At 55.1% G+C, this 141,341-nt stretch overlaps 1 protein-coding gene across 2 annotated transcripts; it reads left to right on the forward strand.

Moving 5' to 3' along the window:
- The first annotated feature begins 56,248 nt into the window (after positions 1-56,248).
- Positions 56,249-117,202, forward strand: DISP3 (dispatched RND transporter family member 3). Of its 2 annotated transcripts, none has more exons than XM_070403129.1 (21): positions 56,249-56,310; positions 91,162-92,248; positions 92,886-93,105; positions 95,758-95,894; positions 96,778-96,912; positions 97,430-97,590; positions 99,575-99,714; positions 101,520-101,668; positions 101,909-102,070; positions 102,883-103,044; positions 104,772-104,885; positions 105,805-105,941; positions 107,070-107,254; positions 109,162-109,292; positions 109,366-109,538; positions 110,290-110,416; positions 110,908-111,053; positions 113,625-113,784; positions 114,574-114,687; positions 115,038-115,204; positions 116,021-117,202. In XM_070403129.1, the coding sequence occupies exons 1-21, from the start codon at positions 56,299-56,301 to the stop codon at positions 116,381-116,383; spliced, it is 4,182 nt and encodes a 1,393-aa protein (XP_070259230.1). In that variant the 5' UTR covers positions 56,249-56,298; the 3' UTR covers positions 116,384-117,202. The 2 variants fall into 2 exon arrangements, with proteins under 2 accessions (XP_070259230.1, XP_070259231.1); XM_070403130.1 differs by lacking the exon at positions 56,249-56,310 and adding an exon at positions 73,535-73,734.
- The last annotated feature ends 24,139 nt before the right edge of the window (positions 117,203-141,341 follow it).

Raw genomic sequence — 141,341 nt, forward strand, 5'->3', positions numbered from 1 at the left:
TTGGGGAAAGATTGTAAGTAGGTAGGGTGTGATAAGTCCCTTCTATTAATGTTTCAGAATAATGATTATTTATTGAGCAGCAACTGAGTATTAGCTCAATTAATCTTCACACCAACCTAAAAGTTGTCAGTTACCTTTTTGACATAACCATTTCACAGATTACCCATTTTACAGATGGGAAAAACGAGGCTGGGAAGAAGCAATAGCGTCACACTAGAAGAAGAGCAGAGGAGGGTTTGAACTCAGCCCGGGCAGTTCTGCAGGACATGCTCAGAGCCTCTGCACCTTGGAATCTGGGTCTTTCTGGCTCCTTCCCTCACTTGAAGATTTCAAATAATGTGGGAGGCAAGGCTGCTGCCTGAAAGCTGGGGGTGGACACCATGGCCCCTGGGCTCTGTCCCACGACCTGATTTCTCCTCTGCAGGAACCACCTCCGCAGGCGTGTGCAGGGGGCAGGGATAGAAGGAGCGCTGGACGGGGAGTCTACAGAGCTGGGTGACCTGGAGCAAGCTACTTGCCCTTTCTGAGCCTCGCAGTCTGGCTGTAACCTGGAGATGACAATACCTTCCTTGCAGCGCTTCTGTGAGGATCAGCCTGTCGGGGAGGTGACAGGCCTTCTGAACAGCCAAGCTCCCGGCAGATGCGGGAATGTTGGCATTGGCCATGCTGCCTGGCAGGGCTCGGTCTCACCGCCATCCTGTTCCCTCTCTGTAGTAGTTTCAAAGGCAGCAGAACCCCAGCGCTGGTGGGAGGTGGGTACTGATAGGGCCTGATGTGCTGTCGCAGCGCAGTCACTGAAACTATCACTGGTGGGGAATTGGGATGGAGAGCCCGTCGCAGAGGGTGGGCACCATGGCTCAGGCACTCGAGAACTTTGGAGGCAGTAATAATGACAGGGGCTGTGGAGTCAGATAGCTCTGGCTGGGGTTGCTCCCCATGCGTTGGACAAAGACTGTGAAAGACTGAGGGCGATTAATCACAAATTTTCATGAAGTGTGAAATCCAGAGAGCCTCCTTGGCAACACCTATCAAGAGACTCTTGTCTCCTGCAGCTCGAGGACAGCAGAAGCGGAGGATCGGGCCCAGGACGCAATTATAAGTGGAGCTGCAGAGGAGGTTGGCGTCTCAGTTCTGGCAAGCCTCCTCCAGGGTCAGGGCTCTGATTGGAAAGAGTGGGATGCTGATACATGACGTATGGATGGGGACAGCTGGGTGCATGCATTTGAAAATCTCGAATCCCTATATTCTTCTAACGCCTCTGGGCCTGCAGCAGTGGCCCCCTCCTCCTTGTCAAAGGCAGGCTCTTCCCCTTGCTTGACGCCTCTGGCTTGCAGGGCAGTGTGTTCCTCCACCTCCCACTCTGGCCACTAAACCTTAGTGATTAGAGTCAAGTTACAACATCATGCAGTCATGCCGGGGGCAGAAAGGAGCCGCGTGCCAAAGAGGCTGCGGGGCCTCGCCAACACGTCCTGGCAGAAACCAGAAGAGTGTCTGTGGGGTTAGGCCACGAGGATGTTGGGATCAAAGGCAATGGAACGTGGGGCTGCACAGCGAGACGTCATCAGCATGGGAGCACCCTGCCCCGATACAGGGTTGCACAGCTGGCAAGAGCCCCAGATGATGATGCGAGCCCGATGCTAGGATGACTGGTGGAAGGTTGGCAAAAGCAAGGGCTGGTAGGGGAAGCCGGGGTATTGTCAAGGGCGGGGGAAAAAAAGGACACATATGTAATACCCTTTGTAATGCTTTAAGCAATAAAAAAAAAATTAAATAATTAAAAAAAAAAAAGCAAGGGCTCACACTACGTGAACTAGAAATGCCAGCACGGCTGTGTCAGATGCCGAAGGAAGATCATCAAAGGCTCAGAGAAGTGGACACGCCGGAGTGGATACACGACGGAAAGCCAGAAAGCGTGCCTGCTAATTGGGTTCCGTGAGAAGGCCCGGAGGACCCGTGATGGAGATACAGCGTCGCTGCAAAGCTCAATCGTGGCTGCTCTCCGTCAAGCCAGGCTGACAGTGGAGCTGCTGGGTCAGGACCGAGTCTTCCGAGAGCAAGAGGGATGATGAGATGCTGAAATAATGGAGGCCCAGCGGTGGGACTTCAACGTCATAAGCAAGGTGGGCCAAATGAGTGCAGGGAGCAATAGGTCAGAGTGGCAGGTAGGACACCTGGCCTGCAGAGAGCAATCAGCACGGCTGATCATAGAACATGGTGTACTACAAGATAGGTGGGCAGCCGCAAGGTGTTATGCAATTTACACAGCCAAAGGAACTCCAGGGCCAGTGACCAGCAGGCGGAAGCAGCTGCCCCAATCAAAGGCCATGGTCCCTGACTCAGTTCCCAGGCCTGCACTGGTGCTCAGATCCAGAACCCGGTCAGTGAAGGAGAGGCTGGATCCCCAAGAAGGAGGAGCCATGCATACATGGTAACGCCAGCCCCAGGCCTTCTGCAAAGGGAGCTGTGGCCATTGGCTTGGGTAACTGTGCTGGGGGAAGGGGATAGCCCAGCCGTGGGCAAACTACGGCCCGTGGGCCAGATCCGGCCCGTTTGAAATGAATAAAACTAAAAAAAAAAAAAAAAAGACCGTACCCTTTTATGTAATGATGTTTACTTTGAATTTATATTAGTTCACACAAACACTCCATCCATGCTTTTGTTCCCGCCCTCCGGTCCAGTTTAAGAACCCATTGTGGCCCTCAAGTCAAAAAGTTTGCCCACCCCTGGGATAGCCAGACATGTCCAAGACTGTTGAATACAGAGCCCAAGGTGACATTGATGATAGGGATCCAAAGTGTCCTCATGATCTGCCGTTAGAGCAGGGGCAGATGGGACCAGAACATAGATAGAATCCTGGCCCAAGCTTTGGCCACAGTGGAGCCACTGAGCCATGAAGCCACCCGGTTCCCTGGCCTCTGAATGTGTAATTCGAACAGACACACACAGTTGACAGAACTCCCATGTGTTCCTTGGCCTGAGGTCTGGAAGCTGTTGTAGTGGGAAAGGCCAAATGGAAGCTTCTGGAACTGCCCCCATCCTGGCCAAGTGGAAAACAAACAAACAAACAAAAAACCCAGCATCACATCCCAGGGGGAATGGAGGAGATCAGTGCCATTTCGAAAGACCTAAGACGCCTGGGAGGTAATCCTCTCCTTATTCTTAGTAACTTCTGTAGTTTGGCCCCTACGGAAACCCAGATGAATTCTAGAAGATGAGAACAGGCGGCCATAAGTGCCACGTGTCCTATCCGGGCCAGGGTAGATCAGCCCCAGGCACGCATGCGGCCGTTGACCTGGCTCAGAGAGGTTAGTGACTGACCCCAATCACACACTGAACAGCAGAATCAGGTGTCAAGTCTGCTGTGACCAACAGAAGGTAGTTGGTGATGAGAGAGGGAGGCCTGCTGGCTTGGGACCCCACACAGGAGGGTGTGGTCTTTCTGAGCTCCCCTTACTGATGCATCCATCCTACGTCCTCTTTTGGGTGTGTGCTGGTTCTGCCCAAAGTCCTGTGTGTGGGGCTGGTGAAGGGGCCACGAAGTAGATGAGGTGCTGGTCCCTGCCTACCTCTCTGCCTCCATCCATTCCTGCTGCCCTGGCTCTGGGTCTACCTGCCTCCCGTCCCCTGTGCTCACACTGGCTGTTGACTCAGGATGTGGCCTCAGGAAGTCCCCTGTCTCCCACTTCACTGACTTGATTGATGCCAAGAGCTTGAAGGGATCCCATTCTAATAACAAGTTCAAAGTGAATGCCCATGTCATCCTAGCCCCGGGGTTGGCGTCAATGGCTTTTTCACTGTGTGCCTTTTGCAGAAAACCAGCTTGAGCTCCGTTTGTTACCTGCAAAATGAGCGCAACAACATCTTCCTCTGGACACCACTGTAACACATAAAAGACTGTTAAAAAAACGTGGGTTCTGCCCCGTCTGACTGTCTTCCTCCCTGTCGTCTTGGTCCCCACATTCTCCTGGTGGATTCTTCAGATGTCCCCAGGCGGAAGTGATCTTCATTTGCATTTCAGAAAAAATGCCAGGCTTCAGGTCTAAATCTAATATCTTCGCAGTTTCCCCGGAGGGCGGCCTCGGGTCCTCTGCATGCAGCCTGCCCCCCTCTCAGCGGCTGTGGGGCTAAGTTGGCCTCTCACAGCCTCTCTTCTCCCTCCCCTCTCCCTCCCCTCCACTCTGCCCTTTCCTGCTCTTCCTCCACCTCTCAGTCCTCAGCCCTCAGCCCTCAGCCCTCCACAATCCCCTGCAACTCAACTGCCTCCTGGTTTCCAGCGCACAGTTCACTGTTGCTTCTTTTGATTAAATTTCCAGTCTCTTTGAGTTGATTTCCCCTGGCTTTCCTGGCCAGGAGGGAGCAGAGGTGGCTGACTCTCTGGAGATGGCTGGAGAGTCCGGAGATGATGGGGGAGTGGGCAAAAGTGGCCATTCCTACTTGGGGGAGGCACCCCAGTACCTTCCTGATACCCAGTATCCACATTCTAGATGGGGCACTGAGCCGACTCATGGCCATGGACCTTCTTTCTCCAATTTCCACCCACCCCCCACTCTTCCAGTCCCTTTAGTTCCTTTCCCAACGGCACCCACTTGTTCTACCCAAGTCCTGGTACCTAAGAACGTGTCTTGCTGCATAAGGCTAGTCCAGCCCAGGCCAGCCTGCTGTCTCCCTCACCCCATCCTGATACCATTGGAGCTGAATGGGTGGCCATCTGTCAGTCTCTACGCCTGGCTCCCCGAAGTTGGGCCTGCCCCGGCCTCTGCTCCATGTGGGCTTCTCTCCGGCGATCACGTGCAAGAATAGCCTTCCCCTTCTGCAGGAGGGATGGTGCCTGCTTTGGGCCCAGAGATAAGAACCCAGGCTTGGGTCTCGGTCCCCAACTTGTTTATCTGAGCAGTTGTGCGACCTTTGGCAAACCGTGCAGCCTCTGCTATGTCCCCCCAGTCTCCTTTAACCTAGTCTTTGGGCCTTTCTGTAATCGCCATTAAAAAAAATATTTTTATTGATTTCAGAGAGGAAGGGAGAGGGAGAGAGAGATAGAAACATCAATGACGAGAGGGTATCATTGATCGGCTGCCTCCTGCATGCCCCCTACTGGGGATTGAGCCCGCAACCCAGGCATGGGCCCTTGACCGGAATCGAACCCGGGACCCTTCAGCCCACAGGCTGACGGTCTATCCACTGAGCCAAACCAGCTAGGGCTGTAATCGTCATTTTTTAAGAGGGCCTATCAGATGCCTAGTAGAGTGTCTCACCATCTGAATACGTCTGGTTGTTTCCTTCTGATCTGATTCAGTCCAAACATTTTCAGTGAGAACCCTACATAGGAGGTGGCACGGTCTCATGATGACATCGTCCAGAAGGGCATGTTATGTCAGTTTGTCCCATTGCTCGTGACCCTGCTTTTGATCACTCAGGAAAGTGTCTTTTCCTTTTCGTGTTGTGTACGTAACCTGGGAGCCGTCACGAGACCGTGTGAATGTACTGCTGTGCCCATTGCTGGTCTTGCCTGGAGCGATGTTGATACTGAGCGCTAAGCTCACCTGCTTTTAGAACAGTGGTTCTCAACCTTCCTAATCCCGCGACCCTTTAATACAGTTCCTCATGTTGTGACCCAGCCATACAATTATTTTCATTGCTACTTCATAACTGTCATGTTGCTACTGTTATGAATCGTCATGTAAATATCTGATATGCAGGATGGTCTTAGGCGACCCCTGTGAAAGGGTCGTTCGACCGCCAAAGGGGTCGCGACCCACAGGTTGAGAACCGCTGCTCTAGAAGGACCAGAGCTTCCGTTGACAGGTGGCTCCTATGCAGGGTCTTGTGAGCTCCCTCCATGCACCGGCCCAGGTGGGGGGCTTCATGAATTGTCCTCAGTGGCCTGTCTCAGCCCCTTTCCATCAGCCTTGCCTTTTGCTGTCCTTGACCACAGGGACTGGCTTCTCTGGACAGAGAGCTGGTCCTCCACCACCCGGAGGAAAAACTTTGTCCCCTGGCACAACCCAGTTGAATGGTTTCTAGTTAACTGGGTCAGCCAGGTGGTTGCTAGGAGTGTGTGTGTGTGTGTGTGTGTGCCCGCACATGTGCGTGCTGGGTGGGAAGAGTGTCTGGGGACTTGGAACCCAGAAGTAGCATATGCGCCATGTGCCTGGGAGCTGCAGGGTGCTGGGCTCCGGCCTTGGTTTCCATGGCAATGGGCAACCTCCTTCTGCAGTCTGCTTCTCTTTGGACCAGCTGACAGTCGTGGGGCTAGGAGCTTTGGGCCAGAGATGGAGGATGGGAGGGGGCTCCATCAGACGCTCTATTACTATCTTGGAGAAGAGAGCACCTGGGTATCTTGGAGATGAGAACTTTGGGCACTGCTCCCCTCCCTGTGCTATGGGATGGACTTTTCCACGGGTCCCTGCTACCTTCTCCTCACTCGCTGCAGGATGGATCTTCCATCAGTCAGTCTGTGACAACACCTCGGTGGGAGCAGGATCCGGGTGGCAGCACCTTGCTTGTGAAATCAATTCAAGCATTAAACAGAGTCAGATTCCTTTTCTTTTTTTTTTTTTTTAAAGTATCCAGAGGTATTCTGGATTACTTTTTTTTTTTATTGACTTTTTACAGAGAGGAAGGGAGAGAGATAGAGAGTTAGAAACATCGATGAGAGAGAAACATCGATCAGCTGCCTCCTGCACATCTCCTACTGGGGATGTGCCCGCAACCCAGGTACATGCCCTTGACCGGAATCGAACCTGGGACCTTTCAGTCCGCAGGCCGACGCTCTATCCACTGAGCCAAACCGGTTTCGGCTCCTTTTCTTTTTAAAATATAATTTTATTGATTTCAGAGAGGAAGGAAGAGGGACAGAGAGAGGTAGAAACATCAACGATGAGAGAGAATCATTGACTGGCTGCCTCCTGCACACCCCCTACTGGGGATCGAGCCCACCACCCGGGCATGGGCCCTTGACCAGAATTGAAGCCGAGACCCCTCCATCAACAGGCGGATGCTGTATATCCACTGAGCCAAACCAGCTAGGGCCAGATTTAGATTCTTGATTTCTGAATTTGCTACATACATGATCTTGATCTTCTATTACATAAATGATCTGCCTCACTCTATGGCAGCCATGTGAGGTGCTGTTATTATGATTCCTATTTTATAGATATAAGGATCGAGGCTCAGAGGACTTGCTTCGGGTCACATGGCTAGTGAGGGGGTGAGGCTAGAACAGGAACTCAGGGAAACATGGTAGAGTAACTACGAGCACGATCTGCAAAGACAGGTGCTGCTGGTTTCAAATCGTGACAATTCCACTTATCAGCTGGGGGATTCTGGCAAAGATGGAGGCCGACTGCTGGCCGAGGACTGGACTCCCCGGGGCCCAGGATCTGCGGGCAGACTCACAAGTTCAGATGCTCCATGTTCTCAGTTCACCCAGGGCTCTCGAGGGAACCGACACCAACCAAAGTCCCCGAGATGGATGTGTCCACGGGACTAAGCTCTGGCTGATGAAAAATAAGCGAAAGTGATATATCGCACTTCTAAGAAGTCTCTTTGAAAGAAAGGGGCTGTCCCTTCAGTCTCTTTTCTTCCTCCTTCCTGCTGCCAAGTGCAGTTGTGATGGATGGAGCACCGGCAGCTGTCCTGGTCTAAGAGGTGACCTAGTCCTAGAAGAAACAGAAAGATCCTGGGTCCCTGTTGACTTCACAGAAAGACCCTACCAGCCCTGTACTGTCTACACCCGGACTTCCGGGCACGAGAGTATAAACCCTTTTGAGCCATTTACAGGGGTCCTCAAACTTTTTAAACAGGGGGCCAGTTCACTGTCCCTCAGACCATTGGAGGGCCGGACTATAGTTTTTAAAAAAAACTATGAACAAATTCCTATGCACACTGCACATATCTTATTTTGAAGTAAAAAAAACAAAACGAAAACAAATACAATATTTGTATTTGCATGTGGCCCGTGGGCCGTAGTTTGAGGACTAGCTCATAGTGATCTGATACTTGCAGCTGAATGTTATTCCCACCTATACACCAGGTGGTCTGTGCACAGGCCCATCCTACTCACCCCCCATCTAGGACACCTGGACTGAGTATTCCCCCAGAGGTTGTGGCCGAGTGTGGAAATGGCAGAGGCCCACCCGGGGAGGTGTGACTGATTCTGGGCAGGGATGAGCCCCCAGCAGGGCCCACCTCTCTCCTAAGCAACAAAGATGCTCACACTGTCCGCTCAGGGTTCCCCCTTCCCGCCAGGAGGCACAGGAGGAGCAATACTCATTGCATATAATAGGCAGATGACAGCATGGCTGGTTACACTTGACTCTCCAACCCCATGGAGAAACGTTCAGATGGACCAGAGAGCTGCTCTGCCCTCGGCTTCGACACAGGAGACACCTGCCTCCTTTCTTTCCTGCAACATAGACCCATCATCTTTGAAGATGGTGCACTTTGAAGGGTGTCATGTCCTGGCCTTGGTCCCAGGGTGTGTGGATGGTGGTGGACAGGGTTGGCAGCTCCCATCTGGAACCTCCTACCCTTGAGGCCCTGTCACGGTGGCCGGGCTGGTTCAGGCTGCATTGCACGGCTCCCTTCTCTCCTCTGGCCGCTCCTCCCCGTACCTCAAGGCATTGAGTTCTGACTTGTTAATTCCATACTCCTAAGTGCGGTCCCCCTGCCTTTTTGGCTCTAGCTTTTTGGCGCAAGTGGGGAAGAGGAGTCAGTGCCATGTTTTGGTTACGTCGTGTCGGGGGATTTTATAACGACTGCGAGGGATGCCGTCAGCATAAGTTGAAGGGGCATTTCCCACAATTGCAGAAATTCAGGACTCTTCCATCCACCCATCCATCTGCCCATCCATCCACCCAAAAACCCATCCATGCACCGAGCCAACATTTATTGAGGCCTCCGTGTCCCAGGCACTCTGCCAGGCATTGGGGATAAAGAAATAAATAGGAGATGGTTCCTTGTCTCAGGGAGCCCACAGGTGTACAGGCAATTACAACAGGAGGCTGAGCGGGCGAGGGAAGGGGAGCAGGCAGGAGTCCGTGGAGCACAGGAGGGGCAGCTACGGAGCTGGGGGTGAGGAGGGTCTTGGAAAGCTTCCAACTCCAAATGGTTTTCAGCTGAGACCTGAGTGGGCGTGGGAGCTGCTGGTGGGTGTGAGGAGGGGCGGCTTCCTGGCAGAGGGAGGAACAGGTGCAAGGCCTGAGGCCGAGCCTGGAGTTCTCTGTGCTGCAGGCAGTTGAGTCTGGCTGCCTGTGGAAGGCGTGGGCAGTCCGTGGGCAGTCAGGAGGGAGAGGTGGGCAGAGCCTGGGGGCTGGTCTATCTGAGATGGTAATGGCATCTCTCCTCTATAGAGCTTCCCGTTTTTCTGGTTTATCCAGGGAGATAAGGAGGAGGAAACCATTCCCATGGGGTGATCCTGGCGGCCTGGAGACGGGGAGGGACCTGTCCCAAAGCCATTCTCCGACTTCCAGCCCAACCTTGGCTCCAGGCCCAGTTCACCTGCAAACTACCCGACCATCAAGGGCTCCCTCTTCCTTGCCTGTCCCACCGGAGAGCAGCAGGGGCACTGGCCCAGCCTTCACGAGGCCAGCGAGAGGGGCTGCACGGTGGCTCGGCTCACTGCGCCATCACAGCCAGCCCCTCCAGGGTCCTTTCCCTCCAGCAGAATCAAGATATTTCCCTTTGGGTCTGGGGAGAGCTCCAGTCTTGGAGGCCTGAGCGTGGCCTGGTCCGCAGGATGACTGGGGGAGCTAGAAGTGAGGGGGCAGCCGGGGTGGCTCTGCCAGGCAGGCTGTGGGCAGCGAGAATTCCTCAGCTCCCTCCCCTCCTTTCCTCGCCCCTTCCCTGGAGTGGGGCACCTCCTCTAGGAAACCTGGGTCCCCTGGATTGGCCGCACGGAGCTGGGCATTATGGCCATTTTGGCCGACAAGGGGCTCCTGCAGAAAAGGGTAGGTAGCTCAGAAGTTATCCCAACGCTGGCCCCGACCCTGACCAGAGGGGCCCTACAGGCTGGTTTGCCTGCAACTGGAACTAATAAAAGGCAAAGCACACACGTGCACTTCACGACCCACAACCCTCCACCTCACACGATCCACAAACCACGCCACGGGCAGCACATCCTATGCACATGCCCCACACCACACACCCGCCAAACCCACGCATACGACACCTATGCCGTGTGCACTACGCAGCATACACACTCGCACGCACGCACACCATATGCAGCGAACACACCACACAGTGCATCCATTGTGATGCACACAGAACTTTATAATAGGAATCATGATAATGGTTAATGTTAACTGGGCACGCACAGTGTCAGGCACTGTTCTAAGAACGTCACATGACTAAACTACCTCAATCCTTACAGCAGCCCTAGAAAGCAGGGACTGTTGTCTCCATTTCACTGCTGTCAGGTTCCAGGGGGCCACCTCCTTTCTTGCTGTGTGTGTCCCGTTGCCTAGACGGCACATTCTCCTCTGCTGCAGGTGACCTGCCCCCACCCCCCAGGCCCTTGCTCAGGAGGGGGCAGTGTGACCCGGTCCCTCTTCCAGGCCTCTCCTGTCCAGCAGGAAGAATGCCGTTGCCACGGCAATGATTCTCTCTATTCCAGTCCCCAAGGACGCCGCCCACCTACTAGGGCCCCCCTGGCGCCTGGGCCTCTCCCTGCTCATCGCCCACACACCATCCTCAGCTGCAGCTCCGTGGGTGCGGGTGGTGGAAGCCTCTCTTCTGGTCCCCTGGCTTCTCCCAGGCCAGGCAGCTGCCCACAGGTGTGCCCCAGGCACGAAGGGGTCTGACGCATCAAACTGCCCTCAGCCCCTCGCCCTCAGCTACCTGCGTTCTGTCTGGGGAAGTGCTGGGGTGTGTGGGGCGCGTGAGGGTGTGGGGGTCCTGCCGGGGGCAGTGGGGCCTCTGGAGACCCCAGGCAGCAGCCACAGCAAACCAGACCTTTGCACGTGGTAGAGGTGACGCCTCCGGGAGGCTGGGGGCTCCTGGCTCCTTTAAGGGGCCCTGCCCGGATGAGGTAAGGAAGGTTATGGGGCGAGGCCTGGCTGGGCGGGCTGGCCAGTGGCTGCATGGTTTCCTGATGAGTGGGAATCCCGTCAGCCCTCCCTCCAGAGAGGCGGGACGACACTGGACACTGCGACACTCTCCTCCTGGCCCAGCCACTCCCCGTGAGAGCAGGCATGGCCCCCGGCAGGTCAGCCTGGATGGCCAGGCATCAGCAGTGGCCTCCCTCTGGGGGAGGGGGAATCCTCACTAAACCAGTGACCGGGCCTCCACGCTGCTTTCAGGGAGCAAACGTGAGGGATGGCACCTCATCCCCGTCGTGTGTGCACAATGTAGAACGTAGGGTTTCTTCTTTTTTCTTTTTTAATATGTTTTTACTGATTTTTAGAGAGGAAGGGCGAGGGCAAGGGAGAGGGAGAAAGAGAAACATCCATGATGAGAGAAAATCATTGACCGGCTGCCTCCTGCACGCCCCACACTGGGGATCGAGCCCGAAACCCAGGCAGGTGCGCTGACCAGGAATTGAACCATGACCTCCTGGTTCATAGGTTGAAGCTCAACCACTGAGCCACACCGGCCGGGCGGGCAGAACTGCAGGTTTCTGAGGCTCTGCCTGGGGGGCTCAGGCGGGTGCCTGTTGGGAATAGCGAAACCGAGAGCACCCCGGGAGGGAGCAGCGCGCAGGTCGCCCCCTCAATGCACTAATTCGGTGGTTACCACGTCCTGATTTGGGGCGTGGACTTGGGGAAATTGCTAGAACTTGGCAGCAGGTGAGGCCCATGAGGAGCCTCTTTCTGAGTCGGGAGGATAAACCCTGCTGAGCTTCAGACGCCAGCTCTCATCTAACAGGTGACAACACAAGTCCCCGATCTGGCCACCGGGGCTGATGTCGTTTTTGTTTTTCTAACTGGCCATCCTGTAGGGGACGGCAGGGGACGCCCTGTGTCTACCCTGCCCACCATGTTCCTCACCTCTGTGGTAGCGGGGTTCCCCCAGGGACCCCTCCGAGGCTCCAGCCCCTCCCCTCCTCTGGGAGGCAAGGAGAGCCAGTCCCAGGGAGGGGGTATTTCAGAGGCGCGCTCCTCGCCACCCTTCCCCTCTCTCCCCTCTCCCTCTCCATCATTGTTTACACCTGGCCTCTCAGAAGCGAGAAGACAAAGGGGCAAAGGAAACAGGACGGAGCCACCGGGAGGGAGGAGAGGGAAGAGGGTGCAGGGCAAGGTAGAGGGGAGAGAAACGGGCTCCGGAGGAAGGGCAGGAAAGAGGAGATGATGAGGCTCAGGATTGTGCTGGGCCCGGGCTCACCTCCCTCATCTCCTTCAATTCTTTGCTCAAATGACACTTCTCCAAAGGCCGCCTCTGTTCTCACCTTTAAAATGTCATCTGCTCGTCATCCCACTTCCAACCCCAGCTCTACTCTCATTTCCTTTCTTTTTTCTTTCCCTTTTTTTTTTTTTAAAAAAATCTTTATTGTTGAAAGTATTACCTTTGTTCCCTTTTCCTCCCATCCACCCCCTCCAGCCCAACTCCCACCCCTCCTTCCTTTTTTTTCTGACACACCCTCTACTTTCCTTCCTGACTATGTTTATTTCCTTATCGCCTATCTCTGCTTGCCCCACTGGAATGCATTTTACCGTTATAAAAACGTGGGGGGGCGGGGAGGGCGGGGGGCGGAGTCTTAGGGCTTGAGTTCTAGCCCGGATTCTGCCTCTAACTTCGTGTGTGAGCCTGTGCAAGACAGCGACCTCTCTGGGGACATTGTCGGGTCTGCCCCAATGACACCGTGACTGAGGGGAAGGGACCGCCGTGGCCACCCTCCTGTCAGACCGTCCAGCACACCCTGGGGGCCAGCCTTCAGCCCAGGGGCTGTCCCCGCAGTGGCCCTGGGACTCTGGCTGCCACCGCCCCAGTCACTCTGGCCTCCCAGGCCAGCTCCTGCGGAACGGAGGGGAAGCCACGGTCAGGAGCGTTGATTGGGTTCCCCAAAGACCCGTGTTCAAATCCCAGCTTGCTCTTTACCAGCAGCAGGCCTAACCTCCATGGCCTCGGGCCCGCATCTGTGAAATGGGGTAATGCACACGGCTACAGCACAGGGCTGCTGGAACTAAACGCAATAAGGCATGTGGCCGGCACACGGTGCTCCATGAGCCAGCCTCTCTCTCTCTCTCTCTCTCTCTCTCTCTTTCTCGGGCCAAGAAGATGGGAAGCTGGAGAGGCAATTCAGGGCTCGGGCCTACCTTCTTACCAGCTGGCTCTTTGGGGACTGGAGCCACAGCCCCTCCCCATTCTGAGTGTAACTGTGAGACAGCCCGGTGGTGGTGGGGACAGGACGCCGCGCGGAGAGGCAGAGCAGGCACAAACCCTTGTTTATTCTCCCCGCCGGGAGCACAGTGGTCTTCTGGCTGGACCATCATTCTCGGTGAAAACCTTCGCTGAGATTTATCGTCCTGTTCCTGCTGGCTGCGGACGGCGGGGAGGGAAAAAGTGTCCTTTTGAGGCAATAAAATATAAAATGGAACCCAATTTCTCTCCAGGGTAAGAATCATTATGTTTGACAATGGCTGTAAAGTGTGCAGCAGTGAGGCGTGGGGTGGGCTGCGGGCGCCTGGCTGGGGGGTAGGGGTGAGGTTGGGGGTGGGGGTGGTCGCCTCTGTGCGATGCAGTCCCCGAGTGGGCCTGGAAGGAGCCCAGGGGCCAGGAATGCCACCCCGCAGCCCATCTAATGCCCGGGGCCCCTGGAGGTCCCCGCGTGAATTCCACGCCCAGCTAACAAGCACCCACGCTGGGCGGAGGTCAGAAGGCCGCCCCGCTTGCTGCACCGAGTACTTCGGAGAGAGAAGAATGAACATGCACTCAGTTATGTTAAAGTGAATTGAGTGCTACGCAGTTTGGGTCTTATCCAGGGGCACCAAGGAACCAATTTGAAGAGTTTGCGTGTGTTTAGATTTTTTTTTTTTTTTGATATAACTTATAAAGTGCTCAAGTCTTAGCTGTACACTTTTATTTATGTTTTTCAGGTGTAACCACTACTTAGATCAAGAGGATGTTTGTAGCACTCAAGGAATTTACCCCCTTCCCAGGAGTGCTCCCCCGGGTGCCACCGGAGGTGCGTTTGCTGTCTTCTTAAGTCATGTAACGAGACAGGCAGTGTGCACGCTTTCGAGTGTCTGCTGCTCCCTCTCACACAGTGGCATCCTTCATGCTGTTGGGTGTAGCTGTTCATTCTTTTCATCGCTATTATCCCATTTTAGGAATAGATCACAATTTATTTATCCATGTTGCTGTTGATGGACATCATAGTTGTTTCGAGTTTGGGGGTTTAGTAAAGCTACAGTGAACATTCTTTTTTTTAAAAAAAAAATATATTTTATTGATTTTTCACAGACAGAAAGGGAGAGCGATAGAGAGCTAGAAACATCAATGAGAGAGAAACATCGATTCAGCAGCCTCTTGCACACTCCCCACTTGGGATGTGCCCGAAACCAAGGTACATGCCCTTGACCGGAATAGAACCCGAGATCCTTGAGTCCGCAGGCCGACGCTCTATCCACTGAGCCAAACCGGTCAGGGCGTAAACATTCTTTTTTTAAGGTTTTTATTTCTCGCCCTGGCTGGTGTGGCTCAGTTGGCTGAGCATTGTCCCATGCACTAAGGGGTCACTAGTTCGATTCCCGGTCAGGGCACATGCCAGGGTTGTAGGCTCAGTCCCTGGGAGGGGGCATGCAGGGGGCAGTAATTGATAGTTCTCTCTTTCATCGATGTTTTTCTCTCTCACTCTCCTTTCCTCTCTCTCTCTCTAAAAAAAAAAAAAAAAAATCAATAAAAACATACTTTAAAATTTTGTTTCTCAATCAGAGTTTACATTTAATATTATTTTGGATTCATTTCAGGTGTATGCATAGTGGTTAGACAATCATTTACTTTACAAAGTGATCCCCCATATTTCAAGTACCCATCTGGCACTATCCATAGTTATTACAATACTGGGGGCCCAGTGCATGAACTCATGCACCTTGACAGGAACTGTGAGCCGTGAGGCTGTGGTGGGCACAGGGGTGGGTCTCGGCCCATGCTCTGCACCCCTGCCCAGCGCCTCCCACCACAGCCAGGTCCCCTGTCTGCTGGCAGTCCCGCTCCTGCCGCTGCTCCCACACGCTGAAGGCGCCGGCCCCGCTCGCATGCCCTGACGGCGCAGAGCGATTGGGGCTAGTGCCAGCAGTAGGTGTGAGCACCAGGCAGGACCATGGTGCGTTGGAGCAAAGAATTTTCAGTAACCACCAGAGGCTTGCCCAGATGACAGTGACTGGTGCCCCGCCTTGCTCTGGTGCCCCTGCTCACCTGCTCCACCATCCCATTGCGGCTGATGCCCACCATGTCCCACGTGCGCCCCCTGGTGGTCAGCGCACATCATAGCAACCGGTTGTTCAGTTGTTCTGTTGTTCCACCGTTCCGTCTATTTGCATGTTAGAGTTTTATATATATAGATTATTGACTATATTTCCTATGCTGTGCGTGACATCCCCATGATCATTCTGTGGCTACCAACTTGTAGTTCTAAATCCCTTTACCTTTTTCACCCAGCCCCTGAGGCCCCTCCCCTCTGGCAACCATCGATCTTACAGTGAACATTCTTGAACGTGTCTTTCAATGGATGTAGGAAAGAGTTGTGAGTAGAGGAGTGACATGATTAAACATTGGCCTTTTATTTTCTTTTGTCCCTTGTGATAGTTATGTGTCAACCTGACTGGGCCATGGGGTACCCAAATATTTGGTCAAACCTTATTCTAGGTGTGTCTGTGAGGGTGCTTCTGGGATTAATGTTTGAATCAGTAAACTGAGTAAAGCAGACTGCCCTCCCCAATGCGGTGGGCCTTGTCCAATCAGGTGAGGGCCTGGATGGAACCAAAAGCACTGAGCCTCCTGGGAGGAAGGGGTGACCCCTCCTGCCCGATTGCCTTGAGTTGGGACATCGGTTCTTTCCTGCCTTTGGGTTTGAACGGAAACACTGGCTCTTCCTGGGTCTGGAGCCTGCTGGCCTTGGGACTGAAACTACACCATTGGCTGTCCTGGGTCTCCAGCTGCCAACTTGCAGTTCTCGGGACTTCTCAGCCTCTATAACCATGTGATCCAATTCCTTATATTAAGTCTCTTCCTGTACATGTGTACTCCATTGGGTAGGTTTCTATGGAGAACCCTAACATGTTCCTCCAATGTTTTATTTTGAAATCTTTCAAACTTATTGAAAGGTTGAGGTAGTATTGAAATTGTGGTAAACGGACTGCATTAACGATGCCTCCCGTGTCACCCTCATTAGAAGCGTCTAGGCTTGGCCACGTGACTTGCTTGGACCAATGGGACAGCAGTACAACTGATGTTTGAAAGAGTGTGTCCTTTTTCTCTTTCTCTCTTGGACCCCTGCCCCTGCCATGAGGACCCTGCCTGTGGGATGTGAGAGACTCATGGCTGAGAGCTGAGTTGTGCAGGCCATGGCCACCCTAGACCAACTGGGTCGCAGCCCACTCACCTACCAGTTGATGACAGACTCATGATTATGCCCAGTCAATGAGCTATTAGCTTGCAAGAAATCATAAGTAGCTATTTTTTTAAGTTTCGGGATGGTTTGTTAACACAAACAACAAACACTTCTTTAACCTTTACCTAGATTGACCTATTATGAACATTGTGCCATGTTGGCTTTACTGCTCTTTGCTGTTGTTGTTGTTCATTTTTGATTGATTTTTAGAGAAAAATGGGAGAGGGAGAGAGAGAAACATCGATGTGAGAGGAAACATCAAGGGGCTGCCTCCTGCACGCTGCCCTGACCGGGAATCGAACTGGCAACCCCTCAGGGCACGGCATGACACCCAACCCTCTGCGCCACACTAGCCAGAGCGGCCTCATCGCTCTTTTGGTGCTTGTTTCCCTGAAACATTTGAAAGTGGCCGGCATCCTGACACTCCTCGACACCTACGTTAGCATCTAAGAACTAGGCCATCCTCTTGCACAAGCACACTACCGTGATCACACCCAGGCACTGAATGTTGCTACGACACCATCATCGGATATCGAATCCGTTTTCAAATTCCCCCAGTCACCTCCAACAGCCCCTGACAGCTGTTTATGGTTTTGATCTAGGATCTAATTAGGACCAGTTTCTCACACGGCCCACTTCCAGCATCCTGTCCCTGCACACGGATGTTTGTAGGCCCAGCCCAGTGTCCACCCAGGGCAGGGCAGCCACACTTCCTGCATTGTCACTTCCCAGCTGGGTGGCCTTGGCACTTCATCACATTCCTGGGCCTTGGTGCTGCCTCCGCAGAATGAGCATGTCCCTCTCATCCACCTCATAGGGTTATCGTGAGCATTAAATGAATCACACACAGGGAGCCACATGGTAAGTCACTGTGCTTGCATTAGTGCGTTGTGTCCGAGAGTCATTATTATTCTTTGTGTCTGTTGATCAAAGCATTTCGTCATAAGCCTTTGCAGGAGCAGCGGGGTTCCATACAGTGGGGAAAGGGGCTCAGATTCCTGCTCTGGTCCTCTGCATGGAGACTGAGGAGGCTGCGGAGTTTGGGGCAAAGAGCACCTTAGACCTTGCTTGACCTCTAACTTGCTGTGTGACCTTGACCAAGTCCCTTGCTCCCTGGTCCCAATTTTCTGGCTCCCTCCCTCCTTCCTTCCTTCTTTCAGTTTTATTGATTGAAGGTTCCCCCGCCCCCCGTCATTCCATTTCCCCCCATTAATTTGGAAGCTAGAACACATGCTATTTCTATTCTCTTGTAATGAGTCTAGCAAATTTAGCAAGCATATTGAGGTTGTAATTGGCATTTATGATTTCTGTCTTCACCCTCCTCCCACACAATCCCAGGGCCTTAGGATGCTTCTTACTCGGTTTGCCCTGTATTTTGGTTCTCTCCTGTCATTTGTTTTAATCCCACAAATCACACATTCTAAATTTTCAATGTTTGTTTAAATTTACCCACTCCCCCCCCCCCCCCCCACTATTGTTTTCTGGCATCTTAGAATTCCCGCTGGGTTCTTTTCCTTTGTTCTGGAAGTTTATTCTTTAGAACTCCGTCAGGGAGGGCCTTGGTTGTAAACTCGGACGGTTTCTGTTTATCTGAAAATGCCTTTATTTTGTTCTCATGCTGGAAGAATGGTTTCAGAGGTGATAGAATTCTCAGCTGACAGTCTCTCTCGCATCTTCCCCAGCCCTTTGAAGGTGTTCTTCTCCTGTTTCTGGCTCCCAGAGTTTCTTTGAGAGCCGCCATCGGTCTGTTTGACATCCCTGTTTAGGTAATCTCTCTTTCACACCTGGTCGCTCTTAGGATTCTCTCTTTGTCTGGAACACTCTGCAGTTTTCCTGTGGCGTGTTCCGGTGGCGGTCTCTCTTCATTTATTCTGCATGGGATTCGCTGAGCTTTGTGAATCTGAGGATTGGAGCCTCACAGCTCTGGGCAACTCTTAGCTGTTTTCTCTTTGAATTTGACTCTCCATGATTCTTCCTCATCTCTCCTTCTGCAGCTCTGATTAGACACGTGTTAGATCTTTTCATTTTATCGCCTGTTTCTTAATCTCTTATCTTTTCCTTTTTTTTTTTAATCCTCACCTGAGGATATTTTCCCATTGATTTTTAGAGAGAGTGGAAGAGAGAGGGAAAGTCAGAGAGAAACACATCGATTGGTTGCCTCCTGCACGTGCCCCAACCAGGGCCCGGGTAGGGGAGGAGCCTGCAACCAAGGTACATGGCCATGTCTGGAATCAAACCCGGGACACTTCGGTCCCCAGGCCAATGCTCTATCCACTGAGCCAAACCAGCGAGGGCTCTTTTCCATTTCTTTGTCTCTCTCTGCTGTGCTCTGGGAAAGGCCTTTTTTGTTGTGTTTTTTTCCAGTTTACCAATTCTCTTCCCAGCTTTATCTCCTCTTCTGTTTTACCTATTACTTATGTTTCAGAGTTTCGACTATTATGCTTCTCACTTCTAGATATTTTATTTGATTCTTTTTCAAATCAGCCTTGAACTTTTTGTAATCTCATTTTCCTTTGTCATACGTCGGTCCCCCCTGTTTCATTTTAAACACACACACACACACACACACACACACACGCATTTATTTTACATTCGATGCCTGATCATTCCAACATTCACCGTCTTTGCAGGTTGGACTGGTGGGCGCCTTGGCTCACTCCTGCTCATGGGAGCTTGCTTCCTTCTGTGTTGGGCTTTCTTTACTGGGCACCCACATTTCTTAGAACCTGTTTCCTATAGGAAGTCTTCGAGGCCTGAGAGAAGATGGGTGTGTGCTTCTCTCAGGTGCCACTGCCGATGGCGGCCCAATCCTCTGCTTGTGGCTTTTGAGGCCACAGGGGCAGAATAAATGCAGGCCCCACGCCCTAAAGAGGGAGGCTGTGGTTAGGAATTCTCACCGAGGGGGGTTTCCCCGCTGTTTTGCCAGAGCCCAGGCAGAATTTCCTTAGTCCACGTTGGGAGGGCCCCCCTGTATGCAGCCCACCTCGCTCAGGCTCAGACTCTGTCTCCTGTGCCCCTCACACGGCTATTAACGCCCAGGCTGTGGGTTGACCAGATGCCCCCAGGGAAGGGCTGGCTTCAGGGCCACTCACTCGCTTCTCTGGAATTGCTTTGCTTGTCCCTTCCAACCTCTGAAGGTTTTCGTTACGCTCCCGCAAACTCTCCAAGCATTAAAAAATACTTTAAATAATTCACCCAGCCATTTGAAGCGTCCTGCTTTGGGAAGATAAGGTGAGATTAGAAGTCAGCCACATGGCCCGGTTTTACGGATTCTTCACTCGCCCACCTGTGCAGCAGACATTTCCTTGAGCACCTGCGAGGGGCCAAGTCCTGGGTTAGACAAAGGGGACGCAGGGATCAATCAGACACAACTCCCGCTCTTGGGAGCTCACCACGGAGTAAAGGCCCTTACCACGTGCCGGGATGGTGTTTGGAGAAAGAATTCAAACGATACAAATAACAACTGCTGTTGTTTATGGAGCCTCTCTTCGCAGTACCAGGCAGCGTGCCAAGCTGCCAAGCGCACCACATGGATCACTTCATCGCCTTCTCTTGACAACCCAACACGGGAGGCAGTATTATTAACTCACTGATGGGGAAACCGAGGCCTGAGGTCACAGGGCTGCAAGAAAGCAGAGCCATACTTGGAAGCCAGGCTTTTTAGCTTAGAAACGGAGAACACCCCTTACCATCTGTGCTGACGGAGGTCCTCCACCTTCCTACCCTCCTGCCCTGAGGAAACCCCTTCCCCCCATCCTTCCTTCAATCCTTCCTTCCTCCCTCAACCACCTGGCCCGCAGTGGCTTCCCAGGCCGGCCTTGGGATCTGGGCCAGACGCATGCAGGCCCGTGACTCCCTCCCAGCCTGTCCTTAGAAAGACCTTCTTCCTGCCAAGAAGCAGCTCTAGCAAAAGAATATGGTGAGGGCAGCCTCATTCATGTCTTTCCTTCTGCCACTTTGGCAGGGATGGTGAGATCCCAGGGAGGGAGGGGGAGAGGAGCGAATGCACCTGGCAAGAGGAGGGGGCTTGTGATCATTCATGAGGGGTCAGGCTGGGCGGAGAGATGCAAGGGGTCCTCAGGAAGGGGTCCCCCAAGGATGGGAAGGGGTGGCCTGGACTAGATGGAGGGTTAAGGGACTGGGTTGCCACCTCCACGAGGTCAGTACCAGCGCCACCCCCCAGCTGGGGTTGACTCGTTTGGGCCTGTGGGGGTGGGGGATGGTTACAACCAGCCTCACCATCCCATCCTATGTGTGTGCCTGTGTGCCCACAGCTGTGTGCTCCCTGAGGGAGGACAGGAAGGTCTGAGTCATCTCTGTCCCCCGCCCACTCAGCCGAGAGCCTGGCTCCCCACTATAAATATCTAGTGAACAGATCCTGGCTATACGTATTAAATTAAAATAAAGTACTCACACGTGTTATATATGAATGTGTGCCCACTGTGCAATTCAAGCATTGGAGAAGCATATCATGGAGAAAAAGAGAAATTCCCTCCTTTATCTCACCTTCTTCTTATCCCTCACACAGGTACCACTGAAAACACACCACACACACACACACGCACACACACACACGCACACACACACGCACACACACACATACACACACACACACCTCCAAGGGCCTCTCCACGCCCACCTTTGCTTTGCCCCCACAGATCTGGAGGAACCCCCCACTCTCCCCCTCCTCTCCCCATTCCCAGCATTTCTTCTCTGACAAGAGGAAAGGGTGAGGGAGGGGAGGCTAGGGATCCCCAGGAGGGGGTCCCCAAAGGGTGGGGAGAGGAATTGAAAGACCCAGAGTGCCTACCTTTTCAAAGGGAACCGCTTCCCTGAGATCCCACGCCCACCCGCCCCTTCTCCCTCCTCCTCCTCATCCGCTCTCCGATTCCCCCACCCCACAGGGTTGCCCGCCTGCCTGCTCTGATCTGGAACCCTGCATGGAGGTCTCGGCTTGCTCTGAAGGCTTGTCATGTCTGCGTTTAATGAAGTTTAATTATCTTCCGAGATTCGAAGAATAATTATAAATCTTTTCAAGATGCAATCACACGGGTTCATGCTTCATTAACGGTGGAAAATCAATTGTAATTCGAGTAATTCCTCTCTTCTGGAGATCAGTCTGTTTGTACACGCGCTCCCCCCTCTCCCCAGCTTTGTCTCTCCCAAGAAGTACATTGGATGCCTGGCTTTTTCCTTCCGAATTAATTGACGAGCCTATGGGGGGCGGGTGGGGGAAGGCGCAGGTGGAGGAGGGGAGGAGAGAGAGGGAGAGAGGGAGAGATGGTCCCAGTGGGTGCAGGCCTGGATAGATGTGTATAAGAGGCAGGGAGAACTGGGAGAGGGGAGGGGAGGGAGGGAAGGGACAGGGAGAGGAGAGAAGAGGAGGTACAGACCCCTTTGCGTATCTGAAGAAAGCTATTGACACCCCTGGAAAATGCACCCAGACTGCCTCGCTGACAGTTGGGGTTTAGGTCCCACGACCCTCCCCCAGCCATTCAGGCCGCCAAGGAGCCCCAGATGGTGCAGAAAAGACCAGACAAGGCTGCTTCTTAGGGACTTGGGACCTTCGTCCACCTGAGAGCTGGGCTCCTGACGCTCTCTCGGAGAGAAGCAATAACCTGGATTTTTCCAGACCACAGAGAGCCCTGGTCCCGGCAGCTTTCCCGGAGTCTCAGATGTCTTGGGGCACCTGTGGCCAAACTCCCGAGACCAGCACAGCCTGCCCGGCTAAGGCTCGATCTTGCTTTGAAGGTGGCGAGGTGCCTGCATTGCCACGGCAGAGGGGAGCAGGGCTCCCCCAGGGCTTATGGGGGGCGGGGGGCGGGGGGCAGGGGGGAACAGGGACTGGGGGAGAGGGAGCGAAGGGAAGCCTTGTGCGGAGCGGTGGGCGGGTCAGGGTGAAAGAGGACGAGGACCCACGACCCCGCTGCGGGTACACTTTGCCTCCCTGAGTTTTTGTTCGAAGCCTTGAGCAGCGCCGTCCAAGAGAACCTTCTGTGGGGATGGAAATGCCTCACACTGTCCCGCACAGCAGCACCAGCCACAGGTGGTTGGTTAAATTTAATCGAATTGAAGTCAAAGACAATGAAGAGTCCGGCCTCAGCTGCCGTGGCCGCATTTCGGTGGCTCGGCCACCACACGGGCTGGCGTCTGAACAAAGCAGATGCAGACAGTTCCGCCAGGGCAGACACTTCTGTGGTCGGCACGGGATTGGGTCCTCGGACATGCTCGCCCCGATCAAATAACAAATGCTGCCCCTAGACTTGGCGATAAGCATCTCCACGTTGGCCCTGTGTTAGTTTCCTGCAGCTGCTGTAACAAGTTACCACGAACGCAGAGGCTTCAAACCACGTGAATTTTTAAAAATATATTTGTATTGGTTTCAGAGAGGAAGGGAGAGGGAGAGAGAAATAGAAACATCAATGATGAGAGAGAATCCTTGATCGGCTGCCTCCTGCACCACCCCCCCCACCCCCCCCCGCAGCCCACTGGGGATCGAGCCTGTAACCCAGGCATGTGCCCTTGACCAGAATGGAACCGGGGACCCTTCAGTCTGAGGGCCGACGCTCTCCCCACTGAGCCAAACCAGCTAGGGCAGTGATGGTGAACCTATGACACGCGAACTCATTTTTTTGGTTGATTTTTCTTGGTTAAATGGCATTTAAATATATAAAATAAATATCAAAAATATAAGTCTTTGTTTTACTATGGTTGCAAATATCAAAAGATTTCTATATGTGACACGGCACCAGAGTTAAGTTAGGGTTTTTTAAAATGCTGACACGCTGAGCTCAAAAGGTTCGCCATCACTGAGCTAGGGCAACCATGTGCATATTTTATCCTGCAGTCCTGGGGGTCAGAAGTTGGACACTGATCTCATTGGGCTAAAACCAAGGCGTCCGCACAGCTGTGCGCCTTTCTGGAGGCTGCAGAGGGGGGCCTGTTTTCTTGCCTTTCCCAGCTCCCAGAAGCCACCCGTGTTCCTTGGCTCGTGGCCCCTTCCGTTGCCTTCCAAACCAGCAACACCGCGTCTCTCTGAGCACAGCTGGGAGAGGGTCTTCCCTTTTAAGGATTCATGCGATTCGATTGGGCCACCCAGAGGAGCCAGGATAATCTCTCAGTGTCAGGGTCCTTACCTAATCATATCTGCAAAGACATTTGTTTCCATACAAAATGACATGATTGTGTCCATGTGCCACATCTTTTTTATCCACTCATCTACTGATGGGCACTTGGGCTGTCTCCATGATGGCCGCACCAGTCCGCATTCCCACCAGCAGTGCACAAGGGTTCCCTTTCTCCACATTGCCACCAGCTCTTGCTGTTAGTTGATTTGTTGAGGATAGCCATTCTGGCAGGTGTGAGTGATACCACATTATCCTTTTAATGTGCATCTATCAGATGTGGTACATTTACATAATGGACTGCTACGCAGCTGTAAAAAGGAAGGATCTCTTACCCTTTGAGAGAGCATGGAGGAACCTGGAGATGATTATGCTGAGTGAAATAAGCCAGTCAGAGAAAGACAAGGATCACATGACCTCACTCATTTGTGGAATCTAATGAACAAAATAAACTGAGGAACAAAATAGATCCAGAGACATGGAAGCATGGAACAGACTGACCATCTCAGAGGGAAGGGGGTAGGAGGGGTGGGAAGAGATTAACCAAAGAACTTATATGCATACTAGAGGCCCAATGCACGAAATTCATGCAAGAGTAGGCCTTCCTTCCCTTGGCTACCGGCACCAGCTTCCTTCTGGCACCCGGGACCCGGGTTTCCCTCGCAGCCCCAGCTTCGTCTGGAAGGTCATCCAGAAGGACATCTGGATAATAATTAGCATATTATGCTTTTATTATTATATATATGTCTAACCCATGGACAAAGATAATAGTGTGGTGAAGGTCTGAGGAGTGGAGCAGGAGTGGGTTTGATGGGGTCAGTGGGGCAGAGGGGACAGGGGTATCTGTAATACTTTCAACAATAAAGATAAATTTAAAATAAAATTTAAAACAGAAATGAGTAATTTGATCAACCAGATTGGCAGACAATAAATGTGTAAAAAAAAGCAAAAGCAAAACATTATTCACAGTGTCCAGGACTTAGGACATGGACCCCTCTGGGGGCCCCTCATCCTTCTATCTCAGGCCCCAAACTTTCATTTTTCACATGGGGAACCTGAAGTCCAGAGAGGAGAGGGGGCTGCCCCCAGGTGACGCAGGGCATCATGGGAACTGCAGTATCAACCCAGATCCCCTCGTCCAGAGCATGTGCCCAGCCCCACGTGACAGGATCATGGCTGCTGACAGTTCACAGCTATGCCCCTCGCAGGGCCGTGCCCTTGGCCGGAGGGAACTGCCTCACTCAAGGTTACCCCCTGCCCCCGCCCCTGTCCCTGCCAGTGACGTTACAAGGTGGAGACACAAACGTCTGTCATTTGGCCTCCATTGGGGACCACGCTGATGGACCAGGCCAGGTCCTGAGCTCCTCACAGGATCAACTGAGGGCTCAGCTGCAACTTCATCATCACCGGTCAGCTCCTCCCTCTGTCCTGTGTCACCGTCCTCACGGCCTTGCATCTCCAGGGAGACTCCCCAGTCCATGGCACTAAGCTCCAGCTCCTCACCTTGGGTCATAGCGCCCTTTCTGATCTGACCCCTGCCGGCCCCGCAGCTTTAGCACCTCACATGCCCCGCCCCCCATGCTCAAGCCCAGATGAGTCCCTTTCAATTTCCCAAATGTCCCAGGCCTTTCCCCCTCCACCTCAGAGCCTTTGTCCATGCTGTTCCGCATGCCTTCTATCTCTTGGCCATCTTCTCCTCACTCTTTAGAACTCGGTTCGAGTGTCACCTCTTTCTGGAAGCCTTCCCAGATCTCTTCCCCCTATCCAGCTTCCAGGAGCCCGACCTCTGAGTTCCCATGGCTCCTGTGGCTCCCGTGGCTCCCGTGGCTCCCGTGGCCCCCTAGCTCTCACCACGGTCTGGAGGACGCCCTGAGATTGGGGGCTGCGTCTTGTTCCTTTCTGTTATCTCCAGACACAGTCTTGCCCAGAGCGGGTGCTCATTGAGTGTTTGTTGACTGACTGTTGGTGACCTCAGCTGGCCCTGGGAGCTGTGTTCTATTATCCCCATTTACAGAGGAGGAAAGTGAGGTGGAGAAGGAAGTGAGACCCGGGACACAGCCCCTTCCTGGAGGCTCGTTTTCCCAAGAGAAGACATCCTGGCAGCGCCCCGAACGCCCCGTGGGCCAGGAGCTGCCAGCAGCTGCTTAGGTATCTGAGTTAGAGGCTCAGGAGCCCGTAGCTCCTGCTAATGAATGACTCCTCTTCCACACACATGTTTCTCGTACTCAATTGGTGTGTCATTAGCCCATGGCAGTAGTTGTCTCACCTCCAAATGAAATGCAAATGTAATTGGTTTCCTTAGGCCTGGTGGGCAGGGCCCTGCCAAGCTCAGGCTCCCTCCCAGGAGGGGCCAGCCCCCTCTCCCAGACCACAGGAGGCTCCAGACTTTTAGGGCCTGTGAGTGTCCTGGAGGGAGGCTGGGCGGGGCTGGGAAAATGGAAAAAAAAAAAACAAAAAACACCAACGCTCACCCAGTGGTGGGGACAGGACCCCAAGTTGGCAGTTGGTGGGGTTGGGAGGCCATGAGATTAGGGACCCCTATTTCCTGCTGGCTTGGGCGGAGGTGGGGCCACGGGACCTCTGATGTTCAAGGAGCCCTCCCCTCTGCACAGGCTCACTGAGACCCCGTGTGCCTCATGAGAGGCAATGTGGGACCATTGAGTCTGGGCTCATCTCCGACCCCCACACCATATACCACGTGCCAGCTGCACCCTGGGAGTCTCAGTTGGTCCAATGGAAGAGACACCATTGCCTTGCAGGGAGGTTGTAGGATGCTATGTGATGTGCCCAGGATGTCCCGTTCAGTTGGAGCTGAGCAAATAGGTGTTATGTGATGATGTAACATCTCACATGTAAGTGCTTATGTGTACCAGGCCTTATTCTGTTTTGCACCCATTATTTCATCCCATCCTTATGTTGATGCTATAAAGTAGGTGCTAGTATCCCATTTTACAGATGAGAAGGCAGAGGCACAGAGAGATTAAGTAATTTACCCAAGGTCACACAGCTAGGGGGAACCTGGATTAAGGCTTAGGTCAGTGGTTCTCAACCTTGGCTGCACATTAGAATCACCTGGGAATCTTTTTTTTTTTTAGATAATATATTTTATTGATTTTTTTACAGAGAGGAAGGGAGAGAAATAGAGAGTTAGAAACATCGATGAGAGAGAAGCATCGATCAGCTGCCTCCTGCACACCCCCTACTGGGGATGTGCCCGCAACCAAGGTACATGCCCTTGACCGGAATCGAACCTGGGACCTTTCAGTCTGCAGGCCGACGCTCTATCCACTGAGCCAAACCGGTTCGGCTGGGAATCTTTTTAAAATCCTCATTTCTGGGCCTCATTCCCCGGAAATTCTGTTTCTTTGTTATGGGGTGGGGCCACAGCATTAGTAACAAAGAAACAGAATTTCTGGAGGATGAGGCCCAGAAATGAGGATTTTAAAAAGATTCCCAGGTGATTCTAATGTGCAGTCAAGGTTGAGAACCACTGGTCTATACAGTCTGTGCTTGTGATTATCATTAGTCTATACTGTCTCTGACCATGCATTCGCCCTCTGGCCCTCCCTAAATGTCCCTGCTTTCCACCTTCCTTGTTAAGGCCTGCCAGGCTGAACTCTGCTTAGTAGGTATGTTTTCTGGGCCCTTTGAAAAGGGGGAACCCCCAGCTTCTGGAGTCTGGTGGGCTGATCCCATGAAGGGAGCTTATGTGTGATTGGTGGGTGACATGGTCTGAATATCCAGTTATCTGATTGATGGAATCTAATTTACACCCAGAAGCCTAGCTGCAAGGGAGTCTGAGAAACGTAGTTTTGGTTTTGTGGCTTCTACAGTTCAGGAACTCACACCAGAAGGAGGTGGAACCTTGTTTTTGGTTCACCTTATGCAAAGGAACGAAGGACCTCTGCTCCGTCCAGGTTCCTTGGTTCTCCCTGCCCCTGCCCTCCTTCCCAGTCCTTGGACTTTACTATTCAGTGTGGCACAGCCAGAGTTCAACCCTGGCTGGCTCTGTGACACTGGACAAGTCACCTAATCTCTCTGACCTCATTATTCTCATCTGTGAAATGGCGATAATAGTGCCTTCCTGGACACTCTTGTTGTGAGGGTTAAATGAGATGATGTCATGCCAAGTGCCCCCGTAGGAGCCAGCCCACATGCAGGACTCCCTAAGTGTAGCTGCTGTTGCCACAACTACCTCTACTCCCTCTTCTATGCCCTTTCCTCCTCCTAGTGCAGTGGTTCTCAACCTTGGCTGCACATTAGAATCACCTGGGAATCTTTTTAAAATCCTGATTTCTGGGCCTCATCCTCCGGAAATTCTGTTTCTTTGTTATGGGGTGGGGCCACAACATTAGTAACAAAGAAACAGATTTTCCGGAGGATGAGGCCCAGAAATCAGGATTTTAACCTTTTGTGCTCCAACATCGAGGCTGACTCGACAGACCAAGCGCTAGTAGTAGGTCCAACGTCGAGCTGAGTTGGTGATTGAGCTAATTGGCAATTTTCGCCAGGGAACTACTGCAACCAAGAGAGGAAGGACTTCCAATTTGGCCCAGACTGTTTGAATCCCAAAAATAAAATTGGAGCGCAAAGGGTTAAAAAGATTCCCAGGTGATTCTAATGTGCAGCCAAGGTTGAGAACCACTGTCCTAGTGGGTACCCCGTGGGTTATCTGGAGAGAGCTTTGAGCTGTTGTTGGAGCTGAATTATTAAATGTTTCCAAAATGGTAGCTGTATATTGGTTGAATTCTCTCTCTGCCCTAGGCCCCTTCCTCTGGGCAAGGGTGAGTGACAGAGCTGGTGATGTTTTTTTGGGGGGTGAAGGTCAGAACTCCCTGAAACCCCTGAAATCCAGTCAAATCCATTTGCTTAGTTGTTTGCTAAGAAACAAACAGAGCCACAAGATTCGTCCTCTCTACTGGCCAAAGCCTTTCTGTCTTCAAGGCTCACCGGAGGGGTTGCCTCCTCCAGGGGGCCCTCTTCGACTGTCCAACTCATCTCAGCTTTTGGGTTTGTTTGTTCTGTTTTCCCTGTCTAGCACCACAGTCAGCTTGTCACCCTGGAATGCAGTTCTGTTGCGAATACACTCAAGCGACATGTCACTAATAATCATTAAAGTACCGATCTCTGTGAGTAATTTGCTTTTTTTAAAAAAAGGATCAAATGTTATCTCTCTAATAAGGTCACTGTCACTCATCCATGTGCTTCCTTGTGGGGACGAGGGAGGGGGCAGGACTATATCTGGGAACAGCACAACCCCTCCCTTCGCCGTGGCAACCCGAGGGTCATAAACAGGGCGATTGTGAGCGATCGTGGGGCGCGTGCAAGTGGTTTTATAGCTGCAGCCATTTCCCCCCACATGCTGACTTTTATTAAACTCTGGATGAGCTCAGATGGGGGAATTATCGAACAGCTCATAATGAGGATAGTTAGCCCCTCTGGAGCACATTCCCACGTCCCGGGGACGATGCTCAGCACTCTGCGTGCGGTATTATCCTATTAATCCTCCACACGCCTCTGAAGTCGGTTCTATTCGTCTCCTCATGTTAGAGAGGAAAACTGAAGCTCAGAGAAGTCGAGAAACTTGCTCAAGGTCACACAGCTGCTGGGTGGCAGAGCGAAGAGCTGGGCCTGGGTGTCGCTGAGTCCAGAGCTTGCTTTAAAATATATATATATATAATTGATTTCAGAGAGGAAGGGAGAGGGAGAGAGAAACATCAATGATGAGAGAGAATCATTTATCAGCTACCTCTTGCACGCCCCCTACTGGGGATTGAGCCCACAACCCGGGCATGTGCCCTTGAATGGAATCGAACCCAGGACCCTTCAGTCCGCAGGCCAACGCTCTATCCCCTGAGCCAACTGGATAGGGCCAGAGCTTGCTTTTGAAAATTCTTGCTAGGTATTTGTTGAGCCCCCTGGAGGCACGCATTCACCCACCAACTGGGAGCCAGACCTCGTGCTGGGAACTCAGGGCCATAAGAAGACAGACCCAGAGGACCCTGCACCCCCCAGGGAAAGGCCACTGCCCACCTACGTCCTGGTGTCCCATCCCCTCTCCCTGCTCAAGGACAGCGCTCCAGCCGTCTCTCCTCTCGCCCTCTCCTGCGTCATCTCTTCCTGCTCTGCTGGGTCATTTCCAGCAACATAAAAGCGTGCTGTTATTTTTCCCATCTGAAGAAAAAAATCTGCCATGCTTTTCTCTTCCCTGCCTCCCTATTTCTCTTTTTTCTTTACAGCAAAACTCCTTGAGTGGGTTACCATGCAGTCTCCAAGCCCTTTCCTCAAGTGCCTGTTGAATCCACCCCATTGGCTCTCGCCCCCATCAAAACTGTTCTCATCAAGGTCACCATGACATCCTCATTGCTAAATTCAATGGCCGATTCTTGGTTCTCTTTGTCCTTGTCCTACCTGCTGCCTTTGACCCGGCCATCCCTCCTCCTGGAACCTGCTCTCTGGGCTCCCAGGAGCCTGTCTCCTGGCTCTGCTCTGTGCATCCGTGGCTTCTCCCTCTCCACCTCTTTTGCTGGTTCCTCCCCATCAACCTGCCCAGCATTCAGTCCTCAGACTTCCTTCTCTGCACTTACTCCTCAGAGGTTCTCATCCAAGTCCATAGCTTCAAACACCCTGTAAGGGCTGACGATGCTCAGATGTCTATTTTCAACCCTGATATGTCCCCTGAACTCGAGCCTCATATATCCGGCGGCCCGCACGGCATCTTCTCGTGGGGGATTAAAAGATCTTCAATGCAACACACACAACCCTGAGCTTCTGACCTTCCCCCCAAGCCTACTCCACCCCTCTTCTCCATCCCAGATGTTACCTGCATCACCCAGATGCCCAGGCCAAAGGTTTGGGAGTCATTCTTGACCCCTCTCTTTCGTTCACCCTCTAGATCCAATCCATCAGCAACTCCTGTCTGCTCTACTTTGAAAATACATCCAGGATCCATCACTTCTTATTGTCTCCACGGTTACAACCCCCTGAGTACCCATCCTTTTTCTCTTCGTTTATTAAAATAGCTTCATGACTGGTCTCATGGCTTCTGCCCTTGGCCCCTTCACTGTATTCTTGGCCCAAGAGCCAGAGGGATCCTATTAAAACATAAATCAAATCATGTGACTTCTCCTAAAATCCCCTCACATGGCTTCTCACCTCACTCAGAATAAAAGCCAAAGGGATATTATGACCTGGGAGGCTTCTCATGATCTGGCCTCCCCGTCCCCCCCTGGTCACGTCTCCTCTCACGTGACCCTTGTTTGTTCCACACCTGCTTCCTTACTGCTCCTCAAACACCCTAGGCATGCTCCTACCCCAGGGCCTTTGCACTTGCTGCTCCTGCTGCCTGCCACTCTCCGTCCTAGAAATCCACAGCCTTGTTCCCTCCCTTCCTTCGGTGAAGCCTTGCCCACCGTCACTCCCATCTTTCTCTCATGTCCTATTTTATCTCCTTAGCTCTCATCACTAACAAAATACACATTTTGTTTATTTGTAAGTTGATTATCTTTATCTCCCACTGGAATGTCAGCGCCATGAGAGCGAGACCCTTTTTGCTTTTTAAAAACCGCAGCACCCCAAGTCTCTGGCACGCGCTCTCAGTAATATCTGTTTAATGAATGAGTGAGTGAGTCCCCTCTCCTGTCCAGCATGGACAGACCCCATTATCCGAAGCACCCACGTCACCCCCGGGTGGGTTGAGGCAGGGGTTGCTGAAAAGGATCTCAAGGCAACAAACGGGCCCTGAATGAAAGGGAATTCTCCATTTTCTCAATGAGAACATTGAAGAAGTTTCTTGGGCCAAATTGAATTTCTATTTTCTTACGCCACTGGAAAAGGTGGTTAAATATCTACTTATCATATTTATTAGTTTAATTACATGTATCTACTTGAAAGCACACATCGAAACCGAGGCGTGCTGATTTAGAAATGTGGATTTTTCCACTCAGTGCATTTCATGAAGTGATTTCACTCAAGCTCCTCTCCGGGGACCCCCCCACCCCCGGGGCCGGGGACTTGCCAGAACCCATGCCCAGGTGTCTGCTGAACAGACTCTGCTTCCCTCTGGGTGTCTGAGCTTTGGCACCTTTTGAGTCCTTGCCTGTGCTGCTGTCACTGAAAATGTCAAACCTGGCGCCAGGTGCCTTTCACTTCGGAATAAGAAGGGTTTTGTGGTGTTTTCTTCATGTGTCCACTGGGCGTGTGTTACACCTGCCATTACACGCCAGTGGTGTGTAAAGAGGGTGGCGGACTGTCCTGTCTCGCCTGGCTCACAGTGGTCCCCCCACCCATAAAGGTCTTGCTCCCAGCCACGCCCTGCAGTTCCAAGATCACACACCCAGGACGAGTGAATGACTCTGGGCTGGTTTCCCTGGCTGCGTGTTGTAGGCTGAGCCGCCAGGAGACTCCATAAGGGCGCAAGCTTGCTCTGATGAAGGCTAATGTGTTTTTCCTAAAAAGTGCTGTGGAACCCTAACCGGTTTGGCTCAGTGGATAGAGCGTCGGCCTGTGGACTCAACGGTCCCAGGTTTGATTCCAGTCAAGGGCATGTACCTTGGTTGTGGGCACATACCCAGTAGGGAGGTGTGCAGGAGGCAGCTGATCAATGTTCCTCTCTCATCAATGTTTCTAACTCTCTATCTCTCTCCCTTCCTCTCTGTAAAAAATCAATAAAATATATTTTTTTAAAAAAAAGTGCTGTGGAGTCCCAGGTCATTGAGAGAGGACTCCCCAAAGAGGCTTTGTTGGGACCCTAATATAACCCGGTCGCCCGGCCTTCTGTTGTGAGCATTCGGTAATGAAAATTCTCCCGCTCCCCCGACCCTCACCCACATCCACCCATCCTGTGGGTGCAAGCATGTCAAACTCAAAGGCTAACATGGGCCAAATAAATGAGTCATGTGGCCCACGGGCCATGAGTTTGACATGCTTGGTCTAGTACAGTGGTTGGCAAACTGCGGCTCGCGAGCCACATGAGGCTCTTTGGCCCCTTGAGTGTGGCTCTTCCACAAAATACCACGTGCGGGCGCGCATGTACAGTGCGATTAAAACTTCGTGGCCCATGAGCAGAAGTCGGTATTTTGTGGAAGAGCCACAGTGAAGGGGCCAAAGAGCCGCATGTGGCTCTCGAGCCGCAGTTTGCCGACCACTGGTCTAGTAAATCTCTAACCCAGACTCCCCACCTGAGGGGCAATGTGCCCTGCAGGCTATGGCATGACCTCTAGTCCCCATAACACCTTATCTCCGTTTCAGAGACGGGAGAACTGAGCTGAGAGGGAAGCAGAGACTTGCCCAAGGCCAGGCACCCAGCACCCACCATTTATGGGGCGTCTTTTCACGGGTCCAGAACTGTTCTAAGTGCTTAAGACAGATGCGCTCCTCTAGCCTGTCAACAGCTCTTCAAGAAAGGGGTGAATGTTATTGTCCACTCCCCACTTACAAATGCGGCACCTGAAGCCCAGAGGGGCTACAGAATGGGCCCGAAGAGCCTTCAGAGTCGGTAAATGTGGAGTCCACATTGCAACCGGGTGAGTCACCCCCAAATCCATGCTCTTCGCCTCTGCATCACATCACTGACTCCGAGTTATCAGGGGACCTGCACAGACTTCAGGGGCTCTGACCCCCCTACTCCCCCCAGAACTGTAGTGTCTGCATCTTTCGGAAGAGAGGATCGATGGTGTTTATCAGGTTCTCAAAGGGGTGTAACCCCACCCCCAAATGAGGCTCACTGTTCTATGCGACATTAATTGGATGGGGTTGGAGGTGAGCTTAGTGGAGTAAGAAAGGTGTGTAGGTTTGTGTGTGTATGAGAGAGAGAGAGAGAGAGAGAGAGAGAGAGAGTTGGAGGTGGGTGGGGCAGGCACTTGCTCTCTCCATTTTCCTGTCCTGTCTCCTGACAGTCCTTCCATGTCAGCAGCCCGTGGACATCACGGGCCCGGCCAGCGCACACGTGTGCTCCCATGCACAGCAGGCTGGACTCACCGCCCACCTCCACGCCATGTTCCATTTCTCTCCTGCCTGTCAACCAGGCCTCCCCGGGGCCTGATCCCCCCGGCTGTTTCATGGCAGGTGTTGGCTCCCCCCCACCCCGCCGGCCTGATGTAGTTATCTGGAAGAGCTACAAGAAGAGACAAAACAGCGGGTGAGGAGGTGGGGCTGGGGTCCCCAAGGCAGCTGCTGCCAGCCTGTAATCCCTCATCCCTCGTGTCACCGAGACAAACTCTGGCTCCTGCCATCACTTCCTATTTAGAACCGCATAGTAATTAGGATGCGTATTTGGAAACAGTTAAAAATAAGCTGCCAGCATGTGACTAATTTCACTCCAGCCGCCATCAAAATATTAATCGAGAAGAAGGGGGAGGAGATGGCCGGTGGAGCCGCTACAGGTCATCAAGACCCGGGCGCTCCTGGCTGGGCTGTCGGCCTTTAGCTGAGGGCCCCCAGATTCTCAATGGCCTGGGCCTGGGCCTGGTGGAGGCAGAGATGGCTTGGGCCAGCAGCCAAGGACCCTGGTGGTCAGTCGTCAGGGGGGCTGGGCTGGAGGACTCGCCTCTTCCATCTGGGTCCACACGCCCAATGCTCTCTTGCTACCCAACAGCTGAGTCCCATGTGCTCACAGAAGATACATTCCGCCCCATTGGCCAGCCCCCTGCTCTGAACCCCGTGGCTCCTGCTGCTCCGGCAGGTATCCGCTGTTAGAAGACCTGGTTGGCATGCAGATTGTGCTTTGGGAACCCTGGAGTTCCCAGTTCGAGTCCTGCCTCCGCCTCCTATGCCAGAATGACGTTGGCCCAGCTCCTTTCCTTCTCTCCCTCTCCCTCTGCTGCTGCTCCAGACACAAGAGGCCTCAGCTTCGGCCTCAGCCTGAGCTCATTCAGACTCTACCTCTGCCCGCACCATCTGTGATTCTGAGGGAGCCTCCGTTGCTTCATCTGCACAATGGGGATAGCAGCAGCTGCCTTCCCTGCGATAGAAGGTTCTTACGAGGAGGTAGGAAGGAAGTACGTGCACCGTGCTCAGCAAGGCGTCTGGCTCAGGGCGAGCTGTAGTGAGTGACAGGAGCTCTCATCCCACTGCAGCAGCCTGATCACCTGGGAGAGCCACACGCACAGCCTCAGCGCTGCGCTTCCCTCTCCACGCTATGTCCTGGGCAGTGAGCTCTGAGAGGCAGGGACCAGGTCTGGGGCGTTGGGTGTCCCCCGTGAGCACCTTCCCCGCCACACTCAGTGCGTGTGGATCAGGGGCCTGTCGGGATTACTGCGTGCCCCCCTCCCCCCACTCGTCCCTCCCCTCCAGGCCCTTCCCGGCTTCTGCTCACATCTCCCCTCAGCTCAAACCCTCCGCTGGCTCCCATTTCGCAGTGAATGCTCGAGGCCGTGCTATGGCTCCCACTTAGCTGCCTGTGGCGACAGTAAATAATACAAATGTCTTCTCTCACAATTTTGGAGGCTAGACATTCAACATCAAGGCAGGGCCACCCTGTCTCCGCAGGGGCAAGGCCGTCCCTGCCTCTCCGGCTCCTGGGGTCAGCGAAGCCCAAAGGTCTGGGCTAGTCAGCAGCCAGCTTCATGCCCAATGGGAACATCAGCTGCCTCTGGGGGGCGAGGGGGGTTGGCTGCATGTCCTGCACCTACGGCAGAGGGCTTGCCGTGGGCCCCAGGTCCCTCCGCCTGGGCACACTGTTACAGACCAAAGACTTCCATTCCTGGCCAGCGCTCAACCTCCTCTTGATTGGCCATATTGTATTGTCTCAGTTTCAAGGCCAATGGCCGCATCTCTCTGTCTTCCCATGGCTTCTCCTCTGTGTCTGGGTCTCCTCTAAGGACATTTGTCATTGGACTTAGGGCCCTCCCGGCTCATCCAGGTTGATCTCTTGATTGCAAGATCCTTAATTTAATCACATGCAAAGGGCCCTTTCCCCAAATAAGGTCACAGCCAAATAAGGGGGCTGGGACATGGCCATATCTCTTAGGGGTCATCCTTGAACCAGCAAAGCCAAACAGGTGTGGCGAGCCAGCACGGCCATGGCATACTCAGCCCCACATTGGGCGCCTTATGTGCCCCGCCAGCTCAGCCAGGTTCGGTGAGCCTGAGAGGGGGCGGTGAAGGACTGAGAAAAGACAGACAAGAGAATGAAAGCTGAGTCTCAGCAGGACGCTGTCCTGATGGAGAGAGACAGCGCCACGGACTACAAGCTGTGTCTTTATTTTATAGCCAGATTCCACGAGACAAAGTAAGGGTGTGGTCAAGATGTTTACAATGTTCTAACCTACTCAATTACATGCACCTGAACTCTATCAAGCCCACATCACTCAGGCACGTGGGGCCACGTGTTCAGACCATAGGTTCAAGCTTACAACTACAGTGGGTCCTTGACTTACGAGTGTCCCGACTAACGAGTTTTTAGAGATACCAGCTGTCTCTGGCCGATTTTTTGCATTGAGTTGACAGAATAATTTGAGTTAACGAGCTCCTTAACGAGCTCGGTCTCAGAACAAATTAAACTTGTAAGTCAAGGCCCCACTGTATAGCTGTTGGCTATAATTGTGCTGGGAGGGCTCTGCCCTCCACACTGGGACTTGCACGTGGCCATGAGAGGACTGTGCCCTCATTAGTCCGAGGCTTGAACCTGTCCAAACACTGTAGCCGCTCTCCACAGGGGATGAAGCTGGCTGCTGACTAGCCCAGACCTTCGGGCTTCGCTGACCCCGGGGCCAGTCCCCCAGGCCACTGTGGGGATCGGCCTCCACATGGCACTGGCTGGCTGGCCAGGTCCCTGCCCTTGCCAGGAGGCCCGCCCGGCCTTGGAGCTTGCCCGGGCAGGGGAAGATGCTCTGCTAATGATGCCAAGCTATCGAGTCAGGAGCAGCGGACTGAAGGGCATGTCATCCATTAAGGGCCCAGCCTCTCACCCAGAAACACACAAATCATCGCGTCACCTGTCATCCCCTTCACACCTGCAGTTCCAACCGGGCCCTGCTGTTGCTGCCAGCCGCAGCCGCTCCGCAGGGACCTTCTCGGGCAGGTGTTGGGAGCCGGCTCCTTCTCCCCAGGGAGCAGAGAGCAGCTGGCAGGGGCATAGCAGGCGCTGTCCCTCCCAGGCCCACATCCCACACTGCTGCTCGGGGAGACTGAGGCAGCCCATCCACCCAGAGCCCACCAGCTGACACCCCTGGGAGCAACTGGGTGAGGGTCCCGGCCACACGTTCCTCCCAGACACCCTCAGGCTCAGCCTGTCTCCCAGATGCAGGCCCGGTCCCCATCTGGCTTCGTAGCAGCGGTGGCCCTCAGGGCAGCGGGTAGGGGCCTGGGCAGTGCAGGCAGCTTCCCTGCCACCATCGCCCGTCATCTGTCCTGCCCTGGGAGGGGGCCTGGCCCTGCCTCCCGCCGGCAGCATGTGAAGGACAAGCTGCCCGCACGCCCGCTGCAGCCTGGCAGGCTCGTCAAAGGCTGTAATTGTCGGAGGAATTCGCCAGCTGAGCGAAATAAAGGGCCTTGAAGGTATAAAGAGCCGCGGCGTCCGCCGATGAGAGACTGATTGATAGAGACTTTCATTCCCCAGGACCGGAATGAGAGCACGGGGTTGGGTTTCTTTTATTCATTGGAGCCAAAGCCTTTTTGCCCCGAAAAGGCCAATGTGGGTGCAAGAGAGATTGATGACGGGGGGTGGGGGGTGATGGGGGCTGCCCAAGACCCCCCATGGTGGCTGGAGCATTTCCTGTCTCCTTGGGCTGCCTTTTTAAAAAAAAAAAATTTTATTGATGTTTTACAAAGAGGAAGGGAGAGGGGTAGAGAGTTAGAAACATCAATGCGAGAGAAACATCGATCAGCTGCCTCCTTGCACACTTCCCACGGGGGATGTGCTCGCAACCAAGGCACATGCCCTTGACCGGAATTGAACCTGGGACTCCTGAGTCCGCAGGCCGACGCTCTATCCACTGAGCCAAACTGGCCAGGGCTCCTTGGGCTGCCTTTGAGGGCCCCTCTGAATGACCCTGTGGCCCAGAGCCTCCTGTCCCTCCACTGCCCAAGCTGTGTGCATGCCCACCCAGCTCCAGAACCAGGGGGCTGAGCCAGGCAGGTCCCAGAACCCCGTGTCTGTTCCCCCCTCCACCCCCTCAGCAGGACAGGTGGGGGCTGAGGGGAACTCTCTTACTCTTTTCCGCCTCGAGGGTCCGTCTCCTTGCATATCATTTGGTTTAAGTGACACAGGTTCCTGGTAGAATATTGAGAAGACAGAGGAGCACAGAGGGAAGACGTAAGCTAGCCTGCACGTCTGCCTCTATGCATTGTGTGGCTGCAGCTTGGCCGTCCTTTTTCCCCGTGTATGTATTTACAAACACGGGCTCCCGCTGTGTCTCTGTGAGCCGTTTCCGCCCCGCCCCGCCCCCCACACACACCTAATAGGGTATTAAGAACACGTTCTGTGAAGCCTGTTCATTCAAGGCCCACCTGGTCCATGAGTCCCACTGATGTCGGCTGTCCGCTGTGACAAGTGACCTTGAAGGTATAAAGAGTCAGAATCCAGCCGACGAGCGTACATGCGTTTACGAATCACAACAGCACCTTCATACCCTTGGAAATGGACTTGCAAGACACAAAATTTAACCTGCAGGCAATGCGTGAATGTGCGCGGGGCCCTTTAAGCCATAGGTGGCCCCTTAAGACCTGTGGCTGGCTCGGGCTGGGAGGGGGCAGTGAGAGTGCCCAGTGGTGTGTGTTGGGGATCAGGGAGGGTTGGCTTTGGACCGACAGAATGTCCTACGTGTAGGCTGAGTCACTTGAGATGAACTTTGGGATTTACTGTGTTTGCTTCCAGGTCCCCCTCTCCTCCTAGTTACAGTCACTTCCTTGGGTCAAGGCAGGTCTCTGGACTTCCTCCCCCCCACCCCCACACCCCTCCCTACCCTATGAATGCCCTGGAGCAGTTACCCACTGACCCCTTGAAATCCACCCACTTAGACATCAGCATAGATGAGCTGCCTAATTAGTTAGATGGATAGCGAGGAGGTAGGACATAGGAACGTTCTGATGCGTGAGAGCCAGAAAGGATGCAGGCACAGAGGACCCAGGAGGGTGGGCTGGGAGGGGGACTGCAGGGGGGGGCAGCGGGAGGGCCTTTGAAGTGAAAGGAGGAGGCGCCCCAGGTGGAAACAGATGTGAAAAGACACAGATCCAGCCTTCTTCAATATTTGACCAGGAACCAGAAAGAATGCAGAGTTGCAATGAAGGGCTCATCAGGATGAACATGGGCCTAGGAACCATCCCTTCTATCTCAGCCCCAATAGGGAATTGTCCAGCCGTTACGGAAGGATCTCTCTAAAACAGTGGTTCTCAACCTTGGCTGCACATTAGAATCACCTGGGAATCTTTTTATTTTTTATTTTTTATTTTTTTAAAAATATATTTTATTGATTTTTTACAGAGAGGAAGGGAGAGAGATAGAGAGTCAGAAACATCGATGAGAGAGAAACATCGATGAGAGAGAAACATCGATCAGCTGCCTCCTGCACATCCCCCACTGGGGATGTGCCCGCAACCCAGGTACATGCCCTTGACCGGAATCGAACCCGGGACCCTTCAGTCCGCAGGCCAACGCTCTATCCACAGAGCCAAACTGGTTTCGGCAATTCTGTTTCTTTGTTACTAATGTTGTGGCCTCACCCCATAACAAAGAAACAGAATTTCCGGAGGATGAGGCCCAGAAATCAGGATTTTAAAAAGATTCCCAGGTGATTCTAATGTGCAGACAAGGTTGAGAACCACTGGTCTAAAACGTGATTCAGACACCATCACTCCCCTGTGATGGCTTCCATCAATCTTAGACTCAAACTCCTCACGGTGGCCCATAAGAGTCCATGAGCCCCAGCTGGTTTAGCTCAGTGAGTAGAGTGTCAGCCTGTGGACTGAAGGGCTGCGGGTTTGATTCCCGTCAAGGGCATGTGCCTCAGTTGCAGGCTCGATCCCCGGCTCCCATTGGGGCACCTATGGAAGGCAACCCATCGTGTCTCTCTCATATTGATGTTTCTCTCTCTATTTCTCCCCCTCTCTGCTAATCTCTAGAAACCAATGGAAAAATATTCTTGGGTGAAGATTAACAACAACAACAGAAATCCATGAGATCCGCTTCACCTGCCTCTTCCACTCATTCCATACCTTGTTCTCCTCCCCCAGATCCCGGTCCCAGGAGCGTGCTTGCTGTTCCTGCAACACACCAGTCTCTGCCCTGCCTCAGGGCCTTTGCACTAGCTACTTCCCCTGTTGAGTGTGTTCCTTCTCCAGACCTCTGTATGGCCACCTCCTTCCCATTACTGGAATTTCTCCTTACATGAACCTCCTCAAAGAAGCTTGCCCTGTCCACCCACAGTAAAATAGTCCTTTCCTCTAGTATCGCCCTGTTTTAACTGTCTGCCTCACTTTTCACCATCTGTGATAATCTTGCTTTATAATTTGCTTAAACTTTTATCACCCGACTCAGTTCTTACTCTAGGAGCCACTAGAACTGCTGTCTCCCTAGAACAGTGCTGGCATGTAGGAGGTGCTCAGTAGATACCTGTTGACTGAATGAGCAAGCGGAGATGGACTCTCACTCCTGAGTGAGGCAGCCCGTTGAGTTTTGGGAAACTTCCATTGATTAGAACTAACCAGAGATGGCAGGGAGAGGTTTTGTTTCAGGTACCAGGGCCAATTGGTGGGTAGTGGCTACCTGGATTGAGAAAGGATTTGCTATCACAGTTGACCTCTGTAGGAGAAAGAGAAAGAGAGAGAGAGAGAGAGAGAGAGAGCAGTGATTGATTAGTAATGTCTGCCGTGGGCATTAAGGCACCAATAGTGGTATGTGTGCCACATATCTGCCAAACCTGGGTTAGACTGGAAGCCTCCTTGAAAGACGTAGGGGCTTCTTATCCTCCTCTGTAACTCGAGTGCCTGTCACGTGCTTGGTGCTTGGTCATGCCTGATGTGGGCTGTCCGCCCGCTGGGAATTGTTCAGCTTTGAGGCTCCCGCTCCTGAGGAGACAGGAGAAAACACCAAAGCCAGTGGCTTCCCATCTTCTTTAAACCTGCAGTGTTCCTTCTTCAAGGGACACCTTACATAGCCTGGCATATGTTAGCAGACAAAAGCAAAGCTGCTCCGGCTGAAGCTGGGTTTGGGGCCTACAGCCTCAGCTGGCTGCTCCCCCACCTCCAGAGACAGTCCTGGGACACCCTCAAGGGACCTAATGGCTCCCCAGAACCCAGTCTGAGGCCATGGGTGAGGAAACCAAGGTCCAGAGAGGGGAAATGACTTACCCAAGGTCACACGGCAACTCAGAACTGCAAACGGAGGTACCATCCCGGGGACTCCCAGTTTAGTGCTCTTTCTGTCACCTCTCCAGGGTCTCGATGGGGCAGGCGGCCTCGGCTCTGGGCTGGGCCTGGAGGCCAGGAACCGACATTCCTCATGTCCTTGAGGCTGGATGGACACCTGAGCCACCTCCTCCCAGACCCTGGGAGAGGAGCTCCCGCCCCTCCCAAAAGGGGTTTATCGTGCTCCGGAGCCCCTGGCCCGGCATTGAAAACAGCTCCCTCTCCCTGACTGCTTTATTAATTAAAGCATTTCCCCTCTTCGGTAGCAGCTGTGTGGAAAGAGCTCAGGGAATGTTTAATTCATCGGTTCAGAGCTGGTGCCCCCCACACCCCCCAGCACCTCCTTCCTTCAAAGCGCTTTCCTGGGAAACCCTCCCAGCACCAGGGCTGTTTCTCTGCTTCTCCTGGAGCCGCAGAGCTGCCTTTCCCGCTGGCTTCTCCCTCCGCCAGCGGAAGGTGATTTGTTATTCAGCTCGAGAAATCTATTAGGAACGAGCGAGGCTGGGTGCAAGCCCAGGTTCTCCGACTGGAGATGGTTTCAAAGGCCACAATTTGTCGAATTACTACATGAGTATTTAATGGTCATCTTCCTCGGCCGTTTAGAGGCAAAAAAAATGACGGTGTTGATTACCCAGCGATGCCAATCCGAGGCCCTGCCTCCCCAAGGTGGGGCGGGGTGCTGCGGGCTTGGGGCTGTCTCTAGGAGGGAACCTGGGGGAACAGCATCTGGGGGGTCCCCTGTCCTCTTTACAGCTGTGGTCAGTGGAATAAAAGGACCATGTCTCCCACGGTGACTGCAGGCCTATCTCCACCAGGGCAGCGTGGGACTGGTGAACAGGTGACTAGCTTAGGTGGGAGCTTCTAGCTTAGGGGGGAGTCTCCCCACTCCCCCAGGATGAGCCTGCACATGTGCCGGAGCTTCCACCCAGTTTCCTTGGGAGACCCAGTTTGGACTTGGCGGTTGGATCTGTACAAACCCTCATGACGGGGAGCAGCGAGCCCCTTTTCCTCCTCTCGTTGGCCTTGTGGGTGGGAGCGATGTGTGTGGCCTCGGTCAGTCTGTCTCCTCACTTTTCCCCTCCTCGAACCCCCGGGGGCGTGGGGGCTCCTGTGCACAACCCCTTCCATGCGTGTGTCCCGGGTCACGTCCAATTCCTTTTCCTCTCCCACCCAGGGGAGCCCAACAGGACGTGGCGACATCATATCTCCCGAATGTGTAACAAGGAGCAGATGCTGAGCAAACTCGGGGACTTCAGGGTGTCAGGAGCCGAATACCTGGGCACGTCTCACCAGGGACAGGGGCACAGCAAGAACCTCAACCGTGGGTTCAGGATCCCCCGATCGGCCAGCCTGGGCCCCTCGCTGAGTAATTCGCCCAGCGGCTGGCCCTGCGCCCTGGAAACACTGGGACATGTTAACTGGACATGGGAGAAACGGCGGTAAGAGGAAACCGCCCACCCAGCTTGCAGGCGCCGTGTGAAGCAGCCAGCAGCGGCGGCTCACTGACTTCTCAGCCAGCTCTGGGAGTGGGGGCCATTTCGTGGACGAGTAAACTGAGGCGGGTTGAGAGTATGTACCTGCTCAGAGGCACGCAGTATCGGGTGGTGTCTGGATTTGCACCGGGTCTGTCTGTCCCCATGTCCACACCGCCCCCGGGGATGGCTACATTAGACCCAGGAGGGCAGCTTTGGGTCGACTCCCGCCACACCGGGAGGCCAGGAGGCCGAGGGAGCGGGCCTGGTGTTGGAGGAGGGGCGAGGAGGTCAGCGTTGCTGCAGCAGAGAGAGGAGAGGGGGCGGCAGGGGAGGTGAGGCAGGTCAGGAGGGGCCCAGAAGTCTTCAGAAGGACTCTGGCTTCACCCTGAGGGCAGTGGGGGCAGTGAGAGATCCAGGGGGTGGTGCCGACGTGCTGCCTGCCACGGGCAGTGCCTGCTAAAAATTAGTTATTTGTTATTCCTTAAAATGGCTACTTTTTTGTAATGGGGCCGAGCGGGGTCCTGGTGCCGCCTTGGAGAGATACTCCCTCCTGCTCTGGAACTTCCTCCTGGCCTTGTGATGGGAGACTGCTCCTTCGTGCTGCTTCCCACTGAGAACAGCGGCTTCACGGCTTCACGGGTTCACTTCCCTGGGCAGGAAGGGGCGGAAAGTAGGAGAAGGGGAAAGAGAGGAGGAAGCGGGAAGGAGAGAGAGGAGGAGGAGTGGGAGGGCTCAGGGAGGGGTGATGAAGGAAGAGGCTGGAGGGTGCAGGGGGGGGCGCTCCGTGGGGGTCAGAAGGTCAGTCAGCCCCTCTGCTGGGGGATCCCCACACGGCTCTCTCCCAAGGGGGGCTCTGCCAGGAGCCTCAAGCAGCGGTTATTTTGGGTGGCAGCGTGATTGGGAGCCTGGAAAGCAGAAAATTGAGTGGTGATTAAGGTTGTAATAAGTTGACAACATCAAATATCATTACCCCTAGAACATGCAAATGATCCCTTCTTTACCCGGGATTTGCCATGCAAATACCAATTAGCAGAAAAAGTGTTTGCCTAGCTAGGGGGGGAGGCCGGTTCTCCTGCCCAATGCCCCCCTCACCGCCCTGAAAGAGGGTAAACAAGTGGGAGGGGCCCTGTGCCTGAATGTCACCATCAGGAGATGTGAGAATCCACAGGGGAGACGCTGATCCCATGGAAGGTGCCAGAAACTCTGGCCTCCACCTCCCCTGCTGCAGGCTCTGCCTCGACACTGGCTCCAAGGCTGCTAGAAGCTTCTTGGGGCCAGCCCCTGGGGCAGCTGGCCTCTGCCCCACGTCTGTCCCGACCATGGGCTCATGGTGCAGCCTTTGCAGCTGGGGCATCCCCACTCTGTCGACAGTTCATTGTCTGCGACTGGGAGCTCATAGCTGGTGCTGCCCGCAGAGGAGGGATCTGCCAGGAGACACGTGGCCCCAGGAGCTGGCACTGCTGTGTGTTGGGGATTGGCCTCTGAAGAGGCCGGGCAGAGGGCTCGGGTCACTGGATAGGCGCCCCCGGCGTTTCCTTCTCTCGCCAGGTATTGACACCTGGTCGGATGCAGAGGCTCCGGCACTCACACTTGGTGAATGGGGCACAGTCCTGCCCGCACAGGGCTTCCGGTCTCACTTGTCAGGAAGAAGTAACTACAGCCACAGACAGCACACGATGAGGTGAACTGTGTGAGCAGTGCCAATAGACAGTGATGGCGAACCTATGACACGCCTGTCATAGGTGACACGCGAACTCATTTTTTTGGTTGATTTTTCTTTGTTAAATGGCATTTAAATATATAAAATAAATATCAAAAATATAAGTCTCTGTTTTACTATGGTTGCAAATATCAAAAAATTTCTATATGTGACACGGCACCAGAGTTAAGTTAGGGTTTTTCAAAATGCTGACACGCCGAGCTCAAAAGGTTCGCCATCACTGCAATAGGAGCATCTTCGGCTCTTTGCAGAGATGAACTTGCCTTTTGCTGTGGTGGCATGAGGAGGTGGCACAGTTTGGGTGGAGCCTTGAAGGAGGAGTAAGTGGAGAGAGGGGAGGGAGGGCATTCTTGGTGGGAAGGATGGTGGGAAGGATGGTGGGAAGGATGGTGGGAAGGATGGTGGGAAGGATGGTGGGAAGGATGGCAAAGTCAAGATTTAGAGGTTGGAAGATGCATGCTGTGCTCTAGGGTCAGTGAGTCTGCCATCCATCCTGTCCAGCCATGCAACTGTCCAGCCCTAACCCACCCATCCAACCCACCCATCCAACCACCAAACCAACCCACCCATCCAACCCACTATCCAACCCACCCATCCAACCCACCCATCCAACCACCAAACCAACCCACCCATCCAACCCACTATCCAACCCACCCATCCAACCCACCCATCCAACCACCAAACCAACCCACCCATCCAACCCACTATCCAACCCACCCATCCAACCCACCCATCCAACCACCAAACCAACCCACCCACCCAACCCACCAAACACACCCAACCCAATCACCAACTGCCTTTCCACCATTCAACCCACCAAACCAACCTACCCATCCAAGCTACCAACCTAACCCCAAATCCATCAACTCATCACCCAACCCCCATCATTCAATCCATCAATCCACCTCACTAGCATGAACCAACTCACCCAACCCACCACCCAACCCGCCAGCCCAGGTGTAGAGCATAAACTCTGGAGCAGGTGGCCAGGTTCTTTACATGATTATATGGTGGCTGTTGTGAGGAGTTGACGGCACCTTGGGCTAATACAGTGGGGCCTTGACTTACGAGTTTAATTTGTTCCGAGACTGAGCTCGTTAAGGAGCTCGTTAACTCAAATTACTCTGTCAACTCAATGCAAAAAATCGGCGGAGAGACAGCTGGTATCTCAAAAAACTCGTTAGTCGGGACACTCGTAAGTCAAGGCCCCACTGTACACGTCAACGGCGTGGCCCAGCGTCTGGGATACAATAAGCTCTCAGTATATGATGGCACTTGCTGTTTAGCGTGATAGGATTTACTCCAAAGACAATAGGCAGGAGAGCACTGGGGCTGAGCTGAGCTGGAGAAAGGTTACCCTGCAGGGAGATACAGGCGCGATCGAAGGGGCCGGCCTGGAGCGGGGTGCCCAGCAGGCCACTCGTCCAGAGCAGATCTGGTGGGGAGGAGACAGACGCTTGGGGACCCCACCCTCGTACCCATCCATCTGCCTCAGAGGAGGCCCCCCTCGGGAATCCGGGCCCCCAGAGTGGTGGGCAGGGGACTTGTTCTCATTCTCAACCCTCGTCGCTGACCCTCTGCTGAGGGAACAGCAGCAGCCTGGGCAGGGCAGCGGGGACAGGCTGGGGATCTGTAGGTCTGGGTGCCTCTGGAGCCCCCGCTGGTCCAATCCTCCTTCCGCCCTCCAGCCCACCAGGCTCCTGCCGAGGGCACGGGAGGCTTCCCACAGCCCCCATCCCGCCGGAGCTTCCGGCCGCTCCCGGATGGCCGCCTCCAGAAATGCGTTTGATCATCTAAATCCAGGTTGCATCAATTCTCCAAATCCCTTTAACTCGCAGGATTTTCTCTGACGTGTAATGGAGGTCCCTTCCCTGGCTCCTTGGGGTGTCCCGCATGGCCACAGGAGGCAGGTGAACTTGAGAGCAGCTTCCCACGCAGGAACCAGAGCTGCGGCCACCCCTCACTCGCCCTCCTAAGCTCATATCCGCCGGGCAGCACGGGGGTTGGGTGCCCACCCCGCAGCGCCTGGGCGGGGCGGGCTGACCCGGTGGGTTACCAGGCCCTGGCCACCGCTGGCAGAGCCATTACAAGGCACAGTGCAATTTCATGCCCTGCTTCCTCCTTCCTTGGTCTGCAGTTTCTGCTCTATTTGTCCAAAATGAACAGAGATGAAGTGAAATGAATTAAACTCCCCCCGCCCTCCTCCGCCCGGCCTGCTCCCTCTTTTCCTCTCTCTGCCTCCTTGGTATCCCCAGCCAGCCCCTCACCTCTCCCCATCTCCCTGCCCGGTTTACTCTCACGCTGTCTTAGGCTCTGCCTTCTGCTCCGCGCTTCCTCTCTCCTTCTCTGTTACAATCTGTGACTCTTACCCACTCGTCCGCACATCCATTCAGCAAACACTCATTGAGCGCCAGCTGCATACCAGAGAACGTGCCCTGCGTCCTTGCTGGCTCTCCCTCTTCTCTCCCGTCTGCCATCCCGCCTGGCAGGGGGGTGCCGGGGCCCATGTCAGGTGCTGGGGGAGCTGATGTCTCCAGGAGCCCCCAGGAGTCCACTCACTCCACTGGAGTAACCTGGGGAGGGGTACACTCTGTCTCTGACTGCTGCACCCCTGTTTCAGCTCAGGTGGTTCCGCCTGGCCCTAGGGTACCCCTTAAATGTCAGGGTGCTCACAGTGCTGACTTTCCAGTGGGGACTAACTCTGACACCCAACCACACCCTCGCCAGCCTTGCCGTAGATGTGTCCCAGGGTTGGTCCAGCCCAGCCCCGCTTCTCTGAGAAATGCAGCTATCATCTCAGGGCCAAGTCCTGTGCCGTGTTCCCCAGCCACCTGGGTGGGCCGGGCCGGGGTGTGGGTGCCGGTCCAGTCTGCGCCCCAAGCAGCCCGTGTGCAGAGGCTTGGAGTCAGGCCCTGGCAATTCTGCTCTCCGACGGGCAGGCACCTGAACTGAATGTGGTGGGAAGCGGGGCTGTGGTGTCATCCGACCTTGTGCATGGGACAGAGGGAGAGCCGTCCCATGCAGAGAGGAGAACCAAGTGGACCTGTGAGGTACAGGAGGCTCGTCCCTCAAGGTGAAGGCAGCCAGGGGAGTGCGAGACATAGAGAGAGACAGAGAGACACCCAAAGAGACAAAACAGAAAGACAGACAGAGGCAGAGTGACATGGGGAGAGAGAGGCAGGGAAAGGAGAGAGACACACAGAGAAAGACACAGAGAGGAACACAGAGAGACACACAGACTGAAAGACAGAAACACAGCGATGGAGGACAGTGAACGGGGCAGAGACGGGTTGACACCTGCACAGAGAGAGAGAGACCCAGGAGCAGCCCCTTGAATCTGACCATTTTGCTGTTCAGCCCCCACCCCCATTCGTCCTGCCCCTCAGGGCCAGGAGGTGCCTTTAGGACTGACTAATAAATCCCCTTATTCCACAGGACAGGCCAGTAGGTGTCGGGATGTGAACTTGACTCCTGTGGGTCTGTACAGGGAACACAGCACGGTCCTCCCTCCGCCCAGGGCCCCTCTGGCACTGTCCTCCCGGCCTGCTGCCCCTTAACAGTCCCTCCTCTTACCACTCCCATCCCAACCCCCACGGCAGCCTCACCCCCTCCCGGCCTGGGGGTTGGGGAGGCTCTCCAGTTCATGTAACACCTTAATTCTTCTAAATTCATTCCAGCAGGTCCTGGCCAGCATTTACCGAGCACCTGGACTGTGCAGAGTGCGGCCTGGGCTGAATTTATTCCTTGCACACCCCCGTGAGGTCGGCCCCGCTTCTCATTTACTGGAAAACCTGCTCAGAAAGGTTAAGTAACCTGCCAGAGCGCACGCGGTCTGTAAGTGGGCAGGCCAGAAGGTCAGAGCTACCCCTACCAGACATGCCTCTTCTTTTAGACCAGCGGCTCTCAACCTTCTGGCCCTTTCAATACAGTTCCTCATGTTGTGACCCAACTGTAAAATTATTTCCGTTGCTACTTCATAACTGTCATGTTGCTACTGTTATGAATCGTCATGTAAATATCTGATATGCAGGATGGTCTTAGGCGGCCCCTGTGAAAGGGTCGTTCGACCGCCAAAGGGGTCGCGACCCACAGGTTGAGAACCACTGTTCTCCCCTTCTGCGCCCTGGCTCCTAGTTCTTAGCTGTGCAATCCAACCCTCTTCATTTCTAAACTCTCCAAACTCGAAACCGGAGCTCTACACTCAGGTGGCCAAAGGGCTCGGACAGAGTGGGCTGGGCGTGGCACTCCAGGGAGAGGAATGCCCGGCTCCCGGAACAGAAGCCCCTCAGTCTAGCCCACTGCCACCATATGGGGTTGTGGTCCAGCCCAGCCACGTTTCTCCTTTGTCCAAGAGAAATTAAACACGGGGGTTATTCTTTTTAATTACGGTGCAGGTCAGCATTTTAAAACTGGCCCACGGGCCAGATCAGGCCCCCAGTTGTCTGTCTGGAGCCATTGCTCTAAGTGCCTGGAACCCTCCAGGACGCCAGGCTCGCCCACTGCGAACTGCCGTCCGCCCAGGAGGGACCCCTCCCGCAGACTGGGCCCAAACTGCTTCCGAGCACTGCCTTTGACGGGGGGAGTAATTACACTCTGACATTAATATTTAAACCACAAACAGAGTTAGCGTGCTAATGCCGTCCCCAAAGGCTTCACACTTGCTTAAGATTTTTTTTCTTGAGAGACCTAATTATTGTCAGCAATGAATCCTGTAAGCCTGCAGGATTAGGGCCGGGGAAGAGGGGTGAGGCAGAGGGTGGCTGAGGGCCGGCTCGATGCCCACTGCTGGGGGGCCATCTGAGGGCTCTGTGGGGGGCGAGAGGCTCTGTGTCCTCCTGACGACCCCATCATCAGGGGGCGGCTCCTAATCCCTCCCCCACGAGGACTGGGGCATCTAGGCCTCACACTCTGGGACGTTCACAAGAGTCTCTGACCTTTGACCCTTTGGCACAACCTCATGGGGAACCCTCCCCCCCAAACCATTAGGGGGGATTTCTAGGAGAAAATTGGTGTTTTGTGCTTTCTGTGCTTGTCTGGAGAGAAGGAAATGGGTTGTGAGGTGTGTGTTGTAGAAAGGAGATTGGTTTCCAGAAGGTTCCACCACTGGATTGGTGGACAGCTGAGGTGACTGCATTGTCACTACGATGGTGGCTGCCCCACCTTGGCACAGGTGGGGCTAGCGGCTGAGTGGCTGTGATGAGCCAGGAGGCCTGTGTAGAAGCAGTCCACGGACTTCCCGTCTCTGTCTGCAACCAGGCTGACCTGGAGAAGAGGGTCTGGGTGGGGAGGGGGGAGCTGGACGGCCCTACAAGCGGAACCCAGGTCTCTGCTCAGAACGCCCGAGTTCCCTCCCCTCGGCGGCGGGGCTGAGAGCTGAGTTTTAGAGCCTGGGAGGCCTGTGTGGCTGTGGCGACTCACTTAGCCCGGCTAGGCTTCGTTTCCCCCTCTGTGAAATGGGGTCGTTTCTGGGGCGCAGGGTTTGACAATATAAATATAAACACAGAGGCTGAAGCCGTAGCTGCAGAGGATGCTTTACTGAGAGAAGAGCAACGGGGGCTCTTCCCCTGCCAGCCCCTGCGCCCCATCACAGCCCACCTCCCCCACCATGCCGGACCCCACAGCTGCCCCCCCACCCCGCCACCATGCCCTGGTGGCCCCTCCATGCCTCCCCGTCCCAGCTTGCCCCACAGCCTGGCAGCCTGTGAATGTTCTGTTTATCTCGGCCAAAGAGAGGCCCCGATAAATTCCCCTGATGAATTCGCTGGAGGAATGAAAGGCGCCATAACTCAGCCGATCCTCCCAGCTCGGGGAGGACGCCTGGGCGGCAGGCCTGGGCGGTGGAGGGTGAAAAACTTGGGGGGTGAACTGGAGAAGGTACTGAGCCCCCCCTGGTCTGGTTTTCCGGCTTGGGAACCAAGTCCAAGAGCTTCTAGGGATAGTCATGTCAGGAAGGAGGCCAGTGGGAGGGGAGTCACCCACCTGCTCCCCTCAGAGCCAGGGAGTAGCCACAGGAGACCCGGAGAAGCTGGGTCTGGCTCCATCCCTTAGCCCTCCCCCCCTCTGTGAAAGGCGCCATCTACCTGCCCTTCCAGCAGCCCCCACCGGGCAAGGCCACCTCTTCAGAGGCACCTCTCAGGATTAAAACTGCACGAACCCTTTGACCCAGCAGCTCCCCTCTAAGAAACCCCCTCCGAGGGATTCGCTGTGCGTACAGGAGGGATAGGAAACCGCTCGACACCCGTAAACAGGGGGCCGGTTAGATAAACAGCGGCTCAGCCACGCAGCCTGCAGATGCCGTTCACGAAGGAGCCGGGCAGCTCTAACACGAGGCTGGGGACTTGTCCCCGAGATCTGCTGAGATCTGAGGTGCCCAGGGGGCTGGGAGCGCAGGTGCCCTGAGGAGGGAGACGGAGTCACGCAGGACACATCCCAGCCGTACCTGCCGTCCCTAGAGGAGTCCAGCTCCCAGAGACAGAGCAGATGGTGGTGCAGGCTGGGGGAGAGGGGGTAGTGGTTAAGGGGGACAGTGTTAGTTGGGAAGATGAAGTTCTAGAGGCAGATGGTGGTGATGCCGCACAGCAGTGTGACTGTACTTAATGCCACTGAACTGTACACTTACAAATGGCCAACATGTACACTTTCTGTTATACACAGTTTTCCATGATAAAAATAAAAGGAGAAAGAAGGGAAGCAGCAGTGGGATGAAGGGATGCTTAACCTTCTCTGTCTATATTCTTTCACGCTGCTTGGATTTTTAAAAATCACACAGATGTATTACACCCGGCACACCCCACCCAGGCCGCGCTGGTTGAGGTCGGCGTCCCAGCGGTGGGTTTGGCGCAGGCTAATGTTCCGGCTCCTGCAACGCTTGCTGCGTGAGCTGGGCGGGGACCTGGGAAGTCTCCGGGCCTCTCTGGGCTTCAGTCAATGTCCCCATCGGTGCAAAGAGGAGGTTGAATCTGGTCCTGCCTTCCCTGGCTGCAGCCTCTGGCCCTGACCCTGGGCTAGCGGCCTCCTGGGCATGGCTGAGCAGGGCAAGAACAGACCGAGGGCAGCTGGGCCAGGCAGAGCCTCCTAGGCAGGGCTGGAGAGCTGCCCCTACATGTTGAGGCTGACGGTGCCCTCGGGTGGGGGCTCTAATGAGAAGGAGGGGCAGCTGGAGCCTCTGCTGCAGCCGCCTCCGGGCTCTGTCTGAGAGCCTCCAGCTCCTGCCAAGTCCCAGCTGCCCGGCCCCCCAGGACAGAGGAAACAGCCTCCCAGAGGCTCCTGAGTGCTGGGCAAGGCCCCCACCAGCACCCACAGCGCTTCTGGGGGAAATGGGAACAGCGGTCCTTTCCTGGACCAGGGGCTGCTAGGGCGCGAGTTTCCCCGTCTGTGTAGATGGAGCTCCTGGGGCCCAGGGCGAGCTCCTGGGGGCCCAGCTCAGCAGCACCCATGTTGAGCAGGAACTGGGTCTCCGCCCCCTGGAGCAGGGTGACTTCTACTCCACCAGGACAAGCCTCTCTGCTGAGCGGTGACGGGGTGGGGAGAGTGAGGAGGCCAGAGGCCTGGGCAGCGGCGCTGGGGCTGAGAGCCTGGGCCAGGGCTAGAGCCTGGGAAGCGGGAAGGGGGCAGGGGGGCGGGGAAAGGAGCAGGGAAAAGACTCATCACGGGGAGGGAGAAGCGGGCAAAGCCGGAGAGAAGCGCCCACCTTTACCAAGGTGATGAGGAGCCAGCCCTGGAGGCAGCTGGGCCTGGGCTGAGGGGGGGTGGGCGGGCGCATCCCCAGCCCTGCTCCTCCTGAGCCTGTTTCTCCTCTGTAAACCAGCAGCAAACTCCACCGACCTCCCTGCTTAGGGGGCTGTGAGATTAAAGGCGATGATCATGCAAGTCACCTGGCCCCACGCCTGCCCATCATGGTGTGCTCAGAGCAGGAGCTGAAATTATTACTGTCGTTACTATTGTTACCTGAGAAGGTGGGGTGTTCCGGCCTGAACACCCAGAAGTCTGCTTTTTGCACATTTTGTGTGCATCTCTGCCTGTCAAGACCCAATGTTGTGGCCCCAGCACGTTTGGCTCAGTGGATAGAGCGTCAGCCTGCAGACGGAAGGGCCCCAGGTTCGATTCCGGTCAAGGGCACATGCCTGGGTTGCGGGCTCGGCCCAACGTGCAGGAGGCAGCCAATCAATGATTCCCTCTCATCATTGATGTTTCTATATTTCTCTCCCTTCCTCTCTGAAATAACTAAAAGATATATTTTTTTAAAAATCCAATGGTGTGGCTGGACCAGCCCTTGTGGTTCTCATTATGATTGCAAGGCGCCCTTCAGCCGTAACCATCAGGAGACTTGGGAAAGATTCAGGTTCATTACTCACAGGACCTGAAAATCACACAGCCCACCTGGGCCACACCTGGAGGTCGCAGTTAGAGAGAGAGAGGGTGCCCAGGCCTGGGGTGCTGCTTTTATTGAGGTGGAGAGCCTGGGGTTTCACAGGCTCCCTCTTTATTGGTGAATTTAAAACATACGAGTGGAGATTTAAAGGGAGGGATGAGAAAGCAAACAAGTAGCCCCGAAGATCGGTTATCGACATCAAGCGAGATCTCGGAAACAAAGGCATCTCGTCTCAGTGGGGGAGGCGGCCTGGGTTTGTAGCCGCCCGGCTGGCACTGTGTTTATCACGGACGGTCTTAGAAGGGCATGCCTTGCCATCAGAGCTGGAGCCAGGCACTTGCATGACAAAACGAAGAGAAAAAATGTCAGGGCTCACAGTACAAAGCGAGAGAGAGAGAGAGAGAGAGAGAGAGAGAGAGAGAGAGAGAGAAGTTTCCCATGGGCTGCATTAGGAGCTGGCCTGCAGCGGGCAGACAGGCTGACGGCTGAGTGTGGACATTTTCTGGGGGCTTGCTGAGCGCCTGGCTGCCTTTCACCTCTGCACACCCCACCTCAGTTGCAAGAGGCCTGGAGAGCGCAGAGGCCTGGCTCGGGGTGGAGTGACAAACCGTGGCCTGAGCCCCAAGCAGAGGGGAAGGGAAGGGAAGCACGCCCTGGCTGGTGGCCCACACGATAGCCAGGAGCGCCTTCCTGTCATTTCTCTGAAGCTCCGAGTCTCGGTGGTTGGGGGCGGTGTGTTTTGGGGGCTGCTGACCAAACACCTGGTGCAAAGGGGACGGGCTGAGCTGTGAGCTCTTCACCCACCCTGAACAGGCCAACTCTCGTGGAGTTGGAGGCCCCGTCATCCCCATTTCACAGGTAGGGAAACTGAGGCTCTGCGAAGCTGACTGCTCATCCGGAGGCCCATGGTCAGAGCGAAGCTGGGACGTGAATCCTGGTTGATCTGACGTCAGAGCCTGTCCCGGTCACCAGCACACTGCCGGTCAGTGGGGCTGAGAAAAGCTGGTGACGTCTTTGGCAAAGACAAAAGGAGGGTGGGGATCCCCGTGTCCCCGTCCTCAATCCTGCTCCTGAGTCCAGAGCCCAATTCATTGTCAGAGCCCAGACTGCCCCGGCCCCACTGTCAGCCCTGCCCACCCAGGCCCTGGCCAGTCCGCCTGTCCAAGTTTCCTCTCATGTGGATCAAGCTTGGATAGAGGAGGCCTCTGGGCTCCAGTCCACCTGCAACCATGACCTCGGTTAAGCCACTTCCCTTTCCTGGCCTCAGTTTCCTCACCTGTGAAGTGGGGAGCTGCCCTCGCCTCAACTGGGTGGATAAAAATGAGCCCTGGGAATGAGCAGAGGATACCTCCACCATCACAAAGGCCAGGAGACGCCACGCACGGGCTGCGGGTGGTGGGAGGGGAGAAGGCCCTCCCCTAACGCTCCATGGCCTTCAGGTGGCTCTTACTCACACCCAGGGAGAGCAGCTGGCACATGACCATCCCCCGACAGCCAAGCATTCCGGCCGAGCCTCAGGACGCACCCGCTGTCATTGTGAACACCTGAGTTACCTAATCCTCCAGGCTCCGGAGGCCGTTTGATGAGCCTGCCTTTCCTGAGAGGTCGTGGAGGAAACTGGAAGAGGAGAAGGCTGCTGCTGGTGGTGGTGGTGGTGGGTCATGCATTCAGACATGATTCACTGGGGGTTGGGGGCTCAGCAGACCGGAGGGAGGCCCGGGGCTCAGCTCCGGTTTGCACGCGGCAGGCACCGTGGCTCTTGTAAGGTTCCAGCCTATCTTTGTTTCTTGTGTCTTTTCCTCTCCTCCCCCACCTCCCCATCCCATCCTACATCTCCCACCTGACCCAGGGTCCGTCCACAGCCCTGTGTGGTCGGAACCGAGGATGAGGCCTCTGTGCTGTGCTGGACTCCATCCTTGGCCAACTACTCGGACCGCGGGGTGGTGCGAGCCCCGGGGTGGGGTGAGCTGGGCAGCCGGACAGTGACAGCGGGAGGACCAGACGACCTCTTCCGGAGCAGCCTGGGCCGGGGAGCTTTAATTTATTTAATCAATTCTGGCCCCCAGGCTGGGAACGGAAAACGGCAGGATATTAAATCTGTCGCTCTTGCCAATCTGTCATAGGGATGTCAGCCCACACTGAGTCTCGTCCTCCCGCCCTTATTAGCTGTCTCCTCCGGTCCCAGCCGGGCCCTGCCAGGGAGCAGGCAGCAGGGGCAGGTGGAAGGAGCGGTGAGGGGCAGAACGCAAGGACCTTTGCGGGGACAATGTTTAGAGTTGGGAGGCAGGATCGTTTGTAATCCAAATCCTTCAGTTTATGGGTAACTTCCAGAGAGCATGGGGGTTGCCTCACTGCGCTCAGCCAGCTGGGGGCAGGCCTGCAGCTCAAATCCAAGACTCCTGATGCCCAGGCAAGAGCTCTTTCTACTCATTTAATCAACATCGTTTCCTTACATGACTACTAAGTGCTGATAGCATCGACTGCTCATTGGGCACCGTATTTGGGTTCCTACTACGGCTGTAACAAGTTACTATGAGCTTAGAGGCTTGAAAGAGCTCACATTTATCACCTTCCAGTTCTGGAGGTCAGATGTCCGAAACGGGTGTCTCTGGGCTAAATTCAAGGTGTCGGCTGGGGTGCCGTCCATCCTGTAGGCCCCAGGGGAAGACCCATCTTTGTGCCTTTGCAGCTTCCAGGGGCCGCCTGCCCACATTCCTTGACTTGTAGCCTCCTCCGTGTTCACAGCCTGCAATGGCCAGTTGGGTCTCTCATATCCTGTCACTTTGACATGGACTCTGCTGCCTCCCTCTTCCACTCCTGAGGACCCTTGTGATTACCTTGGACCCACCTGGATAATCCAAGCTAATCTCCCCACCTCAAGGTCAACTGATCAGCAACCTTAATTTCATCTGCAATCTTGACCCCTCCCCCCCCCCCCCATGTAAAGTAGCATAGTCACATGATCCGGGGATGAGAATGTGGACATTTTTGAGGCCATTATTCTGCTGATTTCTGACCGATCGGCAGACCGGGCTGAGCACTTCACACTCAGCACCTCACTTTATACTTAAAACAATTTACCTTATCACTGCTAGTTTGCCCCCATTGTACAGATGAGAATACTGAGCCTCAAGGAGATTGAGACTTGCTAAGTAAGCCACACAGCGGGTCACTGGTGGAGCTGGGATTCAGACTTTGGTTCTGTCGAGCCAGAGGCCAATCTCTCCCCTGATCTGCTGCACTGGGGGTCTTGATGTTCAGTTTCAGTTGTCTGGGGAGGGGGGGGTTGTCTGAAATCACCTGCTGTGAATCCAGGCAAGGCAGGCAAGACCCTGCAAGAAATCTGCCCCTGGCCTTGGCCCACACAGCCAGGTAAAGAGGCCACACTTTTAAAAAGCGGGGGATGTGAACAGCCCCCAGACTGTCGGAGACACTTTCTGTTCTAAGTAATTGGGCGTCTGGCTCCATCTCCCTCTCCCCAGCCCACTCTCCCTCATATGATTTATTTGCTCATAAAATTGAAGGCCTCCTCCTCTGGTGCCATTTTCTACTCAGCTTAGACAAATATTTAGCAGCCAGACCTGACCTTAATTTCCTTAAATATCAGGGGCCCTGGAAGATGGAGAGCCTGCCCAGTGGGTGAGGACAAGATGGAGCTGGGGTGGGAAGAATGGATGGGATGCTGCTGCCCCTTCCCCTGGTGAGGACCACATCTCCCCATGACCATCCAGGTATGTGCCCCCAAACTTTCAGGTCTCCCCTATTGAGGCTGTAAGACGTGGTGGGTTGCAGATGGCAGGGTTCCAGTGACTCCCCATGGGACTGCTGTGATGTTCCATCTATGGCCTGATACTTTGTAGCATCTTCCCGGATCTGGAATCTGTCACATTGTAGCAACACGGATGTATCTCTCTCACATCGATGTTTCTCTCTCTCTCTCTCTCTCTCTCTCTCTCCCCCTCCCTCTTCCACTCCCCCTAAAAATCAATGGGAAAAATAGCCTCCGGTGAGAATTAACAGCAACAACAACAGAAGTGGGGGTAGTAATGGTACCTGCCTCATATTTCTGTCGTGAAGATTCTATTATAGAGAGCTCACAAATAGCTCCTAGCAGAGTGCTGGCCATCAGATAAGCTATCAACAAATACGCTGTTTCTTGTGGGTCGAAGTGTTTCCCCAAAAGATATATTGAAGTTCTAAGTCCCTAGGACCTGGGAATGGGACCTTATTTGGAAATAAGATCTTTGCAGAGGTCATGGAGTGGAGATGAAGTTGTACTGGGTTACGGTGGGCCTGCCCAGTGGCAGGTGTCTGTGTGAGAGGAGGGAAAGGTGGACAGCTACACACTTCAGAAGGGCACCGTGTGTGTGGATGGAGGCCAAGGTGGGAGCGAGGCATCTACACGTTCAGGAACGCCCAGGGAGCCGCCCGCCTGGACCAGATTCTTCATCAGAGTCCCCAGAAGGAACCCATTTGGCCAACACCTTGACTTTGGACTTCTGGCCTCCAAAACTGTACAAGAATCAATTTCTATTGCCGGAAGCCCCCCAGTTTGTGTTCATCCGTTACAGGAGCACGGGAAACTAGCACACTGTTATTAGGAGGCTGCCAAGGCTCTGAACACAGGCTGGGTACACAGTGGTGCTCAGCGACTGCAGCTTTGCTGTCCTTGGTGCTGACTCTCAGCCTCCAGTTCCACCCCCTCCCCCCCAACCAACCCCCCTCTCCTTCTCCTGGCGCCCTCGCCCTCCCTCCTCCCTGGCTCGTCTGGCCAGGCCCCTTCTGGGCTGGAGTGACTCTGGCCACCACCCCCACCGCCCACCCTGAAGGTGGCCAGAGCAATTCCTGGCCCCGTGCAAAGGCCTGCAGCACCTCATTACCAGGCAGAACACAGTGCAATTTCACCCATGGACAGCGCTGAAAGCCAGGACTTTGCTGGGGTAATGGATGGGCCGGGAGCTACTATTAGTGCCTCCTGCCCCCTCCTGGGCCCAGCAAATCTCCGAAGCGCCCAAGAAGCTGGCACACACACACTCCCCAGCTGAGGCGCACAGATAAACCTCGGCAGAGCGCTGGCTGTTCGGTCCTAGGGCACATCAGGAAATTAATGGGTCTTTCCATGGGCAGCGCCTCTTGGCTGGCCCCGCTCCCGGCTGCCTGCCCATCTCCCCCATCCAGGCTTTGTTCCCTTCTTCCCTTTGTTTCCTGTTTGCAATAAATGTGATTCATACCAGCCCAGCGGGGCCCTGTCACCCCGCCCAAGGCCGGCGGTATATCTCAGTGATGAGCCGCTGTGGCTGCAGCCGGGGCCCCATAGGAAGTGGCCCCGTGGGTGAAGGCAGAGCTGATGTGGGGGCACCAGGTGGGTAGCAGCGCCAGGGCTCTGTGAGGTGCCGCTGCCCAGAAGGCACCAGGGGGTACTCAGAGAAGTGATGGTGGCCAGGCACTCCCGGTTAACCCGTCTGCCCTGACAGCTGGAAGTAGCCTGGCTCCTGAGTTAGTTCCCTAGGGCTGTCATAACAGAGTATCCCAAGTGGAGGGGGAGGGGGCGCTTAAAAAAAACAGAAATGTATGGCATCACAGTTCTGGCCACCAGAAGTCCAACATCAAGAGGTCAGCAGGGCCACGCTCTCTCTGGAGGCTCAGGGAAGGCTCTTCCAGCTCCTGGTGGTGGCCCCAATCCTGGGCGCTCCTCCGCTGTGTCCCTCCAGCCCTCCTCCGGCTTCCCGGGGCCTCTTCCCTCACGTGTCTGTCTTCACGTGGCCTTCCACTCCCTGTGTCTCCTTCCTCTTCTTTAAGGACACCAGTCACCTTCCATCAGGGGTCACCCTACACCAGTCTGACCTCGTTTTAATGAATTACATTTGCAACGATCCCATGTCCGAATAAAGTCAGTCACCGGTCCTGGGGGTGAGGGCTTCAACATGCCTTTTTGGGGGACAGATTCAACCCATAGCAGCTCCCATGGCTCCCAGCAGTCAGGTCCCTGCCCTCCCCTCTGAATCCACCTCTCATCACCGCCCCTCACACACCTGATGTCCCGCCATCCCCTGGGCCACACCCTCCTATGTGCTGCCCCTCTGCCTGGGTGCCAGACTCCTGTCTAACGGCTCACCTGCCGCACCCCAGGAGGGTCCAGCTGGTCAATGCCTCCTCCTCATCCGTCACGGTGAAGCTCAGCGGTCACCCCTCCCGGGAGCCCTCGCTGGCCCTCGGCCTCTAGGCTCCCTTAATGCCCTGGGCTGACCTGCACTGCAGCTCCTTACCCATGTGCCACCCCTCCTCAGGCCCTAAGCTCCCAGGCTCCCGGTGGGCGGGATCTGTGTCTTACCTCTGCACCCCTAGCACACAGGTGCCCAGGAAATGAATGACTGAGTGGAGAGTGCTATCAAGCAGCATTCATTGAGCACTTACTGGGTCCTAATGCCCAGCACTGTCCTAAGCCCTTTACTTAATTAACTCACTTAATCTCCGCAATAACCCTATGAGCGAGGTGCTGTGGTTATCCCCATTTCACAGATAAGCAAACTGAGCTCAGAGTAGTAGAAACCTGCCCAAGGTCTAATGATTGATAAACCGCAGAGGTGGAGATTTGAATCCGGCAGCATGAATGAGGACCCTACCCCACCCTTGGAGGGCCATGCAGCTGAGTAGAGAGGAAGCTCGGACTTCAGGGTCCAGGGAGAGGCCCCGAGCTTCGGTGTGGGAGAGGCCAAGGCCCGGAGGTGTGTCCCTGGACTGAGGAGGTGGTGTTCTTGCACATCACCATGCTGGGGCCCTGTCATTTGATCATGAGACTGTGAGCTCCCTGGGGGCAGGACTATGAGTTCCGACAGAGCCCTGCCCACAGCGGCCGAGCCTGGCATCTCCAGGTGGGGGTCCTGCCCAGCGGGGCCCTCTGCGTCCTTCTCCATCACTCCAGAGCTGCCGTTCCATGAGGCTCAGAGAGAGGCAGCTGCAATGTGCTCCAACCTGCTCTGAGCAGGGGGGAAGCATGGCTTTGGGGTCACCGACTGCTCTTTTCCTTCTGGGCCGCCACATGCCAGCTGTGTGGCCCTGGCCCAGTCACTTGCACTCTCTGGGCTCCCCTTTCCTCATGTGGACTGGAGCGAGGTGTCGGGGGGAAGACAAGGAGGAAAGCTGTGACAGACAAGTAGGGAGCAGAAAGCTAGCAAGGCAGCGGATGGCGGCCATTACTCCTCCCCCGTCTCTTCCTCCATGGTGTGATGGATCCAGCTTCCAATTCCTTTGCCTTTAACTCACTTACTTAAATTTTAACAATTCGTTTAAAGAAATGAAGCAAAACACAGATAAACAGCCATTTAGAATCATGACTCCATAATCGAGGAATTCTCTTCGCGGTGCAATCTGTTCAGTAATTGTTTGTGAAGTGGGAGGGAGAACCTTGCGCGGCCCGGAGGCTCCCGGGGAGCGGCGGAGGCCCTGCATCTCCTGACGGGTCTCTTCTCCCCAGAACTGTCACTGGGCGGCAGCCTAGCGAGGTGTGCTGAGGACCAGGTGCGGTGCCGGATGGATTCGCAATGTCTGCTGGGCGAGCACCATGCGAGGGCAGCAGCCCTGACTGGGCCAGTCCCCTGGTTTACACATGTGGGAACTGGAGCCCAAAGGGGGCGTCCCTCGCCCAAGGACACACAGAGCCCAGGATACGGGCTCCTCTCCCAATACGGGCTCTTTCCCCCATACCGATGGTTCTCCAACTTGAGCAGGCAGCTGAGTTGCCTGGAGAAGCAGGAGAAAGCACAGATTCTGGGCCCCGCCCCCAGCGTCTCTGATTCTGAAATCTGCATTTGTAATGCCCTCCTGGTGATGCCGCTGGTCCCCAGGCGACCTCACTGTGGGAACCACTGCTCTCCACCGACCTGCTGGGTTGAAAATCGAGGTTAATTCTGAAAAATGGGGCTAACCATCCTTCCTGAGCTGCTCTGGGGCAGGGAAGGGCATGTAAGGTCAAGTTGGTGGGTGTGCCCTGCAGGTTAAAGCAGAGGCCTCCACCTCGGCTGCACGTTAGGTCACCTGCTGCTGGACCTGGAAAAGTCCTGCTTGAAAAGAAATAGTAATTATGTGACGTGGCGGAGGTGTTAGTGATGCTACGGTGTGAATCATTCTGCAACACATAAATGTATCAAATCAACACGTTGTACACCTTAAACTCACACAAGGCTCTATGTCAATCATCTATAGTAATAAAACCGTAATATGCTAATTAGATTGGATGTCCTTGCTGAGGAAGCCGGGGCTGTGAGGGAAGCCCGGGTCCCAGGTGCCAGAGGGAAGCCGGTGCCGGCAGCTGGGGAAAGAAAGGCCTACTCTCGCATGAATTTCGTGCATCGGGCATCTAGTACCTCAATAAAGTCCTGCTGCTCAGGCCACAGCCCAGACCAATTAACTCAGAATCTCTGGGGTCGGTCCAAGCTTCAGTGTTTTCCGAGCCTCCCCGGTGATTCTAACGTGGGACCAGCCTTGAGAGACCATGGGGGACCTTGTTGAAAACGCAGATTCACAGTCAGTAGGTCCGGGAAGAGACCGAGAGTCTGCCTTTTAAACAAATGCCCAGGTGATGCCAGTGCTACTGGTCCCCGGACCACACTTTGAGAAGCAAGATCCAGAGAGAAAGAGCCCCTGCTGTGATCACCTGAGCCTGGGCACCCTTCGCGATGCTTTAAGGAGGCAGGTAAGGGTCCACCCTCAGGTTGGCAGCCCCCCTCCCTGCTACCAGTGTTAGCAGCATGCCATCCTGACTGCACTGTGCCCACTTCCCTGCAGTCCTGGCTGGGGGCACGGGGGACCCGGGGACCACTCCAGAGCTCATGGCCGAGCGCAGCCCCTGTAGGCCCCATGCTGCGTTGTCAGGCGGGAGCCCAGCACACCATCCGCCACCACTCATTTGCTTCGTCTCCATTCTGGTCTTTAGCAAAGGGTGTCAGATATGGTAGATTTTTTTGTTTGCAAACCCAGCCTTGAGGCTGGAAATTGACATCGCCCTCTCTCCTGTAGCATCCTTCGTGTCCCGCTGTCTTTTTGCCCATGATTCCTCCTTGCCAGTTGCCCACAAGGTATTTCAGCTAATTCATGCACTGGTTGAACACCTACTGTGTGCAAAGGGGATAGCAGCTTGCTCTATGACCTTGAACAAGTCTGTTACCCCGACTGAGAAGTTTATGGGTTGGGATCTCGTCTTAGTCACCTTGGTGTCCTTGGGGCCTGGTACAGTACCTGGCAAGTAGGCAGTGCTCAGCCAGTATCTGTTCAGTAAACGCTGTTGAAGGGATGAAGTCAGGACTTCTCAGAGCCTTTGTTTCTTTGCCTATAGAATGGCCTGTTTCATAAGAGCAGTGGGGCTTATCATCACCGGGGAGGCCTCCAGTGTGCAGGTGGGTAAACTGAGGACAAGATATGCAAGCAGTAAGGCCCTGGAGGAAGCTGAGCTAGAACCCGAATCTATTACACTCTTCTGCCTCCATTCGGAGCAGAAGAGCCATTTGCCTTTGAAGGAAGAGCGGCCAGACCACAAGTGAAGCTGGATGCAGGATGGGGTTGTGTTTGCCTTCTAGCACTTCTGCCATAGCCGGAAAAAGAACCTAACCTGTGGACAGGTGGCAGGTCCTGTGCCTGCAGAGGAACACAGCCAGTGGCGCCCCAGCAACCGGCAGAGGGAAGTGGCCCAGGAGCCAGGCCAGCCATCGGCGCTTTGAGGACTGGCTTAGCAGGTAGAGAAGCCGGGGTGAGGTCTGAGCCTTCCTCTCTGTTCCTGAAGTATCTGCTCAGAAAGCTCAGCCAGCAGCAGTGGGCACTGGTGCCAAGCTGGGAGTTGGCTCAGAGGAGTCCAGTCTGGGGCAGCCTTCTCTGTCAGCCAGATGCAGCCCTGTGAGGGGGCATCTGCACCGTCCACCTCCCTCTGAGCCTCCCCTGTGCTTCCCAAACCCTCGTTTGCAGCAGCTTCTCCCAACAACAGTGCTTGCTCTGTCCCGGGCAGCTCAGACCCCATCTCCTCCTTGGGTGAGGGGATGAGAGGGCGCCACTTGGAAACACAAACATGAAGGGCTACGGGTTGGTGCCATTGCTGAGACCAGGAAGCTGGGAATAGGTATCTCCTTGTACCCAGCTCACCCAGGCCGGTGTACAGTCTGGTGTCCGCTGCCGCAGGAGCTCCTGGTAGAGGGCAGCTGTGCAGGCTCCAGTGTGTGTGGGGGGGTGTAAAGGCATCTCGGTCTCTCCCCTCCTCTACACCTATGGCTTTGGGCCCCTCCCCATGAGGTTCAACAAATTTATCATTCTAAGCATCCTTAGCTCTCGGTGTCCAAACTTCTATGATTATAGGGCTCCAGTTTTATGTAATCAAGACCCTCAGTTGCAACCAACAGAAAGCCTGGTCTCAAAGCTGAAAAGTCCAAAAGCAGACTAGGACTCCAGGCATTGCTTGATCCAGGAGCTCACGGCAAGTCTATCTCTGTGCTTCGGTTCACGGTGAGGTTGGCACACTTTATGCTTGGAATAGACCTGATGGCTAGGGGTAACCTTTCTATACTCTCAGTTTCAAGTCCTGCAGGACAAATAGAGTCTCTTCCTGGCTTCCTCTGACTCCTCATATCAGGCCCAACAATCTGACAAAAAGTCCAGGACAGAATTCTGACTGGTCTGTATTTGCCATGAGCCTATTCCTGAACCAATCATGGGAGCCCAGGGGACAATGGGATACTCTGATTGGCTTAGGCCTGAGTCACTTGTACATCCCCCCACCCCCATCCAAGTCACATGGATTGAAGGGGAATAGTGATTCTCTATTGAAAATTGGTGAGTTGCTATCCAAAGAATGGCATACAGATTCAGGAAGCAAAAATAAAAAGTATCCCCACACTCAGGTCCTGGGGCTGAATAGATGAGTGATGCTATGAGACTTGACTCGCGGTTTCGAGGAGTCCCTAAAGCTCCCCTCTCAGATTTGGGACAACGGGTGGTGCCAGAGGTGGGGGTGAAGGCAAGTCTCCCCCACTCTCCACTCTTCCAGAATTAAACTATGTGTGCCTTTACTTTTCCTTTACATCTAACTCTTGGAGCCCAAGTATTCTCTTCGCATTTCTTCTCTGTTGTTATGTTGCAATCAGTGGCGTGGGGGGGACAGTCAGCTGTCAGTTTGAATCTGTAGGAGGGAAGGGAGAGGTATAAACACAGCACAGAAGATTGAATTATTGATCCCAATTCTTCGCTCTCCTGGAGTGGTACTTTATATGCATACCCTTGCCGTGGCTACATGGTGAGGCGAGTCTACTTGGCTTTGGGCTTGGCCAGGTGACTTGGTCCGGCCAATGGGATGGTAGCAGATATAATGAGAGAAGAGGTGTGAGATGTGTTGTGGGGTTGTGTTGCCCTCCAGCACTTCTGCCATAGCCAGAAAAAAGAACTTAACCAGGTAGCACGGCCCCTTACATGACACATGGAGCAGGCATGAGCTGCCCACACCCGAAGCAGACCTCTCGGGCCAGCTTCTAGACCGTGAGCAAAATGTAAGTGTTACTGTCGAATGCAGCTGAGATTTTGAAGTGGTTCGTTATGCAGCATTACTGTGGCAGTAGCTGACGGATGAAGGTAGCAAGGAGGATCAGAGGCTCTGGCTGACCGAGAGAGTGTGGGATCAGCCCTAAAACTGGGGCTTTGGGGACCCCACAAAGTCAGGAGGTGGGAGCCCAGGTTCTGGCGTCTTCCCCCGAAGTGCCACATGATCATGGGAGGTCATCCCTCTAACGAGCCTTGACTGTCCCTCTTCTAAATTGAGAACAATGTCTGACCCTGACTTCTAACCTCAGTAGCCAGGTCCTGGAGCAGATGGTCCCAGAAGTCCAGGCCCTGCTGCTGCTTGTGACCTGCCCGCTCCCCTGCCCCCAGCTCTTGCCTGGGAAGTGCCCCCCCAAAGAACCTTCACGCACCCCCACACCCTGTGCACCCTCACGCAACAGACTCTATATAGAGAACAAGTCAGGCTGTGATAGGTGCAGAAATAGATGTGCGAAGTTGTTCTGGGAGCAAAGAGGAGACAGAGTTGAAGAATCTGGGGGAGAGAGTGGGGGTGGGTTGGGGGTGACTTCATCCTAGAAGCGAGGAGTTGGGCCTGAAGGATGAGTAATGCTTCAGCTGGTGCACAAGAAGAGAAAGCATTTCAGGCAGATGGAGTGACGTGAGTAGAGGCGGGGGCATGACGGAGCCTGGTGTGTTTGAGCGATGATGGCAGCTTTGCAGCTAAGGGCTGAGTCAGGGCTGTTGGGGGTGGGGTGGGGGCTGCCGTTTGATGAGGGTGGAGAAAGGCCTTCGAGGAGGAAAAGGCCTTGAGTGTCGGGGCTGTGTCCCATGGGCAGCGGGGAGGGTGTGGGCATGGAGCGCTTGGAGCAGCAGACCCTCCTGCCGGGAACAGCGGGAGTCCCTGAGGGTTCCTGGATGTCCCGGGTGCTCTCCTGGCTCCCCAGCCCCTTGTACTATCCCCAGGAGAGAGCAAGGCCTGGGAGCCCTGCAAAGTGAGCAGGTTTGGGGGCGGAAGAGGCGGGGACTCTGACGGAGTAGAAGAGGAGTCTGCTTGAAATAGATGATGACCGAGTGGGGAGCAGTGGGCTTCCAGCTAAGACAAGAGGAAGGAGGAGGGCGGGGCGGTGAGCTCCTCTGGGTCACAGCATCGAGGGGGCCGACTGAGCCTCCGGTGTGGCCATGAACCCCATCCTCTTACACCGCAGACCTATGGTTCAGCGGGGCACCCTAGGTCCAGCAGTCAGTCAGACCTGGGTTCAAATCTTCACTCTGCCATTTACTGGCTGTGTGACCTCAGGCTAGGGACTTAACCTCTCTCAGTTGCCTCTTTTGTGAAGCAGGGACTGTACTATCTGCTTTCTGGGATTTTTGTGGAGATGAAATAATAACAGCTGGCATTTACTAAGCATTTATCATGTGTAGACTCTGACCTCAGTGCATCCCTTGCACCCCTTACTCCTCAGCACAGCCTTAGGACGTAGGTACCCTTTACAGATGAGAAGCCTGAAGAACAGAGAGGTTATATGAATTCCCCAAAGTCACACAGCTAATAGGTGGCAGAGCCGGGATTTGAACCCAGGTTGTCTGGCTCCAGGGCTTGTGCCCTGAACCTGTGTGCCGTATCTGAGGTGACATGGACAATTCACACATAGGGCACATACAAAAAAGGCTGGGGATTCCCTTGTTATCTAATCCTACTGAAACTATTTGGGAGAACAAACAATTCCTGGGAGATGAGTTGCAGGGAGCCCTCCACAGGCGGGGAGAAGATGCTCTGAACCTTGACCCCAAATGAGACCGAGAGGGACAACGACCTTGCCCAAGGACTGCTGCACGCCAGTCACACTGCATATGCCATCCTCACAGCCAGCCTTCGAGGCGAGTCTTGTCTCCCTTTTAAGGTAAGAAAATTGAGACTCGGAGAGTTGAAGCAATACCACCTGGCCAGTAAGTGACGCAGCTATAAAGGGACTCAAGTCTGACTCCAAACTCCATTCTATTAACCACCCGCCCTGCAGGCCCCTCAGTTATTCATGGATTAAAGTGATAATGATCACAAAATCCTCTGGGGATTAGCACAAGTCCTCTGCTCTTGGTCCAGTAATGCTGAGTCCCACGTGTACTGGTCTGGTTCCATTTTCCTGTCTTAGCAAACGTGATGAGTGTCCGCTGACTCCAGGCGGCCTCTACACGCACGGGGAGGGGAAGGGTTGGAAGGTACAGAGAACAGAGCAATCCAGGTGAGATCAGCTTAGAGTTTTAAAGAAAAAGCAAAAGAAAGAAAGCAAGCATCCACCCCACAATCCATCCCAGGCCAAAAGAGACTGATCGCACCCCCTCGGGCCCCGTCACCCACAGGTGGCGAGGTGCTGTTGGCCCCAGCAGAGCACAGGGACAGGAGAATGTGGGCTCCGAGGTCAGCTGGGCCTTACAAACCCCGGCCCCTCTGAGCCATGCTTGGCTCATTCATAAAAGGGAGATGGTCATTCTCCAGGGGCTGTTGGGAAGATAAAAGAGGATGGTGTATGTAAAATGTTTATACGGGGCTTGTCACACAATAAGTGCTCAATAAATGTTTATTGCGGTCATTATGAAGGAAGGGGATACGCATAAAGGAGAGAAGGTGGGGAATTTAGGAATTTGGGAAAAGAAAACAAGGAGGAGTGGGGAGGAGAGGAGGAAGAGGAGGAGCAGGAAGAGGAAGGTAAGGAGACATACCACCAGCCCAGCTCCCCAGCACAGCCAGCTGTGCTGGCCTGGCCCAGGCTGCTCCCCCACATGTCACTACTCCTGCATTCCTCCTGCATCCCGCTGCCACATCTGCCAGGCAGAGCCCTGGAGGCCAGGGAGAACAGCTGTCCCCACACGTGCCCAGCTGCAAAATGAGGACCCAGAAGTGTTGTGAAGGACACAGAGGCCTTGGGGGGATGCCCCAAAGGGCAGTGCTGTTAGGAAGCAACCACACCACTGCAATCCCCTACCCGGGCCTCAGGCTCCCCGTCGGTAAGTGAGAGGTCAGGAGATGACCTGGCATTTTGTGTGTCAATCCCGTGGGGTGTTCACAGCCAGGGGCTTGGGCCCCAGCGTCTTGTCCTGGAAGGTGTGAGTACAACCCTGCCCTCCTGGGTCCGAGGAATGTCCTGCCCTTTTGCAGTGTGGTCTTTCTAGTTTGCATGGGCGAATCTCATCAGACACATCAATTCTCAAGTTGGGGTGTGGGCTGGGTCGAGAACCCTTCCCTTAGCAGATTTGGGCTCAGAGAGAGGAAGTGACTTCCCTGATGATGAATTGGGAAACGAGTTTAGCTGTGTTTTAGACATAAGATGAGACCTGGTGCCACAGTAGGGGGCTCTGAGAGTGGGCACCCAACAGGGACCTAGTTCAGCCAGGAGCAGTACAGTGGGGCAGATAAGTGTGGTATCTCTGACATCAGGCAAACCTTGGTTCAAATTCTTTCCATCGCTGACTCTTTCTGTTACCCTAACAAAGTCCCTTAACCTCTCTGACCTTCCATTTTCTGTCTGTAAAATGGGAAGAATAGCGTGGTAAAGAACTTGGACTATAAACTCAAAGTGCCTGGGGTTGAGTCCTCGGTATTTATCTGCTGTGTGAGCTGAAACTTACTTTCTGAGCCCATTTTCCCACCTGGAAATAAGGATGGTGAGAGGACACCTCATGGGGTGGTTGTGAGTTTAAGTGAAGTAAATAATGCATGTATACAGGAACTGGCACTCAATAAAGGCTGGCCATTCATTATTATTGATGCTGATGCTCTTAGTAGCTGCCTAAAAGGCATTCTATCCGCCTGGCACTGATGATCTGTCAGCCAGCCCTTCATTCCAGCTCAGAGGCCCGGGCCACAGAGTCCTCTGGCACAGAACATTCCCCACCCTGCCCACACGGAATATGCCAGAATAGGAGCTGGCAGTGGGGCAGCCCATCAGAGCTGCACAGACTCCTAACTGGGAAAGTGCCAGAAAAGCTCTTTCTTGCTGTCACTGCAGAGGCCCAGATGGAACCTGGTGGTCAGGGTTAAAGCTGGCCTGGCTCTGGCGCCAGTGGGCCAGCCAGACTGACTGGGGCAGGGCTAGGTGCTGGCCAGCTTGTGCCAGGAAGCCGAGGCCAGAGGGACAAACGGCAGGGCTGGGTGAGAAGACGGGGCTGAGATTCTGTGCTGAGTCATGAATGAGCTCACACAAAAGCAGGTACACCAGGAGCCCTAGGTACTCCTGAGGAGGGGCGGGGGGTCAGGCCCTGTGTATCACCCTGCTCTCCAATGCTTGGGCAGTCCCATCGGGCACTCAGAGACCTCCACCAGGAGTAACTGAGTTATTCTTGAACCTCAGCATTACTCACAGCGAGCATCACACCACCTCCAAGGATTCAACTCAGTGGCCAACTCTATGCTTCTCATCCCTTTGCCCTCACCTCAACTGTGGATCGGGTGTTACACCAGAATTAGCCACCGTCCATGGTCCTGAAACGCCCCACCAACAAGGACTCGGGGTGGGGGGGGGGGGGGGCTGCGGGAAGGGGGGGGCGGGGGCTTCTACCCAGCCGCTCCTGGGAGTTCTGAACCAGGTGATGGCTTTCTTTCCAATATCTGTGATCCCTTTTACTAATACAGAACCAACAAATTCTCGACTTTATGCCTAACTATTTATGTACCTGGTTTCATGTCCTTTTGATGTTCCTTAACATTTACCTCTGCTGCCATTCACCCCTTTGAAACATTGGCAAGTCCATATTCCCCATGGCTTCCCACCCATTCTAAACTCATTCCCTCTCCCCATACTCCCCTGGGAGATCACGGTTAGATCTCTAGCCTCATGCCATCATTTGTCAGGTCAACACAGGCCAGAGTGGGAAGGGCACCAAGACCACAGTGTAAGTTAGAGCAAACCTGGGCCATCACATAGGTCTCCTGACTCCCCATCTACCTCACTCCCCATTACCCCACACGTCTGCTCCCCTGCCAAGGGAAAGGGGACCCCCCGGCAGCATGGGATCTCCTTCCAGGGCCCTTTCCACAGAGAACATAATAGCTGCCATCTATTTCCACTCGGTGCCACGCACTGTGCTTCTGCATAGGGTCTCCCTCCTCCGGGAGGTGTGATCACTGTCCCCAACTTACAGGCAAGGAAATGAGCTCAGAGACGTGAAGGGATTTTCTCAAAGCCGCACAGCTAGTGTGCAACTGAGCTGAGATTAAAACCAGAACTTTTTTTTTTTTTAACCAGAACTTATCGCCTATTTCTGACCTCTGCCTTTCAATCCAGTCGTGTTAATAAGACCCTCGGGGAGTCTATTTTAAAGCCCTTAACCTGGAGGTTATATTCTCTCCCACATGATGGGCTAGTCTTTGGCTAATGCCGCCCTGTCCAGAACTTTGACAGGGTCCTGCTCTCCCCTGCCAGGACTTTGGCCCTACGATGGGCGAACACCCTGGGGTCCTAACCCCTTATTGACTTCCACTCTTGAAGGCCTCAGCCATAACCCGTCTTCTCCAGATGTTGGGGTCAGAGCAAGGCCCCTGAAAACATGGGTGGGAGATGCGGGGGTCATCTTGTTGGGAGAGCATTATGTGGCAGCGTGAATATTGATGAAGCTGTAATTGGCTCCCTTTTTCAGAGCCAGGGCTTCTGCAGGCCCAGGCGCCGGGGCTAATTGTTGCAGGCAATTAATAACTTGGATTGTGTTCACTCTGGCGCAGGCTGCCTGCTTCCTTGGAGGAGGCAGGCAAGGCTGGGAAAGGAGTGCTAGGCCGGCTGTTTGCAGAATTCTGGAGGAGGCGGGAGTGACGGGCTGCCATCTGCTCAGCCTCTCCTACCCCAGCCTGGCCCTTTCACCTCTCCCCAGACCTCTCTCTCCTCTCTTGAATTATTGCTCCCCCCCTTCCCATCCTCTTTCCCCTTCAACTCACACTTGCCCCCATGAGCAGAGCGCCAGGAAGAACGGGGCTGGGAAGAGAAGAGATGGTGACTTGGGAAAAGCTCAGGAGTGAAACCCAGGAGGCCTGGGGCCAACTCAAGCTCTTCCACTAACTTGCTGCATGACCTTCAGTTGGAAATTCATTCGCCAGGAACTTGGGCGAGCTTTCTGAGCTCTTTTGCATCTATTATATCACATGAAGTGCAATCAACCCTGAAAGTCATGGAAACAAGGACTGGTCATTCTATCATAATCTCTCTAACTCTATAACTATAACTATATCACTACGTACATATATGACTAATTATCACCTATAAATCTGTGCTCCACCTCAGCTGAAAAGATCATGGCAGGCATATTATAAGCAGAGGTCATTAGACTCCCATTTTGCAGTTGGGGAACCTGAGCCTCAGAGAAATGAAATGACTTACCCAAGGTCATACCATTAGTAAAAGACACAGAAAAAGTCAAACTCAGTCTTGTAAATCTGAAGCCCTTTTCAACACTCCTCAGTCCACTTGCCTCCATTCCCTGGCCAAGAGCTCCAAGTCAGGGTGTAGCCAATCGAAGGACGGTTGGTTACTCTATTCCCTGATGCTGGGACAATGGAGAAACTGCCTTAGTTTACGGTGTTTTAAAAGATAAACACCAAACCTTCCCCATATACTCTTCCCCTCAGCTATTCAACCATCTGGTGGGAGGACTTGATTCATATACAGTCCCCCTCACCAGGGCTGGGGTAAGAAGTGAGAGGTGTGATGGTCACCACTAGGTTATCTCTTACCCAGCAGGTAAGAAGAAGAAAAAAAGAAAGAGGAGGAGGAGGAGGAGGAGGAGGAGGAGGAGGAGGAGGGAGAGGAGGAGAAGGAGGAGGAGCAGGAACTAGTATTTATTTAGAGCTTGGCTTATGCCATGCCCTGTGCTAACGGGTATTTTTGCACTGAGTTTATCTCATTTAATACATCTTTGTAACCACTGCTATGAGACAAGTGCTTTTCCAATCCACATTTTATAGATGAGATGACTGGGGCTCAGCGAGGTGAAGTGACTTTCCCAAGGTCACACGGCTGGTGGGGATGGAACCGAAGTATCGTTGTGCTGGGATCCGTGCTGAGCTCAGAGGCTCTACTTCAAACACAGTCAGAGAGAAAACGGGAATAGAAATAAAGGGATGGGAGCTAAGGACAAAGCAGCCCTTTATGGCTCAGACCCCTTACAGAAGAAGGCTTTTCAATTAGCGGGGAAGACAGAGTCCAGGGGAAGCCGCCTATTGGCGCCAAGGGGCATGTAAATCAGACCGGGAGGAGTTTCCACCAGACAGCTCTGGAGTGGAGGGTCAGGGGCGGGGGCGGGGGCGGGGGCGGCGGGGGGGGGGGGGGGGGGGCGGGGGGACAGGATCTTATACTCTGCAGCCTTTCCATTGGGCAGGTCATTGGGCCACTGGAGCCATCTTTAATTAGCATCTGGAGGTAAAGGGGGCTATAGGCTGCCCCAGGTCGGACAGGGATCTCTGAGGCCAGCACCCCCAGGCCTCCATAAACAGACGTCCTGCAGGCAGAGTTGGAGCAGAGGGAAGGGAGTGGGACGATGAGGCCCCAGGAGGAGGATTCTCATGACTTTCCCTGCCCGCGCCAGCTCCCGCCGCCACCACCGGCTCCACTTTATGGCAGGCATATTTCAAAGGCCCGGTTCCATTTGCATTTTTAAAACCTCGCTGATGGCCTGGGAAAATTGTATTTTCCCAGTGTTCCTGGGTACCACACTTCTCCCCTCCTCCCCCACTCCACTGGGCCTCCGTCTCTACACCCTCCGTTCTGGGAAGGCTCCCCAATCAAGGGCAGAGCGAGCCCAGCCCCCATCCAGGATCATCTGGAGGTCCTGGGAGGCCAGAGAGGGCTCCTGGGAGGGTGTGGAGAAGGTGGCTACAGCTGGGACCCCAATCCACTAACTCTAGTTCTCCAAGGAGTGGGGGCAGTGTCCCCTAAGGAGGGCGGAGGGTGTTGGGGCACCACAGGGCACATCACTGGCACTCCCTGAGGGTTTGTCAGGCTGAGAGGGTTTGTCAGGGCAGGAGCTTTGGGGAACTTTGAGGAGGCTCCTGGCAGCAGCCTTCACACCAGCTGAAAAGAGTAAACCATTCACGCAGCAAACAAAACACTTTGCTCTCAGCTGGGCTTGGGAACACACTCTGTCTCCCTATTGCTCCCTTAAAAGCCAGTCTTTTCCTGTTCTTCCTCCCACCCTCTCCCAGGGCCGCACATTCTCGGCCTCCCCTCTGAGATGTGCCAGGAGGGGCTGGGAGTTTGCTGGTGCTGCTGGGTCTACCTCTGCACTCAGATGTCAGCTTTGGCCTCTGATGTTGGAGCAGCAACACACACTCTCCACCTCTTGGGTGAGGTCTCCGGTCTCTCTCTGTCTGCCCTCACAGCTCAGGGCAGCACCCCTCATGTCTGGAGCTGCTCCCAACACTGTTCTCTAGGCCACCGGGAGCTCTGGAGTCCCCTACAGACCTGGCAGCCTGGCAATGGCCCCCCTGGTGACCCTGAGCACATAGGGAGTGAGTGCTGGAGCAGAGACACAGCCTCAGGCCATTTGCTTCTGCACAGATGTGCTCCCCAGTCTTCCCAGTTCCTCCCTCAGCACACACTCCATGGATGTATGACAAGCTCCCGGCTCACCCCTCACACAGCAGTGGCAATGGCCTCCCTTCTTTCTGGCTTCCCTCGGTCCTACCGGCGCCTGGCAGCTGGTCCTCTTGAGAGGCATCCCCGTTGGATCTCTCTGGGTGACACCAATGCCAGTGCCCTCTGAGCACTGATGGAGAGAAATGGGCCAGACACTGGCCACCGCTCCCCAGCTTCTTCTCCTGTGGTCCTCGGGCCAGGGGTATCAGGCCAAAGGTGTGTTAGAGCTGGAGGGATGCCGGGTCCCAGCAGTTGGCATGACTCTGGCCTCTGGTGCCAGAGAGGTGAATGGAGAAGGAGGGAGGGACGGTGCCAGCAGCCTGGGCTTGGCATCTCCCTCTGGGATGCCCTCGAATGTCAAGGAGGCTGGTGACCTGCCAAGGCTGGGTGACTGAGAGAGGAACCTAGGGAACTCCTGGGGAAGGGAAGGAGGCCCCGGCCTGAGCCATTTGCAGAAGCGAGAACTGACCCCCAGGGGTCGCTGCGCCGCTCGCAGCCCCGGCCGCTGGCAGTGGGAGCCCGGTTGTACCACCACACGGCTCCCGCAGGGGGAGCGGCGGCCACCGTGGCGCCTGGCTGCGGGCTCGGGAGACAGCAGTGCGCGGTGGAGCGCAGGCCCTCTCCCGCCACTGACGCAAGGCCCGGCGGTTCAGAGGCCGGTGGCGCCGATGGCTGGGGGTGGGGCCCGGCTCCAGAGCCTGCCCTGGACACCCCCACATCCCGTGGTAGAAGCCGAGACCCAAACAAAGGCGGGCGGCGAATAAAAGGCGGCGGCGCGGAGAGCTCGGGGTTGCGCGTTGGGGAACCAGATTCCGCACCAGGCTGTGCGCGGTCTGTGCGCTCTGGAGCGGGACGGGGAACCCCGGCCTCCCGCAGCTCCGAAGAGCTTTTCCCTGCGACTTCCGCGAGGAGACCAGTCCGCCCCGCTGGGTGGCTGCAGTCCCTGGCCTCTCCGGCGCGCCTCCCTCCCGCGCCCGCGGCTGAGCCCGCTCAGCTTGGCCAGCCGAGGTGAGTGCGACGGCCGCTGGGCGCCATCGGGGTGTGGGCTGGGGGATGCATTGCTGCGGGGAGCGGGGCAGGTCTTCCGCGCCGCCCCTACCCCGGCCTGCGCGGTGTGTGAAGTTCTCCCGCGCCCCAGCCAGCCCGGGATGCGGGCGTCGGAACCCACCAGCCCGGGAGAACCCAGAGCTTGTCCCCCGCGGCCGCTCTCCAGCTCCGCACCAACTCCCCGCGGACCCAAGCAGCCTCGGTTCTGCACGGGCCAGTTTGAGGTCCAGAAACCACGAGGCATCCGACCTGCGGGGCGCCTTCGGACCTCTGGCCCCCCTGCTCGTCGCGGCGGGTGGATGACTGAGTCCATAAAAGTTGTCAGCCTGAACCTGCCCCGAATCGACTCGGGGCCGGGCTAGAGCGGAGGGAGGGGTCAGAAAAAGGTTTGTGACCGCCACGCCACCTGCTCGCCGCCTGAGCGCACTTACGCTCTCAGCGGGACATTTCCCGGGAGCCGCGGCCGGGTTAGCCGGGCTGCAGGTCCGGCGGGGCGGGCGAGGGAAGCCGAGCGCGAGTGAGAGGGGAGGTGGGGCGGGCAGCGGAGCAGTGGCGCGCTGAGGATCGGGGAAGATTTCTGGCGCGAGTGGTGCTGAGTCCCGTGAGTCAACCCCGCCTCTGGGAGAACTTTTCCCAACTCCCGGGGGTGGGGGTGGGCGCAGCTAGGCTTCCCGGGGCCCCTCTCTGCTGAGGAAGCCCACGCCAGATCCCTGCAGTCCCTCGAGAGGCGTGGCGAAGAGCCCCTCCCCTCCGCGCCCTGGGTCAGCACCGCGGACAGCGCCTCGCGGGGGAGCGTAGCCTCAAACCCCAGGAACCCACTTGCACACTCACACAGATCTACAGACCACCCGCAGACAGTCCCCACCCGGATTCGCAGTCCATTCACGCAAACTCATATCCACCCACCGTCCGCACAATCCACACACCCGGGAAGGTCCATCCACACGCACGTGGACAAGCTCAGATCTTCCCAGGAGCCCCTGCAGCCTGGCAGCCTCTTCACTCCAGGTCCCCTTGTCTCCGGACCCAGAATAAGCCCAACTCCAGAGCTCACTGCTGAGTCCTCACAGGGATACCCAGGACTCAGAGCCCTCACCACACACACACACACACACACACACACACACACACACACACGCCAGTCCTGCTCCTGCCAGGGGAGCAGAGCACACCCTCCCTCACCCCAGTGCAGACCCAGGCAGGAACCGGGGCCTTTGCCAAATGGAGGGAGGAGCTTCCGGCCAGGTGGAAGCTGCAGGCAGAAACCCAGCCTCCCCAAATCTTGGTTTTAGGCTCAGAAAGCATTTTGCTGAGCCCCCCTTCTTCAGACCTTACCCCAGACAAACCTCCTTCAACAACCAGGGTCTGTGCCCCTCTCTCTCTGCATCATTCTTCACTTGCACTTTCTGTGTCTTTGTTCCCCTGTGCTGTTCTCCTCTGTGTTTATCTTTCACACACATCCCCCCCCCCCCCCGCCCCACCTCTTTCTTTTGCCTTTTCCAGTTCCTCCTTCCCAGGCACCTTTACTCTCTCCCCAACTTTCTTCAGTCAGCCCACTCCCCTGTGGGTACAGCTGGCTCCTAGGGGGAGCTGACTCCATTCTCCTGGCAGATTCTGCACCCCTACTTTCCTCTTTGGGAGTCTGACACACACACACGGCCTCAGCAGCTTCTGCTCCCTCCCCAGGAAAATGTCCAGGGCTAGATGCACCCGAGTCCCCACAATCTCTCCAAGGGGCCAGGATTCCACAGCAAGTGGCTCCATCCCCACCTCCCTGGGGATCTGACTTTTTGACGGACCTGGTGCCCATGCCCTGGCTTGCCCTTTGATGCTGCTCCTGCTGTCGCCCTTAATATCCAGAAACTAGGCTCCAGCGTGATGTGGTGGGAGGCAATCTGAGTGCAAGTGGGGAGGCCTGGGACCTAGTCTCAGCTTGGCCACAGATCAACTGTGTCCTTCAGTGAATTCCCTTCTCTGAGCCTCAGGCTTCCGGTCTGTACAAGAACAGGGCAGGTTGAGGTGACCTTCCGGGTCTCTTGTTGGCCCTAGTAATGTGGGATATTGACTGTCTCATGAGCCTCTTGAGTGTGGGTGGGAATGAAATTTTCTGTTCTAACCCCAGAGCTATTGTACCTTTCCCCTTCCTCAGAGCACCCACCGCTAGTGAAGTCATCCTGTCCCCTGAACGAGGGATGTTCAGATGATTTCCTTTATAGGACCAGAGATGTCAAGTAATTTTCTTGAGGTCACACAGCTGAAATGCAACCTCCATTGGGGCAGGCAGTGATTCCACTGCCTGTATATCCTCTGTATGAACCATTGTTTCTGGTTGGTGGATGCTTAGTGAATAAATGAACAAATGAATGAATGAATGAATGAATGAATAAAAGAGTGGAGACTTAAACCTGTATCTCCTGATCTCCAGAGCCTTGGGGTCACGGTTTAAGCCCTTTTCTCTATAGTTTAGACATGTTTCCCTTGTCCCCCCATTTCCCTTCCACTTGCCTGGTCATGCAAAGGCAGATGAAGTTGTCTAAGACTCTTTCTCCCCAGGACCGACTCTGATTGTAAATGACCACGGAGAAGGGACCAGCTGAGAGCAGCTTTAGATGGCCTGCTGGTGGGTAGGGCCTTGGCAATCAGCCCCAGGTCCCTAAGACTCGAAAGTAGGCTGTGCAAGGGCAGCTGGCCAGGATCTGAGGCTGGGAGAGAAGACAGTCATCCCTACCATTTGGCTAAGCAGCCACTTCCCACAGCCCCATGAGCTGCAAAAATCACCTTTATAGGCGAACAAAGCGAGATGCTGGGAGAGGAGGTGGTTTCCCTAAGGGCAAACAGCCGCCCACGGTCAGCCATAAAAATAGGCACCCACACATGGAGGTGGTGGGGGTGGCTGACAATAGCACTATCGCTGTTGATAATGATGGTAGCATCATCATGATTGGAAGTTCAGTGATTGGCCTCTTTGGTTCCCTTTCTCCTCTTTGAAATTGTCTCCCCATGTGAACCTCTTATGCTCGCCCCCCACCCAAATGTGGAGAAACTGGGGGCTGGGACAGTGAGAGAGAGGGTCTGGTTGTCGATTAGTCCCAGCCCAGCTGAGGAAGAGGGCTTGTCATTTGACACCTCCTCCTCCTGCCCACCCTCCCCCACCCGCGTGCATCTCTGCCCGGAGACCAGTGTCCAAGTCTGTCAAACACCCTTCCTCGCTGGGTTCCGCATGCAAGGCGCAGGGAAAATAAATAAAGAGCAGTGTTGGCCCGAAATAGACTTACAAATACGCATGTTTTCCCAAAGTCGCATTTCACGGGCAAACATTTTAATCTGAAGGAAGGAAGAGCCCCTATTTTGCCCAGTGCTCTACATTATTTTATTTATTTAGGTTTAATCCTCACCCGAGGGTATGTTTAGAGGAAATGGGGTGGGAGGGGGAACTTGGATTGGTTGCCTCCCATCTGCACCCGGACCAGGGATTGAACCCACAACCTAGGTATGTGCCCTGACCGGAAATCGAACCCGCAGTCCTTTGGTGTACTGGGTGACGTGCCCAGCAATGGAGCCACCTGTCCAGGGCTCTGCATTATTTCTGGTATTCGCTTGTTCATTCATTCATTCAGTAAATATTTTTTTGTGAATATAAATTCCTCTGCTCCCTGAGTCAGAGGTGAAGGGCAGTACTGTCACCTGACGCTAGCTCTGGCCATCTCTCATGGGCCCAAGGTGGGGGACTCCAGACCTCTGAGCTAGGGCCAGAACTGACTTCTGAGCTAGGGCCAGAACTGACTTCTGAGCGAGGGCCCAAACTGGGTGCCTCACCTTGGCACCTCGGGCTCTGTCCCCAGCCATGAGAGCTGTAATCCGTTTGCCTGGGGGATGGGCTCAGGCAGGAGTCCCACTGTGAGGCTTGGGCTAGAAAAGATCTTTAAACTCCGTAAGAGGCAGGGCTGCACCTGGGGACATTGTTTCAGGGAGGCAGGTGAGCTGCCCCGCATCACACAGCACGTTGGCCGCAGAGCCTGCGTCTCAGAGTCCCAGCCGGGCATGCCATGCTGCGAGGGGAAATGCAGCGGGCTCCCGCTGCCCAGGGCCTCTCCTCTGCATCCCCTCAGCATCGAGCCTGGCCCTGTGGCCTGTCCCAGGTCCCCAACTATTCATCATCACGAACACTAGCACATACAGAACACGTGCCATGTGCCAGGCGCTGTGCTAAATGCTTATATTAATTTATGCGATCTCCACAACAGCCAAAGTGTGCTTGTTCCACTTCACAATGGGAGAACCAGCTGCTAGAGAGGTTGACTCCCCTGCCTAAGGTCACGCCGCTGGTAAAGAGGCAGGTGGGCCCCCAGGGCCCCCACGAGCAGGTTCACGCTGGGGATGAAGAAGGAGGTTTGGAAGCAAAGCCAAGGGAGGAGGAGCAAACGGACAGCAGCAGGCTACTTAGGCGACCCCTCCTGCCCTGCCATTGCTTGCTGGCATTTGTGCCGGCAGAAGCGGTGCCTCTGCCAAATCCTGGAAGGAAGAAGCCCGGTGCGGGGTCCTGGGGCCAACCCCTGGGGGACGTAGGGTCTGGGTATTTCTCCCTGAACTCAGGGGAGAGACCGAACTAGGCATGCAGAACCCCGGGCATGCGCTTGACTCTGACATCTGCTTCCTCCCTCTGAGGGACCCAGAGTGGGGACCTGGGCAATTTGGAGAGGGCCATTGGGTGGCAACTTAGGGTCTTGCTGTCTGCAGTGAGCTTGGCCATTGGGGACGAGGAGGTGGCAGGGACAATAGGAAGGACTGACTTGGAGTTAGATGCCAGTGGGAGCCGTGCAGGTCTCTCATAGGGGGCGCTCTTTGGAACCCAGAAGTGATGTCCCAGGAGACAGTGCCCAGAGGTTTAAAAAGCCTTCTCCTCAATCCCCATCCCAAGACCCTGCCTAGCAGCCCCACTGTGCGCCAGGCACTAGACATGCGAAAGTGGGGAAGCCTGCCTCTGTCCCTGTAGAGTCACCAGTCTCGCATCCCCGCCCCTGGTACCTCCTGCCCCAGCGGAGGTGAGGGATGAGAAGGGATGGCTCACCCAGGTCCCCCACCAGAAGTAGACGAGGGACCCATGTGTCCCCTGGGACTCAGAGGACATGACCCAGTGGTCATTCCAGGGTCAGGAGGGACGTTTCCCACGGTGGTGCCTGCAGGACACCTGAGTGTCCACCCCTCACCCCCCACCCTGGCTTGATGTCCTGGTGGGAGGGGGTGCAGCAGGGAAGACTCATGCCTGTCCAGCCATCTGCCCGAAGCCTCCGGCACACATGCTGGCACCTGGACCACGCATCCTTTGCCAGATCGTGTTAATAAAGGGGACATGGCTGCCAGCTGGAAGCCACTCCTGTCCTGAAGGAGAACGCGGTGATCTGCTTGTCTCCGGGGAAGCAGCTCAAAGGGGCTTGGAGTTGGGGCCGCTGTGGCCAACGTGTTCCCACGATGTTTGGGGAGGAGTGCCGCGTGCTCCCCTCCCGCCTTGGCCTCTGCACTTCCTGCTGGGCTTCTCGCGTTCTTAGCCGGGAGGGTTCTGCAGGGTGATTGCCCGGAGATAACGATGATGATAATAATGGCCAACATATTTTGAATGTTTACTCTCCGCCGGGCGCCGGGCTTAGAGCTTTATAGGTATTATCATCCCATCTTCATCCCAGCCCTATGCACAGTTACCATTGTTATTTCACTTTAAGGATGAGAAATGAGAAGCATAGAGAGACTGAGCCGCTTGCTGGTGAGCAATGGAGATAGGAGTCAAACCCCAGGCAAGCTGGCCCCGGGGATGCCATAACCACGGCCACCACAAGACAATTGAAGCTCACACTCGGACCTTCATACCAACTTGATTTGGGTCTTTAAAGATGAGCGTGATTGAAACCCAAATACCTTTGGGATCCTTCAGTAATCTGGGTAATTTGTACATAAGGATTTGAGCTACCTCCCTGTTGACTGGGTGACGTGGGTTGACCATTTGCCTCTTGACTGCCAAGCAACCAAGCAGATCCCTTTTCAGATGTCCAGATGTGGGCAACATCTGGCAGACTGGCAGGACTTTTCTGGCGGTCATCCAGATGTTACCCCTTCTCATTTCATGTAGACACAGCTGGGACTTGCATCCCTCCGGATATGCTTCCATGTGGGAAATTCCTGGTTGAAAGCACTTGCTGGTTTAATTTTATTTTAATACTAGAGGTCCGGTGCATGAAATTCATGCAATTTGGGGAGGGGTCCCCAAAGCCCAGCCTGCACCTGCTCACAGTCCAGGAGCCCTCGGGGGATGTCCGACTGATGCGGAGGTGGGAGAGCCTCCGGCCACTGCTGCCTCAGCCGTGAGCTCGGCTTCTGGCTGAGCAGCGCCCCCCACTATGGGAATGCACTGACTACCAGGGGGCAGCTCCTGCATTGAGCATCTGCCCCCTGGTGGTCAGTGCGTGTCATAGTGGCCAGTCATCCCACCACTTGGTTGATTTGCATAATAGCCTGTTATTACATAGGATTGATTTTTAGAAAGAGGGAGGAAGGAAGGGAAAGAGAGAAAGAAACATTGATATGAGAAAGAAATACTGTTTGGTTGCTTCCCACCCGTGCTCTGATCGGGGATCAAACCTTCAACCCAGGAGTGTGCCCTGACTGGGAACAAACCCACCACTTTTCAGTGTACAGGGTGACGCTCCAACTGACTGAGCCACACGAGCCAGGATCATTTGCTGGTTTTAAAGCATCACCTAGTGACTTCACAAAGGCAGGATGGCGGCGTTGGTTCCTCCCTGCGACCCAGGCCTGAGAGCCTGGGCTAAGCCGGAGGAAAACCAGGCTCTGGGGAAGTGGCAGCAGGTAAAGGAGAAAACCCTCCTTCCCTTCTCAGCCCGGGGCGCTGGGGCGAGGCTGGCTGGTGAAGGGCATGCGGGTGAGTAGCCGCTGCACGTTCCCTGAGAAGTTCCTGACTTTCCGACCCCGTCCTCCGGAGGCTTTGAGCAGATGGTCCCCGAGTAGCAGCAGGAATTGGTGATGAAAAGAGACATGTCGGCAGAGAGGCATTCTCGGGCATTAATGAGCATGAGAATAGATCTGGGGTGAGAAGGTTCCCAGAGCCTTGGGGAGGAAAGGATTTCAAGACGTTGCAAGTTAAGATCTTGAAAATGTAACGGAAAGTCCTTATTTTATCTAGCGAGCACCAACCAGTGAAGGAATTAAGACTATGAATGACTAAGGGAATGAATGAACTGGTAAATGTATGAATTGGTGAATGGGGCTGATGGACTTGGACAGCCGGGGGCCTTGATTGGGTGGGGCCTGACCTGGTTCTCAGTACTGACAAAGGGAAGGGTCCTGTTCTTGTCCCCCTGGAATCCCCTTTAGCTCAGGGTCAGAAAGAAATAGGATGAACCCCTGAACCTTGCCTTCTTACTGTGCACCATACCCCCCCATCCTGTTCTGTAGGACCTCCGGTCACGGGGCTCCTCTGGCTCCTGGCCATGGCAAGGTTGAAACCCCAGGTGGCTGCAAAGCTGATGGAGGCTGCAGTTTCCACACCCCGAGAAATCTGCAACTCTCGTCACCTTCCCAGCTGCTCCCCTAGCCCTAAGTCCCCCCTCCTCTCTTGTCACGTCTGTGTCTGGACCTTTGGGAACTCCAAATGACAGAATTGGGAGGTACCTGAAAGCTCATTGAATCTAGCTCTCCCATTTGACAGACAGGCAAACTGAGGCCCCAGGGAGAAGGAAAGACTTGCCCAAGGTCACAAGCAAATGGGAGACAGAGCCATTATTATGGAAGGAGTAAGGAAGTTCCCAACAGATAGGATAGCACCGCGTCATTGAGCAGGGACAGCAGGGGGCTGGGATTCTTGGGCCCAGGGAGCCTCCTTGGGTCACTCCTGGCCTCTGGGGCCAGGGTCAGTGGTTCTTAGTTTCTGGGGTCCTGAATTTCCCAAGCATCTTGTGGGAAAGGCAGCAGAGTTGGCGGGTGGTTCTTGGGGATCTGTCCTCCACCCTGGGCATCCTGTTGCGGCCGCTCAGCTCCAGCCCTGACCTCTGTCTATAGGCAGCGGCACCATCATGGAGGGTGGGCTGAGGCTGAGGCCAGTGTTAGACACCCCACCCCGGCAGGGGCCTCTGTGCTGGCCCTGGGTGTGAAGCGGCTGGTGGACTTTGACATCCTCTCTCCCCACTATGCACACCTGAGCTGTTAATCAACAGTGTAGCCAGGAAGCCACTGACCTGTGCGGGCACAGAGGTGCGTTTCTACCTGGACACCCAAGATGGTGAAGTTGGGTGTCAGTTCCTGATGCTCTTTTCTCGTCCCCCTTCCCTGGGCTGTGCCCAGACTGTGGCCAGAATGACTCCAGGGGCAGGCACTGAGTGTGTGTGTGTGTGTGTGTGTGTGTGTGTGCATGATTGTGCATGTGTGCAGGCCAGCAAGGTTTGGGAGGGCTGGCTCTAGAATTCTGGGAGTTTTCAAACATGTAAGATTCTAATACACTGAGAAGAGGAATCAGCTTATCAGAAATCACGTTCAACGAAATCCCTTTTCTTAGCTTCAGTTTCTTGTTTGAAAATTGGAAATAATCCTTACGACTGGGAAACCTATAGGAACATGATCTCCAGTGCCGCACCGATGCGAATCCTTCAGTCCCCCAGACCGAGGGGATGGGGACAGGAGAAAATGGCTCTGACTCGGGACCGAGGGCCTGAGCAGCCTCCAGCATCTCCTTGCGGTGCTCCTTTCATCAGTGCTGGCCTCCTCGACCCCCCACAAGCCCAGGCAGCAGGGGCCGGGGGAGCCCCGAGTTAGCAGAGGGGGAGATTTGCCCTAAGGCTTCTCCCTTTCTTTCTAGGCAGTGAGGCTGGAGGTACAGTCCCTTCTCAGATCACCACCCAAACCAGTCCTGGTGGCCCCTTGGGGGGCTCGATCGCTTTGCATTAAGTGCCTTTTCATCTTTGCGCTTCCAGCTTACCCTCAAGCTTCTCTTTGGTGGGGAGACCCAGGAGAGTCTTGCACCGTCCTGGACCCACAGATGTGTCTGGGTGTGCTGCGGGGAGCAGAGGGAGACAGGCCTCCGAAGCTCCCCCCGAGCTAAGAACTGGCAGGCGGCCCCTGCCGTGTCCCAGTGAAGCCCATGGCATCGGCACATACTGGTCAGCGGACCTGACACGTGGAGTGATGACACAGCAGGACCCACCCTGTGTGCTCCCCAGTTAGACCATAGCTTCCGATTAGGGATGAAGGGGAGCCCACTTTAGAGAGCATCTCCCTCTAGATGGGGGACCATCCATCCAGAGATGGGAAGTGACTTGCTCTGGGTCACCCGGCAGGCCGGTGGCAGGGCACGGCCCTACTCTAGCCTCAGGGGGCCCCTCGGGCTGCCCCACGCACCCATCCCTGCTTCCTCTCCTCCCTGCCTCTGAGCCTGAGTTCCCAGGAAGAGCTGGCTGGAGCTGAGATGCAGAGATGCCCAGGGAATTGTTTTACATATTTGTTAATCGGGTCTCGGAGAGAGAGAAGGGCCCCGAGCTCATCAGCCAGGAAGGAATCCAATTTGGCTTTTATGGCCGTGGTTATTGGTCTTATTTTGCAGGGATCTTTTTATTTGTTATTAACGCAGCGATCTGGGGGCTGGGGAGCTGACTGGCTGCTGGGCGCAGGGGGTCCTGTGGGCTCACTCGGAACTCCAGGCAGCGGCCGGGACTCGGGGGTGAGGGTGGGGGTGAGGGGGTGGGAGGAGGCGGCCTGGACAGGTTGGCCAAGGCATGCAGTGAAGGTTTTCCGGAACCTTCTGACCCTGCAGACAAGGTGCGGTAACTCGCGGTTCTGTATGTTGCCGGTTTTATTAAGCTTTTACTGCCTTTTCCTCAGAGATGCAAGGCTGCCGATAGGTCTGGGATGTGAGGCCTGAGCTGTGTAGGCAGAAAGGGGTGGAGAAGGGAGGGCAAGAGTGGGCCAGCTGGGGTGCAGTTCCTCTGTCAGAGCAGTGGCTACGGGATGGGCTCTGACCGGCCTGCAGAGGCTCAGGTCCCAGCCCCCCAAGCTGCCTCATGGAGCTGAAGCTGGAACAGAAGTGGCATTAAGTAAAGGGCCCAGTGCTGGGAGGGCACACAGAGTGCTCAGCGGGTGGGCGGCTCCCGCCCCAGCTCCTCGCATGGGGCCTGGCAGGCAGGGAGCTGTGGGCCTTGTATTTTCTTCCACTGCCTGGCCCCACCAGGAGGAGCTGGTTGGCAGATTCGAGTGGCCTGTTTGTGTGCCCCACCCACCCGGGAACATAGTCCTGTTCCTGGTCCAAATGTCATCATTTCTCCCCACCCACCCCCCATCCCACCCCCATGGCTGGAAGAAGAGGCACTTCAAGGCATGAGTCCTGGACACAGATCCGGAGGCTGAGTCTACTCCCAGTGCCAGGGGGCAACCAATGTGAGCCCCGGTGGAGGGGGGGAGGGCAAAGGCTAGATCATGCTGGGGGGATACCGGGAACAGGGGAGAATGGTCCTGGACCACCTGCAACAGAATCACCGGGGGAGATGGTGTAAAGAGATGCCCCGCCCCCCGAGTCTGGTTGGCCAGATCCGGTGTCTGTCCCAGGCGTTTGCATTTGCACCAGGGACTGGTCCCCATCCCAGTCCGAGGGCCGATGTGGTAGAGAGTGAGAGTCAGCTCTGGCCAACTTGTAGACCTGCCATGAGCCGGGACCAGATTCAGGCCTCTCCCCAACTGCGAAGCTCACAGCGATCATTCTATGTGACTCAGCAGGTGGGGTACCTCCATCCCCACTTTACAGATGCGGAAACTGAGACTTGCCCAAGGCACCCAGCTAGTGGCAGAGGCAGGTGTGAAGCCAGGTCCATCTGACTACGAAATCCGTGTTAGCTCCCTCCTCCCCCTGGCAATCAGGCCCTGGTGCTCTGGGTGCCTGGTATACCCTCTGAGAGTGGGGTACCAGTTCTGGCCCCCTGAGCCCACTAGCCAGAGAACGCATGGAACGGGGACAGTCACAGTGGCTGTTGTGACCATTAATGTTCGTTCCTCTGGTGCCGACTGGTTCCCTGGGTGATATATTGGCGGGAGCAACGCTTGTTTGCCTGATATATATGGAGCTGTTGGGCTTACGAGTCAGTGCCCACAGCTTCCTCACCAGCTGTCAGCCCGGGGCAGCCATCTGTCCTTTAAACGCTTCATCCCCACAGTCTGCCCTCCTTTGAGAAATGAGGGTCCAGGGCAGGACCACCACAGAGCCCTTGGCTAGCTCTCTCCCCTCTTACCCCCACCTGGGCTCCCAACAAATAAGCCCAGATTCTATTTGGGGGGAGGAGCACTTCTCTGAATTTCCCACCCTCTGCTGGCCATGGGAGCCCATAAGAATGGTATGGATTCCTTGCGGGGAGGGGGCAACAGGTCTGAAGGGAGAAGGTGCAGGTACCTGCCTCAGCTGCAACCATAAAGCAGGTTTTCTCAGGGCTGGGGAGGCAGAGAGGTGGTAGATTTAAGATCTTCTTGCTGGGGGAAGGGCTCAGACACGTGCTGGCCGTCAGCTGGCCACGCCCCTTTCTCTACAGGGCTTCTCCTGGCTCTATTGCCATTTTCATTTGAGATTCTAGGTAGGACTTGGGGCTTCTGGAGATAAAACTTTAGGAGGGGCCTAGGATGCAGCTGCTAGGAGGGCTCCCTGCTGCACCCCCACTTTCCCTCTGGGATGCTTTATGTCCCTTTGTATTAGTCAGGGTTCTCCATAGGAACGGTTAAAGGACAGATGACCAATAGAGTGTAGAAAGATGGATGGATGATGGATGGATGGATGGATGGACGGATGGGTGTATGGATGGAAGGAAGGAAGGAAGGATGGATGGATGGATGGATGGATGGAAGGATGTGTGGATGGATGGAAGGATGGATGGATGGACGGATGAATGGGTAGACGGGTGGGTGGACAGAAGGGTGGATGGATAACAAGGAATTTGCTCACATGATTGTGGAGGCTGAGACGTCGTTTCTGCAGCTGGCAAGTTGGAGCCCCAGGACAGCCCATGGTGCAGTTACGTCTGTGCCTGGGAGCCTGACCACCAGGAGCGCTGATGCTGCGAGCTCCTGTTGGAAGCCAGCAAGGACCAGGAGCAGCCGATGCTTCAGTCCGAGTCGAAGGCTGGAAACACCGATGGCCCAGCCCCAGCAGTCAGCAGAGAGTTCCCTCTCACTCCGCCGCTCTCAGGGCTTTAACTAATTGGATGGGGCCACCCACACGAGGGAGGACAAGCTGCTTTACTCCATCTGCACACCCAGAATCGTGTTCGGTCAAATGTCTGGGCACTCCTGGCCCAGCCAAGCTGACACATAAAACTAACCATCACACCCAGGCTCCCACCGAAGGGAAGCTAGGCTTCTGAAACTGGTAGGCTTTCTTTGCACCATGCCCTGAGCTGTCACCTATTGAACGCAGAATTGCTGAGGCCTGAGTGATTTCTGGTCCTGTGAGGATGGTGCGGGCTTGCTAAAGGGCAGTGGGTTTCTGACATCTCAGCTCTCAGGGAACTCAAGCGCTGTTGGGAGTGGCGCAAAGAGCGTGGGCTTTGGGGTGGGTAAGTCTGAGGTTCAAATGCTAGTTCCACCTCTATTAGCTGTGTGACCACAAGGGGGTCACTTTATCTCTCTTATTGTTTCTTCCTCTGTGAAATACTCATAATGCTCCCTTGCAGGGCTGATGTGAGTATGAGAGAGGGTGGACAGAGTACTCGCACACGGTGGGCGCACAGCTCATTATTATGTTACTAGAGGCCTGGTGCATGATTTTGTGCACCAGTGGGGTCCCTCAGCCTGGCCTGCAGGATCAGGCTGAAACCGGCTCTCTGACATCCCTCGAGGGTTCCCGGATTTCGAGAGGGCACAGGCCAGGCCGAGGGACCCCACCGGTGCATAGTTGGGGCCGGGGAGGGACTGCAGGAGGGCTCCAGGGCGAGTCCAGCCCAACTCGTTCAGTCCCGATTGGCTGGACCCCAGCAGCAAGCTAACCTACCAGTCAGAGCGTCTGCACCCTGGTGGTCAGTGCACATCATAGTAAGCAGTTGAGTGGCCTTAGCATATCATTAGCATATTACGCTTTGATTGGTTGAACAGCCGACCAGACGACCGGACACTTAGAATATTAGGCTTTTATTATATAGGATGATTCTCTTAAAGGGTGCCAGAGTTTCTGCATGGAGCTAGCCCAGCTTTTGGCTTCACCTAATCTGTGTGGTTTTGCCCCAATTTGACCTCCATGTCCTCAATGCTTCTGCAGCCTCCTGGCCCAAGGGGGAGTGCTGGGCTTCTGAGAAGAACTTGGGATTCTGGGTGGTAGGCACTAAGCCAGGGCATCTGAGTGGTGCAGGCCCTGGGGAAATAGGGCACTAGGACTAAGATGCCTAAGAGGGACAGGACCCTCCTCTTCCCATTCCTGCCTTCTCCTACTCAGATGAGCTGCATCACCAGAGCGCAGGGCAGACCCGTACCCAGGCAGCAGACAAGGACAGACCCATACCCAGGCAGCGTTCAGGGGTACATGGAGCTGCTCAACTCACAATATCTCATTTTGAACTTCCACTCGCTCAGTCTCTCAGCCCAAGGATCAAAGGCCCCGAGATGTTTTCCCAGGAGCAGAGCTGAACCGGGGAGGCAAAACACCCCGAGACAGGAAGAAAAAGCTGATGAGCTCCTAATTGCCATTAAATTATAGATACATATAGGTATTTTAAGTCGAATCTGCATGTCTAATGTGATTTTTTGGATTACATTTTCATCATCTGGCTGGGGTGGGGCAGAAAGAGGGAGGGTTCCGTCACCCTTTGGCGGCAGGGAAGTTGTAAACAGGGCTGCAGGCAGGCTGTGGGTGGGGCCACATCCCTGGGGTCTGCTCTGGATACAGCCAGGCCAGGAGGGAAGCTGGGGGTGTCTTTGAGGCAACACTGCCTCCCACCAAAGCCCCATTGTGTCTAGATGGGCAAGCCCATCTGGCTGGTGACTTGAAGAATGCCTTCTTCCTTAGACCTCCAACTAGCTTCCCTTGGGGTGGTGAACACACAGTACAATGTACAGATGATGTTATAAATTGTACACCCGAAACCTATGTAATTTTATTAACCGCTCACGCCAATAAATTCAATAAAAATATTTAAAAAGAAAATTAAAAAGATAGCTCCCCAATTATGGCTCTTTGGGTCCAGATGTCATCTTCTCCCGGGGTTGCCAAAAGCTCCTCCCAGAATCTGGTGAGGGAGCAGATTGCACACTCCTTCGAGCCAAGAGTCCTGGCTCTGCCACTGAAATATGACCTTGGGCAAGTCCCTTCTCCTGGCAGGGCCTCGATTTCCCCATGTGTAAACCAAGGAGTTGGACTGGATGTGCCCGGATGTCTCCTCTGGGTCCCGTGGGCCCTGACCTGCACCCTGCTCATTTGACAGAGCCCTCTCTCCATCGGGGAGCAGGAGGCTACACGCTCATCCACCCACTGGGCCTTTGCCAACTCTCTCCCCAGGTCCTCCTACTTTCCAACCGGTATCTCCCCGGCCGCCACCTGAGCCAGCTGGGCTTGTTTCTCTCCTTGGGGGACAGAACCTCCTCCCACGCCCATTATAGGAACTCCTCAAGGAGTTGAAGGCTCTTCGCAAAATCTCTTCCACACACAGGCACACACGTTCTATTTTTAAATAACATTTATTTCTGATTCTAAAAGTAAGACTGTACCTGCTTATTGCAGAAAAAGTGGAACTAGACAAGTATGAAAGAGAAAATAAAAATCACCCGCCATCCTCCAAGTGATAACCACTGTTAATGGGTTTTCTTAAATGCATATATTTGTGGATTTATTTTTTTCTGTTATAAGATTGGGATTATGCTGCAAAGGTGACTTTTGAGGCGACCACGCCTGGCCCTTGAAACTGGGTCAGGTTCTTCCTTCTGAGGGTCTGCTGCTGCCTCTTAGGCGACTTCCCCACTTGCTTTTCCCAAGAGGAGGGGACCTTGTTGTGTGGATGAGTGTCCACCTCAGTGCGTGGGCCCCTGGGAGGCCCAGAGTTTAATTTTGACCACTTCTGAGTGTGTGTGAGTGTGAGTGTGAGTGTGAGTGTGTGTGTGTGTGTGTGTGAGTGTGTGTGTGAGAGAGAGAGACAGACAGACAGACAGAGGCAGAGGGAGGAACAGACAGCAAGAGAGCACACGGGTCAGTCACTGAGCAGGAGCCTACGCCAGGGCCCACCCAACGGGAGAGCATAAGGCGTGATCACCGTCCCTTGCGATGAGTCCTACTTCGGGCTCTTTGTCTGAGCCAACAACAGGCACCGTGCAGCAGCTGGAGCTCCTTGCTAACCTAATCAATTCCTGTCATTTGAGAAAGGAAGACAAATTCGAGATTTGCAGCCCATCCCGTAGAGGGGGCTGGGGAGGTGGTTGTCGGCTGAGGCATCAGAGTCAGACCCGCCCACCAGCGGGGCCCCCCTTGGGAGGGAGTCCTCTCCATTCCTAAGTCATCTTTACCCGCCAGCACTGGGGGGCAGGGGAGTGTGTTCAGATCTGAGAAGGCTTCTTGGCAGAGGTGACACTTGAGTACGGCCTTTAAAGATGCTTTAGATTTGGGCATCTGGGAAAGGGAGTGGCATTCCTAGGGGCAGCGGGATAGAGGGGCCCCCAAATCACCCAAGGAGTGCTGCTCTGACAGACCCAGAATCCTGGCCTTTGACATCCTAACAGACGAACGAATTGTAAACCTATACCCTGAAAGGAGGCTGAGACTGGGGGTGGGGGGATGGACCTGGTCCCCAGAAAAAGTGCCAAAGTGGCCCCTGCCTTTCTCCACTCCATCACCACCAGCTTCCTTTGAAGGCTGGGAATGGGACGCAGGCTCCACGGGCCCCTCCTTCCACCTCCACGTGCAGACTGGGTTTTGCTCTTTGGAGATAGAGTGAGTCGGAGCCACCTCCGGCTCATACTCAGGAGTTTCTGCTAATACAAATCAAGCCTCTGCGGTTAGTATGTCTTCTTCAGGCTCGCTTTAGGGCACCGCAGAGGGGAAGTTTAATTATTTCATTGATAGGAACCGTGCAGAGTACAGGAGCAGTCCCGCCCCTTCCAGGTCTCTCTCCCTTGCAAGTCTTCTGCTTTCCCAGTTCCTCTCCCACCCACCGTCACGTCATTACCCCCCACCCCCCCCACCCCCCCCACCCCCGCCCTGCTCACTCTGTTAATCTCTTTCTTTGTTTTTCTATTTGCATCTCTATGCCCCCCCACCCCCACCCCCACCCAGTTCCCCTCTCCTCTCTGATCTCTCCCCTGTCCTAGCTCTTTGTCTCTGTTTCCTTCCTTCCCCCCACCCTCTGTTCCCCACTTTCTCTGGGCTAACGGCAGCCCCCTCTCTACCCGGCAGCCCCCTCTCTACCCGGACAGACTGTCTAATTGAAATGAAGCACTCCAGAGAATGTTAATAGGAAAGGCAGCATTAATTAGCCAGCTCTGGCATAATTAGCTTCCTTCTCTCACTGCCTGACATCTAACCGGATAATGAGTCTCTCTCCATCCAAACAGAGGGCAGGCAGGACAAGGGGGACAGGCCCTGCCCGGGGATGCCAGGAGGCCTCCTTGCCTTCAGGCCACCCTGCTGGAGTCCTTAAGCTGCCCAGTCCTGCCCTCTCCTGCCAGGCCCCCTCCCCCACCCCCCGGCTGCTTGTTCCCAAGTCATAGGGAGACAGATGCCTGGCCCCTGCCTGTGCCCAAAGGTTTGCTGTTGCTGGAGCTGCATGTTAAGTGGTCTGAGCCTGACAAACGGTGGCTGCAGCTGCAGCGAGCGTCCCACAGACCGGCGGGGAGGTGTTGAGAGGAGTTCTTGAGGAGAGCCGTGGCCCGCATCTAGCCCCGGCACAGCTGCATGGGCAATGGCCGGGCACCTTACACTCCCCAAGGGGGTGGGGGGCCGCCAAAAAATCTGTTTATGTGACAGAAAATAACTAATGTACTACACAGGCTGCAGAGCGCTTCCACCCTGCCCCTACCCTCCAATCGTGTGAGGCAGGAATGGCCATCTCTCTTTTACGAAAACTCTGAGGTTCAGGGAGGTTCGCTGTCTTGCCAATGTTCACACTGCCAGGACCCAAACCAGGGTCCATCTTGTTCCAAAGATCAAGTTCTTTCTCTCTCCCTTCATACTTCTAGAAGGTACCTTATAGTTGCTCAATATATGTTTTGTGCACATGTGGTTGAGTTCGGTTCCATTGAACTGAACTGCTTGATGCAATTCCATTGCGGTATTTGTTCTTGTCTATGACCGGGCAGGGTTAATGCCAGGCCTGGGCGACTGCAGCCGGGGCCCCCTCCTCCCCTTCTCTCCAGCCTGCTGACCCTCTCCCTCCTCTGTAGGCTATGGACTCAGAGGATGACCCGTTGTTGCAGGATGTGTGGCTAGAGGAGGAGCAGGAAGACGAGGAAGCGACGGGTGAGGCCTTTAGGAGAGCCCAGAAGCCGGGGCCCCAAGCTGGGGCAGAGGGACAGTGTTGCTGGCGCGGCTGGACCTTGCCCTCCCGGCCCCCCGCCTCCGGCTTCTGGAGCACCTTGGGCTGGGCCTTCACCAACCCGTGCTGCGCGGGGCTGGTGCTCTTCCTGGGCTGCAGCATCCCCATGGCCCTGTCGGCCTTCATGTTCCTCTATTACCCGCCGCTGGACATCGACATCTCCTACAACGCCTTTGAGATCCGCAACCACGAGGCCTCCCAGCGTTTCGACGCTCTCGCTCTGGCGCTTAAGTCCCAGTTTGGCTCCTGGGGGCGAAACCGGCGCGACTTGGCGGACTTCACCTCCGAGACGCTCCAGCGCCTCATCTCCGAGCAGCTGCAGCAGCTGCACCTCGGCAACCGCTCGCAGCGGGTGGCCAGGGCCCCACGCGCGGTCCCCGCCGCCCCAGGGTGTGGCCCAGGCCCGGGGCGGGACACCGCCACCGCCCGGAAGCCAGCAGCCAATCAGAGTGGGCGTCTTCGAGACGCATCGACCCTGGCAGACCTGGCAGCCAACCAGAGTGAAGCCCCGCTGACCCAGGGGCTGGACCAGAATGGGCGGGGCCATCTGGGGACCCCGCCCACCCTGGCCAATCAGAGCCGTGCCCGCCGGGGCGCCTCGCGGTGGGACTATTCCCGCTCCTACGTGAGCACCAACACGCAGACCCACGCCCACTGGCGCATCGAGCTCATCTTCCTGGCCCGTGGCGACGCGGAGCGCAACATTTTCACCAGCGAGCGCCTGGTCACGATCCACGAGATTGAGCGCAAAATCATGGACCACCCCGGCTTCAGGGAGTTCTGCTGGAAGCCCCACGAGGTGCTCAAGGACCTGCCGCTCGGCTCCTACTCCTACTGCTCCCCGCCCAGCTCGCTCATGACCTACTTCTTCCCCACGGAGCGGGGCGGCAAGATCTACTACGATGGCATGGGCCAGGACCTGGCGGACATCCGGGGTGAGCAGGACAGGGTGCGGTGTGTGTTGGGGGGAGGGGGCCGTGGGGGGTCTGTAAGGGGCAGGGTTTGAAGCAGCCTCGGGGTGGGACTTGTAAGGAATGGGGCCTGAATGGGACTGGGGACAGGGTTTGGAGAGGTTGCTTGGAAGGTTCAGTACTTCAGGGGCTGGAAGAAGGATGGGGAAGGTCTTGACTGTGATGCTGAGTCAGGCTGGGGCTGAGCGCTGGGCCACGTTGAGAGAGGGTGGTAGCAGGGTTGGGTGTGAGATGAGATTCAGGAAGGAGGTTTGGGCTCCTGCCTGGATGGAGTAGGGTTGGGGGTTAGTCTATGAGCCTTGTAGTTAGCTGAGCTTCAAACAAAAATGAAAATGTCAACTAAGTGGGAGCTGCCCGCCCGTGGGGTAGGCTCAGTCTCCGCTGTCCCGCCTTTAATCTGCCTAGATTAGAACCTGCCCACGCCCCCTTTAAACCATCCCTCTGTCCCATTAGGAACAGCTTGAGGCTGCTCAAGGGGCAGTTTCCCATTTCCTTCGAAGGGGGGAGGTGTTGAGGAGGGGAGGGTGACCCTGATGCACAGCTGGTGGGAGTTGACCTGCTGAGCTCTTTACCCCCTACCCCCCCACCCCTGCACCTGCAGGTTCCCTAGAGCTGGCCATGACTCACCCCGAGTTCTACTGGTACGTGGACGAGGGCCTGTCTGCAGAAAACCTCAAGAGCTCGCTCCTGCGCAGTGAGATCCTGTTTGGAGCGCCCCTGCCCAACTACTACTCCGTGGACGATCGCTGGGAGGAGCAGCGGGCCAAGTTCCAGAGCTTCGTGGTCACCTACGTGGCCATGCTGGCCAAGCAGTCTACCAGGTAGGCAGTCCAGCCATACGGTGAGTGCCTGCCCGTGCATACATCAGGGAAGGGCTATATTAGGATAGGCCAGTGGTCGGCAAACTCATTAGTCAACAGAGCCAAACATCAACAGTACGATTGAAATTTCTTTTGAGAGCCAAATCTTTTAAACTTAAACTATATAGGTAGGTACATTGTTATTAACTTAATTAGAGTACTCCTAAGGCTTAGGAAGAGCCACACTCAAGGGGCCAAAGAGCCGCATGTGGCTCGAGAGCCGCAGTTTGCTGACCACTAGGATAGGGAATTGGTTTCCAGGTGCTTCTTTCTCATAAGCCCCAGATCCCCTTCCCTGCAACCTTTTCCCTAGGAAGTCTTTCTGTCCAATCAGGGGCAGAGCCAGATATAGCCTCGCTATCCCTCTGACAGGTCAAAGGCTCCTGTTCTTGATCATCACTAATGGTTAGTGAGCCTGACAGCTCTGGAGGAGGTAGGAAATCCCAGAACTCTTGCCCTCGAGGTCTTGGGTATTGATTTTTTTATTTTTTTCCTGCAATGGTGCTTGAGGGCTTTCTGAAAAGAGTATTAACCAGGGATTGAGGAGTTCCTCTCTTCCTCTATATCCAGGGAGATAGTTGACAAGTCACTTCACTTCTCTGGGCCTCGGTTTTCCTACTTGTGTAATGGGGATGGCGAGTGCTGCTACCCTTCTGGAGTCAGGAGGAAATGAGCTAAGAGATTGGACGGTGGGTTGTCCAAAATTACAAAGCCCACAAGAGGTGGGAGGGGGTTAAAACCCAGGCTCTCTCATTCAGAGTGCCCGCCCTTGTGTTTTCTATGCCAGTTGCTGCGTTAGGAGCTCCTCCCAGCCCTGCTTCCTTGTCAGGCAGACCCCCGTGTATCCTCTAAGATCCAGCCTGGGAAGATTCTTCCCTGAGGCTTGGATTAAATGCCCTTCTACCCCCTGCCACAGCCCCCCTCCTTCTCCCTAAGGGAGGCAATAAAGAGCGTACACAGGCTTGGGAGTCAGATCTATCTGCAGTCCGATCCCAGTTACTCCACTCGCTGTGGGAGTTTCAGAGATGTAGTTCACCTCTCTGAGCTACCATTTCATCATAGCCCTTGCCCATCTGTATTTTAGTCATTTAATTCCTTGTCACTCAAGGGGCAGTCCTCAAATCAGCAGCACCCACAGCTCCTGGGGCTTGTTAGAAATGCAGAATCTCAGAATCTCCAGGCCTTTCCTACACCTACAGGATTTCCAGGTGACTTGTTTGCACATTAAAGTTGGAGGAAGTTCTGGTTTAATTATGTCTCACTAGAGCGTGAGTTTGTTGAGGACTGGGATTGTTCCTGGCTCATTTCTACAGGCTTAGCCTCTTGCATAGCGCCAGGAACACCTTAGCAGGCGTTTGTCTGGGGGAGGGAAAGAAGGAGGAAGAAGCCCCAGGGAAAGGTACTTGCCTGAGTTGGGAAGCTGGGAGGGGCTGGTTGTAGAAGGAACTTCAGGGTTTCAGATACCAATACCTCAGCTGCTGAGGCAATACCCCTGCTCTGAGTAAAAAGCCTCTCTCCCCCTTCCTGTCCTCCCAGAGCTTCATGGGAGTAGTGACAAGCAGGACCTTTGTAGATGTGACTTAGCACCTTCCTTTGGATTAATAAAATCTTTTTTATTATTCTATTATTGGTTACCCAGGAGATGGTAACGTGCACCTTGACTTATTACAGAATAATACAAATTGTCACTTTTACTACTTCCATGATAATATTAGAATCTTAGAACACAGTTCACTGCATTTACAACCCTTCAGCCTTTTGCATTTTTGTTGCATGCATTTTAATTCTATATACATTTTAAACCTCAAAAGACACTACAGTATTATTTTACTGAGTCAGTTTTCATTTATATTTACTCACATATTTACCTTTTCTGTTGCTCTTCATTACTTTCTACAATTTTATGTTTCCCTCTGGGATAATTTTCCTTATATCTGAAGAACTCTCTTTAGTGTGTTTTTTAGTACAGGTTTTCTGGTGACAAATTCTCCTTTGTTTGCCAAGGAAACGTCTTTGTTTTACATTTATTTTTAAAGTATATGTCTGCTGGTTTAGAATTATAAATGGGCAGTTATTTTCTTTTAATACTTTAAAGATGTTGATCCATTGTGTTCTGACTCCCATCATTTCTGTGGGAAAGTCAGCTGTCCATCTTTTTGTTGCCCTTTGAATGATTGCCCTTTTTCCTGTGGCTGCTTTTAAGATTTCTCTATGTCTTTGGTTTCACCAGTCTTACTATGATTTATGTTGGTGTAGATTTCTTTGTTCTGCTCGGGGTGCACAGAACTTCTTGAATCCGTGGGTTGATAACTGGAATCCGTTTTAGGAATTTCCTGGCTATTGTCTCTTCAAATATTGGCTCTGCCTCACTTTCTGTTTCTTTTCCTTTTAGGATTCTAATTACATGGATGTTAGCTCTTTTCACTGAGTTTCAAATGCTCTTCTCTAGTTTTTTTCTTTTATGTTTGGGTTTAGATATTCCAGTTCACTGATCTGTCTTCTGCTGTATCTAACCTGCCATTTATGTGGGTAACTCCTGGTGCTCCTCAAGTGTTGACGTCCATCTCTAATCCACTTCCATCTTTCTCTCTCCATGTTCCTTCCTTCCCCCAGCAAAGTCCAGGTTCTTTATGGGGGGACAGACCTCTTTGATTATGAGGTGCGCAGAACCTTCAACAACGACATGCTCCTGGCCTTTATCAGCAGCAGCTGCATCGCCGCCCTCGTTTACATCCTCACCTCCTGCTCAGGTAGGGCTTCTCTGGAGGACTTGTCTCCTCCCAGTGAGCTCCTATCTGGACAAAGCCTTCCTTCTCAAAAATGCCAGAAATAGTCTTCTCTGCACCATGTCAGAGCTGGTGGGGAAGGGTGCTCAGAAAACACTTTCCAACCCCAGGCAGGTAGGCTGAGGTCCAGAGGTAGGTGGGCCTTACCCAAGGGCCCCCACTCCCGGGACCTCACACAGTTTAACCTTTTGCCCTTTGACCATTATTGTTCTTGCTGGTAACCTTGTGTGGGGGAGTCTGGAGTATTGGGACCTTATTATGGATTGTTCTGCACACTGTTTTAGTCCCAAATCAGCCACATTTCTGTCCCCCAGTGTACTTTTCCAATGCTACCTTCCCATGTACCCTAGTTCTTCATACTATGTATACAGTAGGAACTCTCTATTGCCCAAATGAAAATGAAAAAGACATTCATTCATTCATCCATGTAACAAATATTAACTGGGCACCAATTATGTGCCTGATGCTCTAAGGTTTCAGGGATCCAGTGGTAAACATCACAGGCACACTGCCTATCCCCACGGGGCCTTTGCCTACTGGGATGGCAGGCACAAAGTAAATATGTAATGTTTGCAATTTCCTAATGGCCCTTGAGATAAGTTCTGCAAAGATGAGGGCCCTTGAGCAAACTACCTCACTCAGAGATGGCTTCCTCTGCCACTCGGGTCTCTGGTTTAGCCCCTTCTCTGGGTATGGAGAACTATGCTGGGCATGGAGGGGGTGCGGAAGAGTACTCCATGGTGGGGGGCAGGTGTGAGGCAGGACCAGCCATGGTCAGGGACACTAAAGAGGGGGTGTGTTCCATGGGGTCCCCCCACTGTATTCCCTGTCCCCTTGCCCCACCCAGTGTTCCTGTCCTTCTTTGGGATCGCCAGCATTGGCCTCAGCTGTCTGGTGGCACTCTTCCTGTACCACGTGGTCTTTGGTGTCCAGTACTTGGGTATCCTCAACGGCGTGGCTGCCTTCGTGATAGTGGGCATCGGTGAGTTGCCCCCATTGCCATAGCGACAGGCTTCCCACTTGAGAACTCTGCCCCAGAAAGGGCCTTATCCCTGGGTGCAAAGCGTGGCTCCTGTGGAGTCTCTAGAAAGTCCCTCTCAGACCTCGAAGCCTCGGAGTGTGGTGGGAGGTAGAATATGGGTGAGGAGCAGAGCCCCAGGCATATGGTGGTGGAACCCCCAAGGGTGGGAGGAGCAGGTGAGTCTGCTGGATAGAGGTGAAGAATGGTGGGGGAAGTCTAGCAGAGGTGGGAAGGAGGCAAAGATTTGGAAGAAGGAACCTCGTTGTGGGAGTGGGGTGTGGCCAAAGAGCACGGAGGATGGGGCTTGGACTCCTGATGGGTGGACCCAAGGGTCAGCTGGGTCTTTCCAAACTCCAACCTGAGAAGCAGGATTTCCCTGGAGCTTGACCTCTCAGGGGTCCCCTCCGGGTTGGGCTAGGCCTGGAGACAGCAGAGTGATCCTGAGCCTGCCCCGCTGGCCCGGGACTCCCTCCTGCAGGTGTGGACGACGTCTTTGTGTTCATCAACACCTACCGCCAGGCCACCCACCTGGAGGACCCTCAGCTTCGGATGATCCACACCATCCAGACGGCAGGCAAGGCCACCTTCTTCACCTCCCTGACCACGGCCGCCGCCTACGCAGCCAACGTCTTCTCCCAGGTGGGGGACCGCCCTCTGTGCCTGCCCCCACCTCCCCATCTCTCCCATACACCCTGGCCCCGTTCTCTGCTCCTTCCACCGCCCCTCCTCTTGTGGCCACACAGCCTTTTCCTCCGGCTCTTGCCATGTCGGCAGAATCCATTTTTGTTACTTATCACGATTACCAGGACTTAACAAATGAGACGATTATAATAATACAAATGAAATGTATTATTGATGCTCATTAATAGTAATCCAGCATCTGCCCTGAAGGGCGTTTGGCAGTTTCCAAAGCTCTTTTGCATTTAGTCCTCATGAAATACTTGTGACAAAGACGTCATTACATCCCTGTTTTTCTAATAGATAAACTGAGGCCCAGAGAGGTAAGGTGACTTCTCCAAGGTCACACAGCTGGTAACTGGTGAGCCTGACCACTGAGCTCTTTCCACCCATGGGCTTGATACTGCGTTGTCATCACTCACACTGACCGTCCTTTGGCTGGCCCCAGGCTCCTCTGGGCTTCTGAGTTGGGCTCAGGAGAAGGCTCTGAGTTTGGGTCGGGCTGTTGGTGCTGATAGAACCTGAAAGCAGTGACCCTGCTCGAGTTCCTGAGGGGTTTCATCACCTGGGCTGAGCATCCCATTTAGAAACTGTGCCGAGCCGGCACAGCCATGGGTGAACCTGAGAGGGGGCCGTGAAGGATTTAGAAAAGACAGACAAGGGAATAAAGCTGGGGCTAGGTGGGGGTGCTGCCCTCTCTGATGGAGAGACAGTGCCACAGCCTGCAAGCGGAGTCTTTTTTTATAGCAGATTCCATAAGGGCGTGGTCAAGATGTTTACAATGTTCTCGCTGTTTCGAATCTACTCAATTACATGCACCGGATCAAGCTTTGTTTACTTGCTGCACCTCCTGCAGCCCATATCACTCAGCCACCTGGGACCACAGGTTCGGACCATAAGGTCAAGCTTACAACTATCGCCTTTGGCTATAATTGTGCTGGGACTTGCACGTGGCTTTGCCACCAGAGGATCGTGCCCTCTCATTAGTCCGAGGCTTGAACCTGTCCAAACGCTGTACCCGCTCTCCACAAGAAACCACTAGATCAGTGGTTCTCAACCTTCTGGCCCTTTCAATACAGTTCCTCATGTTGTGACCCAACCATAAAATTATTTTCGTTGCTACTTCATAACTGCAATGTTGCTACTGTTATGAATCATAATGTAAATATCTGATATGCAGGATGGTCTTAGGCGACCCCTGTGAAAGGGTCTTTTGACCGCCAAAGGGGTCGTGACCCACAGGTTGAGAACCGCTGCACTAGATGCATTGAGATAATCTAGGCCTTCCTAGAGAACCACATCCAGGAAGCAGGCAGAGCTGAGTCCAAAGCCCAGCCCTGCCACTTACTGGCTGTGTGACCTTAGGCAGGTTGTTAACCTCTCTGAGCCTCACTTTCCTCATGTGTGGATTAGGCGGGGACTGGAATGAGATGACTGTGAAAGTGTTTCACAAGCAGTGAAGGCTTGTCTGCTTGTCGCCTACGGTTTTCTCCCGTGCCGGTCCCTGCAACAATTCTGGAGCACACCCATTGCTCCGAGGCCCCGGCCTCCCTCTTCCTGTCATGTGGCAGCGTTCGCTCCCTTCCCCCTCACTAACGCGTGGCCTGGTCTAACGGGGTGTGTCTGGCTCCCAGTCATTCATGTGATGACGGTGATCGCGCTTGCTCTATGCCAGGCACTGTTCTAGGCAGTGGGCTGCAGCGCAGACAGGAGCCTTCTCTCCCTCCCCTGTTGTGTCCCCTGGCACCAGCCCTTGCCTTCCGATGTCCTCCTGGGCCAGTGGCCGCCATCCCAGCAGCCGGGCCTCCTCGTCCTGCCTTAGGGAGTGGAATGGTCTGGGGTCCTGAGTGCCTTTGACTGTAGAGTCCGCATGCCCCTGGGCTCCGGGCCTGACCAGCCCTACATCCTTCTGCCTCCTCATCTCTTCTACCTCTCCATCCGCCAGATCCCGGCTGTCCATGACTTTGGCCTGTTTATGTCCCTCATCGTGTCCTGCTGCTGGCTGGCTGTGCTCTTCACCATGCCTGCTGCCCTGGGCATCTGGAGTCTTTACATGGCACCACTAGAGGGCGCCTGCCAGACCAGGTGAGCTGGGCAGGTGGGGTGGGGTCCTGTCCTCTCCCTGAATATCCTTAACAGTCCTTTTTGATTCGTTTTTGAGCCCCTTTTGTATGCCCAATCCTACACTGCCCAGGGGACAAGGAAGGAGAAGAGAACCCTGTCGGGTGGTTCCCACTTGTGACCACCTGCTGGGTGCCAGGAAGTGGGCAAAGCGCTTTGGTACTGATCATATTGACACCCCTCACCTCGCCCCTGGACCTGGTTCCTCTCATTCTGCCCATTTTACAGATGAGGAAACAAGGGCTTGGGGTGGTTAAGCACGTTTCTCCAGGTCACCCACTTAGTAGGCAGCAGAGCCGAATAAACCCAAACAACCTGACCCTGGTTCCCAGGCTCTTAGTCAGCATATTAAATGCCCCCAAGGCTCTGGTCTTGGTGGAGAAACAATATGTAGACACAGGAGCCGTGTGCCAAGTCGGACAGGTGAGTCCAGAGTTGCTGCGGGAAGCTGAGGGCTCAGGATCTCATGGGCCGGGTGGTCGGGGAAGGAAGAGGAAGAGGGAAGGAAAGAGGGAGGGAGGGAGGGAGGGAGGGGAGAAAGGAAATGGAGTCTGGCCCGGGGTCTGCCTCGGCTTGGGACACTGAGGAATGAGGGAGGGTCTCTGGCCTGGGGGCAGGACACACAAAGGCAGGAACGTCGGGCGTCTGTGCCATGTCCTCCTGACGGTGTGAGCCAGGAGTGGTAGGAAAGGGTTGGAAGCTCAGCTTGGGGTTCCGGCTTTACAGCTCATGGGTGGTGGTGTGGGCTTGGCACTGCCCAAGGCCACTCCAGCTGAGGCACTGCCGTGCACTGTGGGCATTCACATCTGACTATTTCTTTTTTTTATGTTTTTATTGATTTTAGAGAGAAAGGAATGGAAAAGGATAGAGAGATACAAACATTGATGAAAGAGAAGCATCGATTGGCTGGCTCTTGCACGCCCCCTACTGGGGATCGAGCCCACAACCTGGGCCTGTGCCCTGACAGGGAATTGCACCAGTAACCTCTTGGTTCATGGGTCCACGCTTAACCACTAAGCCACACCAGCTGGGCCTCATTTGACTATTTCTATGACAGTTTCAGGACAGAGGCAAAAAGTCTTGGGGAAGAATGCGTTTTCTAATCTCTACAGAGATACCAAATATGGCCCCCCCATCTCCATCTTCACCCCCAGCCCCAGGTTGGGGCCGGGGACACAGTGGACGCAGTGGGCAGTCTGCCCAGCCCTGGGCTCCAACCTCAGCCTCTTTGCTCTGCAGCTGGGACCTTGGGCGTAGGACTCAACCTCCCTGCGTCTCAGTTGGCTTGTCTGTGTCGGTGAAACGAGTGTAATTCCTGGGCAGGATTCCTGTGAGGATTGAGTGAGAGAATTCACCTGGGGCTGATAGCTGCTGCCTGGCACCGAGCCTCATCTCCCCCACATTCTCTCCACCAAGGCCGTGGCCACACGCTCAGCCCTCCCCACTTCCTTCTCCTCCCGGGTCAGGGCCCCGGGGCCTGGGCCAGCACAGGCAGGACCCTTGCTTTGGTCACCGTGATGGGTGGGGGTCTGCACGTTGTCATCCCTGCTCCCTGGGTAATGGCTGCTTGGTCACTATTTGTCCCTCAAAGGAGTCGCTGGGGTGATGGAAGGCAGTCAGGGCAGGTTTCTGGAGTCCATGGTGAATGTGCCGGGTGAGATGTCAGTGGCGGCGTGAGACCTGGGTTCCTGTGGTCTCCAGGACCCGGCCCCAGTCTCCCCGGACACCCAGACCATCGGGGCTCACCCCTCTCCCCACTCTCTCCATAGCTGCCACCAGAAGTGTGGCCGCAAGAGCTCCCTGCACTTCCCCGGGGATGTGTTCGCCACTCCGGAGCGGGCCGGGGGTGGCCCCGCCCAGGGCCCCCTGCCCTACCTGGACGATGACATCCCCTTGCTGAATGTAGAGGAGGAGCCAGGTAAGAGGTGGCGCAGGCCTGACCCTGGCGCTGCCTTGGCCAGGGGAGTGACTCTGGACAAGATGGTTTGAGGAAGGGCTGGCCCTGAGACAGGGGGCTGGGCCAATGGCCTGGGGGCTCCCCATCGAACGTTTGGGCTTCCCCGGAGAAGGTGGAGACAGGGCGGAGAGGGTGGAGACAGGGCGGGCTTTGACTCGGGTCTGGGCCAGGCCTCTCACAGGCCCCCACTCTGCCCGCCAGTGTCTCTGGAGCTGGGGGACGTGTCTTTGGTGTCTGTGCCCCCCACCGGCCTGCAGCCCGTCCCTGACAGGGGCAGCCGGGGGCAGCTCATCGCTCAGCTGCAGGAGCTGCTTCACCACTGGGTCCTGTGGTCAGCTGTCAAGAGCCGCTGGGTGATTGTAGGTAAGTGGACCCCCCCTCCTCCCCCTCTATCTTATAGCTTCTTCCTAGTGTCAGAGTATGGGGAGCAGACTCTCCCAAAGGACACGTAGGCGCTGGGACCCCACCCCGTCCTACAGATGAGTGAGAGGTCAGAGACCTGCATTGGCATCCACACTCGCCCTGAGCCTCACCTCCTTCCTGTGTCCAATGAAGCTGGTCCTCAACAGCTTCTGTTTATTGAGCACCTACTATGCGCCAGTCATCGTGTTGGGCTCTGAAGTTAGACCAGCTCGGCCGAGTTGGACTCCTCATTGTACCCTGTGCTAGCTGTGCGACCTTGGCTATGTCCACCAGCCTGCGCCTCAGTTTCCCGTCCTGTGGTTGAAGATAATTACAGGGTCTGTCTCTATGGCACTTGGAAGGCATGGCACAGTGCATGTACTAAAGCCCAGTGCACGGCATGCAGTAAGTGCTCAATAAACTCCAAGTGCCATTATTGTTATCCTCATTATCAGGGACGGTATTTAGGGTTGTGTGCAAACACTGGACGAGTCAGCTCTCTATAAACTAAATGCACTGAGATGGTGACTGCTTGTCCAGGAGTGTGAGCCTGTGGCTTATAGTCTGATTCCCAAGTGACGCATAACAAGCAACCCCCACCCCCGGAGGACCGATCCCTAGCAAGCTCCACCCACAGGCTGGCATGTGGGGTCTGCCCACTCCATGGGAGACCCTGCCCCCTGCTCCCCCATGAAGGGAGCAGCCCTTTGCCAAGACTCTGGAGGCCTTGCCGGAGCCCCAGCCCCGCCTAGTGTGGCCTCCTTCCCTCGCAGGCCTCTTCGTCTCCATCCTCATCCTGTCCCTGGTGTTTGCCAGCCGGCTCCGCCCCGCCAGCCGGGCCCCGCTGCTCTTCCGGCCCGATACCAACATCCAGGTGCTGCTGGACCTCAAGTACAACCTGAGCGCTGAGGGCATCTCCTGTATCACCTGTTCAGGTGAGGGTTCCCATCTGGGGGTCCCCTGCGGGGTCTCAAGGAGTGTTAGCCTGAAAGACGTGAGGCCCATGCTCCGTGTTCCCACATTTCATTAAACAAATGCATCCTGGGTGTCGGCTGCCTGGCGCTGGGGAGGCCGCAATAGGTAGGACCAGCTTCCTAAGCTCAGGGAGTTCTTCCCACTGCTAGAGGCCAGCCATTGTCATAGTACCTGAGCTGTGATGGAGGAAGAACAGGGTGACTGCGGAGCGCAGCATCATGGAAGGCTTCCTGGAAGAGGCAGCATCTAAGCTGAGACTGGAGGAATGGGAAGGGGTTAGCCAGGCTGGAAGGGAGGGACGGTGGGGGGCTGGGGCCAGCACGCTGATGGTGGCAGTGGAGTCAAGAGACATTCAGGGAGTGAGACCCATAGGACTTAGTGACAGTGCATGTCCAGGATGAGCAAGGTGGTGAGACAAACATGTCTCCTTGCCTTAGAGATCCTGGGCCAGGCCCTCATTTTACAGAGGGGAGCCTGAAGTCAGGGTTAGGGCAGGGGAGTCGACCCAAGGTCACCCAGCTTTGATTGGGCCATTAGAAACCAAATGAGAAGATGCTTGGGCGACTGCGCCAGCTCCTGGGAGGAGATCGCTGGCTGCTGTAATTGCCTTCGTCTAATTAGGGCGGTGTTCGCACTGACTTGGCCTCCCCTCGGTAATGGCATCAGCCAAATGCATGATAATTGACTGCAGCTCGGAGAGGTGCCCGCAGAGCCCCTCCTAGATTGGAGCCAGCCCCAGACCACATCCCGGCTCCTCTCCTGCCGCCTGGGCTCACAGATTAAGCTCCGTGATCACCGCTGCTCCCAGGGCTCCTGCAATCCCTCGGGGCCAGGAGGCCACAAGCCGCGTCCACTCCCATGTCACAGAGGGACAGACCCCAGGGTGACCCCGACGTTCCCGGAAGCAGCTGGAGAAGGACCAGGACCCCAGTCGGAGTCCAGCCCCCAGCCTCTTCTGTCTCTTAGCTCTCGGGGCTGCCTCTTAAAGGGACCCCTCCTGATTGTAGCAAAAAGGCTTTAGGGGCAGACAAGCCCAGGCCCTCCTGGAGCTCTCAGCCTCTCGGCTCCTCTGCAGGTCCCGCAACCTCCCGGACCCTCTGCTTTCTTCCCAGTCCAATGGGGTTAATTACAGCGACCTCCTAGGAGTGTTGTGAGGATTAAACTGTTGGAGGTGTGACGTTTCTCTCATTAACAAACAACACCCATCTGCAATGCTTGGGCAAAACGAGAGCCTCCAGCATGCCTGCGCTGGGAACGTTCCGTTTCTAGCTGCCCCTATAAGTGCTCTAATTGAGCATCTATCGCCAGCGAAGAGCATGAGAAGCGGCGTCCCCGTGGTCCTCAGCCCCCGCTGGAGGTCGGTGTCACCCATCTGACAGGAGGGCAGTGAGGCCCGGCGAGGAGGGGGGGAAGCTTCAGGAGGCTCTGGCTGGCGGCTGCCTTTCTCTTGCCTTAAGATTCCTGTACATTCAATATTCGATGTCTTTTATTAATTAATTAATTTATTTATTTATTTATTTATTAGTTCCGCTTAATTTCTTTCAGACCCCTGACACTCCCTCTCCCCAAGCTGAGGGCCCTGGGCTCCAAGTCCATGGGGTTGTCACCGATCACCACCCCTGCCCACCCCCGCCGGGCCCAGCCAGGTCGGCCCTGCTGCCCCTGACCCAGCTCGGGGTGGGGGTAGGTCTGTTCCAGGAGAAGCCGCACAGCCTGCAGAACAACATCCGGACGTCCCTGGAGAAGAAGAAGCGGGGCTCCGGGGTCCTGTGGGCCAGCCGGCCGGAGGTCACCCCGCAGGGTCAGTGGGCGTGGGGGCTGCCTGGGGTGGGGGTGTCGGGAGACCCTGGGGTGCTAGGGCATGGGAGCCCGTGAGGAGAGCAGGCGGTGGGACAAGAGCCTGTGTTCTTGGGTCGCTGTGGAGGGGCTGGGTGGCAGGTGGACTCAGGGTGAACCGGGCCCTCCGCCCCTGTCCCACCAGCTGTCCCCAGCCAGCTGTGGGCTCCCCTCCTGCCACCGCTCCAGCCCAGCCTGTGGTGCCCGTGAACCTGCCCTGTGCACCAAACCCATCTTGAGTGGGGGAGGGCAGGGGCTTCCCGACGCTGGGGCCTCCATCAGAGCCGGGGTGCTAGGACACGTGTTGGAATTAAGTGCCCCACAGGGCAGTTCTATATGACCATGGTCACCCCATCTGTGCCCACCATTGTCCTTAGCAGCCCCAGCCCCACCGTTCACACTGCTCCCATCACTGGCGTCACTCATTCCCCTAGTGCCCGTGGTCGGCAAACTGCGGCTCGCGAGCCACATGCGGCTTTTTGGCCCCTTGAGTGTGGCTCTTCCTAAGCCTTAGGAGTACCCTAATTAAGTTAATAACAATGTACCTACCTATATAGTTTAAGTTTAAAAAATTTGGCTCTCAAAAGAAATTTCAATCGTTGTACTGTTGATATTTGGCTCTGTTGACTAATGAGTTTGCTGACCACTGGTCTAGTCCATGCCGACACAGCTCCACCAACAATTCCCATCACTGCCACTCCCTTTCCCCTCCCGAAACCGCTGACCACCACCTCGTCCCCCACTGTCTGTGCAGCCACCTCATCCTGGTGACCACCACCAAGGTCAGGTCTCAGCTCCTCAGTCAGCAGAGGGAGGACTGCTCCAGGGTCAGGGGGAGCCAGTCCCGGTAACTCCACCCCCTCCAACCCTCCCTTGTCCCCTAGACTCCCCCAGCACCGTGTACGTGTCCAAGGTGAAGAGTAAAGGCCGCCCGGCTGTCTACAGGTTCTCCCTCAACGCCAGCCTGCCTGCCCCCTGGCAGATCGTGTCCCCTGGGGACGGGGAGGTGCCCTCCTTCCAGGTAAGCCCGGGCTGCCGTGAAGAGAGCCACCACGACCAGGGGAGGGGGCCCTCAATGCCACACTGATGGGCACTGGCCGCACAGGGAGGGGGAGGCCGGGTCTGTGAGGCTGGAGCTACTGCAGGCCGATGAGGAGTCTCCCGCCAGTAGCCGGGTCTGTGGCAGGGACCCACGGAGTGGCGAGAGCATGGGCTACCGAGTCAGCCAGGCCTGGGTTCGAGTCTTGGCTCTGCCATGTATGCTCTGTGTGTCTTTGGGCTGATTACTTAGTCTCCCTGAGCCTCAGTTTTCTCATCTGTGAAATGGGGATATGAAAAGTAGCAGCCAGGGTTGCTGGAGGTGCATGAGGTAAGGCCTGTGCATTGCGTACCATCTGGAGCCTAGTAAGTGCTCAGTGAGTGGTAGCCACTAGTTAGACTGTTGTTCTTGGTGGCTGCTCCAGAGCCCCAGAAAAAGCCTCCAAAGGCCAGCCTAGGCCTCCAGTTTTTCCTTCGCAGGAATCGTTTCTTTAACATGTTACACGCTCCAAAGTGACACTTAACATGTGTCAGCACATTTGTCCATTTGAAAGATGAGGTGTCTGAGGCATTTCCTGACTCTGAGCCTTTGCATTGCTGTTCCCACTAGAAAACGTTCCTTCCAGCTTAATGCATGCTGACGCCTCACTCAGGGCTCAGCAGAAGCATCGGCTGCCATGGAGCCCTGTCCTGGCCATCCTTCTTGGTTTGCCCTCCTCTTCCCCTGCCGGTTTATCCTGTCTTATCATCATGATTGTTTAATTTCTGGCCCTTAAAAGAACCTACAGCTGTGGTCATCGCAGGCCATGAGGGCAGGGACCACGCCCACCTTGCTCACTGTGTTCTCAGAGCCAGCTCAGGGCCTGGCATGGAAGAGATGCCCCGTTGAAGGAAAGACTGAGGCCCAGAGAGGGAAGGGAGGATTTGCCCGATTTTCCAACTCGAACCCAGGCCTCCTGTGTTTCTGCCCAAAGCTCTCTCGTCCGCTCCACTCGGGGGGCCGGGACCGGGTGGGACAGGCAGAGGAGGGAGGGGCCGGAGCCTGAGGCTGGGCGCAGGCCGAGGCAGCCTCCCGGAGTCACGTGTCTTGTCTCTGTCGATCCACTGCTAGGTGTATAGAGCGCCTTTTGGTAACTTCACCAGGAAGCTGACCGCTTGTATGTCTACAGTAGGGCAGCTCCAGGCGGCGAGCCCCGCCCGCAGGTGGATGGTGACGACCTTGGCCTGCGATGCCAAGCGGGGCTGGAAGTTCGACTTCAGCTTCTACGTGGCCGCCCAGGAGCAGCAGCACACCCGGTAACAGCCTTGCAAATGAGCCCGCTGCCACCGGCCCCGCCCCCTCGCCTCCCTCCCTCTCCCCCTCTCTCTGTCCCTCTAGCCAGCAGGTGCCTTTAAGAAACCCATGTCCCTTTCCGCACATCTGTTCTGATATGGCTCTGCCCAGGACAGGAGCGTGGGGACACCGGAAAGATGGCAGCATGGCCTGCTCCCCATCTGCCTCCCTCCCTCGCGATGGGCACGAGGCCTCCTCTCTGTTCCTCAGCAGGGCAGGCAGCTCCCGTCCCAGAGCCTTTGCGTTTGCCGTTCCCTCTGCCTACAAAGCTGTTCCGTTCCCCAGCTCCTCGTGGGGCCGACTTCTTCTGAAGAGTCAGGCTTCAGCCCCCAGGAGAGGCTGTCTCAGACCACAGCTCCCTCCCCAGTTAAAATAGCCACACCTGGTCTCTCATCGCTCTCTGGCCCCGTCACCACCTGGGATCTTACTGACCTACTCAGGAGCCCGGCGCACCCGGCAGTGGGCACTGTTGGTTCAGGCTCTGCCCCCAGCACCCAGTGTCAGCGGGTGCTCCACAAACACTTGGTAGCTGGCTGCTGAATGAATACGCTCTGCACTTCCTCTCCCAGGCACTTCAACACTCTCCATATATCACTAATTCAGGAAATATTTAGTGTCCCTCCTCAGGCTGCAAGGTGACAGGAGGGACCGTCTGTCGTGTTTCCCTACTGTACGCTCAGGCCCTGCCTCTGCCTGGCTTGATCTAAGTGCCCCAAACGCTTCACTGCATTCTGTGCCTCGGGCATCTGGGGCCAGCTGGGGGCATCCTGAGGCAGCTGGGGGCATCCGGAGCAGCTGGGGGCATCCGGAGCAGCTGGGGGTGTCTTTTCTCAGGTTGCATCCCGAGTTCTGGGCCAGGCCCCCACATGCACTTGTCCAATGAGCTGTAGCAGCCGAGGGTCTTGGCTTTTCTCCATTCATTCATTTAGCAAACACTGCACACCGACGAACCAGCACCGTGCAGGTGCTGGGGGTACAGGGGGTGCAGTGGTGAACGAGACAGCTGCCCGCTGCCCTCGGGCCCACTAGCGGGAGGCAGCCGCTAACAAGTCAACCTCAGTGTCATTACAAATTATGACACGTGCTCCAACAGGAGGAGCCAGGCTGCCCTGGTCTAGAAAGCAGTGCAGGGGGAGGGGGGGAGAGGGGGACCCCCCCACATGGGGAACGCCCGGGGCTGTGGTCTCTGGCGGCCTGGCCCCAGGACATCCAGCCCCCACGCAAGGCTGAGATCCTCCTGGGTCCAAGGGGTGAGGCAGGAGACAGGGGGTGAGCAGGAGGGCGTGCTGGGCCCTTCTTCTGGGCACCTTGGCTCAGGGATGGGGGTCCCTCTGCCCACCCTCCCCCGAGCTCAGGGCTGGGCTCACTCTGCATGTACACCACAGCGACTGGGGGCAGGCTTCCGGGACGAACTTAGAACTTTCTAGAAAGAACCTTGAGCTACATCAGATCCAGTGGCCAGCAAACTGATCGTAGAACCCTTTCTTCAAGGCAGACTCTTGAGTCCCCTTAACTGTTGAGGTTGAGGTGAGGCGGTATCAGGGAGCTCCTGAGCAGGGACCCTCAAGGCTGGCCTTGGACCCCTCTGTGAACTCTTGCACCCCCTAGAGGGCAGTTTGGAAACTGTTGGTCTCCTGCACCCCTCAGGCCACAGGTGGGGAGACACTCATGTAGGGACGGGCCTTGAGCAGGCCCATACAGTGGGCTTTGGCCTCCAATCCCCAACCCCCAACTGGAGGCCAAATCCCTGTGCTGGGGGAGCCCCATCTATCCCCTGCATTCATTCAACCCCACACATGACCGCACTTGCCTCGCCTCCTCAAGTCCTCCCAGCCTCCCTGGCCTCAGTCCGGCCTCCTTGCCTCCACAGGAAGCTGTACTTTGCACAGTACCACAGGCCGCCTTTCCATGGGCGCGTGTGTGCGACGCCTCCCGGCTGCCTGCTCAGCTCCAGCCCCGACGGGCCCACCAAAGGCTTCTTCTATGTGCCCAGTGAGAAAGGTACTTGTGGGGAGACCACAGTGGGGCCTGGGGGGCTGGGCCCGCCTCCAGTACAACTGTGACTCCCCTGCAGGGCCCAGGGCCCGCCTCTCGGCCACTTTCGGCTTCAACCCCTGCGTGAACACGGGCTGCGGGAAGCCGGCGGTGCGGCCGCTGGTGGACACGGGGGCCATGGTCTTCGTGGTCTTCGGCATCGTGGGCATCAACCGCACTCGACAGGTGGACAACCATGTCATCGGAGACCCGGTACGTGGACCAGGTGCCGAAGGGCCCGACTAAGCAGGCTTGCTCAGAGGCCACCCCCCCAGCCCTCCACACGCCCTCCCCAGGCTGCCAGGACCCCCACAGCCCCTGGCTCTCGTTTCTTTTGAGGACTGAGCAGAGTTGAGGTCTCAGAATCACCCAGGAATCTGGATACATTGGGGGTCTGAGTTGGCTGTCCCTCACCATGGGGGCTGGTGTGGAGATGAAGATAATACATGTGCAAAGCTGCCTGCCCTTCGGCTGCAGGGGTCCCCGCCTGTGGGGTCTCTCTCCCCTCGTACGCGTTTGTGTTCTGTGCTGGGCATTTGAAGGGAGAAGGCTGACGGGGCTGTGACGTGTGTTCCTGGCGCGCAGTGGGAGCGGGGCATGTGGGAGGAAGGACTGGATGTGGCGCGATCGGGCCGCTGCCTTGAGCAGTCAGTCCACCTGCAAGTCCAGGGTCAGACAGGAAGTCCTTTGGGGAGCCGAGGCGGGGGTGGGGGGTGGGGGGGGGGGAGGGGCGGGCGGGCGGAGATCTGTCTGCTCAGGCCAGCCCAAGAGTCGTGGTGTTCAGAGGAGGCTGGGAGGCTGGGAGGAGAACAGGCCGCCTGCCAGGGAGGACGTGAGGGGTTTGGCTGTGGGGAGGGGGAGGAGAAAGCAGGAAGTGGGTGGGGGTGGAGGGGAGCCTGAGGGACCCAGGGCTGCGTTCCCGGCTCACTGAGCGGCCTGCGCCGCTTGTGTCTCCTTGGGAAAGGGCAGCGTCATCTATGACAGCGGCTTTGACCTCTTCAAAGAAATTGGGCACCTGTGCCGCCTCTGCAAGGCCATCGCGGGGAACTTGGAGCTGGTGAAGCCAGGCGGGGCCCAGTGCCTGCCCTCAGGTGTGTGGGGAGCCAGGCCCTCAGAGGGAGGAGGGACTGGGGGAACCAGGGTATCTGCAGACACGCATGAGTGCTTGAGTGTCCACACTGGGGTCGGGGCTGTGCGAACATTTGTGTGTCTCATGTGTGATGGGCTCATGTGTGAATGGGAATTGGCCCAGAGGTGCCGTGTGTGGTGATAGGTGTGGTGTGCGTGGGCACACCTGCAGGAGTAGCTTTTCCAAAATTGGGGACATAGGCTGGCCCACAGGTGCCCCCAGGCCTCCCTGAAAGGGCACAAGATGTCACTTTCCACCCTGGGGGCAGATGAGTGTTGTGGGTTCCTGACGTTGCCAATGGTTACACACACTTTAAACCTGGAGGTTAGAGGGAGTGCTTGTGCCCCTCCCACATGCACACACACAGGTGAGCAGTAGTGCCAGGTGGGAGGGGTATCCGGGGGTGGGGTGCCCTCCCAGGTAACCGCCTCCCCTCTCTCCTCCTCCCCGCAGGCTACAGCATCTCCGCCTTCCTGCAGATGCTGCACCCTGAGTGCAAGGAGCTGCCTGAGCCCAACCTGCTCCCGGGGCAGCTGTCGCACGGGGCCGTGGGTGTCAAGGAGGGGCGCGTGCAGTGGATCTCCATGGCCTTTGAGTCGGTGAGCCCCCGGTGGCCTCCCGTGCGCCCCCCTGGTCCCTGGCCCTTGTCCCAGAGCAGAGAGCTTGCTCTTCAGAGGGGGATACAGGCCCAGAGGGGTGTGACTGCTCGTCCAGGTCACCTGTGAGTGAGCTCAGGTGGAGGCCAAACCACAGAGCCGCAGAGCTCGGCCTTTCTTTCTTTTTTCTATTTTTGTTAATCCTCACCCGAGGATATTTTTCCATTGGTTTTTAAAGAGAGTGGAAGAGAGAGGGAAAGACAGAGAGAAACATCGATGTGAGAGAAACACATTGATTGGTTGCCTCCTGCACGAGCCCTGACTGGGGCCCCGGCCGGGGAGGAGCCTGCAACTGAGATATGTGCCCTTGACCGCAATCAAACCTGGGATCCTTTGGTCCACAGGCCGATGCTCTATCCGCTGAGCCAAACCAGCCAGGGCAGAGCTCAGCCTTTCTACATGCAGGCGGCCAGCAGCTCCCTGCACCCTCCCTCCCCACCTGCCTGGGTCTAGTTGTTTGGCAGCCTCTGGGCTGCAGGGGCAGAGGTGGGTGGGGGCTGGGGAAAGAGCAGGATGCTCCCCTCTGCCATGTGGGGGGCTCCCCCTAGGGGGCCTGGGAAGCCAGGGACTGGCCATCCCATAGCTCACTGCTTCCTCTCTCACCCCGACATTCCTGGGCTCTGCCCAAGGAGGCACACATGTGCGCACACACACACACACATACAGACATGCACACCCATGCCCTGGGCATCTGCGGGCCTTGCCCAGCTGCCCCTGCTGCCTCCCTGCTAAGACCTGGGCCCAGTCCTCCTCTGACCCCCGTGGGCTCTGTGTCCCTGAGCAAATAGCTCATCCCCTGTGGCCTCAAGTTCGTCTAGAGAACAGGGTCACAGATCCCTGCCCTCCAATGGCCACCGAGAAGCAGCAGGGACACCACGTGAGGGCGTTGGGGAGTGAGGATGACAGTGATGCGGGTACAAGTGGAAGCCGATTCTTGTTCTCTGTCCCCACCCCTGCTTTCCTTCCCGCCCCGTGTGCCACTCACGGCACAGCCCACCAAACCGCCACCGCCTGCGAGGGGGGCCCAGGGACCCTCCCATCCCTCAGTGAACCCCAGGCTAATGCAGACACCAGTTCAAAGCCCAGGAAGTTGTTTTAACTGTGGTGAAATATGTGTAAGAAAACTGACCATCTTGGATGTATAGTTCAGTAATATTCAGTATATTCACATTGTTGTACAACCACCACCCCATCTATCTCTTAACTGTCCGTCTTACAAAACTGAAGCTCTGTCCCCATTGAACACTAATTCCCCGCTCCCCTCCCCCTGCCCTGGCACCCACCACCCTCCTCCCTGCCTCTGTGAATCTGACTCCTCTGGGTGCCCACATAGGTGGGATCGCACAGGATTGGTCTTTTTGTGTCTGGCTCATCTCACTTGGCATACTGTCCTCCAGGTTGGTCCAGGCTGTAGCACGAGTCAGAATGTCCTTCCTTTTTAAAAAAAAATATGTTTTTATTGAGCAGAAGGGAGAGGGAGAGAGAGAGAGAAACATCAATGATGAGAGAGAATCATCCATCAGCTGCCTCCTGCACGCCGCCTCCTGGGACCGAGCCCGCAACCCGGGCAGGTGCCCTGACCGGAAATCAACCCATGACCTGGTTCATAGGTCAGCCTTCAACCACTGAGCCACGCCAGCCCGGCAGAGTGTCCTTCCTTTTTAAGGCTGAAACCTCAGACAGTTTCAGAGAGGAGAGGATTCCTGCTCAGGCTTCTCGACATGAAAGATGTCACGTCCAAGCTGACCACCTCCACCCTACCCTCAATGCACACACACACACACACACACACACACGTGTGCACAGACACATATGTGTACAGACACACTGGACATGTCTGTTCTCAGGGAGTGGCCGGTGAGGTCACACAGGGGGAAGGTCCAGAGGAGGGGGAGCACCGTGTCTTCTCCTCCCCCCACAGCTCCCAGCACCGGGCCCTGTGAACCAGAGGCCACGCTTGGCCTCCCTGGACTCAGTCCAGCCAGGGGAGGCGGGCAGGTTGCCGGGCAGTGATGAGAAATACGATTCAGAGTTTGGGTCCCCTCCTACTCGGGGCATCAGGCCATTCTCCGACCCTGAATTTGGCCACTGAAATAGTAATGATAGGTTCTCTCAATAGGTTTCTTGCAGAGGGCAGAGGCTGCCCACCTTGGGGTATCAAGGAAGGCTTCCTGGAGGAGACAGGACATAGCCTTGAAGGATGAGCGGGAGCTGGCTTGCAGGCCGAGGGTGGGACACAGACCACAGGGGCTCTGGGAGCTGAGGTGGCTCTGGGAACGGGGCAGCGACTTCGGTGCCCTGGAACCGGCCATGGCTGTGAGAATCATACATGTCCCCAGAAGCTGGCGGGCGGTCATCTTGGATTGGCTTGCCCTTCACTCCCCACAGACAACACCCTCTGTTCACAGGTGGCCACGAACTGGCTGCATCTGCCCTGGGAGAGAACAGCTGTGGCCTGGGAAGGGCGAGGGGGCCACAGCCACCCGTCCGTCTCACTGGCTGTGTCCCCCACAGACCACGTATAAGGGCAAGTCCTCCTTCCAGACCTACTCCGACTACCTGCGCTGGGAGAGCTTCCTGCAGCAGCAGCTGCAGACCTTCCCGGAGGGCTCGGCCCTGCGCCGCGGCTTCCAGACCTGCGAGCACTGGAAGCAGATCTTCATGGAGATCATAGGCGAGCAGCTGCCCGGCCCCACCCCTCCCCCCAGGCTCCCTGCGGCGGGTGGGGTGGGTGGTGGCCGCAGACAGGGAGGTGACCGGGGCAGGGAGGGCAGGCCGTGGCTGTTCTGAGCCACACTTGTCATCCTCTCCATCCTAGAGCCCTGGAGAGAAACAGTAGGACCCAGCGGCTGGGAACACTGATCAGCAGCCGGAGTTCGGTCCCCCTGCTCAGGGCATCTGGCCACATTCTCTGGCCCTGAATTTGGCCACCTAGAAAGGGAAAGCAATGGCCATATGGCCGCCTGGTATCATTTCGGTGCCAGGCCCTGTGCTCCTGGCCTGTGCTATCTCTTTTTAAAAGTATATATATTTTTATTGATTTCAGAGAGAAAGGAAGAGGGAGAGATAGAAACATCAATGATGAGAGAATCATTGATTGGCTGCCTCCTGCACGCCCCACGCTGGGGATCGAGCCCGCAACCCGGGCATGTGCCCCGACCTGGAATGGAACTGTGACCTCCTGGTTCATAGGTCGATGCTCAACCACTGAGCCACACCAGCCAGGCTGTGCTATCCCTTTAAACTCCAAGTGAGGCCTGTGGGTTAAACACTGTTATTGCCCCATTTTACAGATGAAGAAATGGAGGCTCCGAGAGGTCAAGTGACTTTCCCAGAGTGACACAGCCAGCTGTGACTGTGCCCTCGGTTTAACCCCTGTGACCTCTGAACCCTGAGGGTGAGGGAGGGTTGTGGGCGCCCCACCTCGCAGCCCGGCTGAGGACCCCCTTCTGTCGCCTCACAGGGGTGCAGAGCGCCCTGTACGGCCTGGCCCTCTCCCTGCTCATCTGCGTGGCCGCGGTGGCCGTGTTCACCACCCACGTGCTGCTCCTGCTGCCGGTGCTGCTGAGCATCCTGGGTATGTGGCCGGGGTCCCGTTGGTGGCCGCCCATCGGCAGCGTTCTCTCAGCCCTTAACTGTCCCTTCTCCCCAGAGATGGCTTCCTGACCAACCCCACCCTGACCCCCGGCAAAGTGCCCCTCTGCTCGGTGTTGTCCCGGTGACAGGGGTTCATAGCTGTGGGCCCAGGGACACCCAGTGCACCTGGGTCCCCCCAGCTCTCTCCGGCCCTGGCCCTCCTGCCACCAGAGGTGGGGGCCCCACTCGAGACTTCACCCCATCCCCCAGGGGCCTTCTGAATTCCCCCAGATCCTCCGGGACTGTGTGGTGGGCAGGTCTGAGCTGCCTGCTGCTGCCCCTGCCTCGCAGGCATCGTCTGCCTCGTGGTGACCATCATGTACTGGAGCGGCTGGGAGATGGGCGCCGTGGAAGCCATCTCGCTGTCCATCCTCGTCGGCTCCTCCGTGGACTACTGCGTCCACCTGGTGGAGGGCTACCTGCTGGCCGGAGAGAACCTGCCCCCCCACCAGGCCGAGGTGAGCAGCCTGCCTGCCTTACAGCTCCCCATAAGCCTTCCCGCCTCAGTGCAGCAGAGGGACACCTCCTTCACGCCCAGGTGTGTTCTAGAAGCTGTGGCTCCCAGGGCCCATATCCCAAGGGACGTAAGCTCCGAGACAGCTCCCCCAAAGCCGCGCTGTGGGCCCGGGCGGGTCCATCCCTCAGCCTCCCTAAGTGAGCGTGAGGGGTCGGACCAGGCGGCATCCAAGGGCCTTTCCTGCTTCTTGGCTCCTGAGTCCGAGTCTCGTTCTGCAGCTCGCGGAGCAGGGCTGGGTCCTCGTTCATGACCCCGAGGCCACCAGCTGGCCCTGTGTGGCTTACTGAGAACATGCCCTTGACTCAGGGCCAAAAACAGCTCTGGGTCAGAAACTTTTCATTTTATCCTTATTCGGAATTGTATTGATGTGAAAACACTCATAAATAAGTTATTTACACATTTAGCTGCTTTTGGTCAAAAGAAGGAAATCAGTTCCAGTTAGGGTTCCCATTTATGAGGACCTACTGTGCAGATCATCAGCATCTTGGTTGTCATAGCAGCACTTCATGCATCCCCACTGTGCACGGAGCCACTGTGGGGGAACCATGTCATCCTCACCCCAACCCTGTGGAGTAGCCGCTATCATGATCCCACTTACGGAGGCAGAATCGGGGGCTCCCAGGGGCAGGGCTGGCCTTGGGCAGGGGTGCATGTTTACCCAGCATCCAAGCCCCCAACCCTGGCCCCAAGCAGGGAGGGACGCCGTGTCACTTCAGGTCCCTGCCCCCAGCTCCTGCTCTCACCCGCCCCCACCCAGGACGCCCACTCGCAGCGCCAGTGGCGGACGCTGGAGGCCGTGCGGCACGTGGGCGTGGCCATCGTCTCCAGTGCCCTCACCACGGTCATTGCCACGGTGCCCCTCTTCTTCTGCATCATCGCCCCATTCGCCAAATTCGGCAAGATCGTCGCTCTCAACACGGGCGTCTCCATCCTCTACACGCTCACGGTCAGCACGGCCCTGCTGGGCATCATGGCACCCGGCTCCTTCACCCGGACCAGGACTTCCTTCCTCAAGGCCCTGGGCGCCGTGCTCCTGGCGGGGGCCCTGGGGCTGGGCGCCTGCCTCCTGCTCCTGTGGAGCGGCTATAAGATCCCTCTGCCCAACGGGACCTCCCTATAGCCCGGGCCCTGGGCCCTGACTTGCTCACTTTGGTCCAGTGGGTGGGGACGAGACCCTGGTCCTGTGACCCCAGAGGGACTTTGTTCCCCAGCTCGGCTCCAGCTAGATTTGTTCCCACCTGAGGCCCACACTGCCTTCATCCCAGTGGCCAGCTGGAGCTGGGTGGTGAAGCCGGCTGCCGCCCTGCCCTGCCAGGCTGCTGGCAGCCACACTGGGTTCCCCCTGACAGCAGGAGAAACCAGCCCTCCTCCCATGCCTGGGCACCATGGAGGTCTCCCTCCCACACTGCTCGGTGCTCACAACTTGCTGAGGTGGGTGCGACAGGGGTCCCATTCTACAGATGTGAAAACTGAGGCACCAGGAGGCAAAGTGACCGACCTGTAGCTGGGTCAGTGGCAGAGCCAGAGCTACTTCCTGAGCCCCATGCCTCCCCTGGGGACTTTGCGGGAAGAGCAAGCACAGTGATTTCAAGGGCAGGGGCCTCGTATACCCCCTGTCCCTCCTCCCCGACTTCAGCTTTACTAGGCCAGTGCTGGGTGCTCCCGGAGTCCTCCCAGGCCTTCTGGTCCCGGCCAGAGAGGACATAGGGACCAGCCTGGGTTCTGCATGTCCTTCCCTTGCCCCCGGCCTTAAGGGGCCCTTTCAAGACCCTCCCCGAGGGCTTTGTGGCCCCAGCACAACCTTCCTTACAGAGCCGCCGTCTCCCTGACCTGACTCTGGGGGTGGAACCTGGGGGAGGGGCAGCCCCGAGAGGCCAGCTGGCCGTGCCCGCTGCCTGCTCACAGCAGATGGTTCCTATTAAAGTGAAATGAAACCGCAGACCGCTGCCATTAACACGAGAATTTTAAGCACCACTGGCTGTATCATGTTCTTAAAGTTGAAATAACTCAGTGTCCGCATGCTGCCCAGAGCCTGGCGTGAGGGGTGGGGCTGGCCTGGAAGGAGATGGAGGTGGGAGGAGCGTGTGGGCCGCTGGGGCCCAGGGCCAGGGAGTGCTCTGCTGGTCCAGGTCAAGGCTGGGGGCCTTTGGGGCTCACTGGGTGCCCCTTTCTTTAAGGGGCCCATCTGGCTCTCAGGTTGGGACATCTTTACATGCCGTTGGCGTGCCTGGCCTTGTGCTGGGCCCTGACCTTTCTCGTTGGGGCAGACATTGCCCCTAGCTCTGGGAAGCTGGACACAGGCCGAGCTGGGCCTGAGCCCTGAGAGTGGGAAAGATGTCCTCAGGGTGGCCTCCAGGCCGGCTCGCCTGGCCGTCTGTGAGCGTGAAGGGGGCTGAGGACGCAGGACGTGGGCAACGCCATGTGCCCTGCCGAGCGCACACCTGGCACCGAGGAGCTGCTTGGTATCTGTCGGGGGAAGGTCAGACCTACAGACCCACCATCCGTGGTGAGACGCCAAACCAGCCATGAATGGTGCCAGGTGACACACGGATGGCATTGTGCCGAGGGTTGTGTGAGTCGGCTGGAGCTGCCATCACACAATGCCACAAGCTGGGCGGCTTATAGCCACAGACAGTCACTCGCACACGGTCCTGGAGGCTGGAAGTCCAAAGTGAAGGTGTTGGCAGGGCTGGTTCCTCTGGAGGTTCTGAGGAGGGTGTGTTCCGAGCCTGGCTCCTCCTGGCTTCTGGTGTTGCCAGCATCCTTGGCCTGCCTTGGTGTGCGGACATCTCTGCCTCCGCCTTCTCGGGCCCATCTTTTCTGTCCCGTTCCCATCACCGCCCCTCTCAGAAGGACACCGGTCGGCTTGGATTAGGGCCCACCTGGTGACCTCATCTTAACTCCATCATCAGCAAAGACCTATTTCCAAGTAAGCTCGCAGTCACAGGTACCAGGGTTCCACATATCTTTGGGGGCTGAACGTGGGTCAGCTCATTGGTTAGCCTTGAGGAGTAGGTGCTGTCAGACGCATGTCACACATGGGGAAACCAAGGCTCCAAGAAACCGACAGGGCTGGGTCCCTCGGGTAGTGATGGTGGGGCCAGACCGAGCCCGCCCGCCTGCTGAGGGTGCACCCCCTGTTCGGTGGGCAGCCTCCCGGAAAATTAAGGCTGATGACAGCCGCAGGAATGTTCAAGGTTGGTGCTTAAATCGGGAGGCCCGTTCTTAGAACATTTGGAATGAAACCCTTGAGTTTGTACAATATCTCACACTTCAGCATTTTCCCCGTCAACCTTGTATGAACCTGAGCCCTTGGGGGCCCAGCAAAGCGCCGTTGCTGAGGGTCAGGGTTGCCTGGGGACCACGCAGCCCCGAGGGGCTGATCAGGGATTCAGGTGGTCCCACCCAGGGCTCCGGCAGCCCCCTCATGTGGGGGGGGCGGGCTGTGGGAGTGACAGCTGCCCCCCCCCTTTCCCACTCCTTCCGGGGACCACTGTGGGAGGAACAGGAAGTTGTGGGAGGAGGCCAGGTGGGAGGGGAGGGGCTGGCCAGTGGACAAGTCACTCCAGAAGGTGTGGAGTGAAAGGACTGCCCTTTCCAAGTCCCTGTCCGGAGACCTTCCCAATAACCTAGTTTTAATGTGGAGGCAAAGCCATTTGCATATCACTTGCATGCCTTCCAAACAACGCCCATTTGTAAGGAAACCCTCACTCGGCCCATGTCCTCTTCCTTCCCCTCCGCCTCTGTCTGCCCAGAGCGCTGTGGGGTTGTTAGGTCTGCAGGTCAAGGGCAGAGGAAGCCAGGCCTGGGTTACTGTCCCCTGACCCCCAGGTCATAACCTTCCCGGGAGCTGGGTTCCCATCTAACAGTGGAGCAGCCTGGGGCCCCAAGAGGGGACGGCAAGTGCAAGCAGCACACCACCAGGCAGCCTCTGGCCAGGGCCCGCCCACTCCGCCACCTGCCAGCCGCACCCTCTGCGATGGCATTCTCAGCTCCTCATCACAGCCTGTCCCCGTCCCTCGGGCCCTGCGCAGTGACGGCTCTGCCCAGCTCTCGGCAGGTAATTCCCCTCCCTCCCCCCAGGGCAGGGTCCTGGCAAGGCTGGGGTGCGGCTGTGGGTGACGCTCTGGGAACTCCGGAGAACTCTGGGCACACAGCTGGCTGCCTACTGCCTACAAATGAATGCCCCTCCGTTCTGTGTATGCATATTGCACCGCAGGTCCCAGGGGCATTCACTCCCATGAAGAGAACCTTGACCTTCCTTTGCGGCTGATGCACAGCTCACGGTCTTAATGAGCTTTTGCCGAGCATTAATGAGACGGGGGCTGCTGGGATGTGCAGGCATTCGGGGGGCCGAGGAGGGGCAGAGCGACCCCTGCCCTGGCAAAGGTTCCCCGGGCCCCTGCTTCCCTCTGCCCTTCAGTGATATGGCGCTCTCTTGGAGTGCCTCCCCTGCCCCAGGCCCCATCCATGCTCTCTCAGGACCCTCACGGCATTCCTCAGAAGGGAGGGGTTTATCCTATTTCGCTGCTAAGGAAACTGAAACCCAGGGACAGGAAGCAGCTGGCTTTGGAGTGTGTGCCTCCCGGCACAGGGTGAGATCTGGCTGGCAGAAGCAGCCCGCGGCAGGCCAGCCGGGCAGCCAGGGTCCTCCCCGCACCGCAGTCACCCCCTGCATGCTCCTTTGAGAGGAAGGGACCCAGCCCTAGAGTTGGGAGTCTCAGCTCCAGCCCTGCCTGGGTGACCTTAATCAAGCCACCGACACAGATTTAATCCCCTGGAAAGTGGGGCAGGGGGTCTGACTCCTTCCACTGCTGTGCTGCCTGGATTTGATTCTAAAATTAAGCCATGCCCAGTGCCCACCCCCAGTGGCCACCCCCGTGTGAATCTCTCTTGTTCCCGTCGTTGTTCACATCCGAGGAGCAGGACAGTGCTCGCTGGAGCTGTTGTCTGTTCATTTGTTTATTCCCCAACTGTTGATTGAGCATCTCCTAGGTGCCAGGCACTGTTTCCGTCCTCAGGGACACAAGGGAACAAGACCCTGACCTCAGAGGCCTTCTAGTCAAGGTGGCGGAAATACTGTGAATAAAAGGATTCCTCGACTATATAACCACCAGCCAGAGGACTTCGAGGGTGAGGGCACAGAGCCAGGTGGCCTGGTTGGCAGAGGGGTCCCCGGGGAAGTGGCTTCTGTGCTGAGATTTCAAGGAGGACGACACGTTTCCTGGCCTCTGGGGGAATACACTCCATCAGACACAGGCCTTCTTGAGCCAAAAAAGCACAGGCTGGTGTTTAGGCCTAAAAGAAGGGACTCGTGTGTTAGAGGGGACGAGGCTGGAGCCTTTGGGGGCAGTGGACGGGGAAAGGGACAGCTCACGGGGCCAGGAGAGGACATCTGGCCGCCTCAGGAGCTTGGCGCTCATGCCTACCGGACTCAGAGTCACACACCCACCCCACAAAGTAAATGGAGAGCAACAGGAAGGCTCCTGGAGTGGCCTCTGCTCGAGATTCCCAGACGGGCCCGTCACTCTGTCGCTGCAGAGAGAGCTGCCAGGATCAACCGAGTCTCTTCTTCCTCCCGGGGACTCCAGGGGGGTTCGGAGCGGCCTTCTCACCCGCTCCCCAGGCTAAACACCGTGGCCTTTGGCACTCGGGGCTCAGGGCAGTCCTGTGAAATACCAGTCACTCCAAACGGACTTAAAATATGGGCCCAGCAATCAATGATTCTCCCTCATCATTGATGTTTCTATCTCTCTCTCCCTTTCCCTTCCTCTCTGAAATATATTTTTTTAAATGGGCCCAGCAGCGGCGGGGGGTTGAGGGGGGGGCTCCAAACACCACTGTGCACACACCACTGGTGGTCTCAGGCGGGCATGGGGCCTGGTCTCTGCCCAGCCCTGCTCTAAGGCGGTCTGGATTTGCCTTAGGGACTGGCTCTGCAGTCTTTGCTGTGGAACCAGGACGCAGCAGCTGGTGGATGCGCCTCTTGGCCACAAGGAGGTGCTCAGGCTCCCACCCCAGGCCTTCAGAGAAAGCCTCTCCTAGTTCCCTCCTCCTCTTCCTGAACTGCATCTTTCTTATCTCCCCACCTTTAATCCGTTCCCCAGAGAAGCCTGTTCTTCCCTCTTCTGGTCATCGCACCTTGATTTTAAGGATCCTACCCCAACCCAGGTTTGGTGGTGCCATTGAAGCTGAGGACCTAGTCCTGACCAATCAGTGCACTCCATCTTCCTGGCCATAGTAATGGGTTGAGGATGGGCACCTGACCCAAGTCGTCCAATGAGTGTCTTCCTGGGGACGTGCTGAAGTTACGGGGAAAGGTGCGCTCTCCTTTGACCGATATTTCCAGGCGGTGGGAGGAGAGCCTGGAGCCTGCCTCGGAATGAGGCCCACAGAGGGAAGCAGAGCCCAGGATGAAAGACAAATTTCCGATGACATCTCTTAAGCCCCTGGATCTAGCCATGCCTGAAGCTGACGTAGGTTTTTTCATAAACAAGCTGATCAGTTCCTTTCTTCCTCAAGCCACTTTGAGGAAGGTTCTCTTTCACTTTTTAAAAAATATATTTTTATTGATTTCAGAGAGGAAGAGAGAGGGAGAGAGAGATAGAAACATCAATGAGAGAGAATCATTGATCGGCTGCCTCCCGCACACCCCCTACTGGGGATTGAGCCCACAACTTGGGCACGTGCCCTTGACTAGAATAAAACCTGGGACCCTTCAGTCTGCAGGCCAACGCTGTATCCACTGAGCCAAACCAGCAAGAGTCCCAACTAAACACCCACCCACCCCACACACCCTCTCAAAGGCTTTGTGGCATCCTATCATTTACAGGTTAAACCTCCATGACATTCAAGGCCCCCTGTGACCTGACCCAAAGCCCCTCCAGACTCGTCTCCTCCTAGGTCCTCTGGCCTTGCTGGGCTCTTCACCTCCCCAGACATCCCCAATGTCCCTTCTGGACTATGCAAACATGTCCCCCACCCTCTCCCCACTCAACACCTGTCAAACTCTCTCAAGGCTCAGTTCAGATGCCGCCTCCCCCATGAAGGCTCCCTCTTCTCTCACGTGGCTCTTTGCTGGAGCACCAGCCCAAGCTATAGAGGGTTGTGTCCACATCCACCTTGCTGGCTGACCATGTCCTTTCCCTGAGTGTGGGGGCCCTGACCAGGGTGCACCGGAGACTAAAGGCCCACTCGCCACACGCATGCACTGACATGTCAGTGTTACTATGATAAAGGCCCCTTTGCCCCACGCACGCCGAGGGCAATGCCTCAGCAGCGGCACTGTACGTGCTGAGCAAGCACGCCCTTGTGTAACCTGCTTCTGTTAAGGTAGCACGAGCCTCACTAATTGGCACGAGGCCTCATTTGTTTGAGCGGGTATAGAAGGTGCCACTGACCAGCCAATTGTTGGCTGCTTTGTTCATAATATAGCATGTCCCGCCTACCTACTGTCACTCGCGTGTTTTTGAGCAGGAGACCACTTTATGCCGATCCAGTTTGTAAAAAATAGAAACGTGTGATACCACACTGTTGGCAAGGCTGTGGGGAAACGGGTGGGAGTGCAAACTGGTTCACCAGCCAAGCAGGGGAATTTGGCAGTAACCATCGAATCACTACTTGATCCTTTTGACTCAGCAACCCGGCTCCTGAGTTTATCCTGCTGATAAACTTAACCGTGGCCATGGGTGGAAGTGACTCCCTGGAGCTTTGTCTGGAGCCCTGAACCCTCCCTCCGCACAGGGGCTGATGGGATGAATCGCAGCGGCCTTTCAGGATGCCCTGCAGCGGTGAGTGTGGAGCAGGCAGCTTCCTAAGGGCCCATATGCTGACAACCGCCAAGCTGTTTTAATGTTGCAAAACAGTGTGTACACGATGCTGACTGTGTGCTTAAAAAATGTGCAGGTGGGCCCGGCTGGCGTGGCTCAGAGGTTGAGCATTGACCTATGAACCAGGAGGTCATGGTTCGAGTCCCGGTCAGGGCACATGCCGGGTTTCAGGCTCGATCCTCACCGAGGTCCTGCAGGAGGCAGCTAACCAATGATTCTCTCTCATCATTGATGTTTCTATCTCTCTCTCTTCCTCTCCCTTCCTCTCTAAAATCAATACAAACCTATAATAATAAAAGCGTAATACGCAAATTGACCAAACGGCTGAACAGCAGAACAACCTTCCGGACGACCTTCTGGACGAAGCTGGGGCCGCGAGGGCCGAGCCCCTTGCATGAATTTCGTGCGTCGGGCCTCTAGTATATTTAAAGACCAAAACGGGGCAGGTGGGAGAATCTGTGCTCCTTGTTGCTTGTATATGCATAAAGAAACTGAAGGGAACATGAAGAAAACTAAAACAGTGGGTCCCTGTAGGGGCAGGGCGGGGTGCTGGGTTGTGGGCAGACAGCCATGGGAGGAAGGCTTTGGTTACAAATCTTTGCACTCCTGAGTTTTTGACTGCAGGAGTTTTTGAAGCCAGAGAGAGAGGGGCTTTCAGTGGCTCCTGAGAAAGCTCGCGGGCTGTGGGAGGACCGTGGAGGCAGGAGAGCCGTGAGGAACGGGGGAGGGGGCGCACCTCCACCCCAACAAGCCATCAGCGAACGTCAGCTGAAGTCCTCGACCCGGCACGACCAGGAGCTGGTGGGGCCCGTGCAGCCTCCCGCAGGCCCGCCTGTGCCTTCTCTGAGCAGAGCCGGGACCCTCGCACACTCTGTGGCCAGCGTGCCAGTCAGAGCCCTTGGAGTGATGAGGAGTGTGGTGTGGCCCCACGCTGCTCGCTCCCTCCCTCCTTGAGGCTGAGCGGCAGAGGGAACGCTTGGAAGGGGCAGCCCAGGGCAATAGAAAGAGCCTGCAGTGGGCCATGTGGCTGTGCTGATGCCGAGTCAGAGAAATCGGGGTTTGCATCCTCACTCTGCTCCCATTAACCCGACTTTGGGCAAACCGTTGGCTCTATCTTAACCTGCTTGCTGACCCATTCAATAGGATAATAATGTTCATCATGCATGGTTGTATTTTAAATGAAGTGATACCTGTCAAGGGCTCGGCCATGGAGATCCCTGCTAAGTCATCGTCACTGCTGTCATCCTTGTTCTGAAACAGACTTCTCCCCGCTCTGGGTCGCGTTTATGTGCTTGGAGTTGCAAAGCCCTTGAGTACACAGGAGCTATTCTCTCCTTGGCTAGTTTCTCCCTGACGGGGGTGGAATACGTTTGCTTTACCCCTTAGGATGTCTGCAAGAGTGAAGCCAGCAGAGTCCTGGGAGGGACTTGCCCTCTGGCCTCTGCTTCTCCGTGGGAAGAACGTGCCCTGGGAGCCTGCTGGTTCCAGGAGGCCGAGAGACACTAGCCTTGACCGAAGCCCAGCAGGTCCTGCAAAGCACAGGTCACCTGACTCCAGCTGACAGCAATATAACGATTGTTGTTTTAAGCGCTGAGTTTGGGGGATTTGTTATGTGGCGTCATTGCAGCGATCGCTGGTGGAAGCCTCCTTTGTTACGCCCAGAATAAAGGCGAGGGGCCCTCCCACGGCCCTCAAAGCCCTTTGGGATCTCACCGACACTTTTCCCGCTTTTATCTCAGGCTCCTGGCTCCTTCACTTTGTGCCTCGGGCCTCAGCCAAACCAAACTTCTCTGTGTTCCTGCTCCGTGCAGGGCTGTGGCTCAGCTCCAGACCTCCCGGGAGGCTGCCCCTGCCTGGACCTCACCGCGCTCCCTGCTGCTCCTTCATGGCTCCTCCTCCGTCAGCACTCAGCTTCCTCCAGGAGGCCTTCATGGTGCCCAAGTCCGGTTAGTTGTCCTGGGATGGGGTTCCACAGCGCTTGGTATTTCCTGGGCTCGTATTAGTAATGACCTCCTACTCGTCTGGGTCTCCCTGCTAGGATGTGCCCCAAGAAGAAAAAGACTGGTTATCCCAGTTCCCAGCATATGGTCTGTTCACTGTAAATAGCTACTGACTGGATAGATTTCCTGTCCCTTCAAGCCCCCATCTGCCTCCTTGTAAAATGAAAAGGATCCCATCAGAGCTGGGGCACAGTGGTGCCCTTGCCTTGCTTCACGGGGGAGGAGGGGGAACCTAGCAAGTACCTTTCGCTCTCCAGCAACTCTGCATCCCCAGGGACTGGAGGGGAGGGAGGGGGATTATCAGCAGACGATCAAGGGAGCCTTTGTTCTGGGAGATGCTGACTGTGTTTATCTGACTTGGTGGGGAGAAGGGTTTCTGACCAGGCTGCCCTGTCACTCGCTCTGCCTGCTGGAGCACCTCAGGGCAGGTCTGCCTTGCCCAGGTGGGAACAAGCAGAATTCTGCAGGGCAGGTGAGGGGGCTGGGAGGAAAGGAAGCTGAGATGTAACAGAGTCCCGTCTACATGCCTCTCTCCACCCGGTGAAATGACTTCATCCACACACCCTCCCTGGGAGGAAGGTGCGTCCAGTTGGCAGTGAAGCTGACTCTCCCACTGTGGCTGGTGGTGGGATTCTAACCCAGCCTGGCTGGTTCCAAGGTCAGGTTCTGCTGCTTTACTGCTCTCCCCAGAGGAATGACCCGGGCACTCTGTGGTGCAAGTCGTACCGAAGGGGACAGAGCACATCAAAGACATCTATCTATATAAAAGGCTAATATGCTAAGTGTCCAACCATCCGGGTAATGACGTCACGTAGCAATGCCCGGCTTCCTCTCCCTAGCGACCAGCCTCCTTGCAGTTTCGTCAGCCCAGGAACATGACTTGCTTTATAGCCAGGTGGAAACATTTCACACTGTAACCAAATGTCTGTGAAGCATTTTCCCATGCCTCATCTCATTTGATCCTCACAGGAGTCCTGGAGTAGGTAGATAGGAGACTCGGTGGAATCCTATTTTCTTTTCATTAGCTGGAAAACGGGGATTTAGAAAGCTTGGAAACTTGACCCGACTGAAAAGAAGTAAGAAATGGTGGACCTTGAAAATGACTTCAGGTTTTCTCACTGCGCAGAATATAGTCAAACACTGCTGCAGTTACATATTTCACCCTTGGTTCTCCCTGCGTGATCTACAATAATAATCTGCTTCATGTTGATATTTACTGCTGTGTTGCTGACAATTACCTGGAAGAGAAATTGGGGTGCTTCACTGAGCTGGAACAAGTTTAGCTAAATCAGAAAGCAAGTCTAATTAAGCGAATTTATTCTATATCTATAAAAGGCTAAGTTGACTCACGCATCTGCGATACATATAAAGCCAATCGCACGCGTGTGTTTCCATCTGTCATTGTGGATCGTGAATTTGGTTGACACTTCTATTATAGAGAAAGGGCGAATAACGATATTAAATATTTCTTCTAATTAATTTACTTTCCATGTGGACGAATTCGTGCACCGGGCCACTAGTTAATACCATAAAAACAAAGCCTCCCTGGGATGCATACAGCACTATGCAATTCACCAGAGGCTGTCACATTCAGACTCTCACCAATTCCTCACAACTTTGTAAGTCAGGCTATTGCCAGCCCATTTTACGGAGGAGAAAACTGAGGCTCAGTAAAGTGAAGTGACTTCTTCCAGGGTCTCTCAGCAAATGGTGAAGCTGAGACAAGACTCCTCCTAGCTGTGCCTGGATCACCGAATTCCAGAGTCCCGCTGGAAGGCTCTGGGCCTTTGTCACGAGAAGACTTTGACAAGTCTGATCTGTCGGGACACCTCCTTTCCCCACAGTGTGGTAATCAGACCAGCAGGCTGCCCGGGTTCCACCGTTAGCTCCGTGACCTTGTGCAAGCCACACTGAGCCTCAGCATCCCAATCATTTATTGTTGCCTCTCAAACCATCTCAAAACAACCATTTATTTAGCTCATGATTCTGCGAGTTAATTAGACTAAGCTGGGCTCATCTGGATGGATCTTCTGATCCCAGAGGGCTCCCTCTTGTGTCTGCACTCAGCTGCAGGTTAGCCGAGTGGTTCTGCTCTGGGGGCTTGGCCGGCTGTCAGGCAGTGGAGAGAAGGGGAACAGGGCCGCATGTCACTGGCCAGGCTTGTTCACGAGGCAGAATCAGGGCTTCTGAAGGTAGTGCATGAGGCCTCCTTTTATAGATTAAACGTGTCTCCCCCAAAGTCGTATGTTGAAGCCCTAACTCAGTACCTCAGGATGTGGCCTTATTTGGAAATAGGACCTTTAATGTGGTGATTAAGTTAAAATGAGGCTGTTAGGGTGGGTCCTAATCTAATCTGAGTGGCATCCTTATGAGAAGAGGACACACAGAGCGGCACCAGGGATGTGCTCACACAGAGGGACGGCCACGTGACGGGGCAGCAAGAGGGTGGCCATCTACAAGCCCGGGAGCGAGGCCTCAGCAGAAACCAACCTGCCGGCACCTCCACCTTGGACTTCAGCCTCCCGAACTGAGAAAATGAATTTGTGTTGTTTAGGCCGCTCTGTGGCTCCTTGTATGGCAGCCCTAGAAAACTGACATGACTGGTGTCCTTATAGAAAGGGGACGTTTGGACACGGACACGCACAGAGGGCAGACGACGTGAAGACACACAGTGAAGACGGAGGGTAGGAGCAAGGCATCCTCAAGCCACAGCAGGTCACAGGCTGTCGGCAAGGCGCCAAGCCCGGAGCAGCGGGAAGGACCCTCCCCTACGGGTTTCAGAGGGCGTGGACCAGCTGGGGCCTGGATCTTGGGTGTCTGGCCCCCAGAACTGCGAGATGATAGATGTCTGTTGTCTTAGCGCCCAGTTGTGGTGTTTTGTTCTGCCAGCCTAGGAAATGACGCCGCCTCCTAGGGCCTCCATCCAAACCAGCACCTCACCTGCACTTTACTGTCAAAGTCAGCCTGGGTCAGCCCAGACCCAAATGGTGGGAAACAGGCCGTCCTATATAATAAAGAGCTAATATGCTAATTAGACCAAACAGCAGAACGACCATCCAGACGACCTTCTGGACGAAGCCAGGGCTAGGAGGACCGAGGCAGCCGGGGCTGTGAGGGCCGAGCCCCTTGCACGAATTTCGTGCATCGGGTCTCTAGTATATATACACACACCCCTGGAAGGCAGGGGCTGCCAAGTCATACTGCAAAATGGTGGGGATACAGGGAGAATAATTGTGGCCATTTTTTTGCAAACAATCAACCACACTTAGTTACCCCATCTGTGGAATGGGGCCGGTGATCATGTCCAACTCAGTCTTCTGGTGAGGAATCAACAAGGCAGTGTAGATAAAGCACTCGACACAGAGGGGGACACAAGTAAGGGCTCCATAAATGCAAGGGATGGTCTACCAAGTGGGCATTTCTGAGGGCACGGTCCTTGTTCACTGAGCCCCAGGGCCTGGCATGGAATAGAAGTTCAGGCCCTAGGAGGAGTCTCATGAAGTCCAGCTGGTTTGGTGTGGAGTCCCCGCCTACAAGGGCTCACCCAGTGCCACGTCAGGGCGGTGCCCGGTCCACGGTGAAGAAGCTGCCACATAAGCCAACAGCCTCATTGCTCCGGCAGCTGCTGAGGAGAATATGAAGGCCACTCAGCGGCCAGGCTCCCTCTTCCTTGCAGCTGGCTTCCTGAGCACAGGTTCCTGTCTCCCGGTCCAGGCAGAGGCAGTGACCGCAGAGAAGAGGGCCTGGCCACCTCCCACTGAGCCAGGCGGAGTGAGCTCAGAGGCGGGTCAGCTCTCCCAGGTGCATGCATCTGCACCATCCTCCTCCCAAAATTGGCACTGACGCACAGAGGTGTCAGCGCTCGGCAGCATCTCTTTCCTGCTCCAATTGTTCTGAACACCGAAGACATTTGAGTAACGGAGGGTTTCAAGGTGTCAGGCTGTGGAACAGAGGTCACAGGGCCATGTGCCACTCACCAGGCGTCTTCACAAAGCAGTGTCAGGGATCCAGGGACATGCGTGGGCCTGCACATGACCTCCTGCTATGGGTTGAATCCCAGAAGACGGGATTTTCAAGCTTTGTTTTAGAGAAAGAAGGAAAGCGAGGGTGGAGGGGAGACATTTGCCAACCTCAAAATGCAATTTATAAAACGAAAATCGGGTGTGACATTCAACTAAATTAGCAATTTATAGATAATTCACAATGCTCATATCATTAAGCAAATGCACTTTAAATTGATTTCCAATTAGTGTCCTAATGATTTCCCCCAGGTCCAGTCTCTGCTAGCCCCCAGCGCAGCGTGTTTAATAGGAGATAGGTGTGCAGTAACAGTCTCTTTATTCCATAATTGAAGCCATAATTGAACTTGAGGTCATATCCAAGTGCCCTATTGATCTACACAGAGAGGGAAAGTGCTGACAGTGACCATCTTTAGGCCTGAGGGGAGGGGCGGGGCGGGGGAGAATCCTGCAGTGGCAGATTTGGAGATCACCTCCTGTATGACCTGCAGGTAGCCTTGATGGCTGATGGGGAAGTTCAATCACCTTGAGGCAGGCAGAGCTCTCCATCCCAGTCCTGCAGGGACTCCCTAAATGCGATGTGAAGGGTCTATGTGACTCTCCAAGATTCCCAGAGCCCCAGGGTGCACCCCTCACCCTCTCTTAGCTCACCATGCCTACCTGCTCCCCAACTCTCCAGGCCAAGGGAATCTAAGCCAAGGTACATCAGAAATGTGTTCTACTCTCCCTCCCTCCTCACCCTAAGTTTTGAGTCCTTTAACCCTCAGCTCAGCCCAGAGCTCCCCAACTCCATCTCAAGAAAGGCAGGTGGAAGGTCTTTGGTTCTTTCTTTTGAACAATATTTTTATTGATTCCAGAGAGGCGGGGGGAGGGAGAGAAAGATATAAACATTAGTGATGAGAGAGAATCATTGATTGATTCATTCTTGCATGCCCCCCAATGGGGAATTGAGCCCACAACCCAGGCATGTCCCCTCACCAGGAATAGAACTGTGACCTTCTGGTTCATAGGTCAACACCCAACCACTGGGCCACACAGGCCAGGCGGTCTTTTGTTCTTGTTGGCATAGGTCTGATTGCTTTCATTCATGAGTTACAAGACATTGCCCTCTCTATTACTATCTCTAAAGGGGCTATAAGAACCTTTAGCTTCATCTTAAGAGAACATTGGAGCCTCATCTTATTCTACACCACCCATTTTGGCTGTTCTGGATCCAGGGTTCTTTTCTCCAAAAAGTATGCCAGATGAGAAAGAGAGAGGGAGAAAGAGGGGTCCAGAGGAAAGGAGTGAAGAGAGTGACAGACACCTTGTGTTGAAAAAGAAGAGTGGGGAGGGAGGGGGAAAGAAAGAGAGAGAGGTTTCCTGAGGATTCATGTGTAATGGGAAATCTCATGATGCCAAGGTCAGCGAGAACAGCCAGACTGTGGGCACTGGGTCTCCTAATAAATGTATCAGTTTCGGATAATCTGAAAAATACTCCATGTGCAGAGAGCTTCCAGGACTCCTCCATGGCCCCAGGGTGAACACCATGCTCCTAGCTCTTCCTGGCTGGACTCTTCTCTCAGACACGTTGCAGCCTAAGGTGTGGAGAAAGAGGGGGAGTTACCCATTCTAAACTCTGAATCATCACTGCATTCAGATTCCATTACAGGAGTCAGTCGTGGTGATAGCCAAAGAGAGGGAAGGTCCGAGGGAAGAATACCTCTGGTTTCTAGGAAGAGATTAGTAGGGAATAGTCATTCATCAATATTGATCAATAAAGTGTTCCAGAAAACCCTAAATCCACACTATTAAACATCCTTCCCCAGAATATCTTCTCTGCTGAACAAGACAATGCGTAAAAGGCAAAACCAGGAAGAAGAATTTAATTTATTTTTTCCCCCAAAAAATGACTGTACCTTAAAACAGCCACTTTGGCAACATATGTACATTGTGACCAGTAATTCCACTCCTGGGTGTAGACTCAGCATAAAGAAGTGCTTTGTCCATTAAAAAAAAGCCTGCACAAGAAGGTTCACAGCTTTATTCAAATTAGCCTCAAACTGAAAACAACCCAAATGCCTATCAACAGCAGAATGGATCAATAAACGGTGGTGCTTCACACAAAAGAGTATCATAAAGCAAATAAAAAGAATAAACTAATGATATGCAGCAACATGGACGAATCTCAAGAGATAATGTTGAATGCAAGAAGTCGGACACGGCAGAGTTCATACTCAATTATCTCATTTATCTGAGGTTGAAGAACAAGAAGAACTAATCTATGGTGACAGATGTCAGAAAAGTGGTCACCCTGGGCGGGAGGTGGCACAAGGAGGTGGTGCTGAAAACGTTATGTATTTTTATCTGGATGGTGGTTACACACACACACACACACACACTTAAGCTATATAGTTAAGATTTGTATACTTTATATAAGTTATACCTCAGAAATGTTAACACATATTTTTAAATGGTCACTCCATCACTCCGAAATGTCAATCATCACCTGTCACTCACTTCTCAAGGGACATGAGCTTTGCTTTACTTTGCGCCTGAAGGGAATCGGGGACATGCCTGCCCACCGTGCAAATGAGGAAACTGAGGTGCGTAGGATCTTTAGACAGGGGCACCCCTACAGACCACTAGGCTACGGCTAGACTGACAGGTGTCACGGCGAGTGCCGACTGTGACTCATGATCTGTGGCACCTCTGTTCTTTCTCACAGCATCATCGATGCGGTTCACAATGCCTGAGGCTGGACACGCTCCGCAGAGCTGCCAAAAGGGCTCATCATCCCATAGCCCCGCCTCTCCCTAGAGCAGAATAGGATGGCTGTGGCAGCAGCTCCTAAGTAGCTTCAAGAGATACCAAATGATAATTGAATTATAGTTCAGCCTTGTAATTTCCAGCAGCTATCATTTCAGAGTGACCCAGCTATGGCAGGGCGCAGTGACCACACGCCCCAGGCAGCTGCCGGGGCTGTTTCAGCACCTCGGACAGAGGTGACCTGCACACGGCCCAGTCTGTTGTTCAGCACCCGGGACAGCGACTCGTTCTTTACGTGAGTGTGGAAATAGACTGGGTTGGCAAAACCTATGTGCGGAAAATAATCTTCCCATGGTTTGCTATTTAGGCACAACGTTACTGCTTCCAGCTTTGTAGGACAAATTAAATTCTGACAGCATTAAAAATGTACGTGTGAGGAGAAGACTGGTTTGGAAACCACCCAACAGTTAGCTCCTTTCCACCTCTACCTCCTTCCACAAATCCAGGTGTTTTCCCAGGGACTTGTGCATCAGGGAATGACCAGGTAAATGGAGTTTCTCATATTTAGAATTGTCAGTGTAGTGCATGAGTGGGAAAGAAGAACCCCTTGGACCCAACTTATTTTCCCTCTGAAACTTAGATGCAAGAATACCTTCCTCTCTGTGAGAGGAAAAAGGGGGGTTACTTAGAAATCTTTCCCTTAAAAGATGTGCACCATCAATTAATTCATCCACTCAGCTACTAGTCATTGAAATCCTATTGTGTGCCAGGCCTTGTGCTAAGCACTGGAAATAGAGCGACGAGCCAAGAAAACACCCTGCTCTCGTGTGGTTGACATTCTAGTGGGAGGGAAACACAACAAATGCATAAACATATCAATAATTGGAAAAATTTCAGTTTGTTGTAAGTTCTACGAAGAAAGTAGGTGGAGGGATGGGCCGGATAGTGTCTGGGTGAGAACTTCTCTAGCCAGGAGCGTCAGGGAAGGCAGCTCTGAAGTGATGATGTTTGAGTTGAGACTTGTACAATGAGAAGGAGCCAGGCTTGTGAAGATCTGGCCGAAATTCTTTCCAGGAAAAAGGTGCAGCAACTACAAAGGTGCTGAGGTGGAAACAGGTATGGCCTGTTCAGAGGACAGAAAGGAGGCCAGTGACTGAGGGGAAGACATGAAGGAAATAAAGTCGGAGAAGTTGGTAGAGGCCTGGTCATGTGGGCCCTGCAGGCCAAATAAGGAATTTGGATCTTAAGCATGGGAGAAATGTGACCTTATTTATGTGCAAAACAGCCTGCTTTTTAAGCCGCTATCTGGAGAATGGACTGGGGGAGTGGGAAGGGAAGCTAGGAGACCAAGCTAGCTGTTGCAGTTGTCCTCTGAGAGACGATAGGGATGATAACCCCTCCTCGCCTCCCACCACACGCAATTGTATCTCCAAAATTAAGGATGCATTTCTCTGAGTCATGCTCCTTCCCTCCAGTCCCTCTTGTAACCAGTGCCACACATTTGTGAGATAGTATGAGAGAACATGCACAGGTGACATGTTGTGCCTTATTTACTGTTGAATAAATGAATGCATGGTGGCATCACTTCAGAGCCACCTGGCTCATCTAGAAATATAAATCTATAGGCTTTTTATGCCCTTTCTTCTCAAACTCTTTCTATTAAGGGCTACCACTTGGGGATGAGGGCATGCAGAGCATTTAATCCACTCCTCAAGGCTCCTCATCTGAGAAGCAAACCTCATCACAGCCAGGGGGAGGTATGGGCTCATGCGGATGGGATGCTGATGGGGGAGACTGTGCACTATCCATTATGCAGTGAACAAAAGCATCAATACATATGACATTTACAGCGTTAATGCTGCAGGGATATCACCTCCCATCCAGCCAGAGGACCCAGGGAGACCACAAAATGCATAGTGTGCAAGCCCACGCTCTACCCAACTTGGCTTACCAGCCATAGGAGCCTTGAGAATTCCTACCAATATGACTGCCAGGAAGGGAGCAAATGAACAATGACGGGGGAAGCAAGGATCGCTTGGCTTAGCATCGAGGTCCCTGGCACTTGGTCTCATCTCATTTGCTAACTCACTCAAGGATGTTAAGCAAATCCCTTCCTCTCCTGGGGCCTCAGTCTTCCCAACTGTAAAATGAGGAGATTTGCTTGAACTGCATCACCCTCCAGCTCAAGTAGTCTATAAATCTGTTAACGGCCCCAAGACCCACATTTCCCACATTCCTTTTGTTTCTCCTCTGGACCTTGAAAAACCATTATTGTGCCCATTTTTCAGGATGGGAAAACTGAGACCTCAAGGACACAAGGACTATTCACAAATGTACAAACTGAGCTACAGGAGGCTTGGATTCCATTACAACTCACCCAGGTAAATCCTAACTCTTACAGAAGGGGCTGACAGCAACACATTCTGCAAAGCCTTGCTCTCCTCACTCTCCAGACATCCCTTTCCCCGCCTCCCAGACCTTCAAGCCCCAGCTGGGCCCTGTGACCTCTCTGGTCATCAGCAGGAGGTGCGCTGGGACTGCGAAGATGTCTGTGCGCCACGCAGCCTCTCGGTATGCATTGCTATTTCCGTTTCAAGACCACTGGCAAATTCCATCGTGGCCAGGCCCTTGCACTGGGCTCGTACCTGGAATCTGTTCAGCTCATTAGCATGGGGAAGGAGAGGAAGACACGCTGGGCTTTATTCTCTGGTCTTGATTTAGCAGGTGTTCCCTTTGCAGCACCTTGGGCCTTGGAGGAATCTGTGACCAGCCTGCGTGCGCCTGTGTTTGTTATGGAAATTACCACTCACCACACACATAAATCTGCATGAGAGTCTCGTCATTTCTAATAGTTCCACAGGCTGCACCGGGAGGAGCCTGGGTGCGGCTGAGGCGATTTGGAGATGCTAAGACCTCCATCTTTGTGCTAACCTCAGAGGAATCTTCATCCCTACAGAATCCACGCAACACGCTGTGCCTGGCACTGTGCTCACGGTTTCCCATGCACCGCCACATCTAATCCTCATGATAACCCTATGACCTCCATGGTGTAGATGAGAATACCGAGGCTAGGAGAGGTTTAAGTGGCTTGCTCAATACCACCAGAATGAACAGCAGCTACTCTTGTTACCCAACTTCAAGGTCATCTCCATGATTCTTGGATTCTCTGGGGGATAAAATTGTGGTTAGAGGAAAGGAAGGAATGGTGGTATTATACCCCATAGAAGGTGGGAAACCACCCACCCCCCAGCAGTCTCCCACTAGTCTACCCTGGAAAATACTCTGCCTTCCTCTGGAGGAAGCTTTTCTCCCACAGAACGAGCCTTGGGGCTCAAAATATTAGTCCTTCACTCCCTTTGCGGTGCAATCATCTCTCTCCCTCCCTTGCTCTGTTGTTGAGAATGCTTCCGGTTGTGCCAGAAACATGAAAATCCAGGGCAAAACCTGATTGGGGGCACGACTCTACCCCAGGCGCAGGCAGCATTGTTAGAACTCTGTGTCTCCAACTCCCGGCCCTGCAGGTGTCCGCTTGGAATCCTTCTGGAGGTAGACCTGACACAGCTGGCAGCGAAGAGGGTCACCACCCCCCCAGAACCGCATCCTTCCAGAAAATTCCTCTCTCAAGTCCACAGATCGACACCAGGGAAAACTCTAACAACGCTGCTTGGGGCATATATCCACTCCCAAACATCTCGCTGCTGCCAGAGGGATGGAGTAATCTGATTGATGAGCATAGACCAGGTGACCATCCCTGGGGGAACAAGAGGGACACCATAATGGACAACCATACCAAGAGGGTGTGTGTGCTGTATTTTTGTCTACGTGGCCTCCACAATACCTCCATCCCACATGCTCTTTTACAATGTGACATTGACATTCCTCCCATCTCATGGTCGAGTGTAAGTCCCTTCCCCTTAAATCTGGGCAGACTTTGTGGCTGCTCCAACCAATAGAACATGGCAACAGTGATACTGCCCTCATTTCCAGGCCAGCCCTTAGAAACTGGCAGCTTTCACTTCCTTCCTCTTAGGACACTGACCTCTTTCAGAAAGTCAAAGCTGCCATGTTGTGAGGAAGCCCAGGCCACATGGAGAGGCCCAGGGCAGGTGTTTGGACTGACAGCCCCAGTTTCGGTCCAAGTGGACAACCAACAAGAACCCGCAGCCATGTGAGTGACGCTGAGTCCTCCTGGGTGAGGCCCCAGGCGTCATGTGTAAGCAGAGACAAGCCATCCCCGCCATGCCCTTTCCCAATGCCTGACCCACAGAGCTGTGAGCATAATAAAATGGTGGTTCTTGCCCTGGCCAGGTGGCTGTGCTGGTTGGAGCATTGTGCCATACACCAAAAGGTTGTGGGTTCAATTCCCAGTCAGGGCACACACCTAGGTTGTGGGTTCAGTTCCCAGTCAGGACACATATGGGAGCAACTGATTCAAATTTCTCTCTCACATCAATGTTTCTCTCCCCCCTCCCCCTTCTTCTCTCTCTCTAAAAAATCAATAAAAACATTTGGATGAGAATTTTTTTTAAATGGTGATTTTTAGCCACTAAGTCTAGGGTAATGGGTATATAGCAAAAGATAATTAGAATCGTTATCTTTTCTGTGTGTGTGTGTGTGTGCGTGTGTGTGTGTGTGTGTGTGCGTGTGTGTGTGTGTGTGCGTGTGTGTGTGTGTGTGTGTGTGTGTGTGTGTGTTGGGGAGGTTGCTCCCCACAGTAATTAGGAGGAGAATGGACAAGTACATTAGACAGACCAGCACCATATCTCACCCGAAGGCCTGCCCACAGTGCCCGCCCCTTTTAAATGCACGAACTGTCATTACCAGGAGGAGTGATTATGGGATAAAGGCCATGAAAAAGCTGTTCCGTTCCAGGTCGAGCCTCACATTGTCCAGCTTGCTTGGCAGAGTGTTAAAGCCCTTACTAGGTTCGCCCGTATACCTTCCTCTTATTCTACCCAGGGAGCTCGCTGCCCCTCTAGGCAAAGTGTCCCTAAGCAGGGTTTCCACCCTGCCCCAATCCAGGATTTACCTTCACCTCATTTCCTTGTAAAGGGTTGCCCCCCCCCGCCCCCCCGCCGCCAAGTTGCACCATGTCAGTGGCATTGACCTTAAAATCTCTGTCCCTTTCACCAACCAGACCCAGGCCAGTCATTCTCACAGCCCCTGCAGCCTTTCCTAGGCTCCTCGCACTCCCCTGCTCCCCCTGCAGCCTCCTGGATTCTGACGCAGGAGCCCCCTCCAAATTCTGCTCCTCTTCTTTCTTTTCTGCACTTATTTCTCCCTTCCAGGCTCTGCAGAGCTGCCCTGCCTTCTTCTCTCCTCCTTTCCAAATGCTTAGATTCTAGAGAAGGCTCCCTTTTCTTCACCCTCTGCTTCCCAGAGTCACCAACCCCCAGGAAGAAATGAAACTGCTCTCCCCCCCCCCCCCGAGGCCGGAGGCCGATGTTAAGGTGCGGGCTCCATGTCAGCCACCCGGCTGGAACTCCTGGCTCGGCCACCTGCCAGCTGCGTGCCCTTTGGCACATGAGTCCGTTTCACCACGTCTCGCTGTCCTGTCTGCACAAGAGAGATGACAGCAGCGCCCACCTTGTGGGGTTGTGAGAATTAAACAAGACAGCCCGGGTGGAGAACTCTGCGCTTTGCTCCTTTGTGATGAAAGGAGACAAAGGCCCTCAGACTCCTGTTGGAATAAGAATCCCAACAGGCCCAGCTTCTGTTCACGCTCATTCCTGCGGGGGAAGAGGCGCGCCCACCCTCCTCCTCTGGTTTCCCAAAGACAACTGGCGAGTACTTCTACCTTCCGGAAAACAAACAGCCATTTCAATATCAGTGCCAGGGTAATAAATGACTGAGCGAAACGATCGATCGGGATCTTGGGGGTTTTCTCTCGAAGAGTGCTTACCACGGGCGCTGCAATCACCTCCGGAGGCAGGGCGCCCTGTAAGCTCTTTTGTTAGCAATAACAGGTGCAAGGATGGATTTTCGCCGCAGCCTGGAACCTGCTCCTCTTATGGCTGCAGGGGAAGTGGAAACACGTCTTTACTGCTTATCTCGCTGAGATTTCTTTCACCAGCCGTCAGGACTTAGAGTTTCAAGACTCAGCGTCGGAATTAGTCCGCGGGCAGGGAAGCGGGCGGGTAGGGGAGCAGGCTTCGGGAGGTCAAAGCTTACAAGATAAAAAAGAAAGAAGGCAGAATGGTGTTCTTAAATGAAATGTGAGCTAGTGGACCGTTTTTATTCCTACACGGGCACATTCCGGACATGTTCAGCACCCTTTCTGTCTTTGTCCTTAGGACAGGTGACCCTAGGAAAGCCAGCATGCAAAGGCCAGTGTCGCCGTGATGAACGTCGCGCAGTCTAGCAACACCCAAGTTATTTTAAACTATTTCAAATTCTTCAGCTGCATGTCTCACGCCTTTCGAAGGGGCGCGTGCTCAGAAGAACTTCCCCGCTGCCTTGTCCCTACCTTCCTTGTCTCTCCCACCTGCATCCCTCTCGTTCTACATCGGATTCCAGTGCCTCCTTCCTCCCAGACCCCCCACCCCCTCCCCTCCGGCCCTGGCTCCAAGCCCGACCCTCTTTATCCAGCGGGGGATGGGGACAGGTGGGGACACGCCAGAGTGATCCTTGGTGTCCAGTCACACCCCCACACGTGTGACCAGGACCCTCGGTGGCTCCTGTCTCTCTCCTTCCTAGCAGCATCAGCGTTCCCAATGTGACGCTCATTACACGTCACCCCAACTCCAGTCCCCTAGGACTGCAGCAGATCAGACTGGGGGAGAGGGCGGGCGACACAGGAGAGAGAAGGTTCTGCTTCTCCCAGCTCAGGCTGTTCACGGCACCAGGCCTGGAACATTGGGAACCGGCCCGGTGATGCTGCTTTTAATCTCAACCCACAGCCGGGACGCTGGCCCTGCCACCAACTCCCAGGGCCACTGGGCATGAATCGCTGGAGTCTCCCCTGCCAGCGCAGCCGGCCCGGATCAATGTGAGGCTCACACATGGCAGCATTTTGGAGTCTTCCTTCCCCTCCCCCAACCAGAGATCCTCCCCAACCAACCTCCACAGGCCCAACACACCGCCGTTCGTCTTCTTTCTTCTGGTCAAGAAACTGCCTCTGGCCCTAACCGGTTTGGCTCAGTGGATAGAGTGTCGGCCTGCGAACTGAAGGGTCCCAGGTTCGATTCCGGTCAAGGGCATGTACCTTGGTTGCGGGCACATCCCCAGTACGGGGTGTGCAAGAGGCAGCTGATCGATGTTTCTCTCTCATTGATGCTTCTGACTCTCTATCCTTCTCCCTTCTGCTCTGTTAAAAATCAATAAAATATATTTAAAAAAAAAAAGAAACTGCCTCTGATGGGAGAGATCTATAATACTACTAACAATAAAAAATATATTTAATAAAAAAAAGAGAAATTGCCCCCGAGACATTTCCTGAGAGCAGCAGCCTTTCGGCCCTGGGGGATGAGTGTACTGGCCACAGGAACTCTGTCTGGCACAGAGTAGGTGCCCAGTACAGGGAGGTCGAATGAATGAATCAGCGCCCACTGATACAAGAACGTAGATTAAGTTAGATCACGTTGCTCACTGACCCTTGGCAGAGAGCTAGTGTTTGAAGGGACTGGATGCAAAGGTTACTCATTCATCCTCTTGGCACATCCTAGCTGAGCCTGCATGCCAGGCACTGTGCTAGGCACTGGGGTGCAGGTGAACAGGCAGGAGCTGCCCCTGCCCTTGTGGGGATGAACAGAGCTCCCCTGGTGTGACGTCAGGACACCCCTGCCCCACTCAGAGCAGAACTTACTCGGCACCGTGGGCCTCGTCTCCAGAGAACCAGCTCTCTCCAGGTTCCCCGCTGTCCTCCCCCTCCCTCCCCTAGGAACCTTAGAAAGGGAGAGACCAGAGGTGAGGGAGCCAGCGTCACTGAAAATGGCCATCATCAGGTTAGACAAACCCCAGGTCCCCAGCCAGCAATGCCCACAGCCCCAGCTGCCAACCAAAGGGATGAAAAAAACTCATCCATATTTCATCACAGGCCCTCAGCTCCCTCTGCTGCCACAGCTTCCTCCTGTGGCCCATTTCATGCCTCCCTGCTCCGGAGCAGGCTCCAGATCAGAAGGGACATGCAGCCCCTGAGCCGCCAGCAGCCCCTTTGCCCAAATCTCTCTCTTCTCTCCCTCTCCCTCCTTCTCTCTCTCTCTCTCTCTCTCTCACACACACACACACACACACACACACACACACATTCTATGATGGACTCAGGTCCCTCTCTGAGCCCAGCCCCCACCTTCTGTCCCTTCCCACAGGTCAGAGGAGCGCCATTCACCCTTCATCAGACAAGGCACCCCCTGCCATGCGGCGTCCCCACCTCCCCTGTGGGACCTGGCCCTGTGATCTGATTGGCGTAGGCCAGGGGTCCTCAAACTACGGCCCGCGGGCCACATGCGGCCTGCCGAAACATTTATCCGGCCCGCCGGGTGTTTTTACCGCTGCTGCCTGTCCTGCTTAGCAGCCGACTCGTCCCGGGCCCGCAGTGCGCATGTGTGGAATGTCTGAGGGACAGTGAACTGGCCCCCTGTTTTAAAAGTTTGAGGACCTCTGGCGTAGGCAGATCAGCACAGGGCTGCAGGAGCCCATCTCCAGCCCCTGCAGGCGAATCTAGGACAAGACCGGGGCTTTTCAAACATGGAAAGAACCTCAGAGTTGACGGGCTGCTGTTCATTTTCTCCCTCCACCAGCAGAGTGATCTGCATTTCTCTTTTCCTCCCTCCTTGCAGAACCAACTAAAGTCGCCGCAGGGCTTGGCGGGATGCAACAGTCTATGGAAATCACAGGATTGTATTAGCTTGGCCTCCAAGAGGCCAGGGGAGGGGGGAGTCAGCTGAAACACAGCCCGGCTGCGTCTGGGGGAGGCACGAACGGGAGCGGGGACCGTGACACCCCGGGGACACGGGGGAGCCTCGTTCTTGCCCAGCTCTGCCCTGGTGACCCTTGGTTTCCCTGGACTGAGCTCACTCAGTTGTAAATGAAAGAGTTGAATCGGAGCAGTAATTTTCAAGAAAGAGTGCCGACTCACCCCTCCGGAGTGGGGCTTGTTAGCAGCCCGAGCTCAAAATGAGGAGGCAGCTTCCAAGCAGAGCTTTGGGGTGTCCCCAGACTAACCCAGTGGTTCCCAGAGCAACCGGATCATCTAATCAAGAGGGGCCCCACCCACCCCTCCAAGCCCCACTCTTCAGGATGGAGCGCCTGGGGACCTGCGTTTTCTAAAAGCTGTTCTGCTGAGTCTAGTCACGAACCAGGTTTGGAGATAGCTGAGCTGGAGGGTTGGGGGAGGAGGTGGGGCAGGGACTCTCTGAGCTTCCACAGCAACGAGCAAGGAGTACGAGGGCCCAGGCTGTCTGGGGAGCACCTCCCCTGTCAGCCCCACAGGAGGGCACAAGCAGGGACAGGCATTCTCTGTCCCCCCCCCCCCCCCGCCCCCC

The sequence above is a fragment of the Myotis yumanensis genome, unplaced genomic scaffold (genome assembly GCF_028538775.1).
Source record: "Myotis yumanensis isolate MYYU_CA2020_CCGP unplaced genomic scaffold, mMyoYum1.0.hap1 SCAF_2, whole genome shotgun sequence".
Lineage (NCBI taxonomy): Eukaryota > Metazoa > Chordata > Mammalia > Chiroptera > Vespertilionidae > Myotis > Myotis yumanensis.

Excerpts from the sequence above, each read along its gene's own strand:
- DISP3 (XM_070403129.1), top strand. Across the intron at positions 101,669-101,908 it reads GAATGTAGAGGAGGAGCCAG|TGTCTCTGGAGCTGGGGGAC; the intron begins GTAAGAGGTGGC and ends TCTGCCCGCCAG. Across the intron at positions 114,688-115,037 it reads GGTGCTGCTGAGCATCCTGG|GCATCGTCTGCCTCGTGGTG; the intron begins GTATGTGGCCGG and ends CCTGCCTCGCAG.